This window comes from Notamacropus eugenii, chromosome 1 (assembly GCF_028372415.1).
Source record: "Notamacropus eugenii isolate mMacEug1 chromosome 1, mMacEug1.pri_v2, whole genome shotgun sequence".
NCBI classification, from domain to species: Eukaryota; Metazoa; Chordata; class Mammalia; order Diprotodontia; family Macropodidae; genus Notamacropus; species Notamacropus eugenii.
The window spans coordinates 455,039,622-455,183,800 of NC_092872.1; the positions used below are offsets into that span (position 1 = coordinate 455,039,622).

General features: G+C 38.8%; 1 protein-coding gene and 1 long non-coding RNA gene across 6 annotated transcripts; one reads left to right on the top strand and one right to left on the bottom strand.

Moving 5' to 3' along the window:
- Nucleotides 1–5,292: 5,292 nt before the first annotated feature.
- On the bottom strand, nucleotides 5,293–16,937 carry PDCD5 (programmed cell death 5). Of its 4 annotated transcripts, none has more exons than XR_011972138.1 (9): nucleotides 16,676–16,917; nucleotides 14,555–14,595; nucleotides 12,550–12,611; nucleotides 11,765–11,856; nucleotides 10,734–10,805; nucleotides 9,959–10,087; nucleotides 8,336–8,462; nucleotides 7,698–7,787; nucleotides 5,293–6,085 (listed from the first exon to the last, which is right to left on the bottom strand). XR_011972138.1 is itself a non-coding variant. In XM_072632078.1 (6 exons), the coding sequence occupies exons 1-6, from the start codon at nucleotides 16,739–16,741 to the stop codon at nucleotides 10,040–10,042; spliced, it is 381 nt and encodes a 126-aa protein (XP_072488179.1). In that variant the 5' UTR covers nucleotides 16,742–16,937; the 3' UTR covers nucleotides 9,888–10,039. The 4 variants fall into 4 exon arrangements, 1 of the variants encoding a protein (XP_072488179.1); XR_011972137.1 differs by adding an exon at nucleotides 6,280–6,408 and having other exon boundaries at nucleotides 7,698–8,462; XR_011972136.1 differs by adding an exon at nucleotides 6,280–6,408 and having other exon boundaries at nucleotides 7,101–8,462.
- On the top strand, nucleotides 16,907–113,101 carry LOC140519238 (uncharacterized). 2 transcript variants are annotated; one of them, XR_011972140.1, is made up of 3 exons: nucleotides 16,907–16,999; nucleotides 77,884–77,930; nucleotides 112,631–113,101. It is a non-coding gene; the product is annotated as an uncharacterized lncRNA (long non-coding RNA). The 2 variants fall into 2 exon arrangements; XR_011972139.1 differs by lacking the exon at nucleotides 112,631–113,101 and adding an exon at nucleotides 88,660–88,799.
- The last annotated feature ends 31,078 nt before the right edge of the window (nucleotides 113,102–144,179 follow it).

The window sequence follows — 144,179 nt, forward strand, 5'->3', positions numbered from 1 at the left end:
TCCTGCACTCAGTCACCATCTTCTTAGGCAGCTGTTCATGTTTTCAAATCTGCCTCTGTCAATTGGCAGCAATAGTGAAAATACTCCGTGGGCCCTTTCGGCCTTCAGATTTTTGGCCAGAATTTTGTAGCCCTGGGCAGTAATTTCAGGGTTCCTTCTAGAAGCATCATTTTCCCAAATATGAATTGTCAATAGGTACTCAGACTTGTTAAGTCTCAGAATACTCTGTATCATGTTTTGACACCTACCTGCGGTGAAGCAGACATGTTTGTCAGTTTGAAAAAGTGCTACATTGGTATTCCCACAGCATGTAATCATCAAATACTTTACCTTATCTTTTCTGCTATTGGCCATTTCTGGATGATTTCTTATCTTAAGGTACTTGTAGAATCGCATCATCCTTTCCTGCCTTATAAGATGCTGTTTTCTTCCAGAGGTTATCCAGCTATTTCAAATGCAGGAACTTAATTACCTCCAAATGTCTGGTCCTCTGTCTCTTCCTTGTGTCATATTCTTCCACCCTCCATTGTGATACTGGTGAGGATCCCTCTCTACCTCTTCCGGTAATTTTTGGGTTTGTTTCCTCCTCAGAGCACTTCTACTATTATTTCATGAACCACTTCACTCAACTTGGAGAACAGAAATGTATTCCCTCAGCCTATTCACTTTCTCCTGCAGGAGAATATCAGAGGTTCCTTAGTAGAGGTGGAAACAAATAGTATCTTTTCTGTTATTGCAAAATTATCCTTGCTTTTTATGCTTGGTTTAGGTAGTATCCAGTCCTTTGTCATTTTGGGGGTATCACTGTAGAGTGGCAAACACCTATTTGCTAATTCTGTTAACTATTCTGAAAGTTAAGTTACAGTGGGCAGCTGAGTAAAGCTAGGTGGCACAGTGGACAGAGCATTAGGTCTGAAATCAGGAAGACCTAAGTTCAAATCAGGTTTTAGACATTTACTAACTGTGTGAACCTGGACAAGTCACTTAAAGCTTCTGCCTCAGTTTCCTCAGTTGTAAAATGGGGATAATAATCACACCTACCTCCCAGGGTTATTGTGAGGATCTAATGAGATGACTTTAAGGCACTTAGCATAGGGCCTGGCTCATAGTAAGCACTATGTAAATCGTGGCTATTATTACTGTTGTTGTTAAAAGATTCATGGTAATCATCATTGGGGAACAAAGTAGAATTTTTTAATAGATCTATTTCAGTGACTTCATTATTAAATTATTTATATAAAATTTAAAGCCATTTATTACTAATTCTTATAGCTGCATAAAAGTTCCTGTAGGTTACATATTTTAATTACATGAATACCTAATTACTTGACATGGATTTGCACCTGTTTCATTATGCCAATGAAAAAATGAACAGAGGCAGGAACTCCTTCTGCAAGTCTTGATTTTGTCCTAGTGAATGTGGCTGCAGTTCTCACATGGATATACTGCCTGGTCTTTTTCCTGTCAAATGTTTTTTTTTTTTTTTAAATTAATTTATTTGTTTCCAGTTTTCTACAATCACTTCTATATACCTTTGACTTTTTCCCCCTCTCTTCCCCTCCTTCCTCCATCCCTTCCCACTCCCTCCTTGAGATGGCATACAGTTTTATATAGGTCCTACACATACATTCCTATTAAATACATTTTCACTTTAGTCAGTTGCATAGAAGAATCAAAATGAATAGGAGAAACCATAAAACAAAACACAACATATAAAAGAATCTTCATTCTGCGATCCAGTTCCATAGTTCTTTCTCTGGGTGTGGAAGGCATTTTGCCTCGAGTCCATTGAGAATTTTTTAGGTTCTTGCATTGCTGTGAAGGGCAGCACAAGAAAAATTCCTTGCACAGTGTGGTTGGTTCTGCTTCTTTCACTCAGCATCAGTTCATATGAGTCTTCCCAGGCCTCCTGTACATCATTTCTTATAGCACAATAGTATTCCATTACATTCATATACCATAACTTGTTCAGCCATTTCCCAATTAATGGGCATCCCTTCAATTTCCAGTTCTTGGCCACCATAAAGAGAGCTGCTATAAATATTTTTGTACATGTTGCTACCCTTTCCCATTTTTATGATCTCTTTGGGATACAGTCCTAGAAGCGGTATTGCTGGGTCAAAGGGTATGCATGTTTTTGTAGCCCTTTGGGTATAGTTCCAAATTGCTCTCCAGAATGGGTGGATCAGCTCACAGCTCCACCAACAATGAATTAGTGTTCCAACTCTCCCACATCTTTTTCAGCATTTATCATCTTCCTGTTTTGTCACATTAGCCAATCTGATAGGTGTGATGTGGTATCTCATAGTTGTTTTTTTTTGCATCTCTCTAATGAATAGTGATATAGAGCATTTTTTCATATGACTATAGACAGATTTAATTTCTTCCTCTGAAAACTTCCTGTTCGTATCCTTTGACCATTTATCAGTTGTGGAATGTCTTGTATTTTTCTGCCTTTGACTCAGTTCTCTATATATTTTAGAAATGAGGCCTTTATCACAGATTCTAGTTGCAAAGATTCTTTCCCAGTTTTCTGCTTCCCTCCTAATCTTAGTTGCACTGTTTGTGCAAAAACTTTTCAATTTAATGCAATCAGAATTATCCATTTTGCACTTCATAATGTTCTCTCTTTTGTTTATTCAAAAATTTCTCCATTCTCCATAAATCTGACAAATACACTATTCCTTGCTCCCCTAATTTGTTTATAGTATCAATCTTTATATCTAGGATCATCTATCCATTTGGATTTTATTCTTGCGTCAGGTATTGGTCTATGCCCAGTTTCTGCCACACTGTTATCCAGTTTTCCCAGCAATTTTTGTCAAACAGGGAGTTCTTATCCCAGACGTTGGAGTCCTTGGGTTTATCAAACAGTAGATTGATATATTTATTAACTACTGTGTCTTGAGTACCTAACCTATTCCACCTATTCCACCCCTCTATTTCTTAGCAGTACCAAGTGGTTTTGATGATTGCTGCTTTATAATACAATGTGAAATCTGGTAGGGCTAGGCCATCTTCCTTAGCATTTCTTTTCATTAGTTCCCTTGATATTCTGGACCTTTTGTTCTTCCAGATGAATTCTGATATTTTTTCTGGCTCTAGAAAATAATTACCTGGTAGTTTGACTGGTATGGCACTGAATAGGTAAACTAATTTTTATTATATTGGCTCAGCTTACCCATGAGCAACTGATGTTTTTCCACTTACTTAGATCTTACTTTATTTGTGTGAAGTGTTTTATAATTGTGTTCATATAGTCCCTGGGTTTGTTTTGGTAGGTAGACTCCCAGATATTTTTTAGTGTCTGCCGTAGCTTTAAATGGGATTTGTTTATATCTCTTACTGTTGGGCTTTGCTAGTAATATATAGAAATGCAGATGATTTCTGTTTGTTTATTTTGTAACCTGCAATTTTGTCAAAGTTGTTAATTATTTCAAGTAGTTTTTTACTTGATTCTCTAAGTATATATCATCTGCAAAAAGAGTGATAACTTAGTTTCTTCTTTGCCTATTCTTAGTCCTTCAATTTCTTTTCCTTCTCTTATTGCTAAAGCTAGCATTTGAAGTACCACATTTAATAACAGTGGTGATAATAGTCATCCTTGTTTCACCTCTGATCTTACTGGAAATGTATCCAGCTTATGCCCATTATATATAATGCTTACTGATGGTTTTAGGTTGATACTGCTTATTATTTTATAGAAGGCTCCATTTATTCCTATGCTTTCCAATAGGAATGGATGTTGTATTTTGTCAAAGGCTTTTTCTGCGTCTATTGATATAATCATACAGTTACTGTTAGTTTTGTTGTTGTTATGGTCAATAATGCTGATAGTTTTACTAATATTGAACCAACCCTGCATTCCCGGTATAAATCCTTCCTGATCATAATGTAGTATTCTTGTGATTAGTTGCTGTGTTCTTTTTTCTAATACCTTATTTAAAATTTTTGCATCTACATTCGTTAGAGAAATAGGTCTATAATTTTCTTTCTCTGTTTTGGCTCTTCCTGGTTTAGGTATCAGAACCATATTTGTATCACAGAAAGAATTTGGTAGGATTCCACCAATTTTCCCAAATAGTCTACATAGAATTGGAATTAACTGTTCTTTAAATGTTTTATACAATTCACTTGTAAATCCATCTGGCCCTGGAGATTTTTTTCCTAGGAAGTTCACTGATGGCTTGTTCAATTTCCTTTTCTGAGATGGCCTTGTTTAAGAATTCAACTTCCTCTTCTGTTAATCTGGGCAATTTATACTTTTTAAAAATATTCATCCATCTCATTTAGATTGTCAAATTTATGAGCATACAGTTGGGCAAAGTAATTTCTAATTATTGTTTTAATTTCCTCCTCATTCTGTCAAGTGTTTTGTCTGATCCTAGACTCTGGGCTGGGTTCTGAAGAATGGTGAAACCATTTCCAAGTAAGAAGCAAGGGATTTGGGACTGTTAGAAGTCTTCTTTGTCCCAGACAGGATAACAAATAAGGATTTAGTATGCTAATCATTTCCTATAGCCACAAGATATTTAAGAGTTATGTCCTGTGTGCCAGCCAAAGAGGAGCCTTTTGCAAATTGGAAAATCCTTTTATTCTCCTATACATAAACACTGATTTATTAAACAAATATTAAATGCCTACTGAGTAAAGAGTTAGACATTGGAGGAGATATTAAGTTTAGATGAGATGTGATTTTTGCCTTCATGGATTTTACAGTTTACTTGGGAAGATAATACACACACCCAACTAGAATATGTTACACAATTGGTATATTAGAGAATTACAAAACAAAGTATTATGTGAAATCCAAGGGGAAGATTTCTACCAACAGGAAAATAGGGAAGGTTTTAGGGAGGAGGGGTATTTTAGTTTAACTTACAGAAATGCAGCAGTCTTCTTCCCTGGACTCCCTATGTGCAAGTAGCTCTCTCCAAAGGATGGGGGAGGGACCACCCCTTTCTCTCCTTTAGACCCTTGAAGAAATGGCTACTCTGAGCACATGGAAGCTAAGTCTCATGTTCTGCTTAGGCAAGCCTGATTCAGGGCTTTGAGATGTCATCTCTGTGTTTGATCTTTCCTAAACTTGAGTGAAGAAATGGCAGATTTGAAAAGCCACTGTGTGAGTGTGAGAGGTTTGGTGGTCCTGGGTTCTTTGGTTAGGGCTGACAGGCAAGGGGAGAAGTCCCTATCAACTCTTTTATTACTCTTGAAGAAAATGGCCATTATCTGGAGGATGCCAAATCCTTGGTCTGGTTTACCTGAAGATTAAGAGAGAGTTCAGAGCTGAAGTAAAATGTAAAAGGTTTATTGATCAATGGTCCCACAAACTCCTTCATGTTTATGTGTCAACTTCCTGGGCACAATTTAGGAGAAATTGTTACTGCTGCTTTCAGTTAATCTTTTTTTTCCTATGTGTGCTTGTGGCTATTTTGTGTTAAACATTCTTTTGTGTGTAGGAAATACCTGTCCTGTAACTGAATCAAAAATGAAAAAAAAAATTCAAAAGGCATGGGGAAAGAAGGAAGGCACGACGACAAGGGAACATGGGGCTTATTTAAGGCGTTAGGAAATAAGAACTGTTTACTGCATAGTATACTGTAGAACAGGAGCAGCAGAAGACAGAAAGATAGCATGACATGCAACATTGAGGAAGTCAGAATGTGAGGAAAAGGAGTTTGAACTTTCTTTGGCAAGTAGTAGGGAATCAACGAGGCTAAGCAGAGGAGAAGCATGACCAGGTTGGTGCATAGATACATGGATGAGTCTAGAAGCAGCAGTAGGCAGGGTGAGGAGAAAGCAGAGGTGTTTATTGCATCTCTATAGTGGGGTGGTAATGAAGGCCTGCACTGGGGTAGAGAGACAATGATTAGAGATGTGAGATCGTAGTTTTAGAGTTGGAGGGATGTTAGGATTCATTTAGTGACATCCTCTCCTTTTACAGATGAGAAAATAAGGCACCAAGAAGTAAGGTGGCTCAAATCAAGGTTTCACTGGTATGAAGTAGCAGAGCAGGGCCTTGATTGCAGGGCATCTGATCACAAATTCAGTGCTCTTCACATTGCTGAGGTGGAATTGACAGGATCTAGTAGTAGAGGTGAAGGAGAGGGAGCATTAGAGAGATGTGTACAGAGGTGATAGGGGAGGCATGGCTCTGTGTAATACTGCGAAGATACACAGCCAAAAGAGAACAGCGCTGTGGGCAGATGTTTCAAGAACACTGATATTAAAGAATGAGGAAGCATTAGATAGTCTTAAATGAAAATAATCCACTTTTACCTTCTTGCTTCAACTGAGGCACCTGGGGAACACAGTGCAGAAAGCACTGGACTTGCCAGGAGTCCTTAAACCTGTTCCTTCATCTGTAAAATGGGAATCATAGCATCAACCCTCCCAGGGTGGCTGTGACTATCAAATGAGATAACAAATGTAAAGAGTTTTGTCAGCCTTAAAGTGCTATAGATATGCTAGCCACTATTAACTCTTTTACTTTTGTTGTAATTATCAGATCAAAAGGATACATTTAAAAAAAGCAGAGTCTGATTAGTTCTAATAGTCATTCCCCCTAAGATGCTTTACAGGTCCTTCTTAGCAGGCCATTTCTAGTTCAGTCCCTGTCCTGTTTATCTTTTAGAATAGGGAGATCCTGTGAGGTTGGGTACTTGATCCATACTGCTTTTATTTTTTTTTAATCAGGGGTATACATGAGTTTTTTAATCATGCCAAGTTTTTTCCCCCTACTTAGAACTCTAACCAGAAGGTTTAAAAAAACTTGAAAAGTCAGGGTACTTGCTGATCTTAGAGCTACTGCTCCATTTGAGCACCTGTATATCCAAGACTTCTTTCTCCTGAGCTTCAGTTGCCCTACTTCCAACAATCTACTGGACATCTCCACTTAGATGTCCCCAAAGCAACCTCAAACTCATGATCTTTCCTCCTAAGCCAAACCCTTCTCCTAATTTCCAGTTCTGTGAGAACAGCATCATTCTTTAGCCCCCAGGCTTGAGACTCAAATGTTACCTTCAACCCTCTCTCATCTCCATCCCCTTATCTGCACTGACGCAACCACCACCCACTTTCTGACCCTTACTACCTCTCACCTGGACTATTTTAACAGCTTTTTAATTGGTCTCCCAGCATCCTCTTTTCCAATCCAGCTTCCATACTGACATTCCTAAAGTGTAGGTTTGACCGTATGGCTCAAGAAGCTTCAGTGGCTCCTAGTTGCCTCTAGAATAAAATACAAACTTCTTTTGGCAATAAAAGCACTTTATAATCAGGTTCCAATTTTGCAGGTTCATTACACACATCTGACCTTTCAGATAAGCTGGTCTGCTTGTCATTTTCTGTGTATCAATGCCTATCTCCTGTCTTTCTGCCTCTGCACAGGCTGTCCCTTCTCACTTCCACCTGTTCAGACTCATAGCTTCCTTCAAGGACCACCACCAGCAAGAAGCTTCTCCTGATTCTTCCCTCACATCTTCAACCCCACCTCCCCATACTTTCCATTTTGAATATATCTTACATTTACTGAGATGTACACATGCTGCTGTAGGTCCTCGGAATGTCAGCTCCTTAAGAGTAGAAATTATCTCATGTTTGCCTTTGTATTCTCAGCATTAGCACAGAGCCTGTTACCCCACAGGTACTTAATAAAAGCTCACTGAATTGAGGGAATTTAAGCATTTATGACTTACTGGCAGGTAATCGCTTTCAAGATGCAAATACACTTTGGATTGGAGCCACCTCCATGATCCTAGAGTACACCAAGTTACTTGGAGCTTTGTCTGCAAAAAGTGGAACACTGTTTACTAACTCCATGTGATTAGATGGGGATAGAAGGGAGTGAGGGGCTGGAAGGGGAGGGGCAACCAAGACTCCTAAGGCTCTGACCAGCCAAGGTTCTTAGCACTTGCCAGCAGGAGGAGAGTCAGTCTGAATTTGTGCTAGTATCAAGTTTTATACGATGGTGAGCACACGGTAGAGTCTTAACAGATAATGAGATAAATTAAGTGGTGAGCTCTATAAAAATTTTTTTTGATTGACACAATTTTTGTTTTTAAACTACTTATAATAGCTTCAAGAGAAAAGTCATTTCTTTAATAAAGTTTGTGCTCATTTTCTAGGATTGCTTTCAGCAAATCTATAATAATCTATAATAACTTCCTAATAATTACCTTAAATAGTCTATCACAATAGAAATTTGATGTAGCTTTGTTGTTGCAGCAGAGCTTGCATGAAAACAAGCAACTATTAGGTCAGTTTTCGTGAGGATACACAACTGAAGTTAATTGATTTTACTTAACCCCTTACAACTGATCTCCCGCCATGTTACCTTCAGGGTCCTCAGTAATCCTTATTTAAATCACTGTCATTCTTACATTGTCTTCAGGGGCAGTAGATTGTTTAAAGATTGTCAACAAAGGCACAGAGCTGATTGCCACCAAGGTAAAGTGGTTATCCTGCAAAAGAGGGCATGTACAAACTCACTGAAAACAGCTTTTCAGTATTTCCACATAAGTGAGGAGTAAAGAAGGACGCTTCCTAATTGCGGTTTGTGTTTCTGAACTTTCTGACATGAGTCATTGTACTGAACTGTATTTAGTCTATTGTCACTTTGAGTCTTCTGCTGTGCACCGAGCTGGGTACTTCAGTATTTTAAGAGCACTGTCATTTCATCTGTTGCATGACTGGAACAGCCTCATCACCGAAATTCTCCACAGCTTATAATGTCATACGTACAAGTGCTTGCAGAAGTCCTGCTGTGCCGGACAATCTGGCATACAAAGACAAAAATGAAACAGTCCCTGCCCTTGCAAAGGCCCCAAACCTATAACTCATTTCAGTCTTTACTCAGGCTGTAGTTTGTGTGTACCAGGAAAGCTAAGATGTGTCAAAATTTCTTTTCTGTTGCTGGATCACAATGGGACTTTAGCCAAAGGATTCAGCTAGTTCATTATCATTAACTACAGCTTTAAAAACTGAAGCCCAGAGCCATAATCACTTATATGGGATCAGTCTACACAGGAAAAGATACATGACATTTAAAAAGGTATACCAGAAAGTTTTTTTGTTAATAGGATGCTTATATTAAAATCAGTCAAAAGTAAGATTAGTTGTAACCTAGTGGAAGGAAGAAGGAAAGAAAATGATGTGCTAAGATGATATGTTTTCAACTCCTCATTTTACCATGAACAAAGATAATCTTAATTCAAGGCTTTCTTTTCTCCACAGAAGATTCAGTTAGCAACTAGTAACATAGGTCACAACCAGATTTCAACCTTCTTAACATCTAAATTTCTATCAATCCCTGCACAATTTATGTAGTTATAATGATGCTTTAATTTAAAGGTTATGGTGGGACTTTTTGTATTGTAGAGAAATGAAATACAATTTAAGCCCAGTTCATAGAAAATTTTATGCAGACATTATTAATAGTGGCACTAAACATCACTTAAAAAATGTATACATATAATATACATTTTACATATATTTCTACATATACATATATTTAATATTAATTATCTGCAAGAAAAAAACATGGAAAAGTCTGAACTTGCTTTAAAAAACAATGTCTAGAAAGCATCATATGTGTTTCAAGTCTGTTCAGATTAAATATACTGCTTTTGATTTCCACAAAGTTGAAGGCCGTGGCTACTGGTGCTTTAATATTATTTCTTACTAAAAATGTTCTACTGCCATAATCCTTCCCCCATTAAAGGTCATGAGTAGTGTTCACAATTTTAAAGGACATATGCTGCTGAAGACACTTGAAAGCATTGGGAAGCAGGAAGATCGTTCTATTATCAACTATTGTCACAAAACATAGGCTTCCAAAAACAATCCCTTATGATACTGTTAAAAAAAAAAAAACATTGTCCAAATTGTTTTATTTTACATAAACAAGTCCTTTTTATTTGCCCCTCTTTCTCAAAATGTATACAGAAAACAAAGTTACCATTTAATCAGATCTTCACTTTTGCAAGTATCTTTTCCTAGAAAATTTTCAAGAAGTTTATGAGTCTTTAAACATTAGATTTCAATATTCATCATCTTCATCAGAATCCATTACTTTTCTTCTGTTGAACTGGAGAGAAAAAATATAGAGTATGTTACACAACATGTCTGAATTGTAATTAAGGCTCTCTGAGAAGCAAGAATATTTTTTTAGTTAACTTGATAGCAAAAAGTTTGATTCTTCCTTATTAGTTAACTAGTTGTCTGAAGTAAGCTACTAGTGGCAGGCAAGATGAAAACATCTGTGAATATTTTAAATAAGAGTTTTGGTCCTTTTGACGTGCTAGCTGACTGATCCAAGAATTATACAGTATATTTATAAAGGGAAAAAAATTTAATGAAAACTTGTATCAAATGTGGTCAAGCTAGCACTGTTATTTTTACTCTGATACTTCAAAAGTTAAGTGTAAAAAATGCATTCCACCAAAATTAAGTCACAATTCAACATTTCATGAGTTGCTACTGCCAGCCTTCCAGTGATGAATCTCTCTACACTTAGCTTAGCTGCTCCTCAAGCAAAAAAGTCAGAGTTCTGTCATCTGGCTGGTAAGATAGCCTATACCTTATGCTTTGCCTTTGAGAAATCACCCCAAAACCTCATTGTAGTGGGAAAACTAGCGAAAAGGTTGTGATATATGAGTAGCATTAGTTTTAGTAAAAAAGATTTTTTTTAATGCTTATTTTTACAATATTCAGGTTACTTCAAGAAAACTTACCTTAACTGTTATTTTCTTTTCTGTTTGCTGACTTACTTTTTCAAGAATTTCTATCAATCCTTGCTCTGATACCTAGGGTGAAAGAAATGGAATAAAAGTAATTACTTCTCCTTTATACATGCAGTTTAAGGGCTGGATATATTTTTTCAAGATTATTAATCCAAGATTATTAAACCATTACACATCTCAATACAGGCACTGTAAAGTACTTGAGACTCATTGTTGAGTTTGGAAATGATGCCATAACTAAAGTTAAGACCCAGGCATGCTTACTGCCAGCAAAGAGTGCCTTCAGAGTTTGTGAAAGCCATATGAATGTGCTTAGCTTACAGGAAGAAATGGAAAGTCAGCCTTATGAGTGACCAATGGCCCAGTGAAATAACCATTTTGGGGAAGGGTTTTTATTCTACTTTACTCATGAAGGTTTCAACAAAAAGCCTTTCTGGACTTCTGCTTAATGTTAGTACCTTCCCTCTATTGATGATATCCAATTTATCATGTATATATCTTGCTTGTATGTAGTTATTTGTATGTTATTAACCCCCCATCCCCATCAGACTGTGAGCCTTAAGAATAGGGAATGATTTTTTTCCTTTCTTTCTATCCTCAGTGCTTAACACAGTGACTGGCACATAGTAGATAGTTAAGAAATGCTTGCCAACAGTCTAATCCTTTGTGGTTCACCTATGTAAATAAGATCATTCAGGAACTCTGCTTCTCTAAAATTGTTTGGCTTTTAGTTATTGTTCTGGGAATTCACTAGGCAACCTCTTATGACCTATTAACACAGATAATCAATAAAAAGAAACTGATCTCACAAGTCAAAGATATGAAACAACATCTGATAATAGTTAAAAGAATTTCAGGCAGACCAAGTAATTACATTTTGAGAAGGAATAAGTAGCTGATGAGATTTCTCCTGCCTTTCTTTTGCAAATTCTTGATAAAATACCCTTCTATTGGTCTGATGCAGCAGAGATTTAACTTGTGAGAATATGCTTCACTGACAGAGAGAGAGGCCAAGTACTTACTTTTCCACTCAGCTGTCCATATCTTGCCATCTGTATGAGGTAGTTTTCTACTGCTTTGGCCTTTTCTGGCTTTACAAGCGCTAAATTACTTACTGAGATAAAAAAACAAAAGACACAAGATATAGATATACATACACACTCACTAACCAAGAGTTATATTCCCAGTCTTTGAGGCATCAATACTAAACAAACACCAAGAGCTGTCACATTGCTTTAATACCAAGTAAGTCCCAAAATTTATTATCCTGATCATAAATTCCATGTAAATAAAAAAATTTATTCTTTATCACTTACTAATTATGAGCTACAAGGGCTGTCTTACTGTACTTAAAAAAAAAAACAACTTTTTTTTGGCTGAAGGAAACACTGGGTTAGTGATAACACACAAAACTCTCCCCAACTATCACTTTTAGCCCAAATTAGGCTTCAGGTAATAATGTTACAAGACACAGTTTCATTTGATTACTCTGATTTAAGCGGTAATAATTTGTTTTATCCTTTATTCAATATGTACCTAAGCCAGAAAACCTTATCTCCTACAAGCAGAAGAAACAGCTGGTACTTTCTATCTCTTAAAACCAATTTAAGTATCTAGCACTAAGTCTATTGACTTCACATTCTTTTAAGTAATAGTCCATTTCAAATGTATTTAAGATTAAATAAACATTTAACCTACAGATAGCAATAGTAATTTCATTACCACTAGAGATGCCCTTTGTTAGGTAACTTAAAACCAATATTATTTCAACAGTGAAATTTCATTTAAGGAAAGTGAAGATGCTTACACCTGGCCCGTGCTGACTGATCCAGAACTTGAGCTAGAATATTGTTTCTCATCTCTGCTTCCCTGTAAAGAAAACCTAATTAGACAAAGTAGAGATGAAAGGGGAAAAGCATTCTAGGTGAAAGAAAAAATATAAGTAAAAGCACAGCGGTTGGAAAACAGTATGTCTGGGAAAACACAAGACCATAGGCTGTAAAGGTACTCTGAAGTCAGATAGAAAAAGACCTCAAATGTCAGGAATGTGGACTTGAATCAGTAGTCAATGAAATGAAGAGGAGGCAGTAGCTTGTGCATTCTAGATTCCCTCCTCCCTTTATTCCTGCCCCCATGGGAGGGAGAAGGGAGGGAGGGGAGGAAGGAAGGAAAGAAGGAAGGGAGAAAAAAAGGTGGATAGATGGATGGGTAGATGGATGGATAGAAGAAAGGAAGGAAGGAAATAAAAGAGAATAATGTAGTTTTGAGAGCTGTGACTAGTTCCCTTTTTGCTCAGGGCCTTTTAAATAAATAGGACTTATTTAATAAATATTTACTGAATTAAACCGCAGGAAGACCAGGGAAATGAATAATCTTTTATCTAGGTGAGAGGTAATAGGGGTCTGAATTAGGCAGAGAGAATGAAGAGAATGCAAAAGGTGCTGCAGAAATGGAATTGATAAAGACTTGCTGAATGGATGTGAGAATCTAAGGAGAGACAAACATACCAAATAAGTAGAAAAGAATTTACAAAATTAGATAATAAGATAAATAAGTATGCACTACAGAGGTCAAGGCTAAAGAGTGCTGAAAATGCTAGTCATATAGAGCAAGATTTGAAGGAATTTCTGTTTAACTTCAAAAAGAAAAAGCAGCCTTCTTTAAAAAAAAAGTCTGATGCTTATTACTATTTCCCTTACTTGTAGTTTTCTGAAATTTAGCAGCAGATATAGTCACTAACATATATTTTAGTGGCCTCATCTCACATACTGGCTTTTCTGCCCATCCCTTATCTTTTACCCAGATTTAGAACTAAGCATATAAATTCACTATCTACTGAAATAGACTTATAGTAGAGACAGACTTTATAGCTAAAATAATTTCCAAGAATGACTGGAATATTTGCTCAAGACTAGCTGTATGTCTAATATAACATTATTTGAAAATTCCATCACTTATGCCATGTTCAAATTTTACACAGTTGTTCTCTATATCCTTTGGGGATTTTTGATGAGAAGCTTGGCACCTCAGGTTAGAAAAGTCACATCAAATGTGGGATGATTTTTTTTACATGATTTGTAATGACAGTCTATCAGACAAGGTAGTTAAAGTACTACTTTAAATTTGTACCTTCTTTCACAGTCCTGCTTGTTGGCCACTGTTCCTTAATTATCCACAAAGTTTGAGGTTTATACTACATTCAGGAAGGGCAGGAAAATTTCTATGGAACTTGGTAGTTTCCAGAGAGGGGATTAAATGAATCACAGATTAGCTAGAAGAGACCTTTCAGATAATCTGTTTTAATTAAGCCTTATTTTACAGAGGAGAAATACAATGTACAGAGAACTGAACATTTCAATAAAATAGGACTAGGTAGTGATAGAGTAAGAACTAGAACCCTAGTCTCCTGATTCTCAATTCAGTGTTCCTTTCACGTTATGCTTTCCTTTAGTTGGTAAAATACTAAACGATGTCACAAGAAGTCAGGGCTTGGAGAACAGCAAAGGTAGAATTCAGTTGCTGGCACTGCTTCTTTCCAACTCCCCATGAAAAGTATAAGCCATCCTCCAGAACACCAAGTAAATCATTCCTTTCCCTTCCCCAATGATATGAAGTGATATTAGTTAAAAGCAAGGAAACTGGGGACAACTAATTATTTCACTTGAGAGAAAACAAAGGCTTAATAAAAAGAAATAATCAAGAAAACCCCTGAAATTGGAAGACAGATTATATAAATCAGAATTTCAAAATTTCATTTCAGCTAACTAAAGCAATATCCCAGCTTACTACAAGTTTGTAGTCCTTGTTCATACCTGTGTTTTGCTTCCTGCTGTGCTGGGTCACCAGAAGAGTCCTGCAAAGAAATTTCACTTTACAATCAAAGGATTCAGAGCAATAAAGAGGAATTTAAAAGGCAGTTTGGCATCAGGGGTAGTGTGAGTGAGGGAGGCCTCAAGTCCTGTACTGGCTGTGTGGACACGGACAAATTACTTAATCTCTCAGTTCCCTAAATCAGGTGTTCAGCTCCTCAGTGTGCCTGAATTTTATTAAAAAGTAACTGGGACAGGTTTAACTTAATAAGTAAAAATGCAATTTGTCTATGTCAATATGCACCGTTTCTATTTGAGTTTGGCACCACAGCTGTAAGCAACTTTTTAGGACAGTGCTTCCCCATGGCTGCCTCTTCAAGGCAGTTTGGTATAGTGGATAAAACCTTGGACGTGTACTCTGACATGGGTTTGAACCTTGTCTGGGACACTTACCAGCTGTGTGACCTAGGGCAAGTCACTTAATCTCTCTTAGGTTCAATTTTCCCAACTATGAAATGAGGGGATTAGATTAACTGGCTTCTAAAGTTAGGGTCCTATGAACTACATTTTATTTCTGACGCAGCTCTGACTCAGTTTTCCAAATGACTTACAAGGCAAGAATTTTAGAATGCAAACAAAAGGAATGCTTGGCTACCATTTATTGTAAAGTTTTGCCATTTGATTTCCCTTCAATCATTAGAATTAAGTTCTTCATATACAATCATAAAAATCCTACTTTTGATGTTATAATGGAAGGATACCAAGCCTTTGTGGCCTTTCCTGCCAGACTCCACAAGGAATCCAAAAAACTTATTATTGGTTTGACAAAAAACTTTTGAACTCAGACAAAAAAAAAAAATTAACATGAATATATCTTTCACTGTATATCACTAAGAAACAACTATTGTGGAGAATTGTCTTAGCAAAGCAAAATGTAATTAGATGCCAGCACAATCAATAACTTAAAAAGGATTGCAAAACACAAATTTACAGCTGGGACCTGAGGCCATATAATCCAGCCCTCTCACTTTACAGATGAAGAAATTGAGGCCTAAGAGGGTAAAGTGACTCACCCAAGGTCACAGAGGCAATACGAGAAGTAGATCCGAAGGGAGGTCCTTTGACTCCACGTCCCGTGCCCTTACTTTTTAATTTTAACTTTTAACACGGGGTTGGAAACACGGCAGCCTGGTGCTCTCCCCCTCCACCACACTGACGCCTGACCTCGTACGGACACAGGGCAGCTTTGGCCAAGGCTGCTCACAAGTACTGAGTCCAAGCGATTCCCCAGTAGTAGGAAGGACGGGTGTGGACAGCCAGCTCTCGGCACTTCTTAATTACCATGATAAGGGAAACGCGTATTACACATCCTAGATGTAAGGCCAACTAGACGGTTACTTAAACACTCCCTGAGGCCTCAAACGACTTGCATGGGACTTAGAATTCTAGCTTTCCTAAAGCACAGACCTAACAAATGGGGTTTTTCCCGAGATTCCGGGGGTCACAATGCTAAGAACCAGGCGGGTCCTTGGGCAACATCCTAGTTCAGCCCCTTTCCAAACTCGGCTCCCCCTCCCTGTGTCATAGAGAAGGGGGAGAATGAGAGGCCCGCTGTCAAAGGAGTTCGTGGCAGGGTCGCTTTCAACCGCTCCGCTGAAACGCCCGCACCCACAATTCGGAAGGGATGAGGGTCGGAGGGGGAAATGGTCCTCCATTAACCGGGGAAGGAGGAGCTCAGCTCGAGTACCGGACTGCCAGCGGGAGGGGGGGCGCAGAGCAAGCGTGCTCGCTGGGCGGCGGGGGCCGGGGAGCGGCGGGGGCCGCGGGAGCATCTCCGGGACGCAAGGGCGCCAATGCCGGAACCAGGGGGGCCAAGGAGGGGCAGGCTCTCCCCACGCCCCGAGGAACCAAAGCGCGGGCCTGTGCTGGCCAGGAGGACGCTCCCCGGGTGGAGACGTCCCGGCCCCACGCAGGTAGAAGAGCGGATACTCAGGGCGACCCCCAGACCCCGCCTCGGACACACCCCGGACGGCGCGGCGAGGCGGCCGTGGAGACCGACGGGCGCCCGGGCCTGAGAGGCCTCGGCGGGGCCAGCGGGAAGGCAGGGGCGGCGGCCACTCTTACCCCGTGCTTCGCCTGCAGTTCGGCCAGCCTCTGCTTCCGCAGGGCCTCTAGGTCTTCGTCTGCCATGGTGGGTCTGGCGGGGTGGAAGACGAGCTGACCAGGTAGCACCAAGGGCTGGAACCCCTCGCCTCCACACGAGCTTTACCACTGCGCACGCGCCCGTCCCAGACCTCTCCAGTCCATCCCCGAGCCGCCTGCACCCCGCTGGCAAGGGGAGGCGGGAGGAGGGCCGAATCATCGATTAAGAGGGCAGCGGGTGGGCGTGTCTCCGGAGATCGGTGGAGCGTGTGAGGTTACAGGGCGGGAAATTGGATTCTTTGGAAGGTGAGACAAACCCCCAAACCAGGTTATTGTTAATCGTAGTAACAGTAACAATACTTAGGCGAATAGCAACTGTAACAAAATGACGTTGCTATAACCAAGTAGGCGTCTGTGCAGCGCTCGAAGGCCCGCAGAATGCCTTCGTAGGCTGCCTCATTTTGTCATCCCCCGACACCCGCGTCACACCCACAGAGGCTCGCGTCCGTCTCAGGGTCCAGCTGACGGGCAGTCTCGGGTCTTTGGACTCCCGGGCCGGTGTGCCTAAAGGTGGGCACAGCGCTTCTCTGTTGCCCCCCTACCCACCCTGCTCTCATCTCCTGCCTCCAGGGACTTGTCCTGAGTCAGCGAGGCCCCCGTAGCCCCGGCCCTAGCCGCTGAGTCTACTCGTGCTCCGGCCTGCTGCGAGGTGGGTGGCCTGGGGTGTCGGCCTCAAGGCCACGTGACCCTAGGTCCTCCAGTGGGCCCTTTGCTGGAATCCAGACTTCACCGAGCACATCCCCTTAATCAAAGTTGTTCTGTAGAACTTGGCCAGCCCAAATCTGACGCCTTTCTCAAAGAGCTCATTAGTTAAGTAGTTAGAATCCTTTCCCATCTCCTTATACTCAACCACTCGACTCATTCCAGAGATCCCCAACACTTCACTTCTCTCTTCTTCTGTCCCCACTCTACATTCCAGTCCACCTCAGCCTTACCCAACCTCCCAGTGTTCCACCACCCATCCAGCCAGTCCTTACCCTGTGCCCTGAAGCATGTCTGCTACATATTTAACAAACTTCTTTTCATCTTAAATTTCTTTCTTTCTCATTCCTTCCATCTTCTGGCCTTCACTGAGACATGGCTCCATCTCAGTGACACTACTTCCCTTGACATGCTTTCCAATGCTGGCTATACTTTCTATCATACCTCTGACTCACAGGCTATGTGTGTGTGGGGGGGGAAGGGTTGAGGAATATTCCTTAACCTTCATTTCCCCTTCCAGACTCTTCCTTGTCTGTCTTCACTAAGTAATATCTCTTCCCTTAAAGTTCATGATATACATATTTATCATCCGATTCAGATCCTGGTGGCTATTATCTGTAGACCCCCCAGGACATTCTTCTTCCTTCCTCCAATGAGTTTATTGCCAGGTGCACAGTTTTTCTCTCCCCTTCTTTTGCCCTCATACTATGAAATGTCAACATTCCCCCTCAAATAAACCAATATCTCCTTTCCTCGATTTATTCCATTGATTGACCTTGTTGATTTGGTTAAAGAAAACTTGGTTAAAGAAAAGGCAACAGGCTACATGCATACATTTTATGATTTAATTAATTAATTAATCAATTCCCTATTAAAGAAGACGGTAACATGATGCATTATGGAGCCAGAAATGTTCTGGCTACCCAGTGCAGAAATCTTCTGGCTTATATACATTTTGCCGTGAGAAAGGAACTCTCCTAGTTGAGCAAATCATAAATTCAGTAAGACAAGACAATTAACAAAGTAATGTTGGTCAGGCCTTGCGATTCCAGGCTGGGTAAACATATGTCTCGGTGACAAGGAAAGAAATCCCACCACAAGTGAGTGACAGGCTTCCTGCCCTAAACAGATAACTGACATAGGAAAGGGTAAACAAAGTTCAATAGAAATTACGACCTAAGACGTCTATATTTTCTTTACCATTAATATGCCATAACATAGTATATGTCTATAGATAATAAGATATAAAGGAAAGTCCCATTATTCAAGGTAGTGTCTTAGGTTAAAGGTCTCCTAAGGAATGTAGAGTCAGCCTTGGCTGGCTTTGTTGACATAGGAAGAGGCATTCTCTGAGTTTGCTTCAGAGAGAACAAAGAGATTATTCCAAAATTTTATATTAAACATTATCAACCTATTCCATCTCAGCTCTACAGGAAAGGTCACATGTTTGACCATTACTTATAAGTGTCCTACTTACATGTTTATTAAATTCCTTTATCTGATCATAACCTTTTATCATTCCATCTTTCCCTCTGCCCTAATAACCTTAGCCCCATTCTTCATTTTTATGGTGACCTCCATTGTCTCTGTCCCTAGGTTCTTTCCCAGGTGATTCTAGCTCTGCCCTGACTCTTTTCCCCATCTTGACCTTTGGTGAGCTATTGTTAAACTATCCTCTACCCTCAGTTCTCTTAGTAAGCTGATTACCTTGCTAAATAACATTTCTGGATTACTCCCACCATCTACCTCTTTCTGGCGTATTCATATACTGTTGAATAGAGCTGGAGTAAATCACAAAGTCAAGTTGATTATAAATTTGACAATAAATGTTATCTAATCTCCTTGTACCCTAACTATAACAAGCTAAGCATTCTATTCCTTGCTAATTTATTTACTATCCCATTCTCCAAAGCAGATGTTCCAAACCTCCTCTTACCTCAGATTTCCCATGGCACTTGATTCTTTCACATTTTCAGCTGAGAACCTTGACTCATACTTACAAAGAAAAAAATTGACATCTGTTGCTGAGACCTCTACCTTTTTTCCTTTTCCTCATTTCATATTATGCAGGTATCGACCTCTGTTATTTCCTTCATTCTGGTCTCAAATCAAGACACACCCCTTCCTTTTTCTCCCATACTTTCATAACTCTTCTAACTAATTGCCCCCCTGCCTCCATCGTCCCCACTATCATATCTTCAGTCTCTGTGTAGCTACTGGCTTCTCTACTACCTACAAGAGTACCTATGTCTCCCCTATCCTTAAAAGACTTTCACTATATCTAACCATCCCTACCAACTATTGACCTATATCTCTCTGCCCTCTTATGGCCAAGCATTTTGTGAAAGCCATGTCTTCATGTGCTTTCATGGCCTTCATGACCCAACTTTCTCTCCTCTCACTGTCTTCTAAAGTCTCTACAATCTGTCTCCTGATCTCATAATTCAACTGAATCTGATCTCTCTTAGGTTATTAGACATCCCCAAACTGCCAAATCTTGCAGCCCTTTCTCAGTCCTGATCTCTCACCATCTCTCCAGCTCTTCCTAACTGTTCCTACCTCTTCAGCCTTCTTACACCTTTCTCTTATAAGCCAACTCTACTGTCTTTTTTGCAGTTCCTTGAACTCAGTACTCCACCTGCACTCTTTATGCTTTTCCACTGCCTGTCCCTCCATCCTTGGCATGCTTTGCCCTTTAGTTACATTGGCTTCATTCAGATCTTCAGCTCAAGTCCCGCCTTTTGCAGAAGGCCTTCCCTTTTCAGAGTACCCTGACTGTCTCTTGTATGTCCAAGTTATTTGCGTATTTCCACCTTAGAATGTATGCTCTTTGAGGATAAGGACTGTTTTTCTCCCTTTCTTTGTATCCTCAATGCTAATCACAGCACCTGACACAATAATTACTTTTAGGGGCTACTCTCTGTCACAGTTCATTAAAACTAAACACATAAAAGCTTGCTTTAATATGTCAGTGGATCTGTGATCTCATTTATGTGGGACACAGAGGCATGTTGTAACCCATCTGTGCCTTCCCATCCTGGGACAGATAATTTTTTGGAGAAAATATGGTGCACTGGAGGCCTTTCTCTGGGTGTTTATCAGTAGTTTGCCCCATCCTCCCCCCGGCATTTGTCTTTCTGTTATCCCTCATTCTTGGTAAGTAGTAGCTTGTCAAGTAGATAGGGCATTGAGCCTGGAATCAGGAAGACTTCAATTCTAATCCAGCATCAGATACCTACTACCTATGTGATTGTAAAGTTTCCCCATCTGTAAAATGGGGATAATAACAGCACTTACCTCCCAAGTTTGTTGTGAGGATCAGATGGGATAATAATTATAAAGCATGTAGCCCAGTGCCTGGCACACAGTAAATGTTATATAAATGTTAGCTATTTTATTTTTTCCTATCATAAATTTCCTTCATGATATTCTTCATGCTACTTCTTACACCAGTTATCATTGGCAAATAAAATGCAGTCTTTCAGAGTCATAACTAGGGCATGGTGATTAAGATTTTGCTCTAGGGTGGTAAAATTCAGAGGGCATTGAAAGCACTTTCATTCCTTCAGCAGAGAAGAAATACGTGAGAGCAGTTGTGATTTCATTAGAGTAAAAAACTTTTGTTATAGAAACTCCCCCCATCTGTTGGAAATCATTAGCTCATCTGCAATTTATAATCTTACTTGTTGGAGATATTGGAAGTTGCCTAGGGCCACAGAGCTAGTATGTTGCTGAGGCAGGACTTGAACCCAGGTCTTCCTGACTCCACGTCCATCTCTGTATCCATGATGCCTCTCTAGCACCTGGTTAGATAGAATATTAAAGTTAAGATTAGAAGTCACTCTTCCCTGTTCCAGGATTTGAGTATGCATCTAGAGTCTTTGCCTCCACCTGCCTGATGAGTGTGTATGGGGGTAGAGGGTAAGGAGGCAACTGTTTACCTTTTCTACCCCCAACAATTGCATTTGTTTTAAAAAGTTGATTTGAGGGAGATTTTTGTTCTTGCCCAGGGCATGAAAATCAGTAGGCTTTGCAGGCTGCTTACAAACACTGCTTACCTAAAATGCCTCTCTCCATTGCCTTTTGGGTCCCCTACAAAACTGGCACTTTGGAGACCATGGCATTCCAAGATTATAGAAAGGGCTAGGCATTGGGCCTCTGATTTCACTGGTATAGGGAACTCCTGGATGATAGGTAGTATTTTCAAGATATTGTTATACATACTTTGCCAGTGAGATTATATTTGTAGGACCTATTGATAAAATTTGTAAGTGAACTTTTCTAAACATTTCAGCTTTTTCATTGTGGGCTGGAAATGTCTCACACTTTCTGTTATGGCACTGTTCTTGTTTAGGCTGAGAGGCCTGTTTGCCCCCATCCAAGAAACCTCAATAGAGTTCTTTCCATTAAAGATGATCATGAAGAACATCTCAATACATGAGATTCTGACAGGTTTTTTAAAGCATTCTTTAACTACATTCCAGTTTCTGACTCCCTTATTAATAAAGGCTGGATCACTAGGAGAGAGGAAATAATAGGAAAAGCAAAATTCTGTTCCTTTGATGAACCATAGTCTATCTACCTATACATTTCTTACTAATCAAAATGAAAACCAAAATGAAAACTACTTTGATTAGTCACTCTTTTATTTCTAAAAAATACTCAGTATAGACTGATATGGGCTTCTAGACCAGTAGTATCAATCTCAAATGGAAGTGGGAGATAAAACCCTACCTAAGCATCCCTGTCACCTATTGATTTAGAAAACTAAATATTGACGTGTATCTTTCAGGCAACATTCATAGCATTGAGGACAGCTATGAATATGCTGGCATAGTTCTCAATCACAAAGAATAAAAGGCTCGCCATATAAAAAGCAGAAGAAAGCCAAATCCCCAAACCATAAAGCCAAATCAGTCATAGTAACTAAGAAGTCAGCATACATTAGCACTGCTGGGGACAAAGGCATTTCCAAGACTTCCCCCGACCACCCCCAGCTTCCAGGGCCTTTCCACAAGCAAACACTCAGGAGCCTAGCTGTACCTGCTGGCCTGTATCCCCTCTCCTCCCACCCAACCACTCTCACTAACTTCCTCCTGGTTCTGCTTTACCCTTGCTGTTCCACCTTTTCAGCAAGATCCTCCTATCACATGTGACTTAGGCTTTCCAGGTGATTTAAGCAGGTCACATGGGCCTATTAATGAATGGGAAAGATCTTTCCATTTAAATTGCCATTACATAACATTACATATGTTCTATTGTATTTTAATTTATTTTGTTAAATATTTCCCAGTTCCATTTTAATCTAGTCAGGGAGCACTGGGAAAATAGCCTCCTGTTTGAAGCCTCTGCTCATCAAGATTAGTATTCCAATTTATCTTTTGGAATATGACTGGGTCAGTAGTTGCATAGAACTGTACTAATTTGAATTAAGAGATAAATCTTGTTTCTGTTAGTCATTACTCAACTCATTGAATGCCCTGGAACAGGCAGTAATATTATCTTCAAAGAAGTTCTTAGCTGAAGAATGCAAGGTGTTCATACTACTATCAGCACATTTGTTATAATTTGTTTTGTCTTCTTTTCTTATCTTAAACTGATCCTTATCTTAAAATTTAAAAGGGGATATTACATTGAATTAATATAGAAAACCAAAAAAGCCTTGTCAAGCTGTGTTAAAACAGTACGTATGACAAAGATTACGAACACAGCATCTTCTGAGTGTGCTTGAGGTGGCTGCTTGTAGAGGTCAAAAGAGTAATTGTAAGAGGGCAGGTAAGCATCGGTGCTGGGAACTGATGCTGTGAGCAAACCTTCAGTATTCCATAGATTTTTAAAAACATTTATTTTAGGCAACTCAATGCTTATTGAATAATACAGCAATCCATACCTTACAATGAAAAGTGTGTGTGTAAATGTATCTCTCTCTCAGTATGTACACACACACACACTCACACTCACACTCTCACACTCAGCTATATTTGTATACATATATAATGTGATTAAATTAAAATGCAAAGTCACTTTTAAAAAGACTTTAGAGCTTGCTTGGTCACACCCAGCAGACTCTGTATCCACACCCTTGGGCGAGAGATGATTTCTAAGGCCCTTCCCAAAGCTAGCTTTACATGTGTCTATAATTTGGGAGAATTTTGCTACAGAACATATCGTATTTTTCCTCCGTGTTTTCCTCTATTTCTTTGTTATTGCTGTAGGGGAGAGTGAAATAGGTAACTAGAAGACCCCTTCCCTCTCCATAGAGAACTGTGGAAACCAGAAGGAGTTAGTCACTTTTTCCTTCTTAATTCTAGCTATTTGGTCTGCCATGTTCAATCTAGGTCCCAAGTTTGCTGGGGTTTGGGTCGAGGAAGGGAGTACTAACCTTCAACAGGGCAGACTGATCTTGGAACCAAATGCACCTGGGAGTTGGGTTCTCTGAGTCAGCAGCAGAGGGAGCCCGTACTCCACCAAATAGCATTGAGTTTATCTTCCCAGTACAAAGCCAAAAACACAATTATTGTTGTGTGGGATTTTTTTTTCTTTGCTGTGCAGTATGTCCTCACAGATGAAGCTTTAATCTACCTCGTACATCTCTGCTGCTGTAAATTCATGCTCCATTATAGCACCATATGCTTTGATTTGCCCAAAGAAAGCTGTAGCAATCCTCCCTGTTCACTCTGGCTTCCTAGCTGTTTATACTGCATGTTTGATTGCATATTGTTTTTCTTACACACTTAAAGGTTATGTCTTAATAAGTTGTTTTAAATGAGTTTATTAGCAATGATCCTGTAGTTGATGAGTTTTTATGTCATGAGAAGGTATCATTGAAATCACTGGCAATTATAATTCGAGATTCAGGAGACAGAAGGAGAGTTTGGCCCATTAAAAAAAATCTGGAGGCACCAAACACAATGGTTTGAGTTTTATCTTGTTGTTGTCTAGTCAGCTGCCTCTTTGTCTTTTCATCTGCTCCTAAGTAATAGGTATTGATGCTCTTTGCTCAGAGCAGGCCTATTTCACATCAGATAACATGTGGTATGTGGAATTGTATTTTTCAAAATCATTATGGACTGATTACTAAAGCTAGGCAAGATGTCTGCGTATCAGGAGACTGGGTTATAATTACGTTTAAAACCGAAGCAAGGAAACAAACCCCAACTTGTTTTGTAGGACTTTTTCTGGGAAAAAATAACTTGTCCACCCCAATGCCTTCTCCATTCCAGTCATACTATTTTTATTTCTTTGCACCTAATGTAATGTTTGCACCTGCCCTAGGCTTTCATCATTATACTCTGTCTTATTGTTCATAGGATCAAAAATATAGAGCTGAAAGAGAACTGAACTGCAAGGTTGTCTAGTCCAAATCTATAATTTTTGTTTAAAATAGATGATGGAACTGAGACCTAGAGCAGAGAACCAGAATTTGAACATAGGTCCTTCACTTCTAAATCCATTTCTTTCTCCTGAACTACACATAGTATTAGAATTTTACATTCTGTCATCTATTCCCTGCTAGGTTGTAACCTCTGTGAGGATAAAAATCATGTCTTCTTTATCTTTATTTCTCCCCTGATGTTCTGCATGCCTTTTATTTTTGGCAAAAATTTGAGCTACTTTCTAACTTTGCACGTTTTTCAAAAATTCTTAAATAGAGCCATAAATAGATATTTTGGCTCCAAGGGCAAGCAGCAAGACTCATGTGCCCTCAAATCAACTTTGTAATTCATTATTGTAATTCATGAAAAATAGTGCAAGTGGGAATTAAGATAAATTTAGGTGAAAAGATAGAATTAGATGCTATAGGGGCTTTTATGCTGGTAGAAGAGGCCACATCAGGCATGCCTTGCAGAATGAATTATTTATATTTTTTGTTCCATATGCTGTGCTGAAATAGCATAACAAGTTTGTGGCCTTTCATTTTAATTCAATCACATTGTACTCCCTTTTAAATTTTAATAGGGATAGAGACTAGAACCTTTTATTTCATTGGAGTAGGGAACTCCCAGATAAGGAAATTCCCTCAACAAAGGTAGGTTGGCACCTTCTCTGCAACTTATAGTCATAGAGTTACTTAGTGCAGCAAGAGGTTAAGTGACTTGTTCATGATCATACAGCTATATGTCAGAAGGGGGATTTGAACCCAGGTCTTTCTGGCTCTAAGGCCAGTTCTCTATCTATTGTGATATACTGCCTGTTTTAACTTTTAATACTCTCACTTTTTGTGTACTAGAACAAAATCCAAGTTGTCTCACCCTAGTTATAACTAGATTCTTAAAGGATCTGTCCTTCTCCAACTGATGCAAATTGCAGTTGCCCTATGGCTTAATAGCTTTTTTGTGGATAGGCCAAAGATTCATCATCTTGTAGCCAACTTGGTAATGAGCCTCTCTTAATTTAACTAGGATCTTTCTTGGATGGAAGATGTAATAATTTGTCACAAACACACACCCAGCACATGGTAAAGAGTTGTTAAATGAATGAAAGAACTGACCGTCCTTTGATAGCATCCACACTGCAGCATTTTTTAAAAAGCTTTGATCTTTTATGGGCAATGTGGAAGAGTGGATAGAGAGCCAGGGTCAGAAAAACTTGGTTTCAAGTCCCACCTTTAATTATCAGGCAAGTCACTTGATGTCTTATTGTCTCCAGGCAACTCTTTAAGATTATAAACTGCAGAGCAGTTTTTGACCTGCATTGGTAGAGAGGGTCTTCTTTTGAAAGTTCCCTACACCAATGATGTCATAGGTATGACAAAAAAACAACAGCAAATACCACCAACAACAAAAACTGTCATTGCAGGAAAGAGAAAGGGTCTTTGATGATTTATATGTGTATTATCATAAATGCTGTGAGTTGTAGCTTTTTTAACTTAAAAAGAATGGGAGAATTTCTTCTTTTAAAGAAGTATAAACCAAACTTTAAGTCCTATGATTAACTTTTGAGAATTACTTCATTTTTCTTTGTAAGTAATCTTGAGATGAAAAATGAGAAACTAGTCTCCATGGTGTCATCCAAGATGCCTCCATTGTAGAATAAAAAAAGTTGGAAGGCACTTGCAGAGTTCAGTTGGTTCATTCTTCTTCCTCTTCACAAGGCCATGCGCAGATGATCCCAGAAAATCATTCTCTGTCATTTACTTGGAAAAATGTCCAGAAAAGGAGCTTCACTTCCAGGGTAGAAACTACATATAAAATCCAAGTCTCACCCTCGTGCATATCAGTCACAGAGAATGATGTTTGCATGTCTGCTTAGAGTTGGCTAATCCAGTCCACTTCAGTTCGACTAAACCACATTTGGCCTTGAGGCCGCAAGTTTTCCACCTCTGAATTAAGCAATTCAACAAATATTCACTAAATGCTTTTGAGGTACAGATTATAAATATTTATTGAATATCTACTTGGAGAATGGTTTTTTGTCAGATGGTCAAGGGGAATACAAAATGTGTAAGGTATAGATTTCTGCCCTCAAGATTTTTCAAATTTTATAAAGGGGATAACAACATATACTCAAATAACTGTAGTACAAGGCAGAATGTGACAAAAGTTCTAAGAAAAGCACAAATAAAATCTTTTTGGGTTCAGAGTAAGGAAAAATCACATTTATTTTGAAGGATCAGAGAACATTTCATTGAGGAAGTAACACTTGAGCACAGCCTTGAAGGAAGAACATAGTTCTGACGTATTGGAATATGCAGACAGAACGTTCTGAGAGCTACGTGATCAAAGGTATGGAATTGGAAAAGTGTGAGGTATATTGGGAAAACAATAAGTTTGATGGATCATAGGATATATTTAGGGGAATATTGAGAGATGAAGTTGGAAAGATAGGTTTGACATAGCATATAGGGAGCCCTGAATGCCAAGCTACAGATTAATTGAAGCCACTGATGGTTTTTTGAACAGGAGAAGGATGCAGTAAGAGCTGTAGCAAGATTAATCTTACAGCAGTGAGGAGGATGGATAGATGGGTTAAAATGGGAGAAACTAGAGAGAATGAAGAGTTGGTTGAGAGACTATTGCAATAGTCCAGTTGAGCAGAGATAAAGATCTGAAATAAGGTATGGGGAGTAAGAGTAGAAAAGGGCACTGATACAAAAAGACATTGTAAAGACAGAAACAGTAGAGCTTGGTGGCTATATCTTATTTTATTTAAGTTTTTAAAGTTCTAAATTTAAACACACAAAAAGGAGTATTTCCATACATAAAACAGAACACAAAAAGAGGATTCCATATGAAACTGCCAATCTCTATTTCACATTGCTTTGTTTTAAAAAAGAATTCTAATAAATTCTACATATGACTTTCAGAACTCTTCTGCTTGTCTGTACTTCCTTCTGAACTTCCATCTATTCTTTTCTGTGTATTTTAAGAAATGTTTCAGTGGTTCTTTTTTATTTTCTTCCTTCTTCCTTTCCTTCCTTCCTTCCTTCCTTCCTTCCATTCCTTCCTCCCTCCCTTCCTTCCTTCCTTCCTTCCTTCCTTCCTTCCTTCCTTCCTTCCTTCCTTCCTTCCTTCCTTCCATTCTTTCCTTCCCTCCTTCCATTCCTTTCCCTTCTTCCCTCCCTCCCTCTCTCCCTCCCTCCCTTCCTTCCTTCCTTCCTTCCTTCCTTCCTTCCTTCCTTCCTTCCATTCCTTCCCTCCTTCCTTCCTCCCTCCCTCCCTCCCTTCCTTCCTTCCTTCCTTCCTTCCTTCCTTCCTTCCTTCCTTCCTTCCTTCCTTCCTTCCTTCCATCTGCCATCTTGTAAATTTCTGGGGTAGAAAAACTCATTACTATATTTTCTCCTTGGATTTCTTGATTGATATTTGGTCTGATTTGAACTTCAGGATTTTTGCTGAAGGATGTATGTGGGAGCTAGGTGGTATGCCTCCCATTCAGGGAGGGATTTTGGCTGAGAATCACAAGCTTGGCGACAACATATGATATAAGGAATGAAGACAAAGAAAGAATAAAAAAGATTGAAATTTTGAGCCAGGGTGCTTGGAAACATGGTGATGTCACTAACAGGAATTGGAAGTTAAGTGGAAATTCTGTGTTGATGATGATGATATGTTGACTCTGACACAGTTAGGTGGTGCAGTGTATAGAACGCTGTCTCTAGAGTTAGGAGTTCAAATCCAACCTCAGACATTTACTAGCTGTGTGACACTGGAAAATCGCATGTAGAAATAAATGTAACCCTAGGGCTTGGGAGAGAGTTCCAGACTGGAGATGTAGTCATTTGCATAGAAGTGAGAAGTCATAAGAGTAGATGAAATCACAATGGGAGAGACTGTAAGGGGAGGGCACTCAAGGAAAATGGTGAATTAATCTTCCTTCCTCCCTCATAATTTCCTTATTCCTAAATGTTTAACTTGGAAAAGAAAAGGCTCAGAGAGGACATGGTCTCTCTGCTCAAGTATTTGAATAAGTTTGTTTCATGCAAGAGGCATTAAACTTGTTTTGTTTGGACCCATAGAGAAAAAGGAAAAATATCAGGCAGAGGTTGCAAAAAGAGACAAATTAAGGCTCAATGTCAGAAAAATGTCCTGAAAAATTAAAGATGATGTTGAAAAGTAAAATGTATTGACTTGAGAAAAGGTAAGTTTTCCCCCTTCATATTTATTAAAGATAATTGCTTACATAGTTTATTAAATTTTTTTTCCTAGCTTACACAGATGACTTTGGGAATGAAAAATACCAGTATCCAAACACATACAAATTTTAAAAATGCAACACAATTGCCCAGATTTTTTTACATAACAGAGTATCAACATTTCTGTAGCTAGCAAATTTGAACCTGTAGTAAGCAGTACAAATTAGAGCCAGGGAAAATGTAAGAATCATATACTTTCAAATCAGTTTTCTAGTTCATAATATAAAATAGCACAAGATGTAATTAAGATAAATGAAGATAGGCAAGAGGAGGAGGAGGAGTTAGTTACCATAGTGGCTTTATACTACTGAAGCAATGTATTAAATAATTTTGGAGATAGGGTGGTAGAAGATATGGAGCTGTGGTTTCATCAGTGGGAGAACTTCTGGTCTTAATTCCAGTGCCTTCCCTCTGTTAATTATTTCCTATTTATCCTTTATATAGCTTGTTTTGTATAGTTGTTTGAATGTTGTCTCCCCCATGAGACTGTAAACTCCTTGAGAACTAGACTGTCTCTTTTTGTATCCCTAGTGCTTAGCACAGTGCCTGGAACATAGTAGACACTTAATAAATGTTTATTAATTGATTGAAAATTGCCTTCGTAGCATATGGACAAATCATCTGTACCATTATCCAAGAGAGTTGTTTGAGTCACAGAGAGGTTTAGTGACTTCTTCATGGTCATACCTCCAGAAGAAAAACTTGGGCCCAGATTTTCCTGACTCCACGGTCAGCCTTCTAACCACTGCCCCATATTGTTTCTTGTCTAATTGTTGTGTCCTCTATGTGTCAAAGCCCCGAGATGAGACTCTGGATGGCCTGCTCCAGCTGTGGCCCTCAGTGCCATTAGCTTTATAATTCATTTGGATTCGAGGAGAAACTGCCCTTGCTTTCCACATTTGATTATGTCTTATTTTCTTATTCATAATTTCTTCTTGGGTTCTGCCAGCATTTTCTATGTTAGTGTTACTGTTATTGTTTAACATTAGAAGACACTTTGTGTACCCAATACCTATTAATACAACTCCTACTACGTTGGGTAGTGGTTACCCTCAGTATTTACTAACCCCTTCCCTTCCCTCTCTTTCCATTAATCTAGGTTGTTTTGTAAATTGTACAATTGTCCCTCCTTTAGATTAACAATTTTGTAGTTGAAAATTTCATGACAGGTAATAATAATACCTGTAGCTAGCATTTATATAGCACTTTAAGGTTCGCAAAGCCCTCATTTGATCCTCACTTCAACCCTGTAAAATGGGTGCTATTATTCTCATTTTACAAATGAGGAAATCGAGGCCAAGAGAGGTTAAGTGACTTATTCAGGGTCATATACCAAGTATCTGAGGTAGGATCTGAAATCAAGTCTTCCTGACTTCAAGTTCAATGCTCTATCCACTGCATCAGTTGGCTGTCTATATAAGGTAAACATTTCTCAATAGCAGAACTGGTTAGTGGAGATGTCTAAGAATAAATCTGACAATTATAGATTGATGATCACTGGCTAAATCTCTTCTTCTGTTCCACCCCTTTACAACTTCAAGGATCAGTCCTGAAATTGCACTTGGGACTCTGCTGGGAAAGTCTGGGTCCCATTCCAGACCTGACTCATGCCATTGGTCAGGAGCAGAGGTAGGGCCAGGGGCTAGTGCCTGACTGCTGTTGTGAGTTCTGCCCCCATCACTGCCATCATCCAAGTAGGCAGTGTAGCTGTAGTGTTCCCATTTGCAGTTTAGACTGGCCATACCTAAGGCTGCCTAAGGAGAGGAGGGAAAGTGTGGTGGTGGTTAGTTCCGAAAAGGGAAGGGGTGATAGATTTCTTATTTGTTGAAGATCATGAACAAACTCATACTGTCTCTATTTCCCTATTAAGAGGGAAAATAGAGTACAGTGGGGAAAATGTCTGAGTGAGGGGAATAAATTCTTGCACTGCCCCTTTTCATGACTTTGGGTAAGTCATTTCCTCCTTCCTCCCTAGGCCTCAGTTTCCTCCAGTGTAATATAAGGAGAATGGACTCGATGACATTGAAGGTCTTCCAGTCCTGTGATTTTGTGATTCTAGTTGTTTTACTGGATTCTTTTTCCACCTCACCTGCTGACTCATGGTCATTCTCTGGCATTCTCAGAAGTATTTCATTTCTCATATTCTTCCTGTTCTCATGACCAGCTTTTGCCCTTTTTATAACTATGTTCTTTTTTCCCCTTTAAATTAATTTAATTTTAGTTTTCAAATTCATTTCCATAAACTTTTGAGTTTTACATTTTCTCTGCTTCTCTCCCCTTCACCCTCCCAAGACAGTGTGCAATCTGATAAAGGCTCTACATTATACATTCTTATTAAACGTATTTTCACATTAGTCATGTTGTAAAGAAGAATTAAAATGAATGGGAAAAACCACATAGCTGTGTTCTTAGTTTTCTTCAAAGTTCAGCTCAAGTGCTATCTCTTTGAGGCCTTCCTGATCCCTCTCCTTAACTGCTATTGCCTTCCTCCCAAATTACCTTGTACTTCTTTTGTGTGCATTTTGAATATGTGCTTATATATGTACATGTTAGTCAGTTGTCAGTAAACATTTATTAGGCATCTGCCATGTCCTTGCACTGTGCAAAGCTCTTGGGATACAAAAAGAGGCAAAAGATAATCCTTGCCCTCAAGGAGGTCATGACTTAATACACAACCATCTCTCTCTCTGTATATGCATATACAAAAATACATGCAAACAAGCTAGATGCAAGATGAATAGGAAATACCTAACAACCCTTTTAAAATTACTTATTACTGCACTCAAATGAAGAGGGATTGGGGAAAGGTTCCTGTAGAAGGTTAGATTTTAGGTGGGACTTGAAGGAAACCAGGGAGGTCAGTAGACAGTGCAGGAGGGAGAGCATTCCAGGCATGATAAATTCTTATTAATTCATTGATTACCCAATTCATAAGCCACATCTCTTGCTTGCAGTTTCTTCTCTCACTAACTTTCCCTACATATTCCCCAAAATTTTCTCAGTTATTTGGAAGGGTGGTGAAGATTCCCACTGATAAGTAAATCCAATGACCTCCTTAACTTTACAACCCACTAAATGATGATGATTATACCTTTAAAAATGAATATTTTGAAAATGATGAGCATAAACACTTCAGTCTTTGATCCTGCCTGAGGACCACAGGATTTAGAACCAGAAGGCACCTACAGGCCAATTTTAGATTCTAGAGGGCACGCATTATGTGTATACACATCACATGCAGATTGCTGCAAGCTAGTGGAACTTTCAGGTTCGGAAGTTCCAAATGGCAGTGCACTAAGTTAGTGGGGTTTCTGTATGAAGTTTAGCACCAATATTAGTGAGATCTGGAGGTAGGGACAAATTGACCCAGTGAGAGACAGAGGAGGTCAAAGCTTCTAGCTGATCAGAATTGGGATCAAGCTGTGAATGACTGCTGGACTTCTAGTCCAGATGAGACAGAAACCCAGTCTCCAAAACAAAACTAGAATGGAATTACTTCTGATGAAATTCTAAGGAGATTATTTCTGATTTAGATGCATGCATATGTACATAAATATAGATGAATTATTAGTACAACTCCTTCATTTTACAGATAATAATCATAATAACAACACATTTCTATGGCACATGACCGATTTCAAAATTTCCTCACAACAACTTTGCAAGTAGATTAGTAAAAGTAATAGTATCTGCATTTTATAGATGAGGAAACTGAGGCCCAGAGAAGTTATGGGACTTAGGTCTGCTTTTCCATCACAAGCCTCATAAAAAGTAGACCTTTTGGCTCACAGTGTTTTTTTTATTGTGCCACCTAGACACTTATAAATTCTGATGAGAAACAAAATTTCTCATTAATTAACAATACAATTTTTAGAAAAAATCAACAAGTAGACCAACTGGAGGGCCTCCAGAACAACACACTGGAAGAATCATTGGCATATATGAGGACAGTGAATGTCACTAACCCAAAGGACAGTATCAGTGATTTGGATTCATTTTCCATTTCAATTCAGATTTTGTCATGGCCACATCCTCATCATTATTAGACTCACGTAATTTTTTCTTCAGGTTCTGGAACTTTCCTAGCTTATGATTTGCCTTAGGTCTTTTTGAAACCTTATTTTTGTTTTTGTTTTTTTTTTTATGTCTCACAACTACTTCCCAGGTATTAATTTGACTGTTCTCAATTACCTACAGTGTCCTTTAGATAATGAACCCCTGGAGAGACGAGAGTTTTCTTCTATACCATGTGTGGCTTTTATGAACGGTAATCAACACTTTCTGCACAGTGGGTCAGAGCTGGCATTTAAATGTTAAGGAGCTACAGGGCATATTTGAAAAGCATAAGCTACCCCTGAACCAGTGGGGATGATAGGTTGTTTTTTGTTTTTTTTTTTGGTGGTGGTGTTCAGCAGCAGGGTAGGATGCAATGAGTATGGATTTCTTTCATTTGCTGTTAATCACTAGGCTTGTATTTCCTGGGGTTATGCTGAAAATGTCCTCTGTAAGAGCTTATCTTCTTTTGCCTAATTATTAATTCAATTACTATGACCACAACCCTAGTAATTGCAGTTGTATCAACTATTGTGAAATCAAGTTTCATGATGAATAAAGTTCATTGTTTATTTATTCTTTCTTTTTTAAATTCAGTTTGGGTGGGGGTCTCTAGCGTAGTGCCCCAAAGATCTGCCCTTGGCCCTTTGGTATTTTGGCTTTTTGGCAGTGACTTAAATGAAGACAGCAATGACATGATGATCATATTTGCAGATGATGTGAAGCTGAAACGGGACAGCAAATTAGAAGAAACTGAAACAAAATAGGGGAAATGAATAAGAATAAATGTAAATTCTGTTACTTGGGGTAAAAAAAAATCAATTGCATAAATATAGGAGAGAGGAGGAGTGGGTGGATCACAATTCATGTGAAAAAGACTTGGGGACTTTAGTGATTGCAGGCTGACTACAGGTTAACAGCAAGGCAACCAATAATGATGATGTGATCGTCAATACTTCAGGGAGCTGAGATGTCATTGATGCATGTACTTAACTTCACTGATGCAGGTAATAACGGTAATAGCTAGCATTTATACAGCACCTACTATGTATCAGGTACTATGCTAATATCTCTTTTCATCCTCACAATAACCCTGGGATGGAGGAGGTACTTATTATACTCATTTTACAGATGAGGAAACTGAGGCAAACAGAAGTTAAGTGAGTCACCCAGAGTCACATAGCTAGTTAAGTGTTTGCAAAACCCCTTGGTGACTTAGTAGACAGTCTTTGAGAGGTGCTGGGTTAAACAAATTCATCAAGGTTACCACCATCCTTGATGAGCCTCTGTGAACTTAGGTAGTTTGCTTCTCACATAGCAAATATTCTTGGCTTTAGAGGCTAGAACTGGGACCAGGAGGCAGATTTTTTTTTTTTTTTTTTTTTTTGCTCAAGATAAGCAAGAACTTAGCAATTAGTGATGGCCAACAATGAAATCAGATGCTTTATGAGGTCCCAAGTTGTCTAATCTGGAACTGTTCAGGCAGTGGCTAGATGACTGGTCAGGGATATTGTAAAGAGATGTATGAGATGATCTCTGAGGTTTCTTCCAACTTGGAGAGTCTATGATTCGAAGAATAAAAAAGGTAGTATATCACCTTTACTGAGCCAGGTACAGCGCCGCTTTGTGATATTTATCTTTATAATGTACTTGTCATATAATGCTTTATTGGATTGTACAGGGACCCTCGATCTCATTTGCTTTTCCAATTTCCAAATCTTCTTTCAATCTCTCTCTTGACATTCGTAACAGCATTAAATCTTCATATTATAGTCATACCTTTGTTTCTTTTCTCCAAAAGTGACTTCCCTGTTGGTGACAACAGTTTTTGATGGGCTCTGTGGCAGTACAAAGAAGTAAGACACCATCACTTCCCAAAGGCAGCTTGTAAACTTTGACTGGGGTACCAGCCAAAGAGCCAGACATAGCCACTTTAGTTTTGTTTAACTCTAAGTACCCCTACCCTGCCCCAGCATGGTTCATTGATTTCAAACTGGAAGGCAGATGACCTCACTTTGTAGACATGTAGCATGTATATCCTGGCCCTCTCCCAGAGCCAGCCAGGCTACACCTCCTCTTCAGGGTTCCAGAGGCCAACAATGAGGAGTGGGTGGGGTTTTTTCTCTAGTAACATAGACTTGAACCAGACCCCATCTTCCAGTGACTGTTAGGGGCCAGTTTCTAGCTGTCCAGTTCCTTTTAACCACATAACATAAATTTACTTTTATTCAACATTATAGCAAGAAAAAATCTACAAAGATTTCTCCCAATTCATCTGGAGCACATTGCCCCCATACTACCTTGGTCTCTGGGGTAGTGGTTCAGTTTCTACAAAGCATTGGTCTCACCAAGTTCATGCTCAGATGTGTCATGACTATTGGACTGGTCCTTTTGCTGGGCTAGGGTTTGAAGGTCACTCCCAAGGATTCCTTCTTGGGGTATGGATGCATTGACTATAAGAACCAGCCTGGATTCTGACTCCCAAATTCCTGTGGTTTGTTCTCCCAAACTTTGAAACTCTTGGTTGGAGACTCCATTTCTCCACCTAGATTGGAAAAGAACAAATGAAAAGTCAAGAACCAAGGACTGTTACTTGTGGGAGAAGAGGGTGTGCCACAGGGCCCAGAGGGGAAGAAGGCCATAGGATCTTGTCCCCTTGCTGTATAGTCTGTCATCAAATGTTGTGAGTCACCAAATGAATCGAAGAGGTAGCCAAAACTGGCTCAGGGCTTTTTGCACATATTGACAGTTCTGGTTACCCATCCAATGAAAACAGCTAAGTTCAAAAGAGGGGAAATTTTTTGGAGGGGGGAAGGTAGAAAGTTTAGTTTTAGACATTTTGAGTTTGACATGTGTATGGGACTTAAAGCTTGAAAGGTCTATTAGGCATCTGTATTGGACTTGGCTGTTTTCCCTCCACAGTCTATTACAGAAATGGTAATTTACAAAAAATGTCACTAGGTGTCACCTATGAGCATTCTTGTATAGGCAGAATTTCAATTGCTGTATTAACAGCTATTTTCATTTGGCTGAACTAAAGGAATTTTGGAATTCCAAATTCTACTCTTCCACTGAAAGAAAAGAAGCTACACTGTATGATCTGAACAGATATTTGTTGTTTTATACATGCTCATTGGCTCCTTGGCTCCCAAAAGCTGACATCTGTAACCTTTACTGGTATTGGACTGATCTAATGCCCTGGGTAGCTAGGTGGCACGATGGATAGAGTGCTGGATCTGGGGTCAGGAAGATTGACCTTCTTGAGTTCAAATCTGGCCTCAAACACTTACTAGCTGTGTGACCCTGGGCAAGTCACTTAACCCTGTTTGCCTCAGTTTCCTCATCTGTAAAATGAGCTGGAGAAGGAAATGGCAAAACACTCCAGTATCTTTGGCAAGAAAACCCCAAATGGGGTCATGAAGAGTCAGACATGACTATAAATGACTGAACCACAACAATGCCCCTGTACCACTTAGCTGTTGCATAGGTTTGCCTTTAATGGTTTAAAATTGCATCAGGCACACTTGCATAATATAAACAAAGAGCTGAACCAAATTCGGCTTTATGGTGGAAGAGTAAGATGGTACTGCATATTTCCTTTCTCGTTATGAAAGATTCCATTTTAGAACAGTCTTCATTTCAGTGAAATTGGGTGGCTATGTCTAACCTCTATAATTATAACAATGATAAGAATAAAACCACATTTATACAATGTTTTGAAGCTTGCAGAGCCCCTTGTATATCTCACTTGCTTCTCATAACCTCGCAGTCAGATTTGTGCTACGATCTTCTCTATTTCGCGATCTCTGTTTCGCAGATTAGGCAGCTGAGGTTCAGAGATGTTAAAGTGACTTGCTTCTCTTCTACCCTGACTTGTGCAAGGCTAAACCAAATTTACCCTTTCTCAGACCTTCCAGTTCACAAGTAAACAAGCAGATTAGGGAGTCTCTGTCCTCTCCTCCAGACCAAACAAACTGCCCCAAGGTCAGGTTGTAAACAGAATGATAATGTGTTTTATGTATATTGTTATAGCACTTTCTTTTGGGCCATTTCCCAGACTCCCACTCCCATCAGCAGACAGGTCCCCAGAAAGAAACTATTCCTACTTGGGTTCTAGAGATAACCCTCAGGGGCTGGGTTTCTAGTTCCTTCACACATGTCCCCCACTGTTACGCTTTCAATAGACAATCAGCTGTCAACAGGAAATCACAGTGTCATGAGACTTAAGTGAAAACCAGTTTTATTACAGGAGAAATGAACATGCATGTGGGACTCAAATTGTTCACAGTCCTTATTTATGACTGCATATTTATGACAGTACAACAAAAGGAGGAGGAGAAAACATATATCTCCACCTAAAGGGGCATGGCATGAGATGAGAAAGATGCAGTAAAGGTGGGCAAAGGGGAGAAGCGAAGTTGGCAAAAGCAGCATTCTTTCCCCTTAGGAACCTCTAGACTACGATGATAGGAGGGTCTACTTATCTGCAAAGGGTCCCAGCTGCACAAGCATTTTCCTAGTCAGACACAGACTGACTGGTACCTGTCTTGCCTCCCAACGACACACAGGGAATCCAGGAGAAGAGTGGTCTTAAATTTGGAGTACCGTGGTGTTGCAACACGTGTAGAGGACACATGGCCAAAGGCTAAATTCAGAAAATACTTTCTTGAGTCTGTAGTGGAAGGGGTCACATTCCTTGAAACTGCTTCCTCTTTTGGGTGTGTAACTTTCTGTATCCATCTTAGGATATGTTTGTTCATGATGGTCCTTGATATGTTCTTCTCTGGTGCCAGGTGGTTGTGTTGTCTCCTGTTAGTTCAGTCTCTTTGGAGTAGGGGCTGGGAGAGAAACAGAGAGAGACAGAGACAGAGACAGAGACAGAGAGACAGAGAAAGAGAGGGAGAGAGACAGAGACAGAGACAGAGAGAGATAGACTCTCTTCTAAACCTTGATTTAGAGACTGACTGGTTTATGCTTTTCTGAGGGTACCACCATAATGATTGTTATTTTTATATTTGATCTCAACCAATTACAAGATGTTTCCTGTGTGATATCTTTTGCCTTTTACCTAAAGACCAAAAGTCTTGTGATGTTTTCAAACTGATTAAAGCTTTGGCTATGCTTTGTGATGAGATTATATGAAAATTCTTCCTTAATTTCTTTTTTTTAAATTTTTTTATTAATATATTTATTTAACTTTTAACATTCATTTTAACAAAATTTTGGGTTCCAAATTTTCTCCCCTTTTGTCCCCCCCCCCCCAAACACCAAGCATTCTAATTGCCCCTATGACCAATCTGCTCTCTCTTCTATCATCCCTCTCTGCCCTTGTCTCCAACTTCTCTTTTGTCCTGTAGGGCTAGATAACTTTCTATACCCCTTTACCTGTATTTCTTATTTCCTAGTGGCAAGAACATTACTCGACAGTTGCTCCTAAAACTTTGAGTTCCAACTTCTTTACCTCCCTCCCTCCCCACCCCTTCCCTTTGGAAGGCAAGCAATTCAATATAGGCCAAATCTGTGTAGTTTTGCAAATGACTTCCATAATAGTTGTGTTGTATAAGACTAACTATATTTCCCTCCATCCTATCCTGTCCCCCATTACTTCTGTTCTCTCTTTTGATCCTGTCCCTCCCCATGAGTGTCAACCTCAAATTGCTCCGTCCTCCGCATACCCTCACTTCCATCCTCCCTCCCACCCTGCTTATCCCCTTATCCCCCACTTTCCTGTATTGTAAGATAGGTTTTCATACCAAAATGAGTGTGCATTTTATTCCTTCCTTTAGTGGAATGTGATGAGAGTAAACTTCATGTTTTTCTCTCACCTCCCCTCTTTATCCTTAATTTCTAATTTGCTTTGTTGATTGACTTAGGTGGAGGCATGAAACCCTCTCTTATACTCTAAACAGGATAGACACTTAGCATGGGGTATCATTGGGTATTCCCAAAGGAATGGTCTCCCTCTACCAATGCAGACTGGCACATTCTCTGAAATCTACATTCTTAGAGAGTTGCCTAGAGCCCTGGTATACTCTAGGTTACACGTGGGAAATAATGCATCTAGAAGCCCACTTTCCCTATGGAAACTCCCTTCTGTCTGTACCATCCAATGCCTTTTCCTATTCTTGGTTTGTAACTGTGGGTGAAATAAAGCCTTTTACTGACTTGTACCCTAAATTGTAAGCAGTAGGTTTCCTTTCCAAGACAGTTTTATATAGCATTTTTCATTTTCCACATATCTTATAGCACTTTTCTAAGTAATGAATTAGAATCCAGCTGGAATAGTAGCAGGTGAGTAGTTAGTGAAACAGCTGTTAGGAGCCAAGCATTTGCTTAAAAACAATTCTTGGATGTTATTTTCTTCAAAAGAGGAGTGTTGACCAACTTTTCCTTTCATTGTTGCCTTTCACTGGGACCAGTTGCTAGATCTGGGTATGTGAAGACTTGATGTTGAGGTCCATGAAAAAAGATACATTCAGCAGTATTAATCATGCTTGTCTTAAGTGTCTTATGGCTGAAAAAGCATAATGCTTACCAGTCTCAGTGTGAAAAGCCTGAGTTGTGAACTTTTGTACCATTTCTTTCTGTTGTTCTTTAGTCTCAAGCATTTTATTGCTACAGCTAACAAGTCACAGGTCCCTAATCCCCACCCCTCCAAATCCCTAACTTTCAACTGTCTCAAATAGTGGATGCAAGAAAGAGATGACTGCCTGAAACTAATCTGAAACTCTTGCGAGCCAACAGTTTCAAACCCACAAAACCATCGATCAGAGCTGCTGCCAAGAAGCTCGTTAAGCTCTGTCCTGGTTCTTCCCTTCTCCTTCCATGCCCAGTACATAGTAGGTATTTAATAAAGGTTATTGATTGATCTCATCAGCTCCTATGACTTGAATGATCATATCTTTGTAGTTGATTCCTAGATTTGTCTAAATAGCCGTAATCCCTCTTCTAAAGACCAGTACCACATCTCCAGTTGACTATTATACACCTCAAATTAGATGTCATAAAAGCATCTCAAATTCACCATGCTCAGAACAGAATTCACTTTCTCCCTACCTTCCACCTCCCAGCCCAACTTTCCTCTTTTCCTCTTGAGGAAACCTCCATCCTCCCAGTCTCCAAAGGCTTGCACCTTTGGTATCATCCTCCTTACCTCCTCACTTACACTCTTTATACTTATGCAGTCTTGTCGTTTTTATTATCATAGCATCTCTTGTATACATCCTCTTTTCTCTGCTAACACAGGTACCACACTAGTGTGGGTCCTTGTCCCTTCTCATCTGAACTGTGGCAATGGCCTTCTAATGTATCTCCTGACTTCAAGTTTCTCCCCTCTCTTCTTCCTCTTCCACTCAGCTCCAAAGTGATTTTCCTAAAGTGAAGGTCTGACTGTCACTCCCCTACTCAATAATTTCCAGTTACTCCCTATTAACTGTAGGATAAAATTTAAAATGGTCTGAATGGCATTTTAAATACTTTTACAGCATGACCTCTTACTACCTTTCCAGAGTTCTTACATTTTACTGCCCTCCACAGACTTTATAATTCAGCTATCCTTGCCCACTTTCCATTTTTCACACATAATGCTGCATCTTCTGACTTACTGGCTGTCCCCCCTGCCTAGGATGCTCTTCCTCTGTCTCCGCCTTTTGGCTTTCCTGGCTTCCTTAAGGACTCAGCTCAAATCTTGTCCCTCTCAGGAGGGTCTTCATGGTCTTTTCCTCCTCTAACTGTTAATGCTTTCTCTGGGATTACCTTTGATTTATATTGTATATATCTTGTATGTACATTTTTTTTTTTGCATGTTGTCCCCCGTATTAGACTGTGAGCTCCTTGAAAGCACAGACTTTGTTTTTGCCTTTCTTTATATTCCCAGTGTTTAACATTGTGCCTGGCACATGACAAGAACTTAGTAAATGCTTTTTGACTTTCTGATTGGCTTTTTTTGGAAAGGAAAGTGTTAGTAGGTAATGGAATATCCAAAAGACCATAGCTATAGGGAGAAATAGGAAAAACTGAGAGGGTAGGTTTTGAATAAATTTGGTGAATCAGTTCCTAGGTAATCAAGAGTTCTATTTGGTTAAATGATTTCTCTGAATATCATGCTTATATTTGACTCCTCTGGAAAAAGCATTTTCCAAAAAGGAGAGATTGCCTGGCTGGCTGGTTGTTGTGTGGACTCCTGAAACAGCTTTCCTGATTTTGATGTGATTCCGGTAGAACTGTATTAAGTATGGAGGGGAGCTATGCATAGAGACCTGGGTTTCAACAGTGAATCCCCCAGCACTGATGAAGTGTTTACCATTTGCTAGGCATAGTCCTATGGTCCTGTAAATCGCCTGACATTTCCCAGGATGGAGCCCTGGGCTGTGAAGCAAACAAACCCTTCAGTGGGTTTGATTTTGGGGCCATGTTTGAAAACACTGAGTTGCCATGACTACCCAGGCCCAACAAGTTTCTCTTTATCAAGGCCACATGTGATTATGGGACCCACAGAGCAGCAGGCTGTGGGCAGACTTTCTGTCATCTTCCATTGGCCAGTGTTTTTGATGTGTGACATTCTTGCTAAACGCTGTCAGGGCTAATCCATCATGTTTCAGATGATCTGCTTAGACTCCTGCCTTTTAAAATCGACAGAAGTGTGGCTGAGATAATGTTATCCCCTGGAAGCATTCAAGGAAGGGGTGGGTAGAAGAGGTAGCATGGGCTTTGAACCAACCCAGACTTTTATGAATAGCTCTAAAGTTGTTTTCTCTGCTTATAATGTCCATTTCCATGGCTTTCTTTGAGACAAGCAGAGTTTGTTTTTGCACATTGGTATCCAATTGTCTTAATGTAAAGAGAATGTTGTTCTGAATTCCACACAATCCCCAGGCACTGAGTGCTAGACTGGGTAAACAGAGACAGAAGTGAAATAGGCAACTGCCTTCAGGGAACTTAGATTCTGTTGGAGGAAACAGCATTTATATAGATAAATCAATGCAAACTATAAATCCTCTCACTTTCAGCAGCCCCTCCCACAGAGACTGGAATGCTGCCAGCCTATCTTTGAGAGCAAATCTGGGGGAGAGTGAGGAGACTTCTCCATCTTTAAGATACACTGACAGTATCCAAGTCTCTGTGGTAGGGACTGTTGAAGCCAGGGTTACATATCCAAAGTAAATATAAAGTCATTTAGATGGGGGGTGGAGAGGAGAGAACCAATAACTTGGGGGAAGGTGGGGGGGGCAGTTAGGAAAGACCTAATCTGTATGAGATGGCGCAGAGACTTCGCTTTGGAAGAGCTAGAGATTATAGGAAGCCCAAGTGAAAAGTGAGAGCATTTCAGGCATGGAGTACAGCTTGTGTAAAAACACAGTGATTTAAGATAAAAATCTCATGAATGGGAAATAGCAAGTTGACCCAAGAGTATAAGGAAAGTAATAGTGGATCACAGCTAGATGGCCCAGTAGATAGAGTACAGGGCCTAGAGTTAGGAAGCCTCATCTTCCCGAGTTCAAATCTGACCTCGGACACTTACTAGCTGTGTGACTCTGGACAAATCAATTAACTCATCTGTAAAATGAGCTGGAAAAGGAAATGGCAAAACATTCCAGTATCTTTGTTAAGAAAACCTCAAATGGTTGGACAAGACTGAAACTACTGAATGACGATAACAAAAATGAAGAGTCAGCCTGGACAAATAGGCTGGAGCCGGATTGTGAAGGATTTTAAATATTGAACAGAGGAGTTTTATATTATCCTAGAGGCAATGGGGAGTTCCTGAATCAAAGGAGTGTGATGTGGTCAGACTTGGGTTTTAGGAATCTCAAACTGGCAGCTATGTGGAGGATGAACCACAGTGGGCAAAGCCTAGAGTCAGTGACATCAGAGAGGAGACAGTAGACCAGGTGGGAGGTAATGAGGGGTACAATAAGAGTGATGGCCTCATGAGTGGAGAGAAGGGAAACAATCCAGTGTGGTCATAGGATGGGCAACTGATTGGATATGGGGAGTGAGAGAAAGGGAAGAGTGGAGAATGACTTAAGTTGAATTCAGAAGGACAGATTCTACGTTAAAAAATGCACACAACAGTAAATAATTTTCCTGATAGGCAAAGAGATCTGCACAAATGGCTCCTAAATCCTTTATTTTTATTTTTTTTAAGGAAGGCTGTGAAAGTGAGTGTTTAGGGAAATTCTGTCTTATTCCCCCCCTACCCCCCCAGAGGCACAAGAGAGAAGCCTACACTTTGGAGCTGAAGGTCATGAGTCTCGCTCCTTTCTTTCTTCTCTTGTGAGGTACCTGACAACTTGTCATGTCTCTGCAGGCAGAGTGTTGTGGATCATCCCATATGGTCCATTAATTCTTCCCTTTCTTCTTTCTGAACAAAGAAGGTGCCATTAAACTGTTGTGGAGGGTGTGAAAATTGCAAAAGATCAGGAAAAAGAACATTTGCTTTAGTTATGCAGGTGGTCAAATGATAACACATCTTTCTTTTACATTATATTTCACTACCATCTGGCAAACCCTTAGCCTAAATGACACATGCTAGATTAATCAATTCATCACTCCCATTGCAAATGGCAACTCTTAGGAGCAAAGGGTGTTTGTTCTTTGTCAGCCCTTGGGTGGGGGGTGGGGTGGAGTAGAGGAAGTATGTAGGAGAAGAGCTTGCTTTTACGGGTTTTTAAAATCATAGTGAAGAAGAGGCTACTTATTTTTATATAATCCTCGTTTTTTTCTTAAAGAAAGAGGGGAATCCAAGAGTTGTATCTATGGAGATTAGGGGTTATTTCTAAAAAATTAGTCACCATCTAGCTCTGCAACTGACTTTGTAAATGCCCATAATGCCAGACCACAAGGTGGGATGTCCCAGGAAGCCCCGAGAAGGAGTGGATGATGACAGATCATTCTGAAGATGATACAATGCCCAGGTGATCCCCACACCTAGGCTTAGTTGTCCTTTGAAATGGTCCCTCCTGCAAATGGCAAGGTCAGGCAACTTTAGGTCTGTTCTCTGGCAGGAATTACTGGGCAACTCACCTCCAGCAAGAGCTGGATTGGGAGGAATATAGAGTTTCCCAAACTGGCCACGGTTTTTCTAGAGGGCCAATTGTAGGATTCCACGTCCTTCCAAGATAACTTTCCTCATCAAGATAAGACTCCAGAGACATCGGAAATATGAATTTAGAGAGACAAGTCCAAGAAAAAAAATCACTGGATTTGGAGTTAGAATACCCCATACATAGTACCCGAGAAATCTTGAATAAAATCTGTAACCTCTCTGGGCCTCAGTTTCCTCATCTGTGAAATGAGATGGGGGAACTAGATGAGTTCTGAGGTCCCTTCCAGCTCTAAACCTATGATCCTATAAACTCTCCTGACATAGTGCTCTAAGTGCCTTGTAAGACTTCCAATGCCATCAGATCAGTAACCAGGATATCAGGCATGCTGGAAACACATTATCATGTTCCATTAGGGTGCCTGATTGACTCCTTTTAAAACAAAACAAAGCTCACTTTGATTTATTTAGCAAACAAAAAGAGGATTGTTAATAACTGCCTTCAAGAGGAATTGGAATGCAGGGGCAATAACTCCTGGATTCCTGTTAGAGCTTCAGGAAATCAAGAAAATATCATTAACAGGTTTTTGTGCATTGAAAATAGCTTCTTTCTCTGAATTAGGACTGTAATGATACTAACCAGCTGCCTTGTTTCCCTCTCTTCCAAACCATTCAAGGGCACGTTTCCAAAGGGAAAGGGCAGAGGCATCAATCCTACCTGTCTGGGGGAGTTTCAAAAAATAAAAGATTAAAATGGAGAGATCCCCCCCCAAAATGATAGTTCATTCTTCCACTGGGAATCTGTTATAATTCTTAGCAATTATGAAAGGACCATGGAGTGGGGTGGTATTTTGTATAGAGTTTAAAGAAGAAGGTGGGGTAGTATTTTAGTGGTAATAACCCTGATTAGGGAGTCAGAGGACGTGTGTTCAAATCCTACCTCTCTGCTTCCTACCTATGCCTCAGTTTCCTTATCTAGGCAATGAGGGGGTTGGACAAGGCAAGGGTACTTAACCTTTTTTTGTGTCACAGACTCTTGGCAATTTGGTGAAGTCTATGGAACCCTTCTTAGAGTGATGTTTCTAAATAAATGAAATAAAATACAGAGGATTGGAAAGAAAACCAATTAGAATCAGAATAGCTAGCATTTAAATATCATTTTCAGTTTTGCAAAGTGCTTTAGAAATATTATTTGGTCTTCACAACAATCTTAAGAGTTAGTTATTATTAACCCTATTTTACAGATTAGGAAACTGAGGCAAGTAGAGACTGTGATTTGCCCAGGGTCACATATACATATATATATATATATATATATATACACACATATCCAGGGTCACACAGCTAGTAAGTGTCTGAGGTCAAATATGAACTCAGGAAGAAAATCTTCCTGACTCCAGACCTGGCAGTACTATCTAGTATGCCACCTAGCTGCCCATTTTTATTACCTCTCTGGTAAAACAGTAATAGTAATTTATAACAATAATAGTAATAATAATAATAAATAATACACTCGTAGCATTTTAAGGTTTGCAAAACACTTTCCATACATTAACTCATTTTATTCTCACAATAACACTGGGAGGTGGGTTCTATTATTACTCCTATTCTACAGATGAGAAAACTGAGGCTATGAGAAGCCCAGTTACTTGCCCAGCGTCACACAGTTAGTATGTGTCTGAGGCTGGATTTGAACCTGGGCTTTCCTTTCTGCAGGCCCAGTGCTCTGTCCACTGTGCCACCTAGCTGGTAAAGGAGTCCCAATCAAAATGACTAAATAAATCTGGGGAGCCTTTGTGGACTGTATTTATCCATCTTTGCTGTTTCCCAATTGCACAATTACTTTCACAGGACCCCAGACATCATCTAATGATCCATGAGTTCTAAATCTGGGGTCCATAAGCTTGCTTTTTTCAATATTTTGATAACTGTATTTCAATAAAATTGGTCTCAATATACTTGGCAGGTAGGTGTAGATAGATCACTGGAGTAGGAATAGGGAAGACCTGAATTTAAATCCTGCCTCAGACACTTACTAGCTGTGTGACCCTGGATATGTGTGTATATATATATGTATACACACACACACATACACACACACATATATATATATACATACACACACATAGGCATATATGTATAATATGTACATGCATTTACCAGTGTAAATGGTAGATTTGAATTCAAATCTTCCTGATTCTAAAGCCAGTTCTCTACAAACTTTACCAAAATACATATGATACACATGCATAAATACCCCCCCCACACACATACACACTGAGTGAAAATCTAGCAGGAGAAATGGAAACAAGAAGTCTGTATAATTTCCAACTTGATAATCAATGCCCAGATAACTGAGAGTTATTTGTGTATTGAATATAATGCAGCTTTTTAAAATGCTGGCTAATATTGATGGGAAAGACTAGGAATTACAAATTAATGAATTTTTTTTCTATTTCAATTTCAGTTATAAAATTGCTTACTTATTTATATGAATATTCGTTTTTGTCCCAGCAGAGAGCTTCCTCCACTCCTTCTCCATTTAGTAGATTAAGTCCTACATAGTTGCCTAAGGGCACATTGAGATTAAATGACTTGTCTAGGTCATACAACTAGTAAAAATAGGAGGCAAGATTTGAACTCAGGTCTTCTTGGCTCTAAGACTATCACTCTCTCCACCCTGAGTTCATACTTTTTATTTTAATGCTTATATTTTGATTGGAAGTATTAGAACATGGACAGCTAAGTGGAATAGTGATAGAGTCAGGAAGATTATCTTCCTGAGTTCAAATCTGGCCTCAGACGCTTACTACCTGTGTGACCCTGGTCAAGTCACTTAACCCTGTTTGCCTTAGTTTCCTCATCTGTAAAATGAGCTGGAGAAGGAAATGGTAAATCCCTCCAGTCTCTTTGCCAAGAAATCCCCAAATGGGGTCATGAAGAGTTGGACATGACTGAAAAATGACTGAACAAATTAGAACATGAAGGTGTTGACAAGATTGGATTCCTTATGTAAAAGCATAATATCTATTTAAATCATACACTTGTGAAATTCCAACAATTAAATTTTTTAATAGCCACCTGCAATCCATACACAAATTCCTAGGTAAAAAAAGCAAAAACTTCTTTTGATCTCAATCCTACAACAATTCAGGTTTTCCCTAGCTTTTATGTGTTAGCTTCAATTTTTTCTGTCATTGAAATGTCCTTTCCCTTCCTGTCCTATATGTCCTTTTTGACACTTTTACCAATCCTCTGAGGCCCAGCTCGGATGTCATCTTGTCCATGAAATTTTCTTTGATCCCTCAGATAAGAAGAATTTTTCTCCCATCTGTTCTTACAGTACTTTTTATTTTAGCATGTATTATAATCCTTGCCCCAACTGGCTTTGGAGTGTCATGGACTTGGGTTAAAATTGAGGGAATTATTAATGGTTATTTGTCAGTTAGGCATGCTTGACTCCCACCCATTTGGAAAACTGAATTGCAAAATCTGAAGTTAACTTGAATCTGGGTATTTAATTGCCTACTATGCTAACAGATCTAGGTGAGGAATAGTATTGAAATAGTAAAACATTTAATTGAGCCAGAATTGAATAGTAAAGCAACAAAAAATAATCCCAGCTGAATTTTTAAGCAAGTAAGATTTCATTCCTTGTGTATTTTGGAACTTAAGCTCTGGTTAAATCATACCACTCCAATAAAGTGGACATAAGCAAAGTCTCAGCAGTTGAATTTTACTTCTGGGCAGGTCTGGATTTGGTCTGACCTAAGTGAAAGACCAAGTCTGTGTCAGTAAGTCAGTAAGTCTTGCTGACCAGCAAGACACAGACTTGACCCTTCACTTAAGTCCTATATCTTTAGCTCAGTTCCTGGCTTTGCTTTTCTCAGACACTACTGATAGCTCCTGCTCATAGTTGCAATTTGGCAATTCTTCCACAGTCTAGATATCTTATCTTCATGCTCTGTGTTGAATTCATTCACAAAAAAAATGACTAAAGCCCCTTGTTTATTCTTAGGTATCTTTCCATGAGATATCTCTTGGTTGTAAAGGAACAGTGACCACCATTTTCGATATCTCATCATTCTCCTCTCCCAATTTAGCTGACACAATCAAACTTTGCCACAGGCCTATCTACCTTATGGGATTTGGAGTGTTGTGTTCTCCTAATGAATGTTCATAGTTTAAACTTGGTGTCCTGGGAAATGCAGTCCTTTCCTACCCTCCCTTGCCCTGCCAGTTATATCCTATTTCAAACGTTCTGAAAATCATAGTCCTTTCCAAAATCACTCATACCTGTTAAATTCTCTTTATTTGACTATATGCCTTCTCTCTCCTAATAGATTATGAGCTCTTGGGGATCAGGGACTGTGTCTCATTATCTTTGTATTTCCCTCCACACTCGGTATGTTAAGTAGGCACTTAACGGTTAGTGAATGAATGAATTGAAATATAGATAGAAAGATAATTCATGGTTGCCTATTTGTACTTCTCCCTCCTTAGGACTTTCCTCTGTTTGGACATTGATCTGAGCTGTTTACATGTTTATACACACACATACACACATATATTTGTCTTTAGCCTCCAGCACTCACCATTTATGAGATACTGGCAAATCACCAAAACCCTAAAGAGACTTAGTTTCTTCATCTGTAAAGTAGCCCCACCTCACTGGGTTGTTGAGAGGATCAAATGAATAATGTGAATGTAGAAGGTATAATCAGTGAAACCCTTGATTTTCTGAACTGTGCTTTGGGAATTATAGAGGGAACTTCTGTTTGATTCCCAATAGCTGGGGCCTGTCCTGAAGATTATTGGTAACTTACAGTCAAGGGAGGGGTGGACTGACTCTTGTCTAGGAATCTGCCCCCTAAAAGGTGGAGCTGACTCTACCTTTCTCTTCTAGCTTTCTGCAGGGTCTACACCTTGCCTGAAATACCAGGTCTGAGTCCCTTGATCATCCCTGCTATATGTGTAAAGGGCTCAGCAGACCTTAAAAGTGCAACATAAATGCTGTCGTCATCATCATCATCATCATCTCAGAAGATCACTGTGAGGAAACCATTTTGTTGTTGACTTAAAAGTCCAATAGGAATGTGAGTTATTATTAGAGCCAACAGGAATGTCATAATAACATACGAAAGAAAGACCCCGGTAAAAAACTTCCATCTTTGGAGAAATCCAGTGTTGTTAGGAAGAGGGGTGTGTTGTTCTTCCATGGCAGTCACTGGGCTCTGACTTCCTTTCTCACCATCTCCATAAGATGAGAGATTTTTATCACTCTATCTCTTCAGTCCAGCAGTGTGAACTTGGGGTTTTTTTGTGTTTTTTTTTTTTGACAACTACTTGCTGTCTTTGTTAGCCCAGCCTGGTACATGCACACCCATTGTGGCTTTACAGATCAACCAGACCTTCTTTTTTTTAATGCTCCAGTTTCTCTCCCTGTTATTATAAAGAAACTGTTTCAAATAACCAGGTCCCAGGAAAATCTGTAAGAACATGCTCAGGTGGACATTTCTGAGCATAATCAGTCCTCCAAGAGCAAAGGGGGCTTAGATTTTCCAGGAATCTCATCATGCCTAAAGTGTTTACTTTTCCTAGTAGCCTGAGGTGCAGGATTCTGTTTATGCTGCCAACACTTGGAAGAACTGAGAATCTGTTCCTGAACATTGTTTTTGTCATGACTTTTGACCCACAAAGGTTTTGTCAGGTTTGGGCTATAATACATGGGTGGAGCAGAAGACCTTTTATATAATTTCACAAGTGCCTAGAAGGCCCTAATGTACCCCTTCCCAAAATATTTTCTTATCTACTACTAATGCCTAAATTAAATAAAAATAATAATAAATAATGATAATAAGAAACTCCTTTAATAAAACTCAAGCTTCTGGAAGGTAGGGATTGTTTTGTTATTGTGTGTTCATTTGCTGGAGATAAGTAGAAAAAGAGGATAAGGGCCTTGGGTACTTGAAGGGTTAGAGGAAACATTATTGTATATGTGTGGAAAAGCAAAGATCCGGGAAATTGAGAGCAACGTTTGCTTAGAACAGGCCCTGGCAATAGCAATCATTTGTTCATTAGCGATGATGAAGACAAAGGAATGACTCCATTAACCATTCCAGGATCTAATCTTCCCCAGTGTTTACTCAGAGTTCTTTCCTTTTGGATATGTGAATACTGAAGTTAAATGACTAACCCAAAGTCATTTAGGCCACTACTTAGAAGAATCAATGACAAAGTTAATGAAGATGATGAAGGATTGACCACTGGATACTTAAGAGAGAAGCTGGTGGGCATATTCCATCCACAAATGAAAAATAGATTATGGTCTTTAACTCCAAGTAGGTAACAAATAGAATGAAAGACTATAAAACTTCACAAACTTAAATTGTTGCCTTATATTCAGCTTAAATTAATAAAAAGTAAACTTTGAGTATATTTTAAAAGGAAAGTACATATATTTTTACTTTAATTTTTTTTTTTGCTCTTTTTAAGTGCAATTTTATTTTATTTTCAGTTCCAAATTATTTTCCTCCCCTTTACCACCTATTGAGAAAGCAAGAAAAACAAAGGCTGTTACAAATATGTATAGTCATGCAAAATAAATTCCCAGATTAGCCTTGCCTGGAAAAAATAGAAAGAGAAAGGAAAAAAAGAAAGAGAACAAAGAAAAAAAGGAAAGAAGGAAAGAAACAAGGAAAGACAGAAAGGAAGAAAAGAAAATAAGCTTTAACCTGTACTCTGAGTCCATCAGCTTTCTTTCTGGAAGTGGATAGTATTTCATCATGAGTCTTTTGGAATTGTGGTTGGTCGTTGTGTTGATCTGAATTTCTAAGACTTTCAGAGTTGATTATCTTTATAATGCTGTTGTTATTATATAAATTGTTCTTCTGGTTCTGCTCACTTCACTTCACATCAGTTCATATGAAGTTTTCCAGGTTTTTCTGAAACATTCTTCTTCAACATTTCTTATAGCACAATAGGAATCCATCACATTTATATAACATAATTTGTTTAGCCATTCTACAGTTAATGGACACCCCTATTTTTTTGTTACCACAAAAAGAGCTGCAATAAATAAATATGTGGGTCTTTTTCTTTTTTTTCCCCAATATCTTTGGGGTATAGACCTAGTAAAGGTATTGATAGGTCAAAGGGTATATATCGACAGTTTAATAGCTTTGGGGGCATGGTTCCAAATTGCTTTGCAGAATGGTTGGACCAGTTCACAACTCTGCAAACATTATATTAAAGTACCTGCTTTCCCACAGCTCCTCCAGCATTTGTTAGTTTCCTTTTTTGTCAACTTTGCCATCTTACAGGTAGACAATGAGAGTTGTTTATTTGCATTTCCAAAATTATTAAGCAATTTTCATGGATTTCATTGGCAGTCCACTTCATTTTCATTTTTCGTTTTCATTGTGAATTTGCTTTTTTGTTTTTAATACTGGCAATTTGATTTTCTTCCTTTAAAAAAATCAAATTAATCAATGTCAGGTCACAAAGACTCAGAGATGCCTAAAATGGCTGAATAACAACAATAAAATCCATTTTATTAGTTTAAAATAGCTCCTAGTTTTATTTATTAGTTCAGTGATTTTTTTTTAACTTTCAATTTTATTAATTTCTTCTTTGATTTCCAGGATTTCTATTTTGGTGTTTAAGTGAAGGTTTTTAATCTGTTAGTTTTCTGGGTTTTTTTAGTTATGTGCCATATTCATTTATCTACTCTTTCTTTTATTGATGGAAGGATACATACATACTAATATAATATGATATAATATAATGTAATATGCATAATGTATATATATAATATAATATACAGTATACATTAGTATGCATGTATACACACACACACATTTCCCTGTAAATTTGGCTTCACCCCACAAATTTTTGTATGTTTTCTTATTGTTGTTTTTATCTTTAATAAAATTATTGATTGTCTTTAAGATACATTCTTTGACCTGCCCATTCTTTAGGATTAAGTTATTTTGGTTTTGAATTAATTTTTAATCTTTACCTCAAAGGTCTGTTTTTGAATGTAATTTTTATTATATTATTTTCAGTAAGATATCCACTTAATATTTTTTTTTTGCATTTGTTTGTGAGGTTTTAATGCTCTGATACCTGTTCAACTTTTGTTAAGGTGCCTTACACATCTAAGAATATGTTTACTCCTCTGTATTTCCATTTAGTACTCTCCAGTGGTATATCATATCTAACTCTTTAAACATTCTATTCAGATTCTTAATTTCTTCCTTGCTTATTTTATGGTTAGATTTAACAAAGTCTGAAAAGGGAGGACAAATGAAAATTCCCCACTATTATAGTTTTATTGTCTATTTCTTCCTGTAACTCATTTAACTTTTCCTTTAAGAATTTGGATGCTATACTATTTTGTGCACATATGTTTAATATTAATTCGTTGTCTATTTTTAGCAAAATGTAGTTTTCATTTGTTTCTCTTTCTAAAACTAAAAACTTTTTTTAGTTTTTTTCTTTGAGATCATACCTTTTTTACTTCAGTTGAAGCAAAATAAACTCTTCCTTTGCCCTTTATTTTAATTCTGTGTGTATCCTGCTTCAAGCGTATTTCTTGTAAACAAGGTATTATTGGATCCAGATTTCCAATCCATTCTGCTATCCTTTTATGTTCATTTTTTTCCGGGAGGGAGGTTTCATCGCATTCACATTCACTTTTGCAATTGATAATTGTAGATTTCTCTCTTCTATTCTTTGGTTCATTCCTTCTCTTTTCCCCTGTGTCCTCTTTAAGTCTATTTTGCTTTTGACTATTGCCTCCTTTAAACTACCCTCTTTTCCTTTAACCTCCTTTTTTCCTATTTCCCTATTGGGTAAGATGTATTTCTGTACTGAATTGGGTACATTTATATATTTTTGAGGGGTTAACAATCTCCTTTAATCAAGCACATATATCATTCACCAGTAGAGAAAAATATAAGAAGAGAAATAAAGACCAACAGATAGGCTTCCAATTGTCTGACCATTAACATACATACATAGTTACTGGGTATATATGTATTCTTTCTGTATTTAACCAGTTCAGATATAAGGTCCAAAGGTCCACTTCTGACCCGTACAGTATAGACTCCTCCTTGTTCATTCTATTTATATGAGACACATGTCTCCAGTGTTCTTCCTCCCCACTTTCTGTCCCAGAGCATTCTCCTTCCATACTCTTCCATTCTTTTTTTTTGACATCATCCAAGCATAATAGAATTACACCCTTTAACTTTGTTCAATCCCTGTGTTTAATCCTTTAATCCCTTATGTTTAATCCCCTTTTGTGCTTCTCTTTACTCCTATATTTGTATGTTAAATTTTCTACTCAGTTCTGGTATTATCATCAGGAATACTTGGAAGTCCTCTATTTCCTTAAAGCTCCAAAATTTCCCCTCTAGGATTATATTCATTTTTGCTTAGTATATTATTCTTGTTTGTATGTCTAGATTCTTTGCCTTCTGGAATATTATATTCCAAGTTCTCTGCTCCTTGATAGTAGCGGATGCTAAATTGTATGTGGTACCGACTGTTGCTCCTCAGTTATTTTTTTTCTGGATGTTTGTGGTATTTTTGTCTTGACCTGGGAGCTCCGAGTTTTTGCTATAATATTCCTGGGAGTTTTCACTTTGGGGTTTCTTTCAGGAAGTGACTTGGAATCTTTAAATTTCTATTTTACCCTCTGGTTCTAAGGTATCTGGAAAGGTTTTTTTGGTGTGTGATTTCTTAAAATATGCTTAGGCTCTTTTTTTCATGGCTTTCAGATAGTCCAGTGATTCTTAAATTACTTCTCATCAATCTGTTTTCCAAGTCAATTGTTTTCCTATAGTATACTTCTCTTTTTTAGGCTTTTGATTTTGTTATATTATTTCTTGATGTTTCATGGAGTTATTAGCTTCCACTTGGCCAGTTCTAATTTTCAAGGTCTTATTCCTTCATGAAGATTTTTGTACTTCTTTTTCCAAGCAGTTAATTCTGTTTTCATATCTTTCTTCAACAATTCTCACTTAGTTTTCAAAATGATTTTTAGCTCCCCTTTTAAACTCTTGCTTTAACACTTTTAGGAATTCTTGTGTCCAAGCTGCATTTTTCTTTGAAGATTTGTTTGTAGATATTTTCCCATCATTTTCTTCTTCTGTATTTGTGTCTTGAACTTCCTGTCACCATATTAGCTCTTTATGATTGGGTTCTTTTTGCTTGCTCATTCTTCCAATCTGCTTCTTGATTTTGGACTTTATGTTAGTGTTGGACTCTGCTCACTTCTTGGGAGGGATATCTGGCTTGAGCTTCTAGAAGTCCTTTAATATCCTTCTGCTGCTTTCACAGCTCAGTCTGGTGGGGCCTGCAAGCTTCCAGTGTCCCCAAAGTGGTATAATCCAAAGAGAAATCTGTTTACTACCCTTCTTGTCTGAACTCTACAAGCTCCTGACCCAGATTTGGGTCTGTTGGTTTGAATGTGGTTGGGAGTTTTAGTAGACTACTGCTGGACTCAGTCACTGTTAACCCACTGGGAAGTTCTCTAAGTTCAGAGGGACTGAGCTGCTGGCTTCTCTTTGGTCTAGAACTCCTGCCCTGGTTATTTCATTACAAGCTTATGTGCTGGGCTGAAAGCTAGAACTGAGTTACTACTCTGCTCCTGGGATCAGAGCCACACAGATATGTTTCCAGAAATTGTTCCTTGCTCAGTATACAGTTGGAACACATACACATGACCACTCTTCTCTGCCCATGATCTGTAACCTAGACTGCCAGAGAGCAGAGCAACAGAGCTTCCAGATGGCAGTCTTTCCTGTATCTAGCACTAGTTCAGGGGTCCTCTGAGATCTCTTTGGTGCCCTGTCTTGGCCCCTTTCTTATCCTGGGTGGTGGAATGCTCCATGCCCTCCTGTCTAGATCCTATCTCCAGGGTCTGTAGACCTCTGTCTCTCTCTGTAAGCTTCCCTGGACTAGAAAAATGACTGAAAGTGATTTTTATTGGATTTTCCAATCAGTTTGTACTGTTTTTTCCCCTAGATCATTGCAGAGAAGGTATAGTAAGGAGCTTAGCTCAATTGCTTCTTCTCACTCTGCCATCTTGGCTGTCTCCATATTTTTTACTTTATAGGAACATATAGGAACTGATAACTGAGTTGCCAAATAGAGTTTTCTTATTAGCTTTCATGAAAAAATAATCATACTAATTTATAATTAACGTCTTTATGTTCCCGTCTTAACAATGGGAAGATACAGTGAGAGGATTGGAGTAGTGGAAGGAGACCTGAGAGAGACTTGGCCTTAAATCCAGGGTGACCAGAGTTCAAATGCTACCTCTGACACATACTATTTTATAGCTTCTGTCTTATAAACTCTTAGTGATCCAGGCAATTTAAAAAAAGTTGCAATGTAAGTTCATACCTGCATTGCTAGAGGAAGGTTGCTTATCTGGGCATTCTTTACACCAATGACATCACCAGTCCACTCCCCATCAGTGCTGACCATTATTACAGTGTGGAAACCTGTGAGATGGTATCTTCTCTTGTGTATGTTAAATGTACCCTTCCCTCTTCAATCTTCTTTTTACTATTCCACAATATGTTCAGTTTTTGTTTATGGATAGTACAGAAGGAAACTTTGGCCAAACCCTTACTGAATTATTTATCACATATTTTGAATTAATTGGACCTCAGAGAATAAAGTTTTATTGAACTATAATAAGTTACCTCGTACTGTTCATACAGTTATAATGAGTTAATACTTGAGTTATATAAACTAGATAATAACCTACTAACTGTTCATTATTGTCAGTTTCTCTAGTCCATTCTACAAATTAGCTTAAATTAATATTCCTAAAAAGACTTTTCCTAAAAAGACTGTTTTCATCATGCTACCCTCATCCTCAAAGGCCTTCAATGATTCTTCAGGGTCAATAGGCTAATGTCCAAATTCCTTTGCTTGTTATTCTGGACCCTCCACAATCAGAATCCACATTACCTAACCAAATTTATCTCTTGACACTTCTTTGCTGGCCAGGTTAATCTAGTTTAGTTCTACTTCATCCTTCCTCTTCTCTTCATCTACTCAAATTTCACTAATGCTTCAAGGCCCAGTTTAAATCTGACCTCTTCTATAAAATTATCCCTAATCACCTCAGTGCATTAGAATCTGAATTTCCTCTAACTTCTGGCACTTATTTATTATTTATAAGTTGGCCCCTCATTTGGCAAACATTATATTGTTTTTTTGTTATATGTCTGGTCTCCACAACTGGACTGTCATCTCCTAAAGTACAGGGCCCATTTTTTATGCTCATATAACTTCTGTGTCAGAGGCTTTGGTGTAACATAAAGGACCCAGATATACTCTGAGAAATTTTTCGCCTCTTACTTAATGGAAATGCCTAGAAGACATAAGATAAATACATGACATCATTCAGTATATTTGTTACTAACTTATCTCACAAGTATACATTGCAGAAAATTCAAACGTCAGTTTTATATATAGGTTGATAGAAAACAATAGAACTTACTAAAGAGTTCATAGAAGACAATGATACACCTGTAGCATAGTGAGTAACTCTTTCCCAGGGACCTGTATTGCCTAAGAGTGCTTCTGAAGCTTTTTGTTTCATAACCACTTTGAACTGCTATAAATTACTGAGGACCCTGAAGAACTTTTTAAAAAATATGGGTTATGTCTATTACCATTTACTATGTTAGAAATTAGAACTGATAAAAAAGTATTAATTTATTTCAAAATAATGATAAAAGCACTACATGTTAACATAACACTTTTTAAATGAAAAATGAGTTTTACAAAATAAAAAAGAATTAGTGAGAAGAGTTACACATTTTTTTGGGCATTTTTGAAAATGTAAATTGCAAATTCTTTTTGTCAGTGCTATTGTCAACCCATTTGTTCCAAGATAAACAATGAGATTCAAAAAAGGGACTCAGTGCTACTTGTGTTTGTTGCCAGGCATTTGCATAAATGACTTTTGATTAGTTGGTGCTGATACCAGGCAAAAACAAACAAAATAGCAAGTCCAGCCATGTCTGTATATCCTTCTATGTGTAAGACAAAAGCACAATTCTGTCTTCCCCCTTATAGCTAAATCTTTAACTCACAGGTCATGAAGCCTCTGGGAAACTCCACTATACACTCACGAGACCAAACAAGGCTATTGATATCTTAGTGTTATTATGAAAATAGCTCTGACCTTGCAGATCCTCTGAAAGAATTTTAGGGGACAACCATCCCCTCACCAGGGATGGTTGGACTGGCTTTGAGAATACTACAGTGTGTTCCCAGCAGGTTCTTTTACATCCTTTGTAGATGGCTTGTTGTGTAGTTTTCATAGTTCCATCAGGGGGTGGCAGGGTGCCTTTGTTCCCTCTATAATTCTCTGCACTGTTCTCATGTAGTAGGCTCTTAAATGTTTTCTTGATTGATCTCTCAACCCAGAGAGTTCTCATCACGGATTTAGATACCTAACAAAGTACCTAGTTTTTTTGGGTTTTTTTTTGTTTTTGCCACACTCATTTTTGTTTCTCTAAAATCCTAGGGTGTTGTTCTGGAAGGGAATGGGGTTGGTTATTCAAATTCACATTGGTAGGCTACAAATTCAAATTTGTAGACTTTTTTCCTACCAATTTTAGGGTGGATGGTTGTGGTAATGAACAGGAAAGCCATTATGTGTGCCAGAAGAGGGGAGCGAAGAAAAAAAATTTCCTCTTTGTACCATAATAGTGCAACTCTATTTAATACATGAGCACAAAATATGTTAAGGATCTTTAATTTCAAGGTTCTGTTTAGGAACTCACCACCATCAAAGCAAATTGTAACCTATAAATTAATAGAGAAGTCATAGAGAGCTTCTTTTGATGTTCCTTAACCTTTTCTCCTTTTATCCAGTCAGAGGATATGTGTAGCCCTTCTCCTCACCAATGCCAGCTCCTCTATTTCTGCCCTTTAGCTCAGCCTTTCCCACCCTTCCCAGCAGCTTGCTCTTCAGTCATCACCTTTTTCTCTCTAATTTCATCTTCTTAACCACTTTTCTGCTGCCTTCAAACATGTCCATATCTCTTCTATTCTTTTTTTAATTTAATTTGTTTGTTTTCAGTTTTCAACAATCACTTCAATCTTATATAGATTCTATACATACATTCTTATTAAACACATTTTCACATTAGTCATATTGCATAGAAGAATTAAAACAAATGGGAGAAACCATGAGAAAACCAAAACAAAACAAAACATAACACAAGAGAAAATAGTCTGCTTCATTCTGTGTTCTGATTCCATAGTTCTTTCTCTGGATTTGGATGGCATTTTGCCTCAAGAGTCCTTTGGGAATGGTTCTTACCTTGTTGTGAAGGGTTAAGTCTATCAGAAACAGTCTTTGCATACTGCAGCTTTTACTGTACATAATATTCTCCTGGTTCTGCTCGTTTCACTCAGCATCACTTCATATAAGTCTTTCCAAGTTTTTTGAAGTCTATCTGTTCATCATTTCTTATAGCACAATAGTATTCCATTATATTCATATACCATAGCTTGTTCAGCCATTCCCCAAGCATTTCCTCGATTTCCAATTCTTGGTCACCACAAAAAGCTATAAATATTTTTGTGCATGTGGGACCTTTTCCCATTTTTATAATCTCTTTGGGATATAGTCCTAGAAGCGCATATCTTTTCTATTCTTAAAAAAAAATCTCTTTCTTAACCCTAACATCCTGTTCCATTCAAGGCGAATATTTACAAAAAGGCCAAACTCTCATAAAAAGCTATCTGTCTTTGCTTCCACTTTCTCCCCTCCCTTTCCCTTCTCCATCCCTTAGAGCCAAGTTGTCCCTACCACCATTCAACTGAAACTGCCTTTTTTCAAGGCCACTAATGATTCCTTTATTGTTTTGCTCCTTTATTTATTGCTCCTTCTTTCCAGTTTCTCTCCTTTCCATTCCATCTTCTACACAGTTTCCAAACTGATATTAAAATACAGGTGTGATAAGAGCAGCATCTGTTTTATGTAGGCAGTGTGTTGTGAACTCGGAGATAATAAGTGGGTAGTGGTGGTACAGGGCATTTCTTTCTGACCTGTGATGAATATTGGTTACTCTGAAGGAAGTGTATCATGTTTGCTGTAGCCCTGGGGTTCCCAGTGCTACTCCTATTGATAGACAGAGTACAGAAAAGATCTGTCATCATTCACCACACAGGCCTGATCATTGGCTAAGTAAATCTCTTTGTGTTCATTGTTGAATGACTTACAAAGTTCTAATTCTGTTTCAATATCAAACCTAAATCACCAAGGAACTGCCCTTAGTCAGGCCCAGACCAGAACAGATGGTTTAGTGACATTCAACAGATGTATATACAATACAATCAAAGCATTATCACAGAATAGCTATAGATAAATCCAAGATATTTATGGAAATCAATTAATTCCACAAACATTTCTTAAGCACCTACCATATATTTCACTCTGTTAGCCTTTGATAAGTAGGATGGGAGTACAAATGTGGAAAATAGTCTCAGCCCTTAAGAAGCTTATAATTTTTTAGCAAAAGAGATGGTGAGAAAGTAAGAGACGGCATATTCAGGGAAGTAAATACAAAATAACAGGAGGAAGAGAAGACTAAGAATTGGGGGGATGAAGTGGTCAGGGAGGTCACAGACACAGGAGGTGGCACGTAAGCTGACCTTAAATGAAGCTGAGGGTTCTAAGAAGCAGAAGTGAGAAAGGAGTGCAGTTTAGACATGAGGAACAGCACTTCAAAACAAAACCACAGACAATGAAATATAAATTTCCAATAATGGCTACTAAACAAGTTTGGCTTGAAGGAAGTCTTTCAATTAATAAGCATTTATTAAACACTTACTGTGTGCCATGACCAAAAATATGTATGGATTCTTTGCCCAAGGAGCTCCCATTCTAATGGGGAAGATAACAGGTAAAAAACAAGATATATACAGTGTCAGTTGGAAGTAATCTTCTAGAGAAGGCACTAGCAGTGAGGGGGTAGGGCAGGGATTTGGTGCTGGGAAAGTCATCCTGCAGAAGGTAGGATTTTAAATGAGTCATGGAGGAAGCCAGGGAAGCTAGGAGGCCAAGGTGACGGAGGGAGAGCATTGGAAACATGGCAGACAGACAATGGAAAAGTACAGTGGAGTTTTGGAGAGACCCATGGAGCAGACAGCTGGATCATAAAATGAATAGGTAGGTTGTAAAGAACTTTAAATGCTGTATAGAGGATTTTTTCCCCTTTGAATCCAAAAGTAATAGGGAGCCACTGGAGTTTACTGAATAGGGGAATGAATATGGTCAAACTTGAACTTTAGGAAGGTCAGTTTTGGCAGTTGAGGGGAGGATGGATGGGAGTGGGGAGAGATTTGAAGCAGGGAGAACAATTAGAAGGCTACTGTGAAAGTCCAAGCATGAGGTGAGCCAAGATGATGATTATGTGGGTAGAGAGAAGGCAAGATATGAGATATTATAAAGATAGAAATAACAGGATTTGACAATAAATTGTATATGTGAGGTGGGAAAGTAGAAGATGACACCAAGGTCAGGAGCTTTGCTGGTGACGTGGAAGGATGAAAATGCCCAAGATAATAATAAGGAAGTTGGGAAGAGGGAAGGGGAGGTAAATGATGAATCCTCTTTTGTAAATGTTGAGTTTGAGAGACCTATAAACATCCAATTTGAGATGTCCCAGAGGCAGTTAGTGATACAATACTGGAACTCAGGTGAGAGATTAGGGAAGAATAAATACATCGGAAAATCATATGAAACCATTGGTGCTCAGAAGCTCATGAAGCAAGATAATATAGACTAGTAGGAGTTCTTAACCTTTTTTTATAGGATGGACTCCTTTAGCAGTCTGGTGAGTCCTATGGATCCCATCTCAGAATAATATTTATGAGTGCAAAAAACCAAAATACATACAAAGGAAACCAATTATATTGAAATATAATTGTCAAAATATATTTAAAACACAGATTCAAAGACCCCAGGTTAAGAACACCTGGACTAAAGGGAGAAGAGCAGCAGGTCCAGAAAAGACCCTTGGGGGCACGCAGTAGATAGAGATTCATCAAAGGAAACCGAGGTCTAGTCAAACAGGTAGGTGAAGACCAAGGAGAAAGCAGTGTCATGAAAAACTAGATGAGAGAATATCCAGTAGCAAAGGGTAGTCAGTGGTGTCAGAGGATGCAGAGAAAATATATTGAGAAAAAGTCTTTGGATTTGGTAATTAAGAGCTCTGGTAGCTTTGGAGAAAGCAGTTTCAGTTGAATGCTAAGGTCAGAAGCCAAATTGCAGAGGTTTAGAAGAGAATTGAGGGGAGAGAAAAGAAGAGCATGATTCTAGACTGCTTTCTTAAGCACCCTGTTTAGCCACAAAAGGGAAGAGAGAGAAGAGGATGATAGAGGGAATGGTTGAAGTGAGGGTTTTCTTTAAAGATAAGGGACACATAGGCACGTTTATTAGTATTAGGGAAGCAGCCAGTAGGCAGACAGAGACTGAAGGTAAGTGAGAAACGGGGAGATGATGGACTGGGCAATCTGTGGAGAAGATGGGTTAGAAAGGGATCATTTGTGCATATTGAGGGGTTTGTTATGGCAAGAAGGACCACCTCTTTCTGTGAGACAGGTACAGTCTTTGAAGGGAAGTAATTTGAAATAAACCTGCAAAGAGAGTTGGGACCCAGATTTTTTAATCAATCAGTCAGTCAATCAACAAGCATTTATTAAGTACCTACTATGTGTCCAGCTCTGGAAGGCTTTAAATGATAGGCTGAGAAGTTTGAATTTTTTTACTAAAGACAATAGGGAGCCATTGAAACTTATTGAGAAAGGGAGTGACATGGTCAGATTTATTTGGCAGCTGTATGTAGAGGATATACTTAGACAACCTTTCCTTATCTTGTCTCCATTCCTTTGCATATTTTGGGATACTCATCTTTGCCTCTTGGAATCCCCTACCCCTCATAAGACTGTGACCTCCCTGAGACCAGGGACTGTCTTTTACTTTTCTTTATATTTCTAGCCCATAGAGCAGTGCCTGGCACAGTCACATAGTAGAATCTTAACAAATGCTAGTTGACTGACTAAAGGTCAACTCACATGCTACCTTTTTCAGTACATCTCTACGGATTCCCTGAGTTGTTTCCCCTCTTCATAACTGTCTATTTCTTTTTGCTTATCTATGGACACATTCCCTCTGCCAGTACAATGTAAGCTTTGAGGGTAGAGACTGTCTCATTTTTGTATCCACAGTTCTGAGTATATTACAATACCTTCATAAATACTCATTGATGGATCAAGTAGAGCCACATTAAACAAAAAAAACATAAAAACTTGATCTCTAGGTCTGTTATGAAGTCTCTATATGTTGTTGTGTTCATCCTTCATTTTCGATATCAGAGAAATGATGACATGACTTGCACTTGACTTTGTTTTGAGTGAGGAAGGGCTGTGCAGGTCACCAGCTTTACTTTCTCCTCCTGAATCATTTGGATCCAGTGACCAGATATTCATCAGGATGATGAGATTGCCCAGGATGCAAGGGGAGACTTGGAGAGAATGTATTCTTTTTCAGAGTACTTGTTGCCTAGATGGTTGATTAGTTGGTATGTTGACAAAACAGCAAGATGACTGATGCAAATTCCTACTTATGTGTAACAGGAGGACTGGCCTGTATATATAGTGTATTTCACAAATGCAGTGACTAGCATTTGCACCCCTAGATAACTAGGGTAAGCTTTTCAGTCTCAAGAGAAAGTCATCTGCCTTCTGGCTCCCATTTCATTGCTAAATGTTATGCATTGGGTTGGCAAATGCTGACAGTTCTAATTTGTTGTGTAAATCATTGACCCTAAACCTTTATCGATCAGATAGCCTTGGGTGTTCATATCAAGTTAAAACACGTGAGAGATATGTGAACATAATCACCATAGTGAGATTTAGAGCTCCCTCTTTTTCAACAGTGTAACATAATCAGGTTTAATTTTCTTCCTCTTGACTTTTAGATGGCAATTGAGCTATTTGTAAAATCATTTCCTTCTGTAGTTCTAGCCAGTAGGTTACCTTTGCTCTCCATTCATTTAAATGTCTAATTTAGAAATGACCAGCTGTATGACCTTTGGCAAGTCATGTAACCTCTCTAAATCTCTGTTTTTTCATCTGTGAAATGGGAGTAATAGTAATATTAGCACTTTATCTCATAGGGTTATTGGGAGGATTAAATGAGATGATCTTGTAGGTAAAGTGTTTTGTATACCTTTAAGGGTTATTATATTATAATTTTAGGGTATTAAAAAAAAGCTCCTATATCCTATTCACTTCCCTTGAATTTGACATTTTAAATGAAACTGTGAATATTATAGAGAGCTTATTTTTCAGAGTCATGTATTAATTTAACATGGTAGTTTCAACACTGCCCTGCTTATCTGGTTCCTCTTCTGAATTTCCTTCTCTAATCATTTAAAAAATTTTCCTCTGACATTCTTTTCTTGTCCTTCCTTCCTTCCTTCCTTCCTTCCTTCCTTCCTTCCTTCCTTCCTTCCTTCCTTCCTTCCTTCCTTCCTTCCTTCCTCCTTCCCTCCCTCCCTCCCTCCATCTATCCCTTCCTCGCTCTGTCTCTCCCTCCCTGCCTCTGATTTAGCCATTTGACAATGGCAAGGACTTCGGTGGTAAGAACTTTCTTTTCTAGATATATAATAGATATGTGTTTGGTTGAGTTACTAGGTTGCATCCCCACAAGGGTTGCTTTTCTGGATAATGACTAACTACAAGGATGGGAAGTAGGGTTGATGACTGAGGGTATACTGTTATTCTTGGACTTACCTATCTGAGGATAGCAGTTGGTTGGTAGTTATTGTGATTGATATCAGGGATGGCAGGTCCCTTTTACATAGAGCTGTAGGTAGGTGGTATGTTGGTCATGTTGAGTAGAGCTAGTGGCCCAGGGCTCTTGGGCTATCTCTAATGGGTTTTGAGAGGACATGGTAGTCAGGGTGGTTGCAGTGGTTTGACCCAGCTGGCATATGCCAATTCTTGTCTCCCTCAGGATGCCTTGCTACTTCGATTATGCTACCTTACAGGCTTGTTGTGATTATCAAATGAGATAATAGCTGTAAAAAGTGCTTAGCACAGTGCCTGACACATAGTAGGTCCTACAGCAATGCTTTCCTTCTTCCCTTCCCCCTCCCCTTCCAGCAACAGGGTTGAGTGAGGAGGATCACATCGTTATTGTCCTTTGTGTTGACCCCTAAGGAATGGTGCCTGACAGCAATGACACAGCATTCCAGCCATCTCTCCCAGAGATGATTTCTCATAAGCGGAGGCTCAGAACCAAACCCACAATGACCACAGTCTATCCTTTCTCCAATTGCCATGGCTGCTGCTACTTTCTTCTACAATAGCTTCACTTCAAAATTCCTTGTGTTGCAGAAAAAAGCCTCTGACTTGGAGCTCACCACAGTATCAGTCCCTCACAGGGTAGAAATAAGGAAGGAAATAGTCCCTTATTAAGCTCTTACTATATGCCAAGTACTATGCTAAGCACTTTAAGAACATTATATCATTTAATCCTTATAACAACAACCCTATGAAGTAGGTGCTAATATATGCCCCATTTTACAATTGAGGATATTGAGGCAAACAGAAATCAAGTGACTTGCTCAGGATCACACAGCTAGTATGTACCTAAGGCCAGATTAGAACTGAGATCTTCTCAACTCAGGGGCAGTTAGGTATGTAGTGTATAAAGTACAGGGCCTGGAGTCAGGAGGACCTAAGTTCAAATTTGAACTCAGATACTTACTAGCTATATAACCCTGGCAAATTACTTAATCCTGTTTACCTCAGTTTCCTTATCTGTAAGATGCGCTAGAGAAGGAGTAGCAAACAACTCCAGTGTCTTTGCCAAGAAAACCTTAAATGGGATCGTGAAAAGTCAGACATGACTAAACAACAGACTTCTCAACCCTACTCTCAGTGCTGTGATATGCTGTGTCACCTCGAAGGTCTGTCTGAGATTATAATTCCCAGTGTTCAGTGTCAAGTTCAGAACTTTTCAGTCTCTCTTAGGGTATAGAGAGAAGCAACTAATACCCTTAAGACACAACCCTTCTTTTGTCCATGAAAAAAATCCCAGAGAATTCCTATGTATCCTACAGTCTTCATCCTCAGCATTCCCTCTCTCCCCTTTTCTCTCTATTTCTCTGTGGCCAGGAAGCAGTGACAAAGGATTATTTCTTAGCAGAGAGTAGTACCAGTGTGGCATCCCAGGTTACTAGGATGGATGCTAGGATGGATGTGTCTGGTCCCCAAAGCTCATCCCCAGAGTCCAAGAAGATTCTTAAGTGAACACCACCTTCCAGGGACAGCTGGGTGGAATCCTGTGACAATGAAGGCCATTTTCCCTATACCTTCTCCCTCAGAACAACAGGTGTAGCTCTGTCAGAGCCACCTGGCAGATGTGTAGAGCAGTCCTCTTTCCTTGGGATAGCTGCCAGAGAGGGCATCTTCTCTTCTGCGTGGATTTCCAGGGGAAATGGTCCGGTGACCTCCCTGGCTTCCTTTAAGTCCCACCTTCTGCAGGAAGCCTTCCCAACTCCTCTTAATCACAGTACCTTCCCTCTATTAATTATTTCCTGTTCATTCTGTGTATAGCTTGCTTCGTATATACTTGTTGCATGTTACATTGTAAACTCTTTGAGCGCAGGGACTGTCTTTTGTCTTTTGCCTTTTTATACATCCCCAGTGCTTAGCACAGTGCCTGGAACACAGTAGGTGCTTAATAAATGTTTATTGATTGATTAATTAATTGATTACTATGCAACCAAACTTTTCCAGGGAGTCAGAATGGAGGGAGAGGAGGATGGCCAGACCAGTGACACATACCTTTCCTATCCAGCCAGTGACTAGTCTTACATGCTCACCAACGGTTGAGTTTTCACTTCTCTGAAATCTGAGCCTACTTGTGCGCAGCTTGATTTGAGCTTGCAAGTCTCCTCTTCAATACTGTCAGAGGAGCTCAGGCTGGAGGCTGAGAGTCATTTCCTCAGTAGCTGCATGATCTCTTGTCTGTTGGCACTGGTGCCCATCTGTTGTGGTGTCAACGGAGTAGGCACTCTGCCAGGGTAGAGATGGACAGCCAGCATCATGCTACATCTGCTGTCTCCTTAGCTTGTAGAATGTGCCAGGGTCATATCACTCCCACAGGCCTCTAGCAGACAAGGATACCTCAAACCAGTGCTTGGTCATGGCTTCCTCTCCTGTTCTTCACTGTGTCAGCAGATGGGGGAAGTCACCCTCTTCCCTGAAGAGAAAGACCCTCAGGACTCTCTAAAGAGCCACTGGTGCTTAGAAACCTAGCTATTGGAAGAACAGCTATAGTATCTGTCTCATTCAGCTGTCTCCAGTTGAGCATAACTACCTTTTCAGGAAAGGAGACAGAACTCAAGTTCTGGGCTTAGTTTGTCCTACTATGTGAAAGGGGATTCTCCTCTTCATTCGTTACCTTCCTTGCACCTTGATAAAAGCTTGACATAACTTTCTGAATTAGAGGATGAAGCAAGTAGGATTGCTTTAAATTTTTTTTTCTCTTGAGGCCCATGAAATTCCCTCTTCTCTGGGAGGAGGTAACTGAAGCCTTTTGTTTCTATTATTGAGACCCTGGTTAAAAGGAGCAATTTGGTTCAATCTATGAACAGCTTGACCAAATTTGGTGGTGGTCGTGGCAGGGAATAATTAAATTTATAAAAACTTTTTTGTGGAGTCAATGTTATGCCAAACTCTCTTAAAGCCCTCTCTAGTGCTTCACTGTGGCATGGAGGTGAAATGACTCTGGGTTTTGCCAGCATAATGCAAACTTGGACATGAACTACTAAGCCAGAGAAGCCTCATGCATGGGCCAGCTGGGAGATTTTGTCTTCTGAGGACCAGTGTAGCCAAATTCGGGGAGGCTTCTTACTAGAAGCCAATAGGTAGTTTCCAGGTAAGGATTGCTTTTCTCCATAGTCACCATGAAGTAGTGTTTAATAAGTCACGGAGAGCCTGTGATGTGAATAATAAAGGGAATACATGCTAGAACTTAGATTTAGAGCTGAAAGAGACCTTCGGACATATTGAATCCAATTTCTCATTTTAGATAAGAAGAAACTGAGGCCTGGAGGCTGTGACTTTCCCAAGATCAGACAGGTAGGGTGTCATTGAAACAGAATTTTGGTCCAAATTCCCCACATTGCTTTACCTGGTAAAATTAGAACCATTTTGAAAACTATTATGTCAAGTCAGTGTTTTGACATTTAAGGCAGTTGTAAGCAGAGGAAGTCAGAACTTTGCTGTTCCCTCCTCTACCTCCAATTGTCCATTTGGATTTTTATTCCACAGAGTACCTTTATCAAGGCATTCCTGTGCTATGCCAGTAAATAAATGTGTAAGGGAAACATATGCATGGCCCTTTAAGGAAGGTATTATGTATGGATTTAGAATTATAGAAATCACAAAGTGTTAGAACTGGAAGAGAGTATAAGGAGGTTATTTAGTTTAGCACCCTCATTTTACAGATAGGAAAATTGAGGCCCAGAGAGGGTAAATAATTCCCCTGCCTTCCCCAAAGTCTCATAGCTAGAATAGATCTCTAACTTGTGAGATCTAGAGGGCAAGTCTCAGTTCAAGACAGTGGGCAGGGGAGGAAAATCCTATGATGGGAAGTTTGTGAGAAAAATATATGAGGGAAAGATTATCCCCAGGCCAGATGGGCAAAGTTTCTTGTGGGAGAGGGCACATTGCCTAATTTAGTGATCCGCTAGACCCCTTGACTGAAGCTGCTGGGGACTAGCAGAGGATACCGTTTGAAATGAACCTATTAGAAAAATAGAGTAATTCCAGATGAAGCATGCCTGGCCCTGGGTTGAATGCTGTTACTGTTGTTTTTTCTGAAATGATTATCTCTGGTAGAATTAAGCTGATGAACTCTTAAGAGAAAAAAAAAAACAAGTCTAAGTGTTCATGACATAGTTGTGAGGTCTGCCAGAATCTTGTCAGGATGGTGACAGGGAATCCAGGCGCCAATAGCACTGACTGACAAGACCTCCATATTACAGTAATCACATGTTCAAAGTAACTAACACATGGAGTCAAGAGCAAGCCATAAATCACTGTTTTAATTTTCTTTTGCAATTTGCCCAGCTAAGTACTTCTGAGTTGTTTCACAAAAAAGACTTTCTCAGTTTTATTTCTTTGATACTTAGAAAGATCCATGCTCTTATCAAGACTCTCTTACCTTTCACTGGGATGGTCAAACCAGCCTTTTTTTTTTTGCTGTTGAGGTCACTGTCATCCTTCTAGGTTCATGAAATCAGACATCCTTGTCTCTTCCCTCTCACCCTCCAAATCCAATAAGTTACCAAATCTTGGCAGTTTTACTTCTAGAGCATGTTTCATGCCTATCCCCTTCTCTCCACTCATATAACTACCCTCTTATTTCAGGCTCTCATCACCTCTTTGGTAGACTACTGTAATAGTGTAGTTTCCCATCTCTCCTCTCTCTAATTCATTTTCCTCACAATGGGCTAGAAAAAGAAGTCTACCTAAAGCACTGGTCTGACCTTTTGCCCAAGAATCTTCAATAGTTCCCAGTTGTCTCTAGGATAAAGTGCAAACTTCTCACCTTTGCATTGAAAGTTCTTCACCATTTGTCCCTAAGCTCCCTTTCCAGGCTTATTGAACACTGATCCCCATCATATGCTCTGTGTTCCAGTCATATTAGCTTCCATACTGTTCTCTAAACTCAACATTATGGCTCTCAATTCTGTCTTAGTACAAGCTGTGAAAAGTGCTTGGAACGCAGCCCTTTCTCACCTTTGTCTCTTAATATCCCTGGCTTCCTTCAAGGTTCAGCTAATATGTCACTTTCTTCAGGAAGCTTCTCCTGGTCCCTGTAGTGGTTAGTGTCATTTCCTTTTAAAATAATAGTTTATATACTTAACTGTTTGCGTGTTGCTCCCTGTCCCTTCCACCCTCATCCCCCAGACTCTAGCAGGATAAGGCTATAAGTTCCTCAAGGGCTGGGACTGTTTTTGTTGTATTTTGTAGCCAGACTGTCTAGTACAATTGAAGAAGTAGTTTCACATAGTAGGTACTTAAGACTTATTATATTGGATTTACAACACTTTTACAGTTTACAAAATACTTTTATCATAACCACCATGTGAAGTAGGTAGTATTTTTCCCATTTTACAGATTAGGAGATTGTGTCTTAGAGATGTTAAATAACTTGCTTAGAGTCATGGCTGAATGACAGAATGTGGACTCATTCTGACTCTTCTGATCTCAAGTTCAATATCCTTCTCCCCCTGCTACATTTATAGAAATACTGACAAGCAAAGCTCTAAAAAACCATATCCATGTGTGCTTGTCAAGCATTTGGTGACAGTGAACCAGGAGGGTTGTGATAGTTTTCTGAGCTAGGATCTTAAAAATCTAGTTAGTTTCTTCACCTCCTCTAAAAATATATGAACCATAACAAAAGTCATTGTGCATGCACTGTTTGTGGTGAATGTAAAGCAGCAGAATCTTCTCAGAGGGAGCCATGCTTATCTGGGATTTAAAATTTGTTTTTAGGAAATCCTTTAATCAAATTGAATTTCTTTTGATCCTGTTTCTCTTTTAGGGAGAGGGTCATGCCAGGGCCTCATCTTTCTTCATTTCGAGCAAATCAATTTTCTAGAATTCTGTTCCTCCTTAACTGTACAGTCCTGGGGTTATCATTGACTTCTTGGTGTCATCTTCCTTGACCTCTCATCTCTAGAGAAGACAACAGCTCAATGTACTCACTCTCTACAGAGCATTCCTGAAGCCTATGTTTAGCTCTCCTTTTCTTCTCTTATTCCCATACAGAATGTATATAAGCTACAAAAACTCATCTCTTTTCAATTTTCTTTGTTCTCTGAGCAAGGATGGGTAAGACAAAGAGCTTTCTCCTTGGCATTTCAGGGACAGCAGAAGAAATTAAGATTGTGGGAGATAACTTTTGGGGAAAAGCACTTCATTCTTTCTACTTTTATTCTGTTCTGTCTCTGTCTTATACTGAGCACAGTGTGGTGCTAATGGACTGATGCTTCAATGAGAGGAGAGTACTATCTATTCTAAGTGCCTACCATGCTTTCTCTAATGGTACCAAGAACATTACTCTAATGGATGTGTTCATTGTGAGGCATCCCTCTGCCTAGCATAGATGCATTTGGATTTAAATCCATTAGTCTAATTTTGTACCTGTTTGAGAGTCCTCTCCTTTCCCTTTCTGTCTCCATTAACCCAACTGACCTGTTTGTGTGTGTGTGTGTGTGTGTGTGTGTGTGTGTGTGTTTGTGTGCTTCCTATCAAACCCCCGCAAACCCTAAAGCCTTAAGTAGAAGTAGGTAGGATGTTTTGAATAATAGCTCACATTTTCTATGGTATTTTTCAAAACACTTTCTTCACAAAGACCTCAGAGGCAGGCAATATAGGCATTATCTCTTGCATTTCTGCTGATGAGGAAACTGAGGTTGTGATAAGGTAAAGGTACTCCAGAATTGCCTAGCTCATAAATGGTAGACTTGAATCTGCCATTCTGATTCCAGGTCTAAGCTCTTTTCACTGGGCCATGTTGTCTCCCTACATATGACAAATGCTTCTTCTCTAAATATGTCCTGTCTCATAACACTTCCTGATGGGTCCTATCAAAGGAAGTTAGCAGACTTCTTGTGTCCTGTCTTGTGGCATTAACCCTGGTTGGACCTTAGCTGGGGATAGTCATGGTTCTCAAGAAAGTTACTATTCTTTGACAAATCAGGGTGTCATCAAGCTACAGAATATTTAGGAAATCCCATTGAGGATGGGAAAAAGGAAAAAGAGTTTATATTATACCTAGAAATATTTAGGATAGATAGTAAAAAGAACTTTGCAACATTAATGATTTTAAAATATTTAGAACAGATTAATCTGTTCTCTATTACTCCCTGGAGATACTTTGAATGCTTTTTGCCAAATTTATAATAATTCCTTTTCCTTGTTTTCTGCCCCACTTCCATTTATGGAGAGGAAAGGAAAGATAAAAAGAAAGCTAAGGACATATGTAAAGGCTCTGGTAAAATGACCATGGTTTATGAAGCAGAGAATTTAGATTTCTGAGCCTTGCTTTTGGCTGGATTATGTCTCTGCTGCAGAACTAAAACCTCTTTCAGAAGAGCCTCAGAAAAAGCTTCTCAAAAACTGAGGATCTGTTTTCTGGTTTGACTTAGCATTATTGCTTATTTTCTTGTATTTTTGGTCTGAGGATTGATATGTATGTAATCCTTCTGTCAGAGACTCTCTTGTGGTACAAAGGGCCAGGGTTTACTTTGGTGGATTTTCTTACTCTCTTGGTTTTTACCCGTTTGCCAGAGAACCTGTCTATGCTGAAGTCTACTTGTAGAAATACATTTCACAATGTTAGAGAGTAAAATTGAATTAAAAGGAGGGCCACACAAGTCAGGAACTTTTGATGGACAGATCATTAGGTCCAGAGATGAGTGCAGATCCTCAAGAATCACAATCACATCTAGTCCCAAGAATGAGGGTAGGAAAATCCAAAATTCCTCAGAATAGCCTACAACTAACCTTGCTACAGTCTTTCCTCACCCCCTTAAGCTACTGTACAAGGGATCATGTCATTCTGCATGGAGATGGGACCTGGGAACCATCTCTGCAGGTGCTGCAGCTCCTACTTCTTCAGCAGCTACAGCTACTGAAGACCCAGAAAAGAAAGTTCTTCCCACTGTCAGATGGTTTAATATCAGAAACGAACAGTTTTCTTAGAAATGACTTTTAAAAGGATGCATTATGTTTTTTTAAATTGCTCCCTCAGAACCACTAGGCCTTTCCATCTAACTTGCAGCTGAAACCTCCTATTAGAGATGTGAGCTCCATGATTTTTCCCTTTGATTCTGATTCTTCTTTCACAACATGGCTAATTTGGCAATATGTTTAATATGATTGTACATGTATAGCCTATATCAGATTGCATGTTGTCTTGAGAAGGGGGGAAGGAATGGGGAGGAGGAATTTAGAACTCAAAATCTCCTAAAAGTGAATGTTGAAAACTAAAAATAAATAGATTTAAAAAAAAGAAATGTGAACTCCTTGAGATCAGGGACTATTTTGCCCCTCCATCTATATCATCACTGATTTGCTTATAGTAAGCATTAAAAAATTGTTCATTGATTCATTGGTAGTCCAAGCTCACGAATCCTTCTTAGGTTCTTTTCTCTTGCCAGACTGCTGTCTTTCTACAACAAAATGGAGGCAAAACAACCCTTCATTTTTTCTTCTCTTCTAGTTGTCTCCCTCTTCCTGTTATTATCCCTCTGTAATTATTGATGGCTTTCATCATCTTCTCCCTATTCTAGCACCACCCAAGGAAAAGAAGTTGCGTACGGAGAAGGCTGGTTAGATAGAGGACTGTTTAGGGAACATCAGTAATTGGGGAAAGGGTGGAATGAGGAAGAAGAGGAAGAGTGGTACTCTTTTAGCTACATTTACAATGACTATTTTTGAATGGCAGTTGACCATTTGCTTCTTATCATAGCCCACCTCAGGGCTTTTTACCCTTCTGTTGTATGTCATGGACACCTTTCCCAGTCTGATGACACAAATAGTTTCCTTCTTAGAATAATGTTTTTAAACACATAAAATAAAATACACAGTATTATAAAGGAAATGAATTGTATTGAAATGGTTATAAAATATTTTTTAAAAGTTCACAGACCCCAGGTTAAGAACTTCTGCTTTAAATGTAAAAATAGGATGGGTCTTTCAGTCAGTCTGATTTTTAGAATTAGCAAAATTTATCTGGAAGTCATTATTTTAGACAGAAATGAAATGAATGCCCCTGCACCAAATTAATTCTTTGCAAGGTAGAATTTGCTGTTGTCCTTAAGGATTTGTCTCTTTAGAGTGCCGCATTGGAGATGACCTGAGCTAAGCTGCTCAGTGAGAAAGAGATAAAAAAAGGGTTAAGTAACTGTCCTGGTACAACCTAGTGTTATACTGAGTTTATAGAATAGGAAGGGAAAATATATTTCTTTGTACTAGTAGTTTAAGCTTCAGATTTGTAAAAGATGGCAGTAATAACCACAGCTCAGCTTCAGAAATAATCTATGATGGGTGAATAGAAAACAGAATACTGTTTTCCCAACCATGGGGCTTCCCATGGGGCCCTTTCTGAAGATGAACCACAGGGAAGGGAATTGGTAGACATTTTCTGTTTGCAAGATGACACTGAGGAGGCGCAATAGTTGATTAACATTTAAATTTAAGGAAAACATTTTAAACTTATTTGATATCTTTGGTTTTTACATCATGTTTATTTCTGACAGTCAGTTAACAAGCATTTATTAAATACCTAGTATGTGCCTGGCACTGTGCTGGGTGATGACGAGAAAGAAAGGCAAAAAGCCAGATCCTATTCTTAAGCAGGTTACAGTCTAATGGGAAAAGGGAGGCAGGGAATGGAACTTATCCTTTCCTTTTTTCCTATCCAGGAAACCACTATTTGTAATAAAGCATAGGAAAGAACAAAAAGTTCATGAAAAGCAACCAACACATGAACTGAGTTTGGCAATATAGCTAATGTATTGTATCCATAGTCTCTCACCTCTGAGAGACAGAGTTGTATTTTCTCCTCTTTTTGGGGGGGGCAAAGTTGGCCATTGTAATTACACAGGATTCAGTTTTATTTCTGAGGGTTTTTTACTCTTCACTTACATTTTATCATCATGTATAGTTTTCCTGGTTCTTCTTACTTCACTTTACATCAGTTCATATAAGTTTCGCCATGCTTCTCTTAAGTTGTATTATTGTGTGCTTTTTAATGACACAGTATTTTTATTTACTCCATTCATATATCACAATCCATTTGACATTTCCTAAATCAATAGCTGGCCTTTAAATTAAAGAGCCATCTTACTTTGCTGTAATGACATGCCAAGACAAAAAAGTGATTCCTAACCAAATATTAATTAATAGCAACAATAAACATTCTCAGTTCATAAATAGCTTCTGAAGAAGCAAGATGCATTGAAAACATAGACTCTCCACACTGATAATTATGCTGTACCAGATGTCATTATAATTTCACTCACTCAACCAGTAAGAAGTCAAGTTGGTGGAAGGTGTGATTTCTTCAGACCTGGGAGAATTAAACATTCCTCTCTGCTCTGTGGCTATGTGACAACTAGTAGATTGATTTTTAAAAAATGTAGAAGAAGCAATAATACCAACTGTTTAGGATTTTGGTATTATTTTCAAACTTCTTATGATAAAAAAAATTTTTAGACTATTTCCGTATTATGAGATACTCTTCTGCCCTGGCTATCTGCTAGCATCAATGGCAAGTAGTAATAGAATGACTGAGGGAATTGCCTCATCCATTGATCTCACAGTTCCTGTTAGCCAATCAGGTAAATTCACATTACAAGGTCAAATGGGAAGTGCCTTTTTAGGCCTGTAGGTGGATATAACAGGCTGAACAATGAACTAGGGCAGAGGTTTCCAAACTTATTTGGCCTACTGCCCCCTTTTCAAAAAAAAAAAATTACTCATCATCCCCCTGGAAATCTACTTTCTTTAACCCTTTAATGTTTTTTCTTAAATTTGAATTACTTCAAAAATATAAAATATATGTTTTTTAAAATGACACATCTTAAATTTAATAATTTATTGTAAATTTGTGGTTTTTCTCCTGCATTGAAATTTTGATGATGCAGTATCATGCATATAGTATTGTATTATAAATAAGTCATTGCACAAAAATATTCCTGCTGATGCATTGCTGGATTTCCTGATAACCTGAGACATGCTAGATTGCCAACACTTGCTTGCTAAGACCTGTAAGAGGACTTGACCATCGATTGGTTACAATTTTCATTTTGTGTGTTTATTTGGAAATTAATGTAATTGCTGTGACTTTAACTCTATTACACAATGGATGAAACATGTATGAATGGTTTTTCAAAATTTTCTTCTCTTCTCTTAAACACATAATACTTTCACTGCTTCCTTATTTTTATTCAGTGCCCTCCAGTTGCACCTGAGGCAGTTACTACTGCACCCCATCATTCCAGTGCTTCCTAGGGAATGGTATCACCCACTTTGGGAACCTATGAGCTAGAGGATTTTGGAGCTGGCAGCTAAATGTGCTGGAGCAGTTTTTGCCTTTGGGACTGTCAAGAAAGTGAGCTCTAATGATTAAAGAGGTACAGGGATACAAGGATAGAGAAGAGGAAGAAGAAAGAGCAAGGCTCCTGTCCAGAGTGTAGACATAAGTCTTGCTCATTAGTGAAAGAGTATATATGATTGACAATATATGAGAATAATTCATCCTAGTGAACAGAAATCAGTGAATTTTGGTGTAAAATTCCACTGGATTCAGTTGAAAAGTAATGTGGTGGCAACAGATTGAATTCAAATGGTGAATGTGACTCTGCCATCGGTCAGACACTGGCAGTCAAAGAAAATGAATGCTGTATATCTTTGGATAAGTTTCTTAGTTTCTATGAGCCTGTGTCTTCATTTGAATAACAGGGATAATGATATTTGTACTATTACCTCCCAGGGCTGTTGTGATCATCAAATGAGATAATGGATAAAAAGTGCTTTGCCAATCTTAAAGCACTATATAAATGTCGGCTCTGGTGATGAACTCTTAGCTGCTTAGCTCATAGCATGCCACATACGTGATATAGCTGTGGGAAGAAACCAAAGGAGAGAAACATCAGCCATTCCCTAAGTACTGGGACCCCTCTTCTTTACCTACACATTGAAGATGCAGTGCTTCCAAGACCATGGGTTTTGAATCTTTGTGGACTAAGGACATGAATATGAAGTTACCTACTTACCTCCTAGCAGAAAGGAGAGAAAGAAATCCTTCAGTTTCAGGTTGAGGTTGGAGAGACTGCTGCAGAGATCTACAAATAGGAGCAGTGACCTTTAGAGGCTCACTCAAATGTTCAGGGGAAATATATATAATAACATGCTATGAATGCACCTGAGGCTGCATGACTAGCAGGAGAAGCCTTCTCAGAGATGATCTGGTAAACCTGGGAGACAGAGGGGGAATTTCAAGAGAGAGAGAGAGACAGAGACAGAGAGAGAAGAGAGAAGAGAGAGAGGAGACAGAGAAGAGAGTGAGAGAGAGAGGACAGTGAGAGAGAGAGACAGAGACAGAGACAGAGAGAAGAGGAGAGAGAGGAGACAGACAGAGAAGAGAGAGAGAGAACTCACAGGCAAAAAATTGTCCTGAAGAGGCCTCACCTGATCTTGACTGTGGACTTCTGAGACCAAAATGGGGACAGTTTATACCAGACTGATCTTACTGAACTCAAGTTGGGCCTACTGTTTGTTAGACTACTGTTCAGTCATTCCTCCCAGGAGGAAAAGGAGGTTTCTTTTCAGGGCAGCTTTCAGGAGGAGAATCTGGCCTTGGTTTAACTAACCCAAGACCACTAAACTTTTGTTGTTGTTCAGTCATTTTTGAGTCAAGTCTGATTCTTTGTGATCCCATTTGGGTCTTTGTGACCAAGATCCTGGAATGGTTTCCCATTTCCTTCTCCAGTGAATTAAGGCTAACAGAAGTTAAATGACTTCTCCAGGGGCACGCAACTAGTAAGGCTGAATTTGAGCTCAAGTCTTCCTGACTCCAGCCCCAGTGCTCTATCCACTGAGCCATGTAGCAGCCTCCACCAGACTAAACTAAACTAAAGTCCACTGGGCTAGTACTGGAAAGCTGAGATGAAACTGTGAGCAGATGGTGCTCTCTAGGGCCCAAACAACGTACCCCACCAAGTTTTCCCACGTCCTTTCCATTTGACCTCATTAAGGTCCACCCATAAAGCACTGACATTAGGATTGAAGGCATAGAATATTTTGCTGTGTGGAACCAGTGGATCCAAAGTGAAAATTATATTTCATGGTATTAACTGGATAAGCTGATCTGAATTCAGGTTCAGATGAAAAGATTTGGGAAATAATTACACAAAAGGCTTATAGTTATCGAGTGAAATGAGATTCATTTCAGAGATACACATAATGAAGAAAAATTATTAATACTCTGCTTCCTTTCTTTAATTGTTCAGTGACTTATGAGTACCTCATTTAATCCCAACATTGAACCTGAACTAAAAGAGTAATAGCAATAGTCACCTCCAACAGTTCCATACCTATAAACTTCCACTTCTGGAGAGAGGAGAGAGGAGGTATCTTCTATCTATGCTTTAGAGCCAAGCTTGTTCTTAATCATTTTGCAACACTCACTTTTAATTCTTTGGTGGTTGTTTTTTCTTTCCTTTTTTTTCAGGGAAGGGTGGTGCAACAACAACAAAATGCTTTTATTTTGTTTTAATCTGCCAAGATCTGCCTTCTTATCCTCCCATGCCCCAAATGAGATGATGAGAAAAACAAAATCCATTACAAACATGCATAGTCAATCAGTACAAATGTCCACACTGAACACGTTAAAAAAAATTGGCTCATTCTGCATCTTCCTGAATATTTAAGTGAATCTCTAAAGGTACATGCACTTCAAGGTCACTGTGCTCCTGATTATAGCCCTTTGTGGCAGTCTCTTCAACCTCAATGTGAAACTGAAGGGCTTCTTTCTCTTCTTTTTATTAGGAGGCAAATAGATGTTAACTGGACCAGAACCAGCCTTTAACCTGTTGGTAAGTGGAGCTACACAAAGCAGACCAGAGGCAGGGGAGTCAGGACAGAAATGGAAGTTTAATTTCAAAGTGAGAAGATACTTGCAAGCCAAAGTCCTCCTGAGGAGGAGGGCTTAACATATTGGGGCAAAGGCAGGTCTTATATACATAAAAAAGCTACAAGTAGGCTGAACCATGACCTAATCATTCTTAGCCCTTTTTATGGCAGGTTCATGTGTGCACAATGTGGGCATTCCTGGGTCTTGTGGGAACAGTATCCAGGTTGATTATCTCACAGACACAAACAGAAGCAGAGGTTGCATGATGGGAATAGGAGTGCAATACCCTTAGCTGGTTTCATTCATTAGCTGGTCCCTGGGAAATAAGGAGATCTCCAAACATAAAACCCTCAGTGAACATCTGGTGCTGGTTAAAACAATACACTTTGCCAGACAGTGAGATCATCCAGAGTGCAAAGGATTGTTGTTAGACCAAGCTTGAAACAGAATGTCTTCAAATATCTTGACATAGGTAACTTTATATTCATGTCCTTAGTTTCCAAAGATTCAAAAACCATGGTTGTGAGTGCATTGCATCTTCAGTCTGTGTTTAGAGAAGAGGTGCCCTCATACTCTAAAAATGGCCCGTTTTTCTCTACACTGTATTCTCTACTATGTTCTACATCAGGACATGGATAGCATATTTTATCATTAGTCCTTTGAAATATCTGGTTGGCCATTATGCTGATAAGAGTTTAGCAAATTAGGATTCCATTACATTTATATACTATAATTTGCTCGTCCATTCTCCAGCTTATGGGTATTCTCAAAAATTCCTATTCTTTGCCAACTCAAAAAGAGCTCTAAATATATTTGTATATCACTGTAATTTCCTCTCCTCTCACTTGACCTCCTTTCCTCCTATTTTCCTGTTGAGTGAAATGTATTTCTGGAGCTGACTTTCTCCCTTTCTCCCTTTCTCCCTTTCTCTCTCTCTCTCTCTCTCTCTCTCTCTCTCTCTTTCCTTCTTTTGACCAGTTTAGATAGTGAGATTCAAGTGTCAACCACTGCTCCCTTCTTGTTTATATAAATGTCCACTTGTGTACCCTGATTGTGTGAGATAATTTTCTCTAACCTTCTCTTTTCTTCTCTTCAGTTTATTTATCTTCTCTCTTTCTATTCTCTTAGAATAGAACCACTCCCAGGCCTGATCTAACTAGATTTTCTCTATCAACCCTGCTGATGATGATAGGCATTAGAGGAGATACATGAATCATCTTCCTATATTTGATTGTAAACAGTTTATCTTTGTTTAGTCCTTTTTATTATTGTTCATTCATGTTTACTTTTTTATGTTTCTATTCATTCCTGAAGTTTCTCTGAAGCTCTTTTTCTGGTCTTTTCTTAGGAATGCTTGGAAATTCTTTATTTCATTAAAGATTCAATTTCCTCCCTGTGGTTTAGTTGTTCTGTTGCTGGGTAGGTTGTTTTTAAATAAAAGTCTATGTACTTTGCCTTCTGGAATATTAAATTCCAAGTTCTTCTCTTCTTTATATTGGTGGCTGCTAAATCTTGTGTGACCCTTATGGGCTACTTGGTACTTGAATTCTTTCGTTATGGCTGCTTGTAGTATTTTTCTTTGTCTTAGAAGCTCTTTAAGGATCAGAGCCAAGATGGTAGAGTAGAAAGACACATATATTCTAGCGCTTCCCCCACAGCCCACAAAATACATGTAAAAAATGACTCTCAATAAATTCTAGAGCAGCAGAAGCCATAGAACAACAGAGTGAAAGAGGTTTCCAGCCAAAGGTATCCTGGAAGGCTGACAGAAAAGATCCATCTCATGGGATGCCTAGCGGAGCAGAGCCCAGCCTTGCCCACATGGCACTGGGAGGAACAGGACCTGAACAGACATCTTGGGAAAAATTCCCAGCAGGGAGGGTCCCAGATCCCTCAACCAACAAGCCACAAAAAAAGCTCCAGAGGTCAATGTGGGAGGGCTTTCCCAGCTGGGAGAGAGGGGAGCGGGGTCCCTCCAGCAGAGGTGAAGGCAGCAGCAGCAGGTGGTGGGCGGCTATGGTGGCTGCAGAAGCAGCTTGGGTCCATTGTCCAGGCAGCTCAGCTTAAAGCCTCTGGGGAAATTAAGCAGCTGATCTGAACCTCAGCCCTCAGTGGTGGCCCTGCCCCCACCTAAAGCCCCTGGGGGAATTGAGCAGCTGATCTGAATCTCAGCCTTGCGCACAGTACTGGGGGGAGGAGGGGTACTAGGACCCTCCTCTTGACAAATGATTCAGAAGTCAAGTAACTGGTTGGGAAAATGCCCAAAAAAGGAGAAAGAAAATAAGGCCATAGAAGGTTACTTTCTTGGTGAACAGGTATCTCCTTCCATCCTTCCAGATGAGGAAGAACAAGGCATACTGTCAGAGGAAGTCAAAGCTTCTGACTCCAGTATCTCCAAAATGAATATGAAATGAGTTCAAGCCATAGAAGATCTTGAAAAGTGAGTCAACAGCTTGCTAAAGGAGAACCAAAAAAATGCTGAGGAAAATAACACCTTTAAAAATAGACTAACTCAATTGGAAAAAGAAGTCCAAAAAGCCAATGAGGAGAAGGAGGCTTTAAAAAGCAGAGTTAGCCAAATGGAAAAGAAAGTTCAAAAGCTCACTGAACAAAAAAATTCTGTAAAAGAGAGACTGGAGTTTGTTAAAAAACAAAACCAAAAGATTGAAAAAATAGAAGATAATGTGAAACATCTCAATGGTAAAACAACTGACCTGGAAAATAGATCCAGAAGAGACAATTTAAAAATTATGGGACTACTTGAAAGCCATGATCAAAAAAAGAGCCTAGACATTATCTTTCATGAAATTATCAAGGAAAACTGTCCTGACATTCTAGAACCAGAGGGCAAAATAAATATTGAAAGAATCCACCGATCACCTCCTGAAAGAGACCCGAAAAGAGAAACTCCTAGGAGTATTGTGGCCAAATTTCAGAGTTCCCAGGCCAAGGAGAAAATATTACAAGCAGCTAGAAAGAAACAGTTTGAGTACTGTGGAAATACAATCAGGATAACATAGGATCTGGCAACTTCTACATTAAGGGGTCAAAGGGCTTGGAACAGGATATTCCAGAAGTCAAAGGAACTGGGATTAAAACCAAGAATCACCTACCCAACAAAACTGAGTATAATGCTTCAAGAGAATAAATGGTCATTCAATGATATAGAGGATTTGCAAGCATTCATGATGAAAAGAGCAGAACTGAATAGAAAAATTGACCTTCAAACATAAGAATCAAAAGAAGCATGAAAAGGTAAACAGGAAAGAGAAATCACAAAAAACTTTCTAAAGCTGAACTGTTTACATTCCTACATGGGAAGATAATATTTGTAACTCTTGAGACTTTTCTCAGTATTTGGGTAGATAGAGGAATTACACACACACACACACACACACACACACACACACACACACACACAGAGTACAGGTTGAGTTGAATCAGAAGAGATGATATCCATAAAAAAATAAAATAAAATTAAGTGGTGAGAGAGGAAAATATTGGGAGGAGAAAGGGAGAAATGGAATGGAGCAAGCTATCACTCATAAAGGAGATAAGAAAAATCTTGTTCAATGGAGGAGAAAAGGGAGGAGATAAGAGGGGAAGTGAAGCTTACTCTCTTCACATATGGCTTAAGGAGGGAGTAACATGCTCACTAAATTTGGTATGAAAATCTGTCGTACACTACAGGAAAGTAGGGGAGAAGGGAACAAGTGGGATGAGGGGGATGATAGAAGAGAGGACAAATGGGAGAAGGGAGCAAGTAGAAGTAAGTACTTTTAGGAAGGGACAAGGTCAAATGAGAGAATAGAAAAAAAAGGTGGGGACAGGGTAGGATGGAGGGCAATATAGTTAGTCCTACACAACATGACTGTTATGGAAGTCTTTTGCAAAACAACACAGATATAGCCTGTATTGAATTGCTTGCTTTCTCAGTGGGGATGGGTAGGGAGGGAGGGAGAGAGAGAAGTTGGAATTCAAAGTATTAGAAACAAATGTTCAGAATTATTATTGCATATAACTGGGAAATAAGAAATACAGGCAATGGGGTCTAGAAATTTATCTTGCCCTACAAGAAAAAAGAGAAGATAGGGATAAGGGAAGGGTGGGATGTGATAGAAGGGAGGATACATTGAGGGAAGGGATAATCAGAATGCAAGGCATTATGGGGTGAGAGGGGAGGGGAGAGATAGGGAGAAAAATTGGAACTCAAAAATTTGTGGAAATGAATGTCAAAATCTAAAAATAAAAAAAAATAAAAAAAGAAGCTCTTGATTTTGTCCATAATGTTCCTGGGATTTTTCATTTTGGAGTTTCTTTCAGGCAATGAGTAACAGATTCTTTGTATTTCCTCTTTGTCCTCTGATTCTAAGGGATATGGACAATGTTAAGATTTCTTGAAATAGACTATCTAGGCTCTTTTTTTTGGTCATGGTGTTCAGATAGTTCAATGACTTAAATTTTTTCTCCTTGATCAGTTTTCCAGATTAGTTGTTTTTGCTATGAGATATTTTATATTTTCTCCCACTTTTTAAAAGCTTTTTGACTTTGTTTTAACATTTCTTTTTGCTTCATTAGGTCACTGGCCATTTGCATTTTGGGGGAGTTTGTTGCTTAGGCAAGGTTTTGTACCTCTTGTGCCAAACTTCTAATTTTCTTTCTAATTCTTTCTTCTATAGCTCTCATTTCTCTTCAGTTTTTTTCCTTGAATGCTCTCATTCTATTTATAAACATTTTAAATCTTTTTGTTTTAAATTTCCTTTGTATCATCTAGGAATTATGGTTGAGCTTGTGTCCAAGTCTTTTCTCTCTGAGGCATTGATAATAGATGTTTGGGAATTATTCTCTACTTCTGAATTTGTATAGCGAGCAACCTTGCCACAATAATAGCTAATTATGATGAGGTTATTTTTTGTTTGTTTGTCCATTTTTCCAGCCTACTTCCTGACTTTTTTTTTCCATTTCACATTGTTTACTTAAAAAAATACTATGTAGTAAATGCTGCTCTTTGTTTTCAAAGTTACTCTGTATTTCTGTTCTTCCTTCTAAGTTTTCTATTGTTTTCTCTTGTGCCGTTTTTTCTCCCTCCCTCCCCATCCTACCCTAGAGAAGGCTACCATTAGGCATGAATATGTATATATATGTAAAACCATACTATCCATATCTCTGTTTATCACTTTTCTCTAGAGTTGGATAGCATCTTCCTTCATAGGTCCTTTGCAGCTGATTTGAGTATTTATAATATTCAAAATGACTTAGTCATTCAGAGTTGTTTTTAGAACAATATTGCTGCTACTGTGTATAACATACTTTTGATTATGCTTTTTACTCTTCATTATTTCATGCAAGTCTTTCCATTTTTTTTCTAAAATCATACTACTTATAGCACAGTAGTATTCCATCACAATCATATAGCACAACTTGTTTAGCCATTTCCCAATTGATGAACATCCTCTCAATTTCAAGTTTTTTTTCTTTTTCCTTTCCCCCTAATCACCTTAGGAAACAGACTTTATAGTGGTATTCTGGGTCAAAGGGAATACACAGTTTTATAACACTTTGGGCATAATTCCAGATTGTTCTCCAAACTGGTTGGATCAGTTCACTGTTCCATAAACAGTGAATTAGAGTCCCAATTTTTCCACACCCCCTCCAACATTTTACTTCCTAACTTTGGAGTTGATGTTAAGGCTGACTTTTGTAGCCCTCTGGAGGAAAAATCTGAACCGGTTCTGTTGCTGCTTTCTTGTCATATTGAGTGTTAGATTATTTCAGGATCTTAGGGACAGACAAGCTTTCAGTGTTCCCAGGGTGGTCTGATCTAGGTCAAAGTCTAATTGTCGCCTCCCCGCTTCTCTTTTATTCCTCTCCCTGCTTTCTGACCAAGGTTTGAGGTCTGTGCAAGAATAGACTATTGTTAGACTCCACCTCAGTTAGCCAGCTGGAAAGCTCTGCTGGTTTAAAGTGGTGGAATTGTAGGCTCCCTTTTGGTTTCAGCTTTCTACCTTGTTTATTCCTCTATAGGCCGGCCTAAATTCTGGAAGTGAGACCCTGCTGTGCATTTGGGGTTGGGATCAGAGCCACACCACTGCTGATGCTGGCTTCTGAACTTCCTGCTTTCTCAGTATATCACCCAGAGTCTATTTAGGAAAGGCAGTGCCACCATCTGATACCTACAACTGAGTAGTGAGGGATAAAGCTGTCAGTTGGCACCTGTTCTTGTCAGTTGGCACCAGATCCATCTAGTGTGGATCTGGGGGTGCTTCTGTATGTGTGTGGAACCTCCTCTTGTGCTGGTGCACAGCCTTTCCCTGGTGCTGGAGTGCTTCATGGACTGTGTGCTTCTACCCAGGTCCTGTTGCCAGTATCTGCAAACTTCTCTATCTGTATCCCTATGCTGACCTGGACCAGACAACAGACTATAGAGAAAGACTGTCTTTTTCTGCATTATTCCATCAGGATTGCGTTTGATGCATTTTGTGGATCTGTTTGGAAGAGTTGTGGAGGAGTGTTCTTTCTGTTCTACCATCTTTGCTCTGTCTCACCTACCCCTGCATCCCCCACTTGTTCTCTCCATTAACATTTTTGTAGTCATAATTTAATATTATTTTTTGAGCTTTGCTTACTTTAAGTTCATGCAAGTCTTTTCATATTTCTCTGTATTCATATGCATTGTCATTTTTTAACAGAGGTGTCAAACTTAAATAGAAACAGATTCTTGCAAGCTGCATATTGACTTGGAAAATCACCAATCAACACTATGTTGTAATACATTTTTATTTATTTTGTTAAACATTTTTCCAGTTATATATTAACCTAATTCTGGCCCCTCAGAGCTTTGTGTCTTCCATTACATTTATGTTCTACAATTTGTTTAGTTGTTTTCCAGTTGAAGGGTATCTACTTTGTTTTCAATTCTTTGCTACCACAAAAGGTGCCACTATAAATATTTTGGTGTATATGGAAATCACACTAGATTTGGAAAACAATGGCAGGAGTTGGTAATTGGTTGTGGTGAGGGAAGCTGTTTGAATAACAAAGACTATTGACATAAAATCCAAGACACAGCACTAGGAATAGGGTGTGAGGTGGTGGGTTGCTGGATGGTTGCTAGCCAATTCCCTCCCTTCCTCCCTTCTTCCCTTCCTTCCTTCCTTCCTTCCTTCCTTCCTTCCTTCCTTCCTTCCTTCCTTCCTTCCTTCCTTCCTTCCTCCCACCCTCCCTCTCTTCTTCCCTCCCTCCCTCCCTCTCTCCTTCCCTCTTTCCCTCCTTCCCTCCCTCCTTCCTTCCCTCCCTCCTTTCCTTCCTTCCTTTCTTCCACAATTTTAGCCATTCTAGTGATTATACGGTGGTATTTCAAGATTGTCTTGATTTGCATTTCTTTTACTATTAGGGTATTTGAACGTCTCTATATGTGTTTATTAACAGTTTACATTTTCTTCTTTGTAAATTGTCTGTTCATATTCTTTGATCCTTGTTTCACTGGGGAGTGTGTATATTTTTAGTTTTATAGCTATGCATTAATTCCTTTTAGATTTTTGGATGACAGATCTTTATTTGATATTTTTACTAAGAATATTTTTCCAATCTGTTTCTCTTTTAGTTTTCATGCTTTCTTTTTTTAAAATAACTTAAAGAAATTATAAACATAATAACACATAACAAGTACAAACAGAATATGGATGGCATTGAATCTCAGATAAAACCAGGACAATTTTATTCCCATTAGGCCTCTTTACTATCTTTGTACATGTAAAGATTTGTTGCTATTGTTAAAAAAAAAGAATAGTTGTAGTAGTTCACTCCTTTTATTTCATGTAAGTTTTTTTGTTTTATTTTGTTTTGCTTTGCAGATGAGCAATTTTAGTGATGCAGGGAATTTTGGGGTGAAAAAATTCCTTATGCCAATGCATATGGACAACTTCTATAATTTATAGTCTCAGTGACCTGGGATAATATGACTTTGTTGGGGTACGATTTTTATACATACACTTATACTCTGTATATGTCAAAAGTGGGACTTGAACCCAGATCTTTCTGACTCATCCTGGTTCTCTAAGCACTCTGACATATTGGATCATGGTTGCAAAAATTCTGTGTTGTTCTGTGATTGCTAAGAACACAGTAATGTTTGTTCCTGAATTCTTTTATTTTTCTCCCTCTTTCTCTTAAAGATATACTATTGCCCTTGGTAGAAGGTTGCTTGTAAGATGATCTTCTAAGCATATTTAAATCTGTGTTCTCCAATCTATACCCTGGGGTATATGTGTAGACATATGTTTTGGTCTTCATCTTTGCCTCTTCTTGCCATATAAGCCTGGTGAGGGGAAACTGACTTGATTACAGTAGATAGATGAGGATGACAGAGAAAAAACTTAAAAAGGGATTATTTTTAAGAAAGCCATAAAATTGACCCTTGAAGTGCCCCTAAGGATTGATAATATGCTCTGAGTAGGATTATGCAAACATATGCAAATATACTTTTGGGCTGCAAAACATTCTTATTTGCTTTAGGGAAATTATTAATGCAGGCCATTGCTTACTGTTTTAGGGGTAATTAGAAACAATTTATTTCATCCAGAAGATTGTGTAGGGAGGAAATAAGGATGGTTGCAGATAGTTAGGACCATAGGATCTTGAATCTTAGAGCTAAAGAAACCTTAGAAGCCATCTAGTGTTCCTCCCTCATTTTACAGTTGAGGAACCTGAGGCCTAGGAGGTTAAGTGACTGGCCCAAGGTCACACAGGTAGTGTTGAGGTAAGGATTTGAATCTCTGTCCTCTAACTTCAGGGTCCATGGGTTATCTTTCTAGAATCACTGACATCATGTTTCTAATTTGAACATATTAAATTATATTAATCTCCAATAGATTACTCATGGAATTAAATGTTAACCAATGTCTGGTGCATTTTACACATTTGATCTCATGAAGGAAGTGGGTAAAGGTCATGTGGGTTATTTCGCTATTACAAAAGGTCTTGGGATTTTGAAATCTTGTAGGAGATTGTGGTCAGAAACCCAATCTCTACATTTAAAAATTTACTAAAATGTATTTTTAAAGAATGTAATAGAAATGTTTGGAGATAATATAATACATTTATAGTTTGTATTTATCTGGGGATAACTCAAACATCACAGTGCATTATTTGTTTCAATGGAGTTAAGAATTTTCCTTCAGCCTTTGGTAGAAAAGTTTCCATGTTTTAGAAAAACTATACTTGAGCTTTTAACAGTGTTATAAGATTAGGCCTAGTGGTCTTAAGACCATCATGACACTTTCCTCTTAAGGGAGGCTCTAACTTACAGAAATTGTGCGTAGAAACCATTGTGATGAGATTAGACCTAATGGTTCTGAGGCCATGATGACAGTCTCCTCTTAAGGGAGGCTGAAAGCTTATATAACATACTCATGGAAAAATACTGGAAACATTTTTCAAAAGCTGTGTGTCCCAAATAATATTTTGTCTACCACCAACTTGTTCTTCTGTCTGATAACAAACCCTCCAAATAATGTTTTGCCCTGACCCATGATAGCAATTCTGCCCACTCCAGAGAGGTCATCTACAATTATAGTGTAAGAACCTCACTTTCAGAAGAGTACTTTAGAGCACCCTCTCCTCCACTAGGAACACCTCCTATCCACCAGGAGCGCGCTCTCCCCTCCAGCAGGAGTATCTCTTCCCACTGGAACACCCCTTTTCTGCTGAATGGACCCATGACTCTGCACTCCCCAATGCAGTGCTGCCCTCACATGAATTATACTCTGTGTTAATGTGTATGCCTGAGTTGTATATTGGGTCCCCTTTTCCTCTTTCCCCTTCTCTCTTTTCACTCTTCTCTATTCCTTTCAATAAAGCTTTGGAATGGACTCCTATTGTTTTATATATTATTCTCAGAACCTGAACTCAGAAATATTTCCCCAATGTCTTTGTCTGGAACAAGGACTTAACCTATTGAGAACTGTACCTACGGTGCGGGGTATGACATGTGAACCCAGTTGTAGAAAGCAAGGGTCAATAGGGGGGTCATACATCCTCCAAGTAGGGACTCCTTTTTGTCAGAGAACTAATAATAATTATTAAACAAATTCCTATAACACTTGGGTGTCACTGGGGCATAATTCTAGTCTTTAAAGGCCTTATTATAATTCAGTTTTTTTGTGTTTTTATACATTGTAGTCATACATTCTGTGCAACCATATGATTATTGCTTAGATTTAAATAAAATCATTGTTGTTCAGTTGTTTCAGTCATGTTCGACTCTTCATGACCCCATTTGGGGTTTTGTTGGGAAAAGATAGTGGAGTGGCTTGCCATTTCCTTCTGAAGTTGAAATTAGAGATGACAAAACTGAGGCAAACAAGAATAAGTGATTTGCCCAGGGTCACATAGCTAGTAAGTGTCTGAGGCCAGATTTGAACTCAGGAAGGTGAGTCTTTCTGTCTTCTGAACGAGTGTTCTATATACTTTGCCACCTAGCTGCTTAGATTTTATTTACTTTGAATTTAATAATGAAATAATCATTATTAATTAATAAAAATAATATCTCGAGCCTGAATTTTCTCATGGAACTATTCTGTTTAAGAGATGACAAATGATTGTAAAGCTTAGCCAAAGCAGCAAGGCACCCTGAGGGAGAGACAGGAAGTAACATGTACCAGGAAAATCAAACCACCACCACTTTCCCACAGAGAACAACAGAGACAACCCAGGACCCCAAATGCAAGAACCTTAGGAATAGAAATGCTTCCAGCCTTCAGCTGTCATCCTGTGAAGCAATTCCTGAAGAGATGCTGCCTGGCAACTGTTACTGTAGGAGCTGTATCCACAGGTAATAAAGACCTGAAAAAGAAAATTCTTATCACCAAAGTCCTTGGTACTGGAAAATGGTTCAACATTATGATTTTATCAGTGGAAATGACAGTAAAGAAGAAGTATTAGTATCTGCTTTGCCATTGCATCTTAGGGACAATGTGTCCATTTTATCTGATCTGTAGCTGAAAATTTCCACATGTGGAGTCTCCTCCATTTGAATTTGAGCTCTTTGAGAGCAGAGATGTCTTTCCTAGTTGTATCCCCAGCACTTAGTATGGTATTTTGTATGTTTTAATCACTTAAAAGCTTTTCTTTCTCTTCCTTCCTTCCTTCCTTCCTTCCTTCCTTCCTTCCTTCCTTCCTTCCTTCCTTCCTTCCTTCCTTCTTTCCTTCCTTCCAAGGGAATATTTTCCTTCAGTAGATTCATGCAGAACGTATTAGATATTTCATTCCATTAGAGATCTTTTTTTATCTCAAATTTGGATATAATTCATTTGAAGTGAGGTTAAAGACAAGTCAGAATTATAAAAGTAAAAATTTTGCAAGCAAATGTCTTTGCTTAGAGGTTATTTCTACTGTACTACAGTGGAGATAATTGACTTATTTCCTGTCAATGTACATAGTCTTCACTGAGAACAGGAAGTTCCTAAGGGACAGGGACAATGCCATCTTTCTTTGAATGGAGGTTAGCACGCGATGATTTGCTATTGCTACGATTTGTAAACCACTCTTATGAATTGTTGAATCATTGAGAAAGGGTGAGAATGAATACAGACTGAAAAACAGATCAAGTCACTCTCACTTCTGCATTGATATATGGTCACTTGATTTTAATGAAAATTTATGGATATTTTAATAGATCATCAATGCTTTCACATCTGTATGATTTTTTTTACGTCTTTCCATAAAGATAAAAGGGCAGTAATTATTATTCCCCTTTTACTGAGACTCAGAGTAGTAAAGGGAGCTGGAAAGACCATAGAGTCTGTTTAGTCCAACCCTTTTGTTTTACAGATGAAGAAACTGAGGCCCAGCAAAGTTAAGTGGTTTGCTCAAGGTTATTTAGATAGTAAGCAGCAAAGCCAGGATATAAACTTAGGTATTGCGACTCCAGGACCTGTGACCATGGTGATGTTGGCATCTTGACCTTTTGACTCAGTCTACTAAATCTGCATTTGAAGTAAAAGAATTGCCTACTTCTGGGTGTAATGAATTAATAAGGTCAGTGGGTCTCTATAATGCCTTAGGCGTTTGTTGCGGAAACACTTCCAAAGAGCTGCTTAAAAACGTATCTTTTTTTGTGATCGCCATTTGTGAATTTTGTGATTGCTCATTCTGATTTTCCTTAGTTTAATCAAAAATCTAAGGGTGAATGTTACAATTCACTAAAGATTGTGCTACAATCACATAAAGTTCTCTCCTTTCCAGGGCTCCCTCTCCCCCCAACACCTCCTTTGCATGGACCAGGGGGTGGCTTGGGCAGCAGGACAATGAGGCATCTTAATATGACAGAGACCCCTGGTTTAGATGGTGGGTTCTGGAGATATTTCCTTCCACTTCTTTTACGTTTTTAAAGCTACCAGCCTTCCTTCCTTCTCATCCTGCCTTTTCTCCACCCTACTCTGAAAAGGCTAACACACCACCGCTGTTCATGAGCCTTCTACTTTGGGTAACCAGGAACATTTAGTCCATGAAAAGAGGAGGAAAGAAGGAAGAGGTGGAGTTTGACATTGTGTATACCTGCCTTCCCCACCCTGGGTAGACCCCAGTCTACATCACCCACTACCTGCTGCTGTTGAACAGGGCAGGCATGGGGGCTTGCTGTTGGATGATTTGCAGCTGGACCAACAGCTCAGACCAAGTTTCTCAGGAGAGAACTGGGGAGAACCTCCCTCTTCCTTTTGGTCAGTGCGGGGGGTGGACACACTTACTTCTCTGGCACCAGAAGCTACTGGACTGTGACAGCTGTGCACAAACTCTGCCTTTCCCCGCTATACTCATAGTTCTTCAACCATTCACACCCTGGACCCAGAGGCCTGCAATCATTATGCCCAGATGCTGAAGTTCTGCCACGTACAGGCTCAGAGTGGACAGAAATACTAAGGAGGTTATTTTCGTCAGGACCTTGGACAGCGGGGGAAACAACCAAATTCCCTGAGCTGAGAGGTAGGATGCAGGTCTGATGCATGCCACTCCTGGTGCACACTCCTGCCAGAGGTACCATGTCCTCAGGGGTCTATCTAGGTACCTGAGTTCTGGCTCAATGGTGCATCTTTACATAAGACACAAGGTCTAAAATGAGCCAGCAGTTGTCCTAAATGGGTCATTCACAGGAGTTTATATAGCTTTAACATATTCATCCCTGAGTAGAGATTAGTGTTCAAAACTAGTATTTGCAACTTTTAATATATAAAAGTTTGTAAAAGCTGGTTTGGGTGTTATTGCTTGACTCTAACACTATTAATGTTGCTTATGTGTGATATTTAGGATTTATGGTAGTTACACTATAGACACTTTAAAAAACTTATTTGTCAACATACATTGAATAACAATGGATAACATTTACATGGTACTTTGACATTTGAAAAATTACTTTACATATGCTATCTCTTTTTAACCTTTTAAGAACCCTGTGAGCTGGGCCCAGAAGGTTTTATTACTATTTTATAGATGAGGAAATTGAAACTGAGAGATTAAGTGATTTGCCCCTGGTCACTCAACTAGTATGTATTCAAAGCAAGATCTGGAGTCGGACTTGACCAAATCCAAGCCCAGTGCTTTCCAGGAAACCAAAAAACACTTAAAAAAGTCCAGAGCTTTTCAGAATTGAAAGCTCTAAACTGACAGAGATGTCAAGAAAACAACATCTGTGCTTGCTTTTAAGTCATGTAAAATATTGCTCTAAATATAGTGTGTGAAAAATCTTATTAGTGCAGCTGCTTAAGATTGCACTAAGACTTTGGGGACACCCTATTTTATGATAGTTTTAATAAATGATTACAATGTTACATAAAGCAATGTTAAAAGCATCTGATAGTTAAGTTGCAGATTTTTATAACTTTGTGATTTAGTGTCATTTCAGAAAGTGGTAATGACACAATACATTGCCTTATGTCTAAAAGTGATAGGCACAGTTTTATGTGAGTATATAAGAGGAATGTAAAAGTTTTTAAAAGTTTTTTTTTTTATTTAACTTTTAACATTCATTTTCACAAAACTTTGGGTTACAAATTTTCTCCTCTTTTATCCCCTCCCCCCGCCAAACCCAAGCTTTCTAATTGCCCCTGTGACCAATCTGCTCTCTCTTCTATCCTTCCTCTCTGCCCTTGTCTCTGTCTTCTCTTTTGTCCTGTAGGGCCAGATAGCTTTCTTTACCTCTTTACCTGTATTTCTTATTTCCTAGTGGTAAGAACATTACAGTTGATCCTAACACTTTGACTTCCTACTTTTTACCTCCCTCCCTCTCCACCCCTTCCCTTTGGAAGGCAAGCAATTCAATATAGGCCAAATCTGTGTAGTTTTGCAAATGACTTCCATAATAGTTGTGTTGTATAGGACTAACTATATTTCCCTCCATCCTATCCTGTCCCCCATTACTTCTATTCTCTTTTGATCCTATCCCTCCCCATGAGTGTCGACCTTGAATTGCATTCTCCTCCCCATGCCCTCCCTTCTATCATCCCCCCCACCCTGCTTGTCCCCTTGTCCCCCACTTTCCTGTATTGTGAGATAGGTTTTCCTACCAAAATGAGTGTGCATTTTATTCTTTCCTTTAGTGGAATGTGATGAGAGTAGACTTCATGTTTTTCTCTCACCTCCCCTCTTTATCCCTCCACTAATGAGTCTTTTGCTTGCCTCTTTTATGAGAGATAATTTGCCCCATTCAATTTCTCCCTTTCTCCTCCCCATATATTTCTCTCTCACTGCTTGATTTCACTTTTTTTTAAGATATGATCCCATCCTCTTCAATTCACTCTGTGCACTCTGTCTCTATGTATGTGTGCGTGTGTGCATGTGTGTGTGTGTACTCCCACCCAGTACCCAGATACTGAAATGTTTCAAGAGTTACAAATATTGTCTTTCCATGTAGGAATGTAAACAGTTCAACTTTAGTAAGTCCCTTATGACTTCTCTTTGCTGTTCACCTTTTCATGGTTCTCTTCATCCTTGTGTTTGAAAGTCAAATTTTCTTTTCAGCTCTGGTCTTTTCATCAAGAAAATTTGAAAATCCTCTATTTCATTGAAAGACCATTTTTTCCCCTGAAGTATTATACTCAGTTTTGCTGGGTAGGTGATTCTTGGTTTTAGTCCTAGTTCCTTTGACTTCTGGAATATCCTGTTCCATGCCCTTTGATCCCTTAATGTAGAGGCTGCTAGATCTTGTGTTATCCTGATTGTATTTCCACAATACTTGAATTGTTTCTTTCTAGCTGCTTGCAATATTTTCTCCTTGACCTTGGAACTCTGGAATTTGGCCACAATGTTCCTAGGAGTTTCTCTTTTTGGATCTCTTTCAGGCGGTGTTCTGTGGATTCCTTGAATATTTATTTTGCCCTCTGGTTCTAGAATCTCAGGGCAGTTTTCCTTGATAATTTCATGGAAGATGATGTCTAGGCTCTTCTTTTGATCATGGCTTTCAGTTAGTCCCAAAATTTTTAAATTGTCTTTCCTGAATCTATTTTCCAGGTCAGTTGTTTTTCCAATGAGATATTTCACATTATCTTCCATTTTTCCATTCTTCTCTCTTTGTTCTGTGATATCATGGTTTCTCACAAAGTCCTTAGCGTCCATCTGTGCCATTCTAGTTTTGAAAGAACTATTTTCTTCAGTGAGCTTTTGAATCTCCTTTTCCATTTGGCTAATTCTGCTTTTGAAAGCTTTCTTCTCCTCATTGGCTTTTTGAACCTCTTTTGCCAATTGAGTTAGGCTAGTTTTCAAGGTGTTAATTTCTTCAACATTTTTTTGGTTCTCCTTTAGCAGGGAGCTGATCTGCTTTTCATGCTTTTCTTTCATATCTCTCATTTCTCTTCCCAGTTTTTCCTCCACCTCTCTAACTTGATTTTCAAAATTCTTTTTGAGCTCTTCCATGCCCTGAGCCCATTGGGTGGGCTGGGACACAGAAGCCTTGATTTCTGTGTCTTTGCCTGATGGTAAGCATTGTTCTTCCTCATCAGAAAGGAAGGGAGGAAATGTCTGTTCTCTGAGAAAGTAGCCTTCAATAGTCTTATTTCTTTTCCCTTTTCTGGGCATTTTTCCAGCCAGTGATTTGACCTCTGAATATTCTCCTCACACCCACCTCGCCTCTTGGTCCTCCCAGCCAGCTTTTGGGGACTGAGATTCAAATGCTGCTTCCAGCCTTAGGGCTTTTCGCAGGGGCAGGGCTGCTATTCAGTGTGAGAATTAAGTTCAGGTGGTCAGGTCGGGGCAGGGCCACCTCTCAGGCTCAGTTCCCTCAGGGGGTTTATGCACAGACCTTCCACAATGGATCCAGGCTCCCGCCCACTTGGGGAGCCCCGTTCTGCAGCCGCCTCTCAGCTTCTACCTCCAGGGGGGGGCCCGAATCATGGGGGCACCCCACTCCCCTCTCGACCTGCCAAAGAGACTCTCTCATCGACCCCCGTCACCTGTGGGTGGAGGAACTTGTGCGGCCGCTGGAGATCCCGTCCCTGAAGCCTGCTCGGGTCTGTTTCTCTTGGTGCCGTGGCCTCAGCAGATCTGGGCTGGGCTGGGCTCCGCGTCTGCAGCGCGATGGACCTTTTGCGAGAGGTTTGCAGGTCCCTGTGTGGGTGGAGGGACCCGTGTGGCCGCTGGAGGTCCCGTCCCTGAAGCCCGCTCGGATCTTTTCCTCTTGGTGCCGCCGCCGCGGCCGCTGCAGGGCTGCCCTCAGCTCCCAGTCTCGGCGCCCAGTCCACAGCGGGAAGGACCCCCCCGCGAGAAGTTTGCAGGTCCCTCCGGAACAGAAATCTCCCTCGCTCCAATATTCCGTGGCCTCTGGGTGCAGAATTCGCCATGAGTTGCTCCCCTGTAGCCGTTCTGTGGGTTGTGGGTTCGAAGCTATGTGTATGTGCGTTTTTCTACTCTGCCATCTTGGCTCCGCCTCCTAAAAGTTTTTTTTAACAAAGAATTTCTATTAGTGGAGGCAAAAGTTATGGAGCATTAGGACAGCATAAGACAGACTGCATCAGAAAATACATTTTAAGCAAAATATTCATCAAGTTTATGTGCTTTAGATAGCAAAAATATAATTAAAACCAAATAATCCAGTCTAGAGGCTTTGAGATTTGAGTGATTCATATGTGCAACTCTTGACCTGGATTAAGTTTGGCTAGAAAAGACTAGGTTAGCAGATGGTGAGGCCCTTATAATATGCCCCTTGTCTGTTGGAGCAGAGCAAGGCTCCAGAAGCATAGAGAAATGCCTTACATAAATGCAGAAATATCATTTATATGTATCTACCCAGAAAACTTGTGGGAACTGGAAACTTGTAGCACCCTAACACTGAAAGCAAAGGGATATAGAAGCACCTAGAGACCTGAGAAATAAAGCTCAGCACTGTAGTTAGCCTGGAACGGTAATAACATGATTAAGAGGAACAAACATCATGATCCTCCATGAATTCAGAGATGGAACAAAAGGAGATGTAGAAGTTTAAAATAACTTGCTTAAAATTGATGAGCTCCTGGTAGATCTGAAGAGTAAAGTTTTGCCCACGTAATACCAAAGCAGGTCAATTCTGTCTTAATTAGCCAATTCATAAGATCAGCTGCTTACTATAATGTAGTTTAAATTGGTAGTAACATTTTAAAATTTTCATCCAACATTTGTTTTGACAACTAATATGTCAATTTTCTTGACACAACTTCAGTTTTTTGGAGTGCTCTTTTCCTTATGTAGTATGCTGGTGCGACGCTGTTGACCACAGACAGGGCATTTAAAAGGTTTTTACAACGTTCCAGATACTGTAGTAAGAGCTGGGGATACAAACACAAGTAAGCAAGATGGTCCTTCTTTAAGGAACTTCCATTCTAAGGGGGGAAGACAATAAATAAATGGGAGCTGGAAAGAAGATGGGTAAATGGATAGAACAACATTGTATAGAGAGAGCTGGGAAGATTATTATGTAGGAGTATTACTTCTAGAGTTCATTATTTCTGTTTGACTATATTACAAATAACAAACTTTCTCAGACTTTACTATAACCTTTTTTTTTTTTTTTTTTGGTCCAGAGCTGAGATTTAATTGTTGTGGGGAATTCTCAGTGTGGAAACTCCTTCCACCAACTTAGATTTGCAAGTTATGTCTAACTCAGAATCTTAGACAGTTGCCTGAAGCACTGAGAGATTAGATGTTTTGATCCTGGTGTCAGACAGAATTTGAACTGATATCTTCCTGACTCCACAGCTGGTGCTCTCCCGAAGTGATTTTGTCTCTTTTTTCTCAAATTCTTAGAAATGTTTTGAATTCATCTGTTGATCTGGGCAATAGGAACTGGCCCATGTTACTTTTCTTAATTCATTTTCTTCTGTGCACTAATTACTTTTGCCTGGCAGTGTAAGATTTGAAAATTAATTTATAATTAATTCTGACACTAGTCTAGTCCTGGCTCAAGTAACAGTGATAAGGATGAAATAAAGTCTTCTTTCATTCTTTAAAATACTAATTCTGACCTTTCTTCCGATGTATTTTTTAAAAAATTCACTTGTCACCTATAGCTCATTGTCTAAATTAGTGGATAAAATAAATGAACACTTCAAGCAAAATAAGCTTGGACTGCTTCCAAGAGTATGGATAATTATGAGCACCAACTACATTATAATAAAGTCAAGGGAGATTGGTTTGTTTTAAAATAGAGACAAAAAGGATATAATATATTACAGCTAACATTAAAAAAATTGGGATTTGCTATACAAGCATTATGTCCAAATTCTCATTCTTTTGAAGCTCCAGAGGAATTTAGACTCCAAGGATGGATTATTTTGGGTATAATAGAGATTTATTTGATAAATTCTAAAATGCCATTGATATATCCCATATTTATCTCTGATTTTTTTTTGTTAATTGAGTTTAAGGCATTCATTTCTTGTTTTTGGAGAGTCTCTTTTGATTCTACCTTCCAGTTAATAGGTGACAAAACCACCTACCTAGATATTCTTCCTTCATTTCCTGCAAAGGAACAGCAGTCTCCTTTCTAGGTCACAAATTTTAGTATATCCAAATTAAATGAGTAAACAGTGGTCATTTTTGTCTCAATTTTAAGGTAAAAAAGGAAGAGAGATAGCATTTAATTTCTAATATTTTTCTTTTTATATTTAAAATATAGCAAAGCCCTTATTAAATTAATAGCACATTTGTCTTCAGTAGTTCATTTAAAAGGTAAATGGTCTTAAACTAGCATTCATATGATTGTTTTAATAAAATTTCACTATTTCTCTTATGAAGATTCCTAATTCCATGAATGTTTGGGTGCAATGGCCAAAAGCCCCCATCTCCCTAAGCCTCTGCACTTTGAATATCTGTGGCCATACCACATTTTTGAGATATATTTTTCTATTATAGAGTAGTTTCTGTGATGGGGCACATTTTTCTATAATAGAGTAGTTCTTTCTCATTTTATTTTTCTTGAGGATTTTCTGAAGACAATATTTGGCAAAATCTTCTAAAGAGTTAATGTTAACTTAATATATGCAGATATAATATATGTATATGTATGTATTCACACATACACCATTATATATACATATATGTTGTGTGTATATGCATAGACACATGTATATTTACATGTACATATACATTTGTGTATGTATACATACTCACATGCAAGTATATATGTGTATGCATATACACACATATATTTATGTGTATATATGTACATATACACACATGTATACATATGCATATACATACATGTATACATATACATATATATATATATATATATATATATATATATATATGAACTGAGAGAGAGAGAGGGTGCACACCCTCCCCCCATCTCAATTTGAGGTATCTGGTTAGGTACTTCCAGATTGAAGGTATTTTATTTGAAAACCATAACACATGAGCCCCAAGTGATATGTTGTACTTTGACTAGTCAGCAGTAGATTATGCTGATTTCATAACAAGTCACCTTAAATTGCAATGCAAATGCATATAATATTGGACTTGGCTAATATGTTGGTTAGTTTTGCTGAAATGAATTTTTGTCTTGATTTTATTTTTTTCATAAGAAATGACTTTCTGGAAAGGGGAAGAAAGAGGTATATACTTGGAATTAAAAGTGATGTGAAACCAAAAATTTCAATAAAAAGAAGCAGCCACCTTTCTGTCACCTAAGCAAAAGAAAAGAAAAAAGGAATTCAGAAGGGAATGCAAACAGGGCATGTTTTTTAATACTTCCTTGTTAAATGTAATATATACTTTCTAAAAATAAGCTACACATAGCAACTCACAGTTTTATATATTATCTTCTTTTTTGTCCTCTGTATGTTGAAATGCTTGTGCTTTTTGTCAAATTCATAGTAAAAAAGAAATATTTTGAAAATATCATTGTGAATAAAATAAACATTTAATGTTTTTTTCCATAATTCTTGAGTTCATTCTTCCAAGAGTACATATGCTTTTAGTGAGAATTTGTTCAATCATTTCAGTTGTGTCTGACAATTCATGACCTCATTTAAGTTATCTTGGCAAAAATACTGGAGTGGTTTGTCATTTCCATCTCCAGCTCATTTTACAGATGGGTAAACTGAGGCAAACAGGGTTAAGTGACTTACCTAGGGTCATACAACTAGTCAGTGTCTGAGGCCAGATATGAACTCAGAAAGATGAGTCTTTTTGATTCCAGGCCCAGCATTCTATCTCCACTGAATCATCTAGCTACCCTCTTAGTGGGAAGAGTGGAGCTTGGTAGCATATCCACATTTGTGGATAAGAAGGACATCTGTATGTAACATAATGTACATACATACATACATATATACATACACACACACACACACATATATATAGGGAATGCATGTGACTAGGGCACATACATGGAGAGGCAACTCATACTCTAGACACTATAAACCTGAGGATGTCAGTATTTGGCACATGTGGTGCTTAATAAGTACTTTTTGATTGATAATCTATCAATAGTATTGCTCTGTCAGAACTTGCCTAGTTGTTTTCGCTAGTCTCCACCAGATGTTGCTCTTGGCTGCTCTCAGCTACATGTTGTTCTCTACTGCTCTCTGCCAACTGCTGCTCTGCCAGGCACCCCTCTCTGCCTGCCCTGTTAAGAATTATTCTCTACTGCTTTCTACTAGACATTGCTATCACTTCATCAAGTCCAGTTATTTTCAGTTATCTAAAACCCTGAAACAAGATTGAGATTCTGTGGTTATAGTTTTTTTTAATACCTGCTCTTTTAGCCACCTCCATTACTTGTGTGGGGAGGAAAGTATTGTAGTTACTAAGCCTATCTCCTGTAAAGGAAAGAATACAGGTTCTTCAGCTTCCTTCTGTGTCCCAGGAAACATTTAAGCTGAGATGCTAATTTCAGTGTTGCCTGCAACCCAATCCTCCAGCTATTGGAGGTTCTATGATGTGGGCTTCTCTCTCCACCAGAAAATACTAAGTCTCCTCTCATCCAACGCTCAATCACTATCTTTGAAGTTTGCTTCAGGGGGGCGGAGTAGAAAGATACACATATGCTAGCTCCTACCCCACAGCCCATAAAATACTTGTAAAGAAGAACTCTCAACAAATTCTGGAGCAGCAGAAGCCACAGAACAACAGAGTGGAGAGAGACGTGAAAAACCAACACCAAAGGTCTGTTGTGCACCAGACCTGGAGCAGAGCCCAGCCCTGCCTTGGTCACATGGCTCCGAGAGGGCAGATCTGAGCAGGCTTCAGGGACGGAATCTCCAGCAGCAGCGCAGATCCCTCAACCCACAGGCACCAAAGGTCAGTGAGAGGATCTTTTTGGCTGGCCAAGAGGGGAACGGGATGTCCCCATAACTCAGACCTCCTCAGGTAGCAGTAGTAGAGGCAGCAGCAGATAGGGCTCCCAAAGCAGTCAGTAACCGACATCCATTGTTGAAGGTCTCACCGTAAACCCCCTGAGGGAACTGAACCCTGTGTGGTGGCCATGCTCCCACCTGAGCAGCTGATCTTAATCTCACACTGAATAGCAGCCCTGTCCCTGCCTAAAGCCCTGAGGCTTGGGAGCAGCTCATTTGAATCTCAGCCCCCAAGTGCTGGCTTGGTTGAGCTGGAGGCCAGAAGGTTGTGGAGAGGAAACTCAGAAGTCAAGTAACTGTTGGGAAAATGCCCAAAAAAGGGAAAAAAAATAAGACCATAGAAAGTTAATTTCTTGGGGAACAGGTATCTCCCCACATCCTTTTGTATGAGGAAGAACAAGGCATACTGTCAGAGGAAGTCAAAGCCTCAACCTCCAAAGGGAACTTAAATTGGGCTCAGGCAATAGAAGACCTTAAAAAACAAGTTAGCAGCTTACTAAAGGAGAACCAAAAAAATGCTGAGCAAAATAACAGCTTTAAAAAGAGGCTAACTTATTTGGAAAAAGAGGTCCAAAAAGCCAATGAGGAGAAGGAGGTTTTAAAAAACAGAATTAGCAAAATGGAGGAAAAGGTTCAAAAGCTCACTGAACAAAATAATTCATTGAAAGATAGAATTGAGTTCAGGGAAACAAGTGACTATGAGTTAAACTAAGCAGTTAGTAAACAAAACCAAAAATTTGAAAAAATAGAAGATAATGTGAAACAACTCATTGGAAAAACAACTGACCTGGAAAATAGATCCAGGAGAAATAATTTAAAAATTATTGGACTAACTGAAAGCCATGATCAAAAAAAGAGCCTAGACATTATCTTCCATGAAATTATCAAGGAAATCTGCCCTGATGTTATAGAATCAGAGGGCAAAATGGATATTGAAAGAATCAATCGATCACCTCCTAAAAGAGACCCAAAAAGAGAAACTCCTAGGAATATTGTGGCCAAATTTCAGAGTTCCCAGAGGAAGGAGAAAATACTGCAAGCAGCTAGAAAGAGAAAATTTGAGTATTGTGAAAATACAATCAGGATAACACAGGATCTGGCGGCTTCAACATTAAGGGATTGAAGGGTTTGGAACAGGATATTTCAGAAGTCAAAGGAACTGGGACTGAAACCAAGAATCACCTACCCAGCAAATCTGAATATAATTCTTCAAGGGAAAAAATGGTCATTCAGTGATATAGACGACTTTCAAGAATTTATGTTGAGGAAGAAACCAGATCTGTATTTAAACATCTGGCTTCCCAAGACAAGAATCAAGAGAAGCATGAAAATGTAAACAGAAAAGAAAAACCATAAAAGACTGTCTAAAGCTGAACTGTGTACATTACTCCATGAAGTTTGCTGCAGTTTTCTCAGTCTGGTTTTTCAGCCAATAGTTTAAAAGCTTTCTGTCATTTGCAGCCAAATTCTTCCTCAGCTCAGGAACTATTATGGTTTCTTTTCTTCAGCCAGGTTGCCTCAGGAAACATAGGAATCTAGACTGAGATCAAGCCATCCCTTTGACCTCTTCTTAGTTTTCATGTGTTAAATGATTATATTTTTCAAAACTTTATTTTATTTGGGTGTGTTTTTTTAACTCTTGAGCTGAATTGTATTGCCTTCCCCTGGGTCTTGCAGTTCAACTACTACCTCAGTTGTGGTCGGAAACCCATTTTGGAGTTTCTATATCTCCAGGTAAGATAAATCTCTGTAGGTATCTATTTTCTCAAGTGGAAAAATAATTATGAGACATTGTTATTAGAAAACTTTTAATTTTACTCTAGCAGTCCCTTTGTTTTATGTATGCAAATTGCAACTGCCGTATTGGCTAGAAAATTCTAAAAGTCTGACCTGCAATGAACAACTATTGTGCTAGTTATAGAATTCTGAGATACATTGTTACCTTTCCCACTTCCCCCAGCAACATCTCACTGCCTGATTCCACCCTCCCCCCTTCCCAAACACACATTTATAAAATTTGAAAGATAAAATGAGGCCAAATCAAAGGAAAAAAAGATTTCATTTTGTAGTAGGGTCTCTAGTGGCTAGTATATTCTAACCCTTAAGCATCTTTAGTAAAGAACCACGAATTATTTGTTTATGTTTTACACAAAGACCTATCCACTCCATAGCTATTGTTTGAACATCTGTTTAAGGTTTGAGCTATAAAACAAAAATTTATCTAATCATTTTTAGAGTCTTTTAGAATGTGGAAATCGATAGAAAATTCTAATCTGGTTACAGTAGTTGGCCAACAAAACACAACTATTACTATGAGCAAGATTTAAGATATATTATTTGATTCCATTCTTTTATGTATAATAGGGTGTCATCTAAACACTTCCTGGAGTGCAAGGGAAACAAAACTTCTGTATTTTTCTCTGTATTAGTGAATGTCTTGTCCTTCCTTACAGCTGTGCCCTAGTTTGCATTGTTACTGGAGAAAGTTCAGGGGCACTTAAAACATGACTAACGAATACCTCTTTAAGATATGTAGTAGACCCCCCCCAGGAGTACTTCAGGCTGTTTTCACAGATAACACTACAGGGTCTGTGTCCCATCCACTGATACTTGTTCTGTTCTGGGTCTGAGTACATATAGCTTGGAAGGATGGGCTCTTACTTGCTCTGCCTAAGCTGAGTTATGGAGAAGGATTAAATGAGATACTAAATGTAAAGTGCTTTGCAAACTTTAAAGTGCTATATAAATGCTAGATATTATCATTAACAGCAATAAATAACAATGGTGGCAATGTCAGGAATTGGCTTTATATGTTGTATAGGAATGCCGAACACATTTATGTGGTCAGAGGATATGAAGTTAGTTTTCAGATGAAGAAATCAAAGCTATCTATAGTCATATGAAAAAAATGCTCTACATCACCATTGATTAGAGAAATGCAAACTAAAACAACTCTGAGGTACCACCTTACACCTATCACATTGGCTAATATGACAGAAAAGAAGAATGATAAATGTTGGTGAGGATGTGGGAAAATTGTGAAAATAATCCAGTCATTCTGGAGAGCATTTTGGAACTATGACCAAAGGACAATCAAACTGTGTATACTCTTTGATCCAATACCACTACTAAGTCTATATGCTAAAGAGATCATAAAAGGGAAAAGGACTTACATGTGCAAAAATATTTATTGCAGCCCTTATTGTGGTAGCCAAGAACTGGAATTTGAGGCAATGTCCATCAACTGGGGAATGGCCGAGCAGGTTGTGGTATATGAATCCACTATATATGAATGTGTTATAAGAAATGATGAGCAGATAGATTTCAGAGAAACCTGGAAAGACTTATATGAACTGATGCAAAATGAAGTGAGCAAAACCAGGAGAACATTGTACACAGTAACAGCAGCATTGTGCAACCATCACCTTTGTAGACCCAGCTCTTCTCAGCAATGCAAGGGTCTAAGACAATTCCAAAGGATTCATGATGGAAGATACCATCCACATCCAGAGAAAGGAGTGATTGAGTCTGAATGCAGATCAAGGCATACTATTTTCATTTTCTTTGCCTTGTTGTGTTTTTTCCCTTTTGATTTGTTTCTTCTTTCACCATATGACTAATGTGGAAATGTGTTTTGCATGATTGCACACATATAACCTAGTTAAAATTCTTACCTTTTAGGGAGGGGAAAGGAGAAGGAGGGATGGAGAAAATTTATAACAAATTTTTTTAAGAAATGAATGTTAAAAATTGTATTTACATATAATGGGGAAAATAAAATACTATTTAAGATGGAAAAAAATCACATTTAGTTATGGAGGAAGTGAGGGTGGGAGGGAGGATGGAAGTTGGAGAAGAATGATGCTTATCATTTTCATATATGTTTTGGATGAACAAATTTTATTTTAATACAACACCAATACTTACAACCTTTCTGTTTTTTTCCAACAACAAGCATTTCCTGAAAAGTTATGCCAAATCACCCAGTAGTGTGGTTGTGACTGATCATGCATGTTATTTTCCACTTTGAGAGTTTACAGATTGTTAACAGAAAGGAAGGAGATGTGCTTAGTCACTGGGCAAGTGGATAGAGTTAGTGATGGACTTGGAGGCGGGAAAACCAGCGTTTAAATCCTACTTCAAATATTCATTGACTCTGAATAAGTCATCAAAACTCATGAACCACAGTTTCCTTATCCCTCAGATGAGGTTAATAAGAGTACCTCCCACCTCACAAGTCATTGCCAGGATCAAAGGAGATAATCTATTTCAAGTGCTTTGCAAACCTCAAAGCATTTTATAAATGTGAGCTATTATTATTGCTGTATGTTACTAATAGTGTCTACTGTATTTGACCTGGATTTTGTTGTCAGACCTGTCATTTTGTTTTGTTTTAAACATACATGTTTTACTGAGACATTATTTTTACACCTCTTTCACTTCTTAAAGACTTTCTTCCTTCCTCATCTCCCATGTCATATGTACTCTACTAGCAGAGTTAAAACAAACCAATACAATGGTGAGCATTATCATTTTAAAGAAATTATGTTTTACTTAGATATCACGATTTTATTTATGCTTCGCAATAGGTTTTATTTGTGATACTAAATTATTTACTGGATGAGAAGCACAATGTACTCACAGTAATGAAATTGCAGCTGTAGTGAGTATTGAGGTACTAAGAGGTATTATTTATGAATGAAGAAAATATGGCTTAAAAATCAGTGAATTCCCATTTCACCAAGGTTTAGACAGACAAGAGGTCTAACCCTAGAGGTGTAGCCTTTGTATACTATTCATTGTGTGCAGTAAGATTTAAAACACCAATTCTTCTTTTACTTTCTAAGCAGTTAAGTCTTTTTGGATCCCTCCAGTTTAGAGTGCTCTCTCTCTTCAAACTTTCCTAGAGCATTTTGTCACAATTTCTCCTTTGCGGCATCATGTTCTACCTAATAATATAGTTCTGTATGCACATGCCATATTCCCACCACTTTGCCATTAGATTATGAAGTCTTCAGGCAGGAGTAGGTTTTCATCTTCTTATTTCTCCTACCCAACACAGAGTTTCACACATGCTTGATAAATGTTTGTAGAATTTTAGATGACCATTAAATTGGCATTTATTTATTTATCTATTTATTCATTTATTACCATTTGTTGCTATGTTATTTTCTTTTTTAAAAAATTTATTTATTTATTCTTAGTTTTCACCATTCACTTGTGTAAGATTTTGAGTTCCAAATTTTTTCCCTATTCCTCCCTTCCCCCACGCTAAGACAGCATGCAATCTGATACGGGCTCTACATATATATTCATATTAGACATATTTTCACATTAGTCATGTTGAAAAGAAGAATTAGAACCAATGGGAGAAACCACAAGAATGAAGAAACGAAAAAGAGAGGGCAAACAGTATGCTTCGGTCTGCGTTTAGACTCCATAGTTCTTTTTCTGGGTGTGGATAGATGTCATGTTATTTTCTCTCTAAAGTGGCAACTCTGTGTCAGGAGATATGACCATAGAGTTAAATTTGGAAGAGACCTTAGAGGCTGTCGAGTTCAACTGCTTCATTTTAGAGATGGTGAAACTAAGGCATTAAGAAGGGAAGTTACTTTCCAAGAGTCACACAATTAAGTGTAGGACTGGAGCCTGCATCTTTCTGACACAGTGTAGTGTCCTAACCACTAGGGATTGTACCACACTGCCTCTCCTGCAAACATGGGTTTCAGGATGATTCTGTCCACAGAGTGAAGTCTCTGTTTCTGTTTTCCCGTTGAATTAAGAGGTATTCTGCAGCTCAGACACTATAGAAAAGGCCAAGGTTGAAGCAACTTAGTTTTTAAAATTAGTTTCAAAATGGATTCCTTATTGTTCAGAATGAAATGTCCCAGCCCCAGAAACAGTGGACTGGATTTGCTGTGTCCATACTTTTCTCTTTATCTCAATTGGCAGACCTAGCTGTGAGAAATGCTGCAAAGTGGGCCTACACTTCAGCAGAATCACAAACCACTTTTTGCTCTGTTGCTCTGCTCTTAGCTGATTTTGAAGGCTTATGGAATACCGAGTATGCTTATATTTGTTGTATAGAGAAGCATGGCCACATTCATATGAAAGAGAAGTAGCTCCCTCACCATGTCAGAGTATTATGAATGCTCTAGTATGTGAATAGAGCAGTCTTTTTAAACTCAACAATATTATTGCTAATAGTAGTAATAACTGACACTTTTAAGTTCGCAAAGTACTCTCCTTATAACGTCCCATGAATATATTGGTACTTATTCTTGTCCTTATTTTTGAAGCAAAGCTGAGTAACTTTTTCATGGTCACATGACTAGAAGGTATCTTAGTCAGGCCTTGAATGAACCCAGGTCATTGCTATAATATCTAACTTTCACTAATTTTTATGTTGTAGCCAGTTTAAATTATATTCCAAAATTTATTATATTATATAACTTCATGCCAGTGTCTCCACACTTTTTAAATCATGTACCCCAACAGTAAAAATTTGTTAAGCATGTACCCCAATATATTAATTTTTACTTTTTAAATTATGTATATACACTACTGTGCTAAAATGACATATATTATAAAAGTTACACAAATAGAAATTAAAAAGAATGAGATAAAGATAAAATCCTGTTTTGAAAATGATGTTTTACTTGTTAATGCTCCAAACCCCTTTTTACTTCTACTGAAATGTTACTGTAATAAAGATATTTTAGTAAGAGCAAGGTGATTGAATAGGCTTCATTATTTTTGAAAACATTAGTTTAACTGTGTGATGCAAAGATTCAGAGGCCTGATTTTAGTTTATTTTGATACTTGGTTTTAATGGTTGTCAACAGCAGAAAAAGATACCTCATAAAGATATGTGGATCAAAATGTAAGAAATGAGTCCTTGGCTATGCTTACTAAACTGTGATGCTCATTTTTCAATTCCATCCGTCAATTATGCAAAGACGTTTGTTGAAATTTGGCTACTAAATTTCCATTTCTTCTGATGTGAATTGGTTCTCTTAAACAAATCAGAAAGTGTTGCATTTTTATAGTTTTAACAAATGGGTTCAAAACCCACTGAAACTCTTGATTTTGGAGATTTAAAAATATGTTAGAAGAGTCTGTTTCGCAGTTCTGTTCTTTTTTAACTGTAGATATAAGAATTTTTATTGGTGATACAGTTACAAAATTTCAGTATCTCAGAGAAGAATGAGTAAATATCTAGAAGGAAAGGGTGTTTAAAGTGTCAAATGTTTTCAAAACATCAAGAAGGATGAAAATTGAGGAAAGTCAATTAGACTTGGCAATTAAGGGATCATTGGTAACTTTGAAGACAGCAGGTTCAGTTGAGTAAGCACTGAAGGATAAAGAGTAGATTGAGAATGTGGGAGATTGGAAAGATAGAAATGGGGAATGTCAGAAGTGGGGTATATTTTGGGGAAGAGAACTGTGATGGAGATTGTAACTCATCCATGTCTGTTCATCCTGTGGGATTCACTTTATACAAACCTAAAGTGAAAAGTTGGGAGATGAGATTCTCATTCATGCCCTGGTGTTCAGAGGACACCCAGATGAGAGGTGCATGCTATGAGCTCAAGATGATCTGAGGGAATGGGGGTAGGGAATTTTGACTGCACAGCTATTGGTGTGGGTGTTTAAATTAAAGTTAGGTTATAAACAATCTAAGGGGCAGACATGAGGAGCAGAAAGGGGATATTAGGAACTTGAATATCCATGGGAGTCCAAGTGGCAACAAGGAATTATATCTTAGGAAGAGATGAAAGAAGTAGTGAGGATGTATTGGAGACAAGTCTCATGACTGGTTATCACAGGGACAATGAGATTCAACCTTATATTTATACCATCCTGGGTCATCTCCAGTCATCCTGATGAACATCTGGGCCCTGAATTCAGATGGCTCTGGAGGAGAAGTGAGGCTGGTGACCTGCACAGCCCTCCCTCACTCAAAACAAAGTCAAGTTCAAGTCATGTCATTTCTCTAATGGCATGGTCTTCTTTGGCAATGAAGGATGAACACACATATACCATCTTATTGGTCATCCCTTGAAGTCATGCCATGTCCTACTGGGGTGTGTGGCTCCCATTTTGGTTTAAGCTGTAGAAAGGATCTGTGCAACATAATTTGACCTTAATAACTTAGGACTGTGCTTATGTGAAAATTAGCTGACTATGATTTAACACATATTTAGTGGGTGCCTAGAGGGACCACATAGTGTAGGGGGAAAAGTTAGACTTCAAAGTGGGAGACCTGGGTTTGGAATCCAGCTCCAACACATTCTGGCTATGTGACTGTGGCTAAGTCACTTAATGCTCTGGGGCTCAGTTTGTTCATCTGTAAAATGAGAATACAGTGAACACTAGGTAATACCCAGAGTCATTGTGAGAGAAGTATTTTTTGAATCTTAAAGTGCAATATAAATGTAAACTAATTATTAATATTTTCAGGTACTCTGAAGGATATTTGGAATACAGAGGAGGTATAAGATCCTGTCTGATATATACATATATATGTCTGTCTGTCTGTCTGTCTATCTATCTATCTATCTGTCCTATGAATGAGAATATATCCTACAGAGCGTGTTCAGTTCCTCTGCTCACATGCTGGCTCAGTGCTGAAGGACTTGGGGGTTTGAGGATGATGAGGCAATTTGTCCTTTGGTCTTGTAATAGTGAGCTCTGGGCACATTAACCTGGACTCAAACTGTCGCTTCCCCTTAGGGCTCTAGGGGTTCCTGGAAGAATTTGGGGCAGGAGTGTGCTGGTACCAGCTCTGACCAGTTTTCAAGAGCTTATTGTTAAATTGTCAGCATGAGCATTTGCATCTGAGACATGGACAATTGCTATAAATTGGGGCTTGATTTTACTGTTTTGTTGATTGTCTAGACCAGGGGTGGGGAATCTGTGGCCTTGAGTCCACATGTGGTCTTTTAGGTCCTTGGTTGTGGCCTTTTGACTTGGTCCAAGTTTTCCACAACAAATCCATTTATTAAGGGGATTTGTTCTGTGAAATTTGGATTCAGTCAAAGGGCCACACTTGAGGACCTGATCATTCGTAATAGCCCCTTTCCAACTTAATATGCAGAATTAGTTTAGGAAAAGAGGAAGGACTTACTTTTCTCTAAGATTTATTTGGAAGTTTGAAAAGATAAGTCTAAGCACAGTTTGTGAGACAGATTATGGTGGATGAAGGTGATCATGCTGAATGACATTGGTCATTTCAATAAGGGAGGAGGGGAACTCATTTGCTAAAAGAGCAGGGATAATGGATTTGATATACAGTGGAAGTTTGGAACAACCAATGTGAGAAGTACTTTAGATGAGAGAATCAGTGAGAGAAAAAGGATTACCCAGGATCTCTGAGGCCCAGGCTGAAATACATTCCTGAAATGCCCACTTCTCTCCTTCAGAAATTCATTTTTGTTCCAAGAATAAGAAGCCATTCACCTGAACTCTGCCCTCATTTTGTATGGCATATACTTAAATCTCCAGCCACCTCACAGATATATTTCTTGGTCCTGTATTATCCACAGTAAATTATGAAGCATCTGTGGGTAAGGCAGCCTATATGATGGCCCTATATTTGTGCTGTTATAAGTCCAGGGGCTTACTTTGGGGGTGGGTTATCTTTTACTCCCCACTTCTGTACTTTTCAGAGCTTTGCAGGTGTTTGATTAATTAAACAGAAGAACCAGAGAATTCACATGGAACTTTTAAATATCCATTAAAGCATGTTGCCTTTATGGGATCAAAACTAGGTGACTAATGATAGAAAAGATTTACTGAATTAACTTCAAACTGCTCTCTAACAGAAAAATGCCCCTTGTATTTTGTGCCCTTGTAGGTGTGCTGTGACTCACCAGAACAACTACTAAAATGCTGTGTCTCTCCAACAGTGACTAAATAATAAGACTGGTGTGTGGCAGTGTATGTTTCAGAACTCTAGTTACTTCTGCCTGTCCTTAGGAATGAGAATAAGATCCAGTCTATTAACAAAGGGACCTGTAAAAATGTAGGCCTAAAAATAGTTATTGGACAGAAGGTAAACTACAAAAAAAATTTCTAAAGTGAATATTCTACTTCTGAAGAGCTCTATAATAATTATATGCTCCTTAGAAGTAAACTCTTTTGAGAGGGAGTATTTAGCTTATTGGGGCAGCTAGGTGGTTCGATGAATAAAGTGTTGGGCCTAGAATCAGGAAGATTCATCCTCCTGAGTTTAAATCCAGACTCAGAAATTTACTAGCTTTATGACCCTGAGCAAGTCAATCAATCTTTCTGCCTCATCTGTAAAATAAGCTAAGGAAAAGGCAAACCATTCCACTGTCTTTGTCAAGAAAATCCCAAATCTAGTCACAGTCAGGCACAACTGGAAAATTACTGAACAAGAACAAAAAGAAATTAACTTGTTAGATTGCTATGCTATCCTTCTTCAGGATTCTGTCATATTCTCTTGCCTAGCATTTAAGTCTTCCATGATCTAGCTATAGTCAACAAAAGCCATAACTAAGGTGGGGAGGGTGGGGCTTTGACCCCTGTTGTTGGCAAAGCTTGCAACCTTTCAGCAGTGTAGGAACAACTGCACTTAGTATCTAGTAAGCAAGAATAATTATACAGGAATAATTATATAGGAAATTATTATGTAATTCCCTATATAATTATATAGGAAACTACCAGGAGGCACACGTAAGGATAGTTTGACGCAAGGTGAGCTCCTCCCTGGCCTGGCCCAATTTCTCAACCTCATGGGTGGCTTTGAGATATCCTGGGTTCTCTGCTGTAGCCTCTCTGCACTCAACCAATGAAACTGAAAATATGTTTCGTGCCTTTTACCTTGAACATGTTTTGAGTTGATTAACTCAGAAACACAAATTGAAAGTTACAATTCTCCAACTTAACCTCCCAACTGTATCTATCACTGTCACAACCCCTTTGTTGCTGGTGTATTTATTTACTCTCTGCCCCAACTGAAAAGTGCTATCTATGTGTACTTGCTGATGGCCCTTAGAGAGGTACTGTACAAATAGCTGATGTTTAGTCAATACTTATGGAATGGATAAAGTCTTTGGGGAGGCCAAACATTTCTTTGTTTATTAGAATATTATAGCCAGTTACTAAATGAGAGATAAGCCGTTTGTTGTCTGTGTGATTGCATTTTCTTTTCTAAGATCCATATGTGTTTCACATAACTGCGTGTGAGATCAACCACAGAACAATACTGTGAAATAGGTACTTAAGGAATTATTATCCCTATTTTATAGGTGGTGAAACTGAGGCCAAGGGAAGTTAGGTGACATCCTCATGGTTGCAGTTAATACAAAGGAGATAACCCAAAGTATTCTGACTATAGGTTCAGCACTCCACCCACTAGAATGTTTCCTCTCAAATTGTCTTTTCCAAATTGTCTAGTGCCTGTTATATAGTCAGCACTTAATAGTAAGCTCATTGATCCAAGGTAATGGCCAAGGAGTAATTTATTTATTTGATTTTCATAAGCAAATAAGATACTTTCACCATAAAACAAATTATCAATACATTGTGGTGCTGTGGTAACCTTCCATGTTGTCCCCTGTTAGTGGAAGGCTATCTGTGTTGGTACAAATTAATTTTTGGCCAGTTTATTTCAACATCAGAGTTATCCTCTAGTGGTAATTTTAGGTCATATTCCTGAATAGATCTCTTCTGAAAGGTTCTTACTGCTACAGTGGGTAAAATCAAAGTTAATTCTAATATGTAAATGATTGTCCCTTGAGCCATGGTAAAAAAATAGGCACCATTTCATCTTAAGGCTAGTTAACACAACCAGGTGATTTTCTCTGCTATATTCCTTCCACTTTTCTTTCTCTCAAATTTTATGCTTCTTGATGTGGCCAACTGTAAGGCACCTCACAGACTAAGGGGTCATACCCTTAGATAGTTCTCCTGTTCCACACCTGAAATGATATTTATTTGAGCATAATTTACAAAGAAGGGTCTCCAAATGCTCATATTTGGAAATTATGTACTCATTGTTTTGTGCACTGGAACACTACAAAAACTTCATGAGTGAAATCTCTAGCAATGCCAAAGGAATTGCTCTAACTATCCATCCTATGGACACTTGAAAAGCTCATATTGCCTGGATTATGACATGCAGCTGGATGGACAGCCCACTGAGTTAGTACATTTGTATATTTATCTTGAACAACAGCTGCAGATGAACAATATGTTCATCACACAATTAAGTAGGAAGGAGAGATTGGGCTCGATCCCATGTGGGAAATTGGACAGTGTAGCCATTGAGTCCAAGTTATTCATTACTATTGAGCCCCCAAAAACAAAAAACACAACTTCATCTTTTACATCGATATTCTTCCAGTGATGCCATATAAGCTTAAAACAATGAATCAGTTACATCATGACGAGAGATAATGTATGTCAATCATATACAGCACTGGTACAGCAGAGGTATAGTTTAATAATATGATATAATAACAATAATAATATAGTTTAATGGGGAGTTTAACCTAGAAGCTCTTGAGCACTGGATGGATCCTATATGAAGAACTTACTGAAGGGCATGCATAAGAATTGTGCAAATGTATAGAGGGTTTTGGGTTTGTCCAAATATCAACATCACTTATTTTATACCCCAATATACAGGATATTCCTTGATCTTCTCATAAAGAAATGTGGGTACTAGGACAAAGAAGAACTATTTTTTCCGCAAAGATGCTTTTGGGTTAAAATGGAAAGGGTAGAAATTTTATCTTACACCCGAACACCTTATGTCTCTGAGCTTACAACAGGCACTTCTGTTTCTTTTGTTTATTTTTTTCCCTGATCTTAGGTGACTGAATATTCTGAGAAGGCAATATTCAAGAGATGGAGAGAATCATCAGAAGTCCCATCAACAACCAGAGTCAGTAACGGTGCTCATTAGAATGAAAGTAGCTGACAACCGAGGAAGGACCTACAGACGGAGATGAGAAGACGATCATCCAAGAATGATGGTAGTTTCAGAGATTGTGACCACTTGTGAGGAAGAAAAGCACAGGCTACAGCTTTAAAAAAGAACTGGTTCTTGGAGCCCAGCAGAGAGCTAAATGCCACAAAATGGGGGGAAAGGACTCCCTTGGCCACGTGTAATCTGTGCATGTGTGCCTTACTGCCTTCATATGTTAAGTTTGAGCCCCTTTTCCCCAGGGACCTCAGGGACCTCATGTGTTCAAGGGAAGAGTGGTGTTCCATTTTGGAGAGATTGTCTTATAATAACTTCTCTTGCTATATTTTCTCAGTACACCTCTTTTCTAAAAGCTAATGGAGTTTTGGCTGATTGATCATAGGAGCATATTGGGTGGGGGTTTATGAATGACAGTACTAGAAATCCCAGCTACTCAAGATTATCACTAGAAGCATGAAGAGAATGAATAATTTATTACCCTTTGGAACTCAACCTAACAGTATGAATGTGAGCTATAGAGGCAGCACAAAGGCAGTGTTAAACATATTTTCAAGATTAATGTAAAAATATCTTATGCCACTTATATAAATTGAAGGAAGAGACAGATTTTCCTTCGAATCAACTAAGCAAATATTTATTAAGACCTATACTGTGAAGACACTGTACTAGGTGCTACGGATACAAAGACAAAAAAAAATACCTGACACTAAGGGGCTTGCATTTTCCTGGGGACATAGAACAGATACACAAGTAAGTATGATCCAAGGTATTTGGGGAGAGAGAGAACCAAAGACTGGATAACCAAGCATCAGGGACATTTAAGAAGGTTGAGAGAGAGGATATTGAAGAGAAGTTAGATGAGATGATCTCTAAAGTCCCCTTCACCTCAGATTCTAATTTATGTAGCATTTAAGGCAGTCCAGAGGAGGCAGAAAAGGGGAAAAGGGAAAAGGGCAAACCAAGCAATACTATGGCACAAGGCTGAGATTGGAAGAGGAACCGAGGATAAAGTAAAGAAACATCTAGAAAGGTGCAAGCAATAGAAAAGGAAACTGAAAACCTGATCTTCAGGTGCAGAAGCAACCTCAGCATTCCCAGCTCTGAACTGATATAGGTTTTATCTTGGAAACTATTCCAATAGTCTTATCCCTTTTTGGTCTCTGTTCTCATCCAGAGTTTACTCTAAGAAATCTCAGACTTTAACTTGGATGGAGCTTATCTCTAGTTGTTTACAGATATGAGTAAAAGAGTCCTCAACCTTTGTATACTACAAACAAAGCAAAAATCTTAATGGAATCATTGTACAGTTTCCTAGTACACGTGGAGAACTCCACTAGGAATGAAGCCACAGGCTGCCACATCCTGCCTACTGATTTTTTTTTGGTGTAAGACACCAGTTAGATGGCGCAGTAGATAGAGTGCTGGGCCTGGAGTCAAGAAGAAACATCTTCCTGTGTTCAAATCTGGCCTCAGACACTTTTGTGTGACCTTGGACAAGTCACTTTACCCCTGTTGGTCAGTTTCCTTATCTGTAAAATGAACTGGAGAAGGAAATGGCAGCCCACTCCAGTATCTTTGCCAAGAAAACCCAATATGGGGTCACAAAGAATTGGACACAACTGAAAACGACTGGACAATAACCATCACTCCTACCTTTTGACTTGTCTCAGGGACCTAGTGAGTCTCTGGGACCAGAAAGCCTGTAGGTGCTAACAAATAGTACATCTCTTGATTGGGAGAGAAGCTAAAGGAAACCTATCATCTAGTTACAACTTCAGCCCAGAAGGATGCTGACAGAGGTGAACAACATGATATTCAAGTTCATTGTCTAGACCTTCAACAGGGCAACAGTTTTGTTGAGAAATTTGGTTGTTCAAGGGATATACAAGTTAGCAAATCAATGGAAAACTGCTCTAAACCTATTTGTGGAAAGATTGAGCAATCTATCTGTTTGCAAAATAACTCGAGAGACTAATGGGTACTCTGTAGCCATGTATTTATAACTGAATTAATTGACCTTCCTGATGAGATGGTCTAAACTGATTGTCACTCACCTCAGCCAACTCTAAGCAGAAGAGAGCTCTTGCTAGCATGTAGGACAGTGCCTGGCACATAGCAGAAATTGAATTGAATTGAATTGAAGCTTTATTGATTGACTGACAGTCATGCAAAAACTGCATGACACAGATAATGGCACAGAAACATAGATCAGACGTGGTATAAGTCAGTAGCCAATTCAAATAATAGGAGATTAAACTCATAGGCAGCACCTTTTCTGTCTAGTATTTTAATTGTAGAGATTCCTAAGGGATAGACACAGCCCCATAGAGCATAGTCACATTCCTAGCCAACCAAGGTCCTCTACTAGTTCACATTTAGGAAGGCAGGACTAGTTCTGATGAAGATTAGGATACACCCATAGCATCGACTTCAATAGGTGGGGAGGCCAGGAGGTAAGCAGATCCAGGAGAGCTAGGCATGCCTGACTACTGACCAGACTAATTTGCAGTGTCCCAAGAGAAACTGAATAAAGAGTTATACATGTAGCCAGACGATAATGCTAATTTATGCTCATGTAACATGTGCCTTGCATATAATTGCATACATTTATTCATATACATATAAATTGCTTCATGTTTTAATATGTTTATATTTTTATGTTCAATTTGTTGTTCAATCATTTTTCAGTCATGTTCAATTCTTTGTGACCTTATTTGGAGTTTTCTCGGCAAAAATATTGGAGTGGCTTGCCATTTCCCTCCCCAGTTCATTTTACAGAGGAGAAACTGAGGCAAACAGGGTTAAGTGACTTTCCCAGGGTCACATAACTAGTACGTGTCTGAGGCCAGATTTGAACTCAGGAAGATGAGTCTTCCTGTCTCCAGGCCCTGCACTCTATCCACTGCATCACCTACTTGCCCCTTTTTAATGTTCATAATCATGTTTATTTATACTTTTGAATAAATATTATGCATGCATTATAGTGAGCTTTTGTTTCATCTTGCCCAGAACAAGGCCTCTAAGCCCCTGCCCTACCATGTCCTTACTCTCCTCCCTGGACTCTGGCCATCATGCTCATCTCTCGGAATTCAGAACTTAGGATTCCACTCTTGGGTCCTCTGGCTCTGAGAGTTAAATTTTCATCTTTTCTTTCATGAGACGAGACCACCATGCTATTTCTAGATTATCTTCCAACCATTCTACCATGCTTATACATCCTTTTCAGCTCCCCTTCATGTGTTGTTTTCTCCCATTAGAATGTAAACTTCTTGAGGGCAGGGTCTGTTTGGCTTCCTTACATTTTTATCCTCAGTATTTATAGTAGTTCTGTTGCAAAGCAGGAGCTTAATAAATGCTCTATGTTAATTTATTATCTATGAATAGTTTTGCCATATGTTTATTTGTACATAGGTTGCTATTTCTGTACACTCTGTTCTTATGTAGGCCTACTGATGTTAATTTTAAAAACTTTTTCTTGTTGTTATACATATTTACTTATGTTCTGTAGAACATACACTGTTGTGACACATGCATGAATTATATCCTGCATATATCTGTCAAGCAAGGGTTTGCATTGTGCATGTTTATTGCATGTTCATGTATGGTTCCAATGAATGGCACCCTAAAGTAATTATCTGGGACTTTGGGTTAACCATTCTTTTACCTTTAAGTGTTCATGTTTATGTTGATTCTTGGTTATATAATTCTAGATGTCAGGTGTACTATGGCTGATTTTGCAAGGGATGGCAAAATTCCAAAGCCTGGGGAAGAATGGATCAGGTAGCATCTCTCCAACTTGGAGAAATGGCATGATGGACTTTGAAGTTCCCCTTGTCAGGATGGAACCTTGCCTGGGTTGCTATTTTGAGTGAAAGTGTAACAGGGTAAAAGGAGAGTTCTGGTGTAGGGATTTTAGTTTTTGGTTTCATTTGTGGTTAGACATGATGCAACATGAAAAATATAAATGGAAGGAGAGAGAAGGAGAGAGACACCCTAGCAGGCATTTTATAACTCAAGTTCGCAGGCTGAGGACTGAATATAACAGACAGCTGGCCCCCCATATCATCTAATGCCTTTGCATATTGGGATTGCTAATTAAAAGTGTGGTTGGAATGGATTATAGAGACTGGCTGAACTTTTTATCTCTGAGAACAGGCAATACTTTAACTCCCTTTCCCTCAACCTCCCCTCCCTTTTTTTGCCTAAAGTGGCAAGAGATTTACTCCAAAAGTTTTATGTTCTTTAAATGTGTTCATAATTCTCAATTTAATTGCTAATTTAAAGCCAGCTCAGTCTAGATAAAAATAAAACCAATTTTAACTGCTTTTGGATTCATATATGTCTTAATTTCAAACAGGAGATTTATAAGTGAGAAAGGAGACAGTGAATGGTCTATGGCACATAGAGAGAGACAGAGAGGACAGATGTTCTTTGTCTAAAGGTTCCAGTGGAGGGAATTCTTTTCCACAGTCTCCTAAGCTAAAATCATAGGAGAATATTATGGTTTTGATTTATTAATTTTTAAAATAAACTTCCCAAAAAGCAGAAATAAACTTTTTTTTTTAATGCTCTAGAATGAAAAATGAGTCAGAATGTGATTTTGCTATTTGGGATAATTTTCTGCTATCATGCTATGCTGTGATTCCCACTGTTTTTCCCCACACATGCAGGTAGAGACTAGGGAATAAGTCTGGAATAGTGGAAAAAGAATAAGGAGGAGTTGGGAAGAATCTGGCACTTCACATTCCAAGGGTAGGGGCCAGAAGAAGGAGTGAACACCATTTCCTCCCTTTAGCATTACAGCAGATGAGGCTTTGACTTTCATTTAACCAAACCAGAGAGACAGAGGGCTACATTAAAAATATGTTACAAAAGACTTTCACCACACTGAGCAGTTTCCCTATTATGTTCCTTTCATAGTGATAGGTAAGATATAGGAGTTTGAATAATTCAATCAATTAATTGTTCAATAATCAATTAACACATATTTATTAAGCACCTATTCTATGCCAGGCACTAATATACGATACAAGTACAAACAATGAAACAATTTCTACTCATAAATAACTTGTGTTCATATGGGGAAGACCATAAATACATATAAATACATACAAAAGATATTTAGGATAAATATAAAGTTAATAAATATAAACATGAACAGAAAGTTAAATACAAAATTGTTTGGGAGGTAGTACAAAGGCAAGGAGATGGGAGATGGAAGGTCATGTGTGAGGAAAAGAGCCCACTTGGGCTATGTCATGGAGTGCAAGAAGGGGAGTAAAGTCCAGTAATGCTGGAATGATAGATTGGGCTAAATTTCAAAGCTAGGCAGAGTTGTTTACATTTTATCCTAAGAGTAACAAGAAGCTATTGGAGCTGATTGATGAGGGGAGTCACAGAGTCACATGTATGATTAAGAAAAATTACTTTGATATTCTACGTTGTGTAGGATAAACTAGAGTGGTGAGAGACTTGAAGAAGAGGGATCAATTAGGATGTTGTTGCAAAAATCTAGATGGAAGCTGTATGGGTGGAGAGAAGGGATTGGATGCAAGAGAGGTCAAGATAGAAACATCAAGTTTTGCAACTACTTAGATTTATGGGGTGAGAGTAAAGAGTCTACAATGATGTAAAGTTAGGTTATATATATCTTGCTTTCTCTCCTAGGGGTGCTTTTTTATTCTATTAATTTTTTTTATTCTGAATTTAAAAAACAGAGTAAAGAGGAGAGAGAAAACATTTCCATTTTCAAAGTAGAGTGTAAAAAGTGCATTGTATATGAAACTGTGAATCTCTTGCACACTGCTCGCTTTAAAAAAAAAAAATAAACATGTTATTTTCAAAACGATCCTGCCTGTTTGTGCTTCTTTTGAACTACCTTCTGTACTCCTCTCTGTAGTTTTAAAAATGTTTCAATTTCATTTCTCTTTTCTTCTTCTTTTTGACATAGAGCACCATTGCTAGTCACCTCCCTCCCAATTTCCTCCAATTAAAAACAGAAGGAAAAAAGCCTTGTAACAAATAAGTCTAGTTAAACAAGATTAGTTCCTATAGTAGCCATGTTCAATAATGCATGTTTCGTTCTTCACCTTGATTCTATCACTTCTTTGTGAGAAGGTAGGTAACTTGTTTCAAGTCTTCTAGAATATGGTTGACCATTGGTTTTGTTAGAGTTCTTAAGTCTTTCAGAGTTGTTTTTTCTTTATAATGTTGCAGTCCTTGTATAACTTGTTCTGTTCACCTCACTAAATCAGTTCTTGCTTTCCAGAATTCTCTGAAATTGTTTTTCATAATTTCTTACTGTGCAACAATATTCATTGCATATGTATACTACAATCTATTTAGTCTTCACAATTACTGGGCACATCCTTAGTTTCCAGTTGTTTGATTCCCTCCCCACCCCCCCCCACCCCCCCTCCTTTAATTTCTTCTTCAGGATTATCATTTGATAATCATTATGCAGTTTAGTGTAATTTAATTTTTTTTGTCTTTTTGTTTAAATGTTACACATTGAATTTTTTCCTTTTTTAAAAATTTTGTTTATTTTATTCTGAACTTAAAAATAAATAGAAAAAAGATTGTACTTGCAATCACTAATCTATTATGTTTAACTTTCTATTCCTTTTAAATATATAATAAAGTTGTCATGTAACTCTTTTAGTTTTCCTTTTTTCTTCCCTCTCCCACCTTGGAGATGGCGACCATTAGACATAAGTATGTGTATACATATGTAAAACCATTTTATACATAATTCTGTATATCAGTTCTTCTTTTGGATGCAGATAGTGTCTTCCTTCATAGGTCCTTGTAGTTAATTTGGGTATTTATAATTGTCATGTTTGTTTGTTTTTAGTAGCCCAAGTGAGGTGGAGGTTAGCCACCTGCCTGTATTCAGGCAGTTATCTTGGCAGGAAGTCCTTCCCCATTCTGTTGAATTATGGGTAGAGGTAGGAGTTTGGGTTTTCTAAGTTCTGTGCAAATCTCGTTGTCACATAAAGTTTTCAGGACTTCTTTCCAGAGTTTAAAAAAGAAATTGTCATTGTTATTTACAAGTAACTTTTAGTTGTTTTTAAAAAAATTTTTTAAGAAGTTAAACGATGAATGTAAAGTACTTTTCAAAAGTGCCATGTGAATCAATCAGCAAACGAAACATTTATTTGGGGCTTACCACTGTTCCAAATTCTAGGAACGCAAAGACGAAAGTGAAACACATTCCCTACCTTTAGGGAAATTATATTGTAGTGGAGGAAACAACATGTATACATATACACAGACAAAAAGAATGAAAGAGTTTGGGGAGGAAATGTGCTAGCAGCTATGCAGAGTGGGAAGCAGACAAGACTCAGTGTAGGAAGTGGATTTGAGTTGAATGTTGGAAAAGAACCCAGAGATGGAAGTGAGAAGAGAAAGCATTTTACATATGAGAAACACACAGTACAAAGATACGGACTTGGGAGGGGAAGTAATACATATGTGGAAAAACTCTGGAAAGAAAATCTGAAAATCTTTATGGTGGTGATGATGGGGTTCAGACTCTGGGAGCCTCCTTGAGCTCCCCTTGAATCTTCCCACTTAATCTGGCCTTTCTTACTCAAATCTAATCTTCCCATTTGTTCTGGCAGCCTCAGGAAGCCCATGGGTTTTTCATTAATCATCTGCTCAGGTCTCTGTTACATCCCCCATCCTTGATCCCATCAAAACCCCATTCCGCAGACTGCTGACCACTCCCATCAAGATCTGTATTCATTCTCCTACTGCCCCTATCAAGATCTCTGGATTGCCCTGTCTGTTTCCCACCCAAACTTTCCATTGTCTGATATCTCCTGATAGTTTCCAGACTTTGACCCTTCTTGGATTCCCTCCTTGGACTTCTCCTCAAGACCCTTCCTAAACCCCGCCTCATCACCCTGGACTACCAGACCACCCTCCCAGATCCCTCTGATAGTCTTTTCTGTATTTAGTTCCATCTCACCTCCATGAAGGTGCTCAGATGCAATCCAGCTCAAACTCTGTCTAGCTGAGATTCTGTCTGGCCCGCTTGTGAGTACAAACATCACAAATACTTAAGACTCCTTAAGAGTCAACCCAATTTGGCAAATCTTTAATAAACTTTGTTTTCTTTGGCTTTAAGAAGGCTTGAGTCGAATTCATTTGAGCACAACTCAGACTGTTGCTATTTTGGGTCACCATCACCCCCAACCTTGTCAGTGAGACTTTCAGCAGGATTTATGTGGGTAAAAAGGATGGAAAAAGGCAGAGGTATTGACCAGGGAAATTTCATCAATCGATAAGTTTTGATTAAACACTTACCATGTGACCGGTTCTGTGCTAGGTGCTGGGGTTCAAAGACAAAAATAGACTAGCTCCTGCCCTTTAGGTGGTTATATCTGTCAGAGAGACAAAATGTCCATATAGTGTGTATACATACAAGAATATATACAAAATCCTTTTGGAATGAAGGGCATTAGCAGCTTGAGCGGTGATCAGAGAAATCTGTACATAGAAGATAATGTTTTAGGTGAGTCTTTTTTATCCCCAAATTTATTAATTTATTTGTTTTCAGTCTTAATCACTTCCATAGGTTCCAAATTTTCTTCCCCTCTCTCCCTCCCTCCACAAGATGGCATGCAATCCTATATGGACTCTACACATACATTCCCACTAAACACATTTTCGCTTTAGTCATGTTGCATAGAAGAATTAAAATGAATGGGAGAAACCATGAGAAAAACAAAATAAAACAAAACATAACAAAAGAGAAAATAATCTCTTTCATTCTGTGTTCCGACTCCAGAGTTCTTTCTCTGGATGTGAATGGCATTTTGCATCCTGAGTCTTTTGGAAATGTTTAGGTCCTTGCTTTGCTGTGAAGGGCTAAGTCTATCAAAAATAGTCCTCATACACTGTGGCTGTTACTGTATATAATATTCTCCTGGATCTGCTCACTTCACTCAGCATCAGTTCAAGTAAGTCTTTCCAGGTTTTTCTGAAGTGCGCCTGTTTGTCATTTCTTACAGCACAATAGTATTCCATTACATTCATATACTACAGTTTGTTAAGCCATTCCTCAATTGATGGGCATCCCCTATATTTCCAGTTCTTGGCCACCACAAAAAGAGCTGCTATAAATATTTTTGTACATGTGGGTCCTTTTCCCATTTTTATGATCTCTTTGGGATACAGCCCTAGAAGTGGTATTGCTGAGTCAAAAGGTATGCACATTTTTATAGCCCTTTGGGTGTACTTCTAAATTGCTCTCCAGAATGGTTGGATCAGCTCACAGCTCCACCAACAATGAATTAGTGTTCCAACTCTCCCACATCTTCTCCAACATTTATCATTTTTCTGTGTTGTCATGTTAGCTGGTCTGATAGGCGTGCTGTGGAACTTGAGGTGAGTCTTGAAGAAAGGTTAAATATCCTAAAAGGTGGAGGAGAGGAAAGAATTCATCCTAGAGGTGTTTATATTTGATACTGGAGGAAATAGGGAGCCAATGGAATGTACTGAGAGAAGGAGTGAGATGACTAGCTCTGCACTTCAGGAAAATCACTTTGGCAACTGGAGGATGGATGGAAGAGAGGAAAGATGAGGCAGAATTTGGAAGCTATTGTAATGATCTGGGGGAGAAGTGATTAGGGCTAGAACTAGGCTGGTGTCACAATGGGTAATGAGAAAGAGTTGGACTGGTAAAGTGTTGTAGAGGTGGAAATGGCAAGATTTATCAAGAGGATACAGGAAATAGAAGACAATGAGAAGTTAAGAATAATGCTGAGTATTGTGAACCAGAGAAACTGCAAGGATTTTGGTAACCTTGACACAAATAGAGAAGTTCAAAAGAAGCTTATTGAATTTGAATTTCAGGATGAAGTTCTGTGACTAGAGCAAATGTAATTCTAATCAACTTAAAGTAAAGAGTTATATTTGCTTGAGCACTTCGTTAGCTTTTATATTATACGTATATTTTTATATGTAAACTAAAATAGAATAGCTGTATTGACCCAGAGACTTGCAAAGCTTTTAATGCTCTTGTGATTTTACCTTTGAAAATTAAATTGAAGTGACTTGAACATTCCAAGGGCCAAATAACTTTTTAGTCATTATTGTTTTAGTATAAGAACACAATACTAGTCGCCTCAAAAAAAAAAAAATCTCCATATTGATTTTGTCTTTAGTGATTTGACTTGCTAGGAAAGAAGAAATCTCATCATTTAGACTAAAAAGTTGTATATTTAATTACCATTATCTCCAAGAGCTGATTTTTTCTTCCTGTAACACAAATTTCCCCTGACAAAAGCCCATTTGAAATGTCATTTCTGTTCAAGTTTTTCCTTATTGAAAGTGAGACTTTGTAAAAAATCACTTTTGGAGAGGTGAAGTGATAGTTTGTCCACTTCTCAATTACTCATGACCTCTTTTTCCTAATTTTTTTTCTTAGCATGACTGACATTCTTAAAAACCTTGTCATCCAAGTCTGTCTGTGCCATCTCTGTGCCAGGGCTTTCCTTTGCCTCAAATGACTGTGTGTTGCCTTCCCCTCAAAATCGTTGATTGCCTTTCCTGAGGCTTTGAAGCAAAGCAGCTTTTTTTTTCTTTTATTTACTGAATTTTGTATTGATTACTTTTTAAAAAATTGTACTTTTATTGCATATGGGTTCACATCTTGTGTTACTTTTGGGACTCACTCTAGACCTCTGAAGAGAGACACAGGGAGAAGTGATACCCTCAATTAGAAATGATCTCTCTCTCTCTCTCTCTTATATGTACACATATAATATATATATATATATATATATATATATATATATATATATACACACACATATGTGTGTGTACATACATATATATGTATAAACACATACCCCCACACACACACATACATTCATTCACTATATATTCATCTAGTGCACTGGTGCAGTGGATAGAGCACCAATGCAGGACTTGAGTTCAAATCTCACCTCAGACACTTGACACTCATTAGCTGTGTGACCTTGGGCAAGTCACTTAACCCCAATTGCCTCATCTTGATGAATATCTGGTCACTGGATTCAGATGGCTCTGGAGGAGAAGTGAGGCTGGTGACCTGCACAGTCCTTCCTCACTCCAAACAAAGTCAAGTGCAAGTCATGTCATTATTTCTCTGATGGCATGGTCTTCTTTGGCAACAAAGGATGAACACACATCTAGTGCACTGGATTTGGAGTCTGAGACCTAGGTTTGAATCCCAGCTTTCCTATATATTGCCTTTATGACCTTGTCAAATCACTAAATGTCCCTGAGCCTCAGTTTCCTTATCTATAACATGTTGGTGGTAGGAATGGCTGAAATTTTATCTAAGGGCTCTTCCAACTCTAAAGTTATTATTTAAGTATTAATTGACTTAAACATAGCAGTAACAATTCAATCCAAATCCAACAAGTATTTACTAAGCGCAAAGCATTGTCCTAGGTGCTAGGGAAACAGACAAAAACCTAAAACCAAAACAAAACCAGTCCTTGAACTCCAGGAGCTTACATTCTACTGGGTGCAGGGATACAAGGTGTTATCATGGAAACTAGCTGCCTAAAGTAGAGGGAGAGAGAACCAACTACAAAGGGGAAAAGAAAAATGGCTTGTAAAAATGGCACTGAAGCTTGAACGGTGAAGAAAATAAGTCCTTGGGCAGTCTCCAGAAGAAGAGGCAGCTCTGCACATGCAACATGGCCTCTGTTACATTATGGTGCCATAATCTTCCCGTTTGTTTATATACACCACTGTTTGTTCTGCCCTTTTCCAACTGTTGGACATTTGTAAATATGTAAGCCCTTTTTTATTTGTAGGATGATTACAGATTTTACTGAGGAGGCTTCCTTCCTGGTTAGATGGGATTATTGCAATTTTATCTGTCAAAAGGAGTATTTGAAGATTCTTCCTTTCTTTTTCCTCCCATTCCACCAGATGGAGTCTTCACATGCTTGGGATAGACACCCCCCTAACTCACCAATGGGTTTGAGATCCCTTGGTTACCCTCAATCTGATTTGGCCCATCTGCTGAAACGGTTTACTAGGGTATGGCCACTGAGCATGCTACAGCTTCTTGAAGCCACAGGTGAGAGTTAAGTAGAACAGGTGGACACTAAAGGTGGAAAGAGCCCCCAAAAGAGCTCAGTAGCCATGACACCAAAGGTAGTGGTCCTCCCTAAACACACCCTACACTCCATATTATTTTTATATTGTGCTTAAAGTCAACTAAATCCCCCAGATCTTTTTTCAGATGAACTGCTATCTTATCATAACCCACCTCCTACATCTTGAATTTATGAAGTTTATTTTTTTGAACTCAAGTAGATTTTATTTTTGTTCCTACAAAATTTCATCATATGTATCAATATTCTAGCATGTCAAAAATTTTTTTTGGATTCTGGCAGAATAGATTGTGTTAGCTATCTCTTGCAGCTTGGGTTCATCTCCATATGACATAGATATTACATTTATGTCTTTTTGAAGCCATTGATAAAGATGTTAAAAATAAGGGGTGAAACACAGATTCTTGGGATACTCCACTGGAGACCTTTCAAGTTGACATTGAACCATTAATGACTAGTCACTCAACCAGTTCGAAATCCACTTAAATTGTTATTCTAGTCTACATCTCTCCCTCTTTACCACAAGAATAGAATGAGAGACTTTACCAAATACTCTGCTAAAAACTGGGCAAACTTTATCCATGAAATTAACCAGTCTAGTAAACCAGTCTGCCAAAAAGAGGATTGAAGACTAGCCTGGCATAGTCTATTCTTGATGAATCTGTGCTGGCTCTTTGTGATCCCTGTTTCCTTTTCTAGATGTTTACTAACCTTTCCTTTAATAACATATTCTAGAATTTTGCAAGGAATCAAAGTCAAGTTCTTTGGCCTGGAGTTTTAGACTCCATTCTCTTCTCTTCATATTTTCTTTTATAATTCTCAAATATATTTATCAGATAATTTGTGTATTATGCTTATATATGTACATGTATTTACCTATATATGATTATGTATATTGGTCTTAACTCCCACTGACCTAGTAAACTGTAAACTTTAGGAGGAACACTTGATAGTGCCTTTTTAAAATTTTGTATCACGTTCAGGAGCTAGCAGAGTTCTCTGCACACAGTAGGCATTTGATGTAAGTTTGTTAAATAAATGGGCTTTCATTTTATATGAAATGGTATTGTAATTTAAATATAGTATTTTAGCTGAGATGGCATGCCAAGCTGTTCATCTATTTTAAAAGAGAGGCACTAGGAAAAGCTGATTTAGTTAGCAAAAAGCTAAAGTGGCTTAAATCGTTATAATGGTATTTTTCTTATCCAAGTAAGGTAGATGAGTTCTTTTCATTAAGTAAAACAAAATTAGTTTGTCCACAGGTGCATTTTAATACTAAATCCTGTATGGTTATAATGATAGCACCTGCTTTCCATTTACTTGCAAATCTAATCACATAATTTAAATGAATTCCTCACTTCCTATTTGATTTTGGCCCTAGTTAAGTCATTTACAGACAGCTGGGAAAAAGATATTTTAAAGGTTTTTAAATTTTTTTTTTTTAAAGAGCTGCCTTTCAACTAGAACAGTATGTTTAGATGAAAAGATATTACGAATTTTAATTTTGACCTGTTTAATTCTAGTAACTACCAATGCATCTTCCAGAAATTTACTTGAAGTTAGAGTTTACCCTTAAGTAAGATGGAAGTAACCTGGAGAAATCAGATAAAATTTACAATTATGGAAAACTGAAGTTGATAGCAGATTTGACAGTTATACCGCAGAGACAAACTATATTTGCTTAACTAAGGAAATGAAGGGATAAGATAACAGTAATACGATCAGACATACTTAGACTTCAAGGATCTATGATTTCTTTGGCTTGGGAATTCCCACTCATGTAGATTGCAACCCCTCCGTGACTTAGCAAGACATCTTCCAGAGTTTCAGTGGCTAAAAAAAAGTCATCCCCTTGCAGCTAACCAACTGGTGGTAAATGAGGCTGCTTTTTAGGAGGAGGTTACTGGTGTTTTTTCCCCTGCAGTGCCAAAATCTAAGACGATTTCTCAGCATTTGCATTCCTTTGTTATTGTGCAGTCATTTCAGACTCTTTGTGACCCTCTTTTAAGGTTTTTGTTTTTTTGGCAGAAATACTAGAGTGGTTTTTCATTTTCTTCTCTAGGTAATTTTATATATGAGGAAACTGAGACAAACAAGGTTAAGTGACTTGCTCAGGGTAACATAGCTAGTAAGCATCTGAGGCCAAATTTGAACTCAGGTCTACCTGACTCCAGGCTTAGTACTTTATCCACTGTACCACCTAGCCACTCTTTGCTTTCCTTTAACAACATAAAAAAAAAAAAAAACCCAAACCTACTGAGTTTAGTACTTAATTTGTGAGACTGATTAGTTAAAATAGGAATCTGTCAGGTAACACAGCATCATTTTCCTGCTCCTGCCTCTCTCTTTTATACCCAATATCTCCTCAGAAGCAGTTTCTTATTGCCCTTAAGTTGTAGTGACCTGTTTCCCCCTTACCTGATTACATGTCACTGGCCCCTGGAACAAAGACTGCTAGTTATGGCTGCCTAGGACAACAGATCACCCTTGGTCAATCACCCTATCCACATCTGAAGCTTCTATAGCTTGATGTGCTCTGTTGATGTACCATTTCCTTCATGATACAGTGAGGCATTGGATTAAGCCTTTAGTGGAGGAAAGTAGTATACAAAATTAAATTTTACAGTACATGGTCAAAGAGAGACCCCTAGAATCCTGAAGCGAAGGGACTTTAGAAGTGAGCAGATCTAGCTCCTTGTCTGGTTGATGAATTTCCTATATATCTTTCTAAGTAAGTCCTCATCCAGTCCCTACTTGAATACTTCCAGTGAAAGGAAACTCATTCCCTCAAAATGCTATTTGTTCTATTTTTGGACAAGTATAGTCAGGAAGTTTCTTCCAAGGTTGGAATCAGTCTTCTTATAATTGCTAGTTATTTGTCTTAGTTCTTGCCTCTGGAGCCACACATAATAATTATTGAGCTAACTAGGTTCAAACTCAAGGAAGTACCTTTTGGGAGAAGTTTTGTACAAACCTAAGACAGGAAATAGCTGTTGATACATGAGTACTGAGTTATGATCGTCGTAGAATGAAAGTGTACACCCCCTGACTGCAGGGAGAAGATCTCAACACCCTTGAAGGATCCTTAGTAGCCATATATAATTCTAAATGTTTAGGGTGCTATAGTTAGACATCTTTCAGAATATTAACCTTCAGAAAATTTATTAGGTGTTCTAAGAATGGATGGGTTAGTTGGATAAGCTTAATTATAATAGGAAAAGTTTGTTCAAGGTCTGCCTGGGATCTTCTTCTAAGTTTACAATTTAAAAATTAAATTATTAAGAAACTAACCAAAATGTCAGAGTAGGATGAAGTAGTGTGACCCCGCTTCACTCTCATCCCCACTTTCTCTTTCACAGCTCAGTTCCTGACCATCATACTACTCAGAACATGGGCACAGGAGCAACAGTTCTGAGCTGATTCTGATCCTTGGTGGAGGGGGAATATCTCAGGCTCAAACCCCTGGTTTACCTCACTAGAGGGGGTAAAATATGGTACTCTTTCTTTGGGTAAGGGTCAGAGCCTTAGCTCATTCATTCCAATTCCCAAGAACATTCATTCTAGTCTCCAAGAATGGGAAAACAAACAAACAAGATAATATCCCTTTATGTTTCTGAGACATAAACCCAAAAGAGGAGATTAACTCCAGAACTCTTACAAACAAAACCTCAAAGATAAGCACAGTTTGCCAATAAGATTAATTAGAATTCCTAGAAGAAATTATTCAAGAGCTAAAAAGAATTTAAAATGATGTTTAAATGAAATGAGAGTGATAGAAGAATTGGAAAGGAAATAAGGGTTATGGAAGAGAGACTTGGAAAGAGAATTAGCAGCTTAGTCCAAGAGGTACAAAACCTTATTCAAGTAACAGACTCTGTAAAAATTAGAATAAACCAAGCAGAAGTTAATGACTCTATGAAATTTTAAATCAAATATTAAATATTAAAATAGAGGCAGAAGATTGAAAAAATAGAAGTAAATATAAGGTACCATATAACACAAACAACTGACTTGGAAAACAGTTTAAGAAGAGATCATTTAAGAATTAACAGACTGAAATGCATGACCCAAGAGAATCTCAATATCCATATTTAAAGAAATGTTAAAAGAAAATTACCCAGATCTCTTAGAATCAGAATGCAAAGTGAAAATAGAAAGACTACACTCCAGAAAGAAACTCCAAAATGAAAACTTTAGGAATGCTATAGCCAAAAGCCAAAGCTTCTAGGTCAAAGATAAGATACTATAAGCATCCAAAAAGAAAGAATTCAATTACCAAAGAACTACAGTCAGGATCATACAAGATTTATCAGTGAACACTGTAAAGAAGTAGAGAACATGCAATAAAACTTCCAGAAAGCAAAAGTATATGCCTACAACTAAGAATAACTTGTCCAGAAAAACAGAATACTATCCTATAGAGGGAAATGAATCTTCAATGACACTGAGGATATTCAAGCTACTGATGAAAAGAAAGACCTAAATACAAACTCTGAAATACCAACACAAGAGTCAAGAGAAACATAAAAAGGTAACTATAAGTGAGCAATCAGAAGGGATAGTGTAAGGATGAACTTTTTACATCTTAATTGGGGAGACATAATACAAAGATTTCATCAGAATCAATGTTATCAGTGGTTATAAAGGGAGTCAAATAAGACACAGGGTCACAGAGTGGTTTTGATGTCTTGATCTTGAAAGAAGAAAGGAAAGGGAGGAAAAAGGGTAACACTAGGTATAAAAAAAGGGGAGGAAAGATGGGGAAATTTATCTTATATAATCAGGGCTCAAAAGCAGAAGTCAGTAAAAACCTGGAAGAAATGTAGGGAATGGGCCTAACAGGTCAAAGGAAGGTAGAACATGGACATAGAGAGAGTTTAGTTAGAAATACATTTCATCATGGGTGATAGGGATCAGGGAAATGGGAAGGGCAAGGAAAGAATAAGGGTAGATTTAGGGAAGAATTAATAAAAATAAACCCTAAGCTTGGTAGGTGGTGATGGCACTGGGAAGATATGAAGAGGAGCTTAAAAGAAAGAAAGAAAAAGAACCTTTGATAATCAGGGGGTAAAAGAGGAAAGGAGAGGAAAAAGTATATGAATAGGATGGTGGGAAATAATTAATGATCATACCTGTGAATGTGAATAGGAGAAACTCACCTACAAAATAGAAAAGGATAGTGGATTCGATTAGGAAACAGAATTCAACAATTTCCCATTTACAAGAAACTCATTTGAAACATAAAGACTCAGAGTTAAAATGAGGGACTAGAACAAACTCCATTATGCCTCAGCTGACCTAAAAAAAAAAGCAAGGAGAGAAATAATGATTTTAAAGGTGGCAACAGCAAAAATAGACTTAATTAAAAGATATTAACAGGCAAACTACACGTAGCTGAAAGGTATCATGTACAATGAATTAAATAGTTAACATCCATGTATGAAGTGGTATGTCATTTAAATACTTAAAAGAGAAATGAATTATAGGAAAGATTTATATGAAATGATGCAAAACAGAAGAACAACTTAAACAGTAACAACAACACTCTAAAGACAAATAACTTTGAAACCTAAAGAATGCTTATCAACAAAATGATCAAGCATGATTCCAGAGGACCAGTGATGAAATATGCTGCCCCCCTTCCTGAAATAGAAAGGTGTTGGACTCAGAGTTAAGGAGTCATATACTTTTTAGACCCAACCAAACGCAATTTGTTTTTGCTTGATTATGTACAATTGTCACAAGGATTGTTTTTGTTTTCTACTGGGGAGGATGGGAAGGTGAGAAAATCAATTTTTAGTGATTGAAAAAAATAAAACTAATAAAAAGTAAGCCTCTAGATAGAAAAAAATTAAATGAATAACACAGGATGGTATTTTATATGAATTGTCACCCCCCCACCCCAGTCTGTCTTTCCTAAGTTTCTGTTAGTGTTTTATTCATATGTTTAGGTCGATGATTCTTTTATTTTTAATTTTAAGTGTTTATTGCTATCAAGTTTTTACATCACTTTTATTTCCAAATGTACCTTTCTCCACTCCCTCACTCAGCGGATCATCCTTTGTTACAAAGAATTTTTTTTTTTAAGTGAGGAAAAATAGCTTGCCCCTGTGTGTATCCTCTACACCCAGAGTCCCCACCTCTTCAGGGAAGGAAGGGAAGTGAGTTTTCCCAGCTCTTCTTCATGGCCAGTCTTGGTCATTACAATCATCGCACAGAATTCAGTTTCACTGTTGCTGTTGCTTTTCCATTTTCAATGTTGTTGTCATTGTGGAGGATGTTTTTTGAAGTCTACTTACTTTGCACAAGTCTTTTGAATAGAGAATTGTTGTAGTCCTTGTTTTCTCCCCTTTTTCTGTTATCCGTGAGTGTTTATAAACTCCACAAATTCAGGAACCCTGGTACTTCAACAATGGAGGGTTAGGAAATGGCCATAATTTGTCTGCATATTACTTAAATGTGTAGTAAGAGTCCAGAGTTGAAGTATATTGATTTCACTGCAAGTAAAATAGAAAAGATAGCATATAGAGTTTGTAGAAGTATTCATTTTTTTTTTTTAGTATTTTTTACTGTTTCAGGAGATGCACCAGGCAGAGAATTTATTTTTTAATGCTTGACAGACAAAAGAATCTGGGATCCTTCTTAGACTTAACTAGGTCTGCAGAGAATAATAGTCAGTCTGTCCCCTAGACCTTACTGGATGTCTTTCTAGCTTGGTTGGACATAATCAAGTCTTGGACTGTTCTCGTATAGCTTTTGTAGAACCTAGGCATTCCATGGGGAGGTATTGGAGGAGGAATTGTGCCTAACACATAATAGACATTGCATCAATCCTAAATATTCCTTTGAAGGATCTCAGAGTAGGAAGGGACCTCAGAGTCAGTCCATCGATACTGACTTAGCTCTGAACATGAACCTCTTTAATATGCCCAACGAGTGGCTACCTAGCCTTTATTCTATGACTTCTTGTGAATAGGACCAACTTTTCCCCTCTCCCAGCCAAGGCTACTCCCTCTACTTTGTGATAGTTCTATTTTTTTTTTACTAAGTTTTCTAACACCTGCCTAGGCAGGTTTAAGTTTTCCTGTACTTTTTGCTGTAATTTCCCACCTGGACAGAGTCTGATGGCAACAGGTAATGCAGAGGCCATAGGTCAGCTGTTGGGATGGTTGTAAAAAGAATTGCTGAAAGATCACTAAGTGTGTACAGAGTAGGACATTTAAAATGGAGAGACTACAGACTGTTCCATGGCGATGTTCTGGCAGAGGCAGGGCAGAGACACTTCACAGGGAGTGAGCATGCAGCATGGGGAGGGGGGCGGCAATATCATGCTACCAAATTGAGGAAGAGTCTGCCCCTTTCATATGTTTCTGGGGCTGTAGCCACCTAGATGTTGGAGATACCAATGAGGTGTGCTGGAGCCAAGCCAGAGAAGAAGGTGGAGAGGGTATGGCAAGGTGCTTAACAGATGTATAGGGGGAAGGCAAACCGATGCTGTTGAGGGGAAGGCAAGCGTCTGTCTGTGGGTGAAGACCAAGGGTATTCCTGACCCTGACTCCTCTAATGGTCTACTTCACAAGGCACTGAGTGCTGGAGCACATATATACTCTCCTTAAAGATCACTTTGGTGCCTGGTACCACCCAGCTGAAGACTGCCACAAGAGAAAGAGGAGGTTTTTCCAGATTTATATGCAACAATAGAGCTGCCAGGAATTTGAGTGCTGTATCCTTTTAGGAATGATTTTATGGATGAGGCAGCATGGTAAAGTGGTAGGAGTGCTGGATTTTTGACTCATGACTTAGGCTCAAATCCTGGCCTTGACATTTCCTGCTTGTGTGATCTCAGGAAAGTCACTTATCCTCTGTGGGTCTTAGGGAGTCATGGATCAAAATATTCCCCATTACAGGGCCAAGATTATCTCCACGGTGCTTTCCAGCCCTTAATCTACAATCCTGTATACTCCAATCTATCATGTGAGTGTGTTGTCTTTAAATGCATGTGAAGTTGGAAGAGTGATAGGAATCTTAATGGGTTGGAGGCAAATGTGAACCAGTTGTGATCAATTTATTAAATACTGGATAATGATGACTTGTTTGTCCTTTGTTCTTGAGGAGGACCAATTACATCATAAGGGTGATGTCTTAAACTCTAGATTGAACCAAGAAGAACACAGGCACACACTGAGTAAAAACTGGGTAGGCTTTCTGGTATACCCACAGGTGCTTCAGGCTTTGCCCAACTCTTGAAAGATTGGCTTGTGGCTCAAGCTCAGGTATACCACCTGGTGGCATCTGTAGAGATGGCAGTCTCTGGAGCATTCCCAGATCTCTGGGAGGCACCTGGGTATTGCTGTTAATCAATATCTTTTCTTCTCCAATGCCCATAAAAGGCATAAGTGTATCAGTAAATAGTAAGACTAACTGTATCATCATCAGCAGACATCTCTGTGTCTCTCTCTCTCTGTCTCTCTCTGTGTCTCTCCTCTGTCTCTGTCTCTGTCTCTGTGTATCTGTCTGTCTCTGTCTCTGTCTCTCTGTCTCTGTGTCTCTCCTCTTTCTCTGTCTCTGTCTGTCTCTGTCTCTGTCCTGTCTGTCCCTCTCTCTGTTTCTCTTTCTCTCATCTGCTTCTTTGGAACTTCTACCAATCACTCATAGTTCTGTTCTTTAGAACCAAGTAGAAAAAATCTATTCCCTCTTCTACATAACAGCCTTCAATTACTTCTTTTATTTACTCTAGTTAACCTTGCAACTAAATCCCTACATGGCATGATATGGGGCCCTTCACTACCCTGGTTGCTCTCCTCTTGTATTATCTCCAATTTATCAATGTTCTTCCTAAAATATGGGACCCCAAACACAATTCTCCTGATGTAGTCTGAGAAGGACAGAGTGGAGCAGTACTGTATTACCTCCCTTGTCCTGGACATCATACCTCTCTTAATGTAGTCTAAGATTGCCATATAATGACAGTCAAAGCAGATATGTGAGAGGAAGGCACTGCCTCTCTTAACCCCATCCCCCACAACGCTATAGTGAGTATGTTGGGTCATTTCTGACTCTTTGTGACCCCAAAGATACCAGAGGGTTTTGCCATTTCTTCTCTAGCTCATTTTACTGATGAGGAAACTGAGACAAATAGGGTTAAGTGACTCACCCAGGGTCATACAGCTATTAAGTGTTTAAGGCTGGATTTGAATTCAGGTCTTCCTGACTCGGTCTAGTGCTCTGTCCGCTGCACAAGATCTATATCTGACCACTGGGCCAAAATGGATCTGGAGGAGAAAGTGAGGCTTGTGACTTTGCACAGCCCTCCTTCAGTCCAATCAAATTCAATGCAAGTCATGTCATCACCTCCCTGATGTCATGGTACTTTTCAAGAATGAAGGATCATATAACCTGTGATTTGTCCAAGCTGCCTGAATGGGGACCCAGATAGCCAGCTCCAGTTGAACAACTCAGCTTGTCCTCTCTTCTCCTTTCCTCTCCTTCTGTTTTCTTTTCTTTTCTCTTCTCTCTCTCTTTCAAGTGTGGACAATATTTCTCCTGTAGTCCTGTGGTACCCTTCTCATTCCTTGTAGCCTTTCAAAGAACACTGACCAGTACAGCAATATCAACTGACAGTTTTTTCCGGGTCCTGAGATGTGGTTCATATAGACCTGGTGATATGAACTCATTAAGGGAAACTGTGTGCTCACTTTCTGTCTTATTTATCTCTAGTATCAACTTCCCATCAGTTATTTTTGCAGTTCTTTCTGGTTTAAAGATCATTCTCTTTGGCAAAGAAAAAAGAAGCAAAATTAGACTTGAGCTGTTCCACCTTCTTTTTCATCCATTATCATTGTCTTATCCATATTAGCCAATGGTCCCATCCCTTCTTTGATCCTTCTTTTCTCCCAATATAGCCAACAAAATACAAACAAATTCCCCCCTCCCCAAATCTATCCTCAAACTTCTTTTGCCCTTATTTTGTTTCCTTTAGCCTTCACTTAATCTGAATTTTAGCTTTCCTGACACTATACGTATAAGATCATCTCATAATTTTCTGTTCTTCCTTCATTAACCTGCCCTTGTTTCCATTTTCTGAACATTTTTGAAAAATTCTAAATTGGTTCGTGAGTTCCCTTTATAGCCTCTTAATGTTATTTTTCAGTTGTTTTAGTCATATCCAACTCTTTGTGACTCCATTTAGGTTTTCTTGGCAAAGATATTGGAGTGGTTTGATGTTTCCTCCTCCAGCTCATTTTATAGATGAAGAAACTGAGGCAAACAGGGTTAAGTGACTTGCCCAGAGTCATACAGCTAGGATCTGAGGCTGGATTTAAATTCAGATTTTCCTGACACCAGCCCTGGTGCTCTTTCCACTCTGCCACCTAGCTGCTTATATCCTTAGATATCTTTTTTTTTTAAATTTCTCATTAGATTTCTTATTTCTCATAAGACTTTTTTTCCTTTTGTCTTGAATTTCATTCTTTATAGCTTCCTATTCCTCCCAGATTGTCTTCTGAAGAATTTGAGTATATAGTATATACTTAAACTGGCTCTGAACACTTTAGAATCTGCTCTCCCAAAATCTTTGGTATGGGTCAAACTATGCCAATATTCTCCACTGTCTCACAAATTCTAAGATAAAATGCTTCCTTCTCTCCCAAGATTCACGTCATTTCTATTCTGTTTCTATTCATTGTCAGTGAAAATCACATTCATAATAGAAGTTTCCTTGTTGATCCTTGAAGGATCAACAAACTGTCATTAAGACAAGTCAGGAAATGATTAGTGGTTCTATTTTGGGTACCGAGAGTGAATTCCATTAGATGTCTGGATAATTTTGGTCTCCCATAACTATTACTCTAGCATAGGGCTTCTTAAACTTTTTCCACTTGCAATCCCTTTTCGACTTTCGGCAGTGTTAGTTGGTGTTGTGTGGTCTGAGGGCATACGCAGCGCACAATGCGCATGCTATGCATTTAGAACCAAGGCTGCAGTGAAGTTGCACAATGCAACTCTAGCAGGTACTGCCAGAAACACCTCGGATTCATTACGAGTGTGATTTTGACTTAATTTTTGATCATTGCACGTTCAGAGACCTTTTGTGATTGCCAATTTTTTTCATGACCAGATATGGGGTCATGAGTCAGTTTAAGAAGCACTATCACGTCTCTGTACCAGGACTGTAAACCATCTGCTGGAGTCCTCTGCTATTTCTTCTTCCTGTCCATGTACCTTTTAATATACCCTGATGATAATGTTACTTCATTTTTTTCTTCTTTTAATCTTTACCTAAATGACCTCCACCATGCTTCTCCCTTCTAACATGTGGATTTCCTTGTACGATTGTATCTTTTGAATATACAGTGCTATTTCCCTTATCTGCTCTTTCTTTCCTTTTATCTTTACTGTTCCCTTTGAATGAGATGTATCCTTTTAAAGTCATATACCAGTCCTAGGTTTCACCCCAACAAATGTCAGTGGTGTCTTTTTCTTCTTGTGCTAAGAGCTATTGTTTAATCAATCAGTAAACATTTATTAAGCACCTACTATATGCCAGGCACTGTGCTAACCACTGGGCATACAAAAAGAGGCAAAAAACCCCCAACAGTTCCTGTCCTCAAAAAATTTACAATGGGGAAGGGAGACAATGTGTAAACAAATTTTATATAAAAAGTAAAGCTATATACAGGATAAATAGGAATAATTAGTAGCAGGAAGGCACTGGAATTAAGAGGAGTTGGGGAAGGCTTCCTGCAGAAGGTGGGACTTAAAGGAAGCCAGGGAGGTCACCGGACCATTTCCCCTGGAAATCCACGCAGAAAAGAAGATGCCCTCTCTGGCAGCTATCCCAAGGAAAGAGGACTGCTCTACACATCTGCCAGGTGGCTCTGACAGAGCTACACCTGTTGTTCTGAGAGAGAAGGTACAGTGTAAGTGGCCTTCATTGTCACAGGATTCCACCCAGCTGTCCCTGGAAGTTGGTGCTCACTTAAGAATCTTCTTGGAAAATGACAGTAATGGGTGACTCTAGGGATAGACAGAGAAAATGCTCAACGCGGAGAGATAGGGCATCTTGTTCATAGAACAGCCAGGAGGCCAATGTCACTGTATTGGAGAGTGCATGAGTGACAATGGGTACGGGGTGAGAAGACTGGAACCGTAGGAGGGGGCTATGTCAGGAGAAGCTTCCTTACCCATACTTTGTATGTACATTTGTGTATAGACATCTGAGCTCATGGTTTATATTACTGTCTCCTTTCTTGGATTTTGTCTCCCATGAATTTGTGGCCTTCTCTATCATTTTTCTTCTGATATTGTAGGAAGACATCTCGCTTGGTGGACAGACACAGGCACTTTTCTTCCCCTTTCTTTTCAGTTGAAATTACTTTTGATTCTATTTGTACAACTCCAACTAAATACATTGTTGTCAGTACTTGCTAGATATACTCCACCCCTGGCCAGGGGTTCATCATTCCAATTTTTTAAAACAGGGGTCCAGGTATCAGAAAAATCGGGGTGGTGTGTTTTTCTGTATGGGTGTGGTAATGATGCCTATCACATCGAGAAGACTCGTGTTTCTCTACCGTGTTTCTATTTCTTTGTTAGCTCTCAGGAATGCAGTAATATTTGTTGTCTACAGAACTCCTGTGATAGATAAAAATGACAGACACCAATGGGCAATGCCTTCTTGTCATGATCCTGCCACATGCCACTGATGACAATAATACCTATAACCCCTTTGTTCATGGTGATAAAGGAGTCCCTTGAAGACACAGCATATTTTCCTCTAGAAAGCGAACAGAGAGATGTGTATTGATGAATTCAGGCACAAGATCATAGATTTAGAGCCAGAAGCGTCCTTAGAGGCCATTGAATTCAATTCTCTCATTTTATAGCTAATAATAACATTTACATAGCATTTTAAGGCTTGTAAAATACTTTACAAATATTATTCATTTGGTCCTTGCAGCAACCCTGGGAGAGAGTACTATTATTATCCTCTTTCTACAGAGGAGGAAACTGAGACAAATAGAGGTTAAGTGGCTTTCCCAGGGTTACACAGCTAGTAAGTATCTGACTAAGAATTTGAACTTGGGTCTTCCTGACTCCAGGTCTAATACTCCGTCCGTTCTACCTACCTGCAGAGATAAGTCAGTGAGGACATGTGTTCATGTCCTCATATATAGGGGTGACTACTGGCTGTGAATTCCATCCCTGGGTCCTTCCTTAAGAGAAGCATAAAGTTTTGTTATTTGGGTAGGGTGTGCTTTGAAATTCAAATGAAGAATGGGCAAGAGTGACATCTGCTGGTCACTAGCAGAATTCAAGTAGAAAACCGGCAGGCTCGCTCCACCGAGGTCCATTTGGCTTTTGCCGGTAAAGGTACTAGAGCCTTTCACAAAACTGCCACTGTAGCTCCCATTCCGAGAATGTGTCCAGATATTATGAACTTGCTCCCTCTCTTCCTCCAACTCCCCCCCTGTCTCTGTCTCTGTCTCCCCTCTCCCTCCCTCTCTCCTTCCTAAATTTAAAAAATGTAAAGTAAGACAAACAAAACAAAATAAAAGAAAACCCCCAAACTGGAGGAACTAAAGTGTAATTTAGTGGAGACCTAGGTGTAGTCACAGCTCTGCTGCTCACTACCTACTTTAGGATCTTTGACAACTTTCTTCCTGGCTCTGGGCCTCAGTTTCCTCTTTTGCAAAATGAAAGGATTGAATTAGATGACCTCAAAGGTCCCTTCCTGTCCTAGAGTCTGTGATGTTGTGATATTGCTTCAAGATCCCTGGAAACCAATCGTTTGCAGAAGAATTCATTTTATAAATTGTATTTCTGAGTAGTGAATCATCCTAATCACTTCTGTTTAGCAGGAAGGGTAGGTAAGCAGTCACATAATGACCACTTAAGATAACATGCCTTCAAATCAACTGTGATTATTACTAATATAATTCACCATTGTATTCTGAATAAGAATCAGTAAATTGAGCAATATTCTGAACCGATATGTAGTTATACAACCTGTGATTTCATCTGGCTACGTGATCTAATCAGAGCAGGAATCTTCCAGCATGTTTGCTCCCAGCGCTGATTAGCCTCGTAGAGAATTGCCTGGAGGTATCAAGAGGTACAAATGCCTTATCCACAATCACTCACCTGTATAACAGGCAGAATTTGAATGCAGGTCTGGACTTTAGCTGATCCTCTAGGCACTTTGCCATACTGCCTCTCCTAGGTCTGCACCAAATAAGGGTAAAAAAGAGAGAGTATTCATTTTAGAATATATGTGTGTACATGTGCATGTTCATGTATGTATGTGCACATGTGCACGTGTATGTGTGTATATATTCATATATAAATATGTGTGTGTGTCTGCACATGTGTGTGTGTATACATATATGTATGTATTACCATTTCTCTTAGGAGGAAAACATGTCTTTTATGCAGAGAAGAGGTTTGAGTTTTTTTTGTCCAGGATAGTGACTGGATTAAAACAAGAGGTTTACTACTAGGTCAGGACAGGGAGCACCATGTCATGGTTCTAGTGGCTAACAAGAAAAGGATGAGAAAGTACTTTCTCCTCCCTGAGCCTCATTTTTCTTACATATAAAATAAGGGAGCTGGATTAGATGAGGCCTAAGGGACCTTCTAGCTCTAATATTGTCCATGATCTCTGGTTGGCCAGGGAACTGGCCGCCATTGTTACTCAGACAGTTATACAGCCCCTGCATCTCTGAAGACACCCCCCATGACCAGGCTAAGTACCATTTTGAAAATGTGATGGTTTTGAATTAATGTTCTATTCATAACCAAGCTCTGTCTTTTGAAAGCACCAGGAAGGTATCCCAATGAAAACCTAATCCTTTAATCCTCATTAAATCTCTCTCTATGTATACAAAGAAAACAGAGAAAGTGCCACCACTAATAATACAAAAAGAAGTCTTTGATTCAGCTTGTTAGGACTGGGAGTACTGTACAGCTGAAAGATGTCCCAACAGGTGCGGAGCTATGTGTTTACTTCAGTCAGTCCAAACCCTGGGTACTTGTAATTCTGTACTAGGTGTTAGAGATAATTAGCATGAAATTAAATTTCTTTTAAAAAAATTTTTTCAGAAAAGGAGAGCACAGAATACCTCCACGTGGGTATTTTGCATTTCATAGGAATTTTCTTAGGAATGTGAGTGGATGGATTACATCTGTAACTCTGAAGCTCCAGGAAATAGAGGGGCTAGGCTTGAGGTCCAAAGGACCTGGGTTCAAATTTCACCTCAGGCACTTAACTCATCAGGTCACTAAATTTCTCTGGGCCTCAGTTTCCTCCTCTGTAAAATGTGGGATGGGGGATATGGACTTGTATTTGAAGAATGCTAACGTCCCTTCCAGCTCTAGCTCCATGATCCTCTGATTTCCCAGGGATAGAGAGAGCGTCCAGCTAAGTAGCCTTTTTGGGGTGTGGACTCAACCTTTTGGAAGATATTTGTAAGTAGGAGCATCATCAGCTTGTTGATGATGCAGGTAACAGCAAAACTCTTTGGTCAGTTTTCATATTTATCAGGTTGTTTGAGGCAAACTGGAGATGTGTGGAGTGCTCCCTTTGCAAGGCTTTGGTATGTTGCTGACCCCCATCCCTGGGAGCATTATCTCTGGAACTTCCCATAACACAGAGAATGAGACTGTGAATTTGGGGGATCTTCTCTAGTCTTGAAGCCACTGAAGGGGGTCTGCCTCAGCTTGACCCTGGCCTTACCTTTACATGACTTTTGGGGATGTGGAACTGATGGGGTACAGATTCAGAAACTCCTTAAACTCTGCTTGAATCTTCCCCCTTGATCTGGCAGTCTCTGGAGGCCCATAAGCTTTACCTTATCACTATGCCCAAATCTCTGTTATAACTTCCCACCCTTGATTCTATCAAAATCCCATTCTCCAGGTACTGGCCACTCCCATCAAGATCCTCCCTAGATTTGATCTTTATTCACCCCTGGTTACTGGTCATTACCATCAAGATCTCTAGACACCCCAGGCTAATGACCACTCACATTAAGATCATCCCTGGACCCCGCAGACTACTAGACCACCCCCAGGTCTTTCTGTATGTAAGATCCTTCTTGTCTCCATGAAGGCACTCAGGCTCTAGCTCGGATTGTATCTGGCCTGCTTGTTAATACAAGCATCACAAATGGAGAGGCTTCTTAAGAGTCAACCCAATATAGCCAATCTTCAATAAACTTTGTTTTACTTTGGCTGAAAGAAGGCTTGAGTCGAATTTGAGCAGGACCCAGCTTGTTGGTATTTTGGGGTCTCCAGCACCCCGAACCTCAACAGAATTTCTCAGGAAAAGGATCTTGGTTACCCCATAAGAATAAGGATCAGAAACCTTTAAGTGGTTCCAAAGCAGGTCTTCCTTCTGAATCTGGGTACCACTAGCCCTGAAACTGGCTACTGGGTACAGGGGTGGGCAACCTGTGGCCTTGAGGTCATATGTGGCCCTTTTAGGTCCTTGAGTGCGACCCTTGGAGGGAATCCAAACAAAGGGTTGCTCTTGAGGAGAGGGCCACATGTGGCCTCGAGGCATCAGGTTCCCCACACCTGGTTAGGATTTCATAATGATTCATTATGTACCTGACTGAGTAGTGGACTTACAACAAATGCATGGGATGAGCCTGTAGCCCCAGAGTCAGTGTTTGACTGGGTAAATATTGTAACATTCAAGTAATCTCTTGGGGCTTTTCCAAAGTTATTAGAAGCCCTTTTCCCTTTAGGAAGAAGACCAAAAGTGAATTCTTTCTAGAAGTATGTTATTGTTCAGTCATGTCTGATTCTTTGTGACCCACTGAACCATGCTGTCCATAGGGTTTTCTTGACAAGGCTACTGGAGTAGTTTGCCATTTTCTTCTTCAGTAGCTTAAGGCAAAGGGAGGTTAAATGACTCGCCCAGGGTCATGCAGCTAGTAAGTGAGTGAGGCTGGGATTTGAATTTAGGTCTCCCTGACTCCAGGCCCAGCATTCCATGTACTGAGTCACCTCATTGCCTAAATTAAATCTTCCCCAGCAGCACTTTTTTTTTTTTTTTTTTTTTTTTACAATGGGTTTTTACGTTGATTCTCTTATTACAGTTTCACAATGGCAGGTATGATTAGCTCCATTTTGCTGATGTGCCTACTGAAGAGCAGAGAGATTAAATCACCTGCTGAAGGTCACAGAACAGTTAGGGACTGAGCTGAAGCAAGAACGAGGTGCCCTTTTCTTCTCCCCCTTGACGTCCCAATTCTGGGTGTTTCACCTCAGCATGCTCAAACTAGGGCAGCTCTATGATCAATGTTTTTGTGGACATACTTAGCAGTGGCCAATATCCACACAGATGACAGCAGGATTATCAGGTGGCTCATTACTGGCTCTTTGGTCCCTGTTGTTCCTTCATGGGAGTTTGCTGTGGGCAACAGAATCTTGCTCCAAAGGCAAATCTTGGATATTTTTCTTTCCTTAGCTCTTCAGTTGATTGGCAGATTGGCACAATTGACTGAAAGGTATAGGGAATACTAGGCTCTGCTGGGTTTATTGTTGACAGATTTACAAAAGAACCTTTCACTGAATCTCTTGAACAAAAGGCAGCCTTGAAGTCTTTACCTGAATAAAGTATGCCCCGTGCATATGTTACATTCATACAGAATTCCTGACAAATTTTACCTGGAAGAGTCAGAGCAGCAGATGGTGGATAGACTGGCCTTGGCGTAGGGGAGGTAGTGGGTTCAAGTCCTTCCTCTGACGTATCATAACTAATGTGACCCTAGGGAAATCCCTTAATGTCTCAGGTTCACAGGCAACCTACAAAGACAATAAATTACAGAGAAAATGCTGATTTATATCCATGGTAATGAAGTCATAGATCTGGAAGAAAAAAGATGTAATCATTCAGATAATTTGTAAAAAGTTTCTGATTATCCATCAGGAGAGGAATCAGGTGGGGTGTTCAGGACTGTGAGAAGGCTGTCCTATGAAGAGTCTAAGTGGAAGGATTCCCTAGGAATGATGAGTCAAATCAACTAGCATTTGTTTAGTGTTTGCTATGTGCCAAGAAATGTGTTAAGCACTAGAGGATACAAAGAAACAGGCACTAAACTCAAGAAATTTGTGGTTGTTGTTCAGTTGTGTCTGACTCTTTGTGACTCCATTTGGGGTTTTCTTGGCAAAGATAGTGGAGTGGCTTGCCGTTTCCTTCTCCGGCTGACTTTACAGATGAGGAAACCAAGGCAAATAAGGTTAAGTGACTTGTCCAGGGTCACATAGCTAGTAAGTATCTGAGGCCAGATTTGAACTCAGGGCTTGGCATTCCATCCACTATGCTACCTAGCTGCCCATGATCTCAAGAAACTTACATTCTAATGGGGTCCTTCAGATGCTCCTGTTTGCAGATGACATTATACTAATTATTTCAAGTGCCAAAACATTACTGAGCCTTTTCAGGGAGATCTGGGGCCACTCAAAAGAAATCAGCCTGTCTATACAGGAAAAACTCCAATATATAAAGTTTATTATCTAAGCTGTATGGCATGCAGTTGGATGGGCAGCCCACTGAATTAGTCCATCACCATATTTATCTTGGATAGGCCCTGAAGATAAATAGCAGCAGAGCTCAGAACTGATTAGGTGGAAGAGAGCAGGATGGATTGCATTTGAGAAGTTGCATAGCTTTAATACAATGCCTTGCACAATTTCAATAATACAAGGCTGCACATCATGGAACACCACAATCTCCAAAGAATCAAAATTTCAAATAGTCCAAAAGGCAATGGAGAGGAACACAGTATGTGGAAGTAGACTGCCGCATATTAACAATAATGATTTGTGCGTTAGAAGTAGGAAAAAAAGACACTAGCCACAGAACATATCATTGGAAGGAGTGATACTGGTCATCTGAGAGAGGATCAGGGATAACTGATAGACAGCCTGAGGGCTGCATTGGTACCCATGGAGGATTAATGTCGGGAAATACTTTCAAACAATTAGAGGAGCCATAAGAAGAATGTGCTTCCTTAGGATATAGTAGGTCTCCCATCTTTGGAAGTTTTCAGGCAGAGCTTTGATGCCCACTTTTTGGATTTATTATTGTAGAGATTTTGGTGGGAAGGCATGGGTTAAACCAGTTGGTCTCTGAGATCCCTCCCAACTCTTAAATTCAATGATTTGTGGAAGGACATGGACAAGAATCACACAGGATTAGGGTCACAATTTAGAGCCTGTGAGGGGAAGAACTGATGTGGAGGAGAACATGGAACTATCAAAGCATAGGTCAGTAGGCTAAGAAATTAGACTTGTCAGCATTAGGT

Excerpts from the sequence above, each read along its gene's own strand:
- PDCD5 (XM_072632078.1), bottom strand. The coding sequence starts at position 16,741 with ATGGCAGACGAAGACCTAGAGGCCCTGCGGAAGCAGAGGCTGGCCGAA. Across the intron at positions 10,806-11,764 it reads ATGGACAGCTGAGTGGAAAA|GTATCAGAGCAAGGATTGAT; the intron begins GTAAGTACTTGG and ends CTTTCACCCTAG. Across the intron at positions 10,088-10,733 it reads AAAAGAAAATAACAGTTAAG|TTCAACAGAAGAAAAGTAAT; the intron begins GTAAGTTTTCTT and ends TTTTCTCTCCAG.